The 133,383-nt window shown below is 35.9% G+C and overlaps 23 protein-coding genes, 4 long non-coding RNA genes, 1 other non-coding gene and 4 pseudogenes across 42 annotated transcripts in view; 12 read left to right on the top strand and 20 right to left on the bottom strand.

The window, feature by feature from the left end:
• LOC104743529 (putative phospholipid-transporting ATPase 12) overlaps nt 1-5,491 on the top strand; it is a 5,497-nt gene extending 6 nt beyond the window's left edge. The window contains exons 1-12 of one of the 2 annotated variants that reach the window (XM_087484505.1): nt 1-289; nt 543-979; nt 1,235-2,580; nt 2,663-2,773; nt 2,848-3,124; nt 3,212-3,300; nt 3,403-3,511; nt 3,608-3,817; nt 3,899-4,024; nt 4,107-4,205; nt 4,306-4,497; nt 4,588-5,491. The exon at nt 1-289 is cut by the window's left edge and continues 6 nt beyond it. In XM_087484505.1, coding sequence (XP_087340631.1) covers nt 575-979; nt 1,235-2,580; nt 2,663-2,773; nt 2,848-3,124; nt 3,212-3,300; nt 3,403-3,511; nt 3,608-3,817; nt 3,899-4,024; nt 4,107-4,205; nt 4,306-4,497; nt 4,588-5,178 — 3,555 coding nt within the window. In that variant the 5' untranslated portion in view covers nt 1-289; nt 543-574 and the 3' untranslated portion in view covers nt 5,179-5,491. Of the gene's footprint in view, nt 416-542; nt 980-1,234; nt 2,581-2,662; nt 2,774-2,847; nt 3,125-3,211; nt 3,301-3,402; nt 3,512-3,607; nt 3,818-3,898; nt 4,025-4,106; nt 4,206-4,305; nt 4,498-4,587 lie in introns of both variants that reach the window. The other variant, XM_087484506.1, reaches the window with a different exon arrangement.
• Nucleotides 5,492-5,620: 129 nt separating this feature from the next.
• Nucleotides 5,621-5,974, bottom strand: LOC147928073 (uncharacterized). Its single transcript, XM_087486005.1, has one exon. The coding sequence runs from the start codon at nt 5,972-5,974 to the stop codon at nt 5,621-5,623; it is 354 nt and encodes a 117-aa protein (XP_087342131.1).
• Nucleotides 5,975-6,590: 616 nt separating this feature from the next.
• LOC104741241 (proline-rich receptor-like protein kinase PERK10) lies at nt 6,591-10,369 on the bottom strand. The gene is made up of 9 exons (XM_010462041.3): nt 9,956-10,369; nt 8,571-9,654; nt 7,909-8,319; nt 7,748-7,834; nt 7,579-7,649; nt 7,415-7,491; nt 7,181-7,328; nt 6,941-7,102; nt 6,591-6,847 (listed from the first exon to the last, which is right to left on the bottom strand). Exons 2-9 carry the CDS (start codon nt 9,586-9,588, stop codon nt 6,653-6,655), a joined length of 2,169 nt encoding a protein of 722 aa, XP_010460343.2. The 5' UTR covers nt 9,589-9,654; nt 9,956-10,369; the 3' UTR covers nt 6,591-6,652.
• A 1,655-nt stretch (nt 10,370-12,024) lies between these two features.
• On the bottom strand, nt 12,025-14,630 carry LOC104741240 (uncharacterized). The gene is made up of 8 exons (XM_010462040.3): nt 14,227-14,630; nt 13,953-14,077; nt 13,304-13,341; nt 12,920-13,030; nt 12,758-12,837; nt 12,624-12,660; nt 12,490-12,531; nt 12,025-12,384 (listed from the first exon to the last, which is right to left on the bottom strand). The coding sequence occupies exons 1-8, from the start codon at nt 14,491-14,493 to the stop codon at nt 12,299-12,301; spliced, it is 786 nt and encodes a 261-aa protein (XP_010460342.2). The 5' UTR covers nt 14,494-14,630; the 3' UTR covers nt 12,025-12,298.
• A 4,576-nt stretch (nt 14,631-19,206) lies between these two features.
• On the bottom strand, nt 19,207-27,135 carry LOC104741239 (uncharacterized). The gene is made up of 33 exons (XM_087484503.1): nt 26,610-27,135; nt 26,375-26,436; nt 26,156-26,248; nt 25,887-26,058; nt 25,643-25,758; nt 25,413-25,499; nt 25,195-25,311; nt 25,032-25,095; nt 24,803-24,945; nt 24,608-24,655; nt 24,448-24,516; nt 23,654-23,729; nt 23,386-23,516; nt 23,237-23,296; nt 23,089-23,158; nt 22,938-23,002; nt 22,795-22,856; nt 22,600-22,723; nt 22,456-22,513; nt 22,248-22,360; nt 22,014-22,091; nt 21,865-21,927; nt 21,670-21,765; nt 21,478-21,587; nt 20,922-21,111; nt 20,674-20,788; nt 20,444-20,556; nt 20,279-20,356; nt 20,046-20,111; nt 19,830-19,955; nt 19,702-19,755; nt 19,526-19,606; nt 19,207-19,441 (listed from the first exon to the last, which is right to left on the bottom strand). Exons 1-33 carry the CDS (start codon nt 26,725-26,727, stop codon nt 19,391-19,393), a joined length of 3,069 nt encoding a protein of 1,022 aa, XP_087340629.1. The 5' UTR covers nt 26,728-27,135; the 3' UTR covers nt 19,207-19,390.
• On the top strand, nt 27,080-29,293 carry LOC104741238 (uncharacterized). 2 transcript variants are annotated; one of them, XM_087484504.1, is made up of 9 exons: nt 27,080-27,483; nt 27,797-27,877; nt 27,974-28,033; nt 28,162-28,205; nt 28,396-28,438; nt 28,531-28,602; nt 28,695-28,796; nt 28,885-28,925; nt 29,015-29,293. In XM_087484504.1, the coding sequence occupies exons 1-9, from the start codon at nt 27,145-27,147 to the stop codon at nt 29,073-29,075; spliced, it is 843 nt and encodes a 280-aa protein (XP_087340630.1). In that variant the 5' UTR covers nt 27,080-27,144; the 3' UTR covers nt 29,076-29,293. The 2 variants fall into 2 exon arrangements, with proteins under 2 accessions (XP_087340630.1, XP_010460340.2); XM_010462038.3 differs by having other exon boundaries at nt 27,081-27,483; nt 28,885-29,293.
• Nucleotides 29,294-29,614: 321 nt separating this feature from the next.
• Nucleotides 29,615-33,663, bottom strand: LOC104741237 (inorganic pyrophosphatase TTM2). 2 transcript variants are annotated; one of them, XM_010462037.2, is made up of 12 exons: nt 33,402-33,663; nt 32,666-33,014; nt 32,437-32,551; nt 32,038-32,233; nt 31,835-31,948; nt 31,550-31,723; nt 31,215-31,409; nt 30,920-31,042; nt 30,713-30,840; nt 30,515-30,629; nt 30,143-30,415; nt 29,615-30,052 (listed from the first exon to the last, which is right to left on the bottom strand). In XM_010462037.2, exons 2-12 carry the CDS (start codon nt 33,000-33,002, stop codon nt 29,804-29,806), a joined length of 2,019 nt encoding a protein of 672 aa, XP_010460339.1. In that variant the 5' UTR covers nt 33,003-33,014; nt 33,402-33,663; the 3' UTR covers nt 29,615-29,803. The 2 variants fall into 2 exon arrangements, with proteins under 2 accessions (XP_010460339.1, XP_087340628.1); XM_087484502.1 differs by having other exon boundaries at nt 33,308-33,605.
• A 1,887-nt stretch (nt 33,664-35,550) lies between these two features.
• LOC104741236 (ASC1-like protein) lies at nt 35,551-37,353 on the bottom strand. Its single transcript, XM_010462035.3, has 6 exons — nt 37,099-37,353; nt 36,768-36,988; nt 36,501-36,656; nt 36,213-36,398; nt 35,900-36,105; nt 35,551-35,780 (listed from the first exon to the last, which is right to left on the bottom strand). Exons 1-6 carry the CDS (start codon nt 37,228-37,230, stop codon nt 35,746-35,748), a joined length of 936 nt encoding a protein of 311 aa, XP_010460337.1. The 5' UTR covers nt 37,231-37,353; the 3' UTR covers nt 35,551-35,745.
• Nucleotides 37,354-39,337: 1,984 nt separating this feature from the next.
• On the bottom strand, nt 39,338-40,618 carry LOC104743527 (F-box/kelch-repeat protein At1g24800 pseudogene; annotated as a pseudogene). Its single transcript, XR_015580049.1, has one exon. The product of XR_015580049.1 is annotated as an F-box/kelch-repeat protein At1g24800 pseudogene (transcript).
• A 1,165-nt stretch (nt 40,619-41,783) lies between these two features.
• LOC104743526 (uncharacterized) lies at nt 41,784-42,178 on the top strand. The gene is made up of 3 exons (XR_015580051.1): nt 41,784-41,909; nt 41,995-42,023; nt 42,110-42,178. It is a non-coding gene; the product is annotated as an uncharacterized LOC104743526 (long non-coding RNA).
• Nucleotides 42,179-49,516: 7,338 nt separating this feature from the next.
• Nucleotides 49,517-50,232, bottom strand: LOC104741231 (uncharacterized). Its single transcript, XR_002035082.2, has 2 exons — nt 50,103-50,232; nt 49,517-50,017 (listed from the first exon to the last, which is right to left on the bottom strand). It is a non-coding gene; the product is annotated as an uncharacterized LOC104741231 (long non-coding RNA).
• A 754-nt stretch (nt 50,233-50,986) lies between these two features.
• Nucleotides 50,987-51,677, top strand: LOC104741232 (protein SOB FIVE-LIKE 1 pseudogene; annotated as a pseudogene). Its single transcript, XR_015580048.1, has one exon. The product of XR_015580048.1 is annotated as a protein SOB FIVE-LIKE 1 pseudogene (transcript).
• Nucleotides 51,678-53,964: 2,287 nt separating this feature from the next.
• Nucleotides 53,965-55,192, top strand: LOC104741234 (GCN5-related N-acetyltransferase 1, chloroplastic). Its single transcript, XM_087484500.1, has one exon. It carries the CDS (start codon nt 54,555-54,557, stop codon nt 55,143-55,145), a length of 591 nt encoding a protein of 196 aa, XP_087340626.1. The 5' UTR covers nt 53,965-54,554; the 3' UTR covers nt 55,146-55,192.
• LOC147928072 (uncharacterized) lies at nt 55,143-55,512 on the bottom strand. The gene is made up of 2 exons (XM_087484501.1): nt 55,360-55,512; nt 55,143-55,278 (listed from the first exon to the last, which is right to left on the bottom strand). The coding sequence occupies exon 1, from the start codon at nt 55,510-55,512 to the stop codon at nt 55,369-55,371; it is 144 nt and encodes a 47-aa protein (XP_087340627.1). The 3' UTR covers nt 55,143-55,278; nt 55,360-55,368.
• Nucleotides 55,513-55,611: 99 nt separating this feature from the next.
• LOC104741235 (chaperonin 60 subunit beta 4, chloroplastic) lies at nt 55,612-60,707 on the bottom strand. Of its 5 annotated transcripts, none has more exons than XR_015580047.1 (13): nt 58,586-60,699; nt 58,382-58,507; nt 58,153-58,290; nt 57,977-58,072; nt 57,643-57,885; nt 57,284-57,551; nt 57,029-57,198; nt 56,790-56,867; nt 56,649-56,720; nt 56,468-56,572; nt 56,272-56,364; nt 56,112-56,204; nt 55,612-56,011 (listed from the first exon to the last, which is right to left on the bottom strand). XR_015580047.1 is itself a non-coding variant. In XM_087484498.1 (13 exons), exons 3-13 carry the CDS (start codon nt 58,176-58,178, stop codon nt 55,793-55,795), a joined length of 1,422 nt encoding a protein of 473 aa, XP_087340624.1. In that variant the 5' UTR covers nt 58,179-58,290; nt 58,382-58,507; nt 58,586-60,707; the 3' UTR covers nt 55,612-55,792. The 5 variants fall into 5 exon arrangements, 4 of the variants coding, with proteins under 4 accessions (XP_087340624.1, XP_087340623.1, XP_087340625.1 ...); XM_087484498.1 differs by having other exon boundaries at nt 57,317-57,551; nt 58,161-58,290; nt 58,586-60,707; XM_087484497.1 differs by having other exon boundaries at nt 57,317-57,551; nt 58,382-58,503; nt 58,586-60,707.
• On the bottom strand, nt 60,203-60,288 carry LOC147928071 (small nucleolar RNA R160). Its single transcript, XR_015581191.1, has one exon. It is a non-coding gene; the product is annotated as a small nucleolar RNA R160 (small nucleolar RNA).
• Nucleotides 60,708-63,291: 2,584 nt separating the features above from the next.
• LOC104743525 (UPF0725 protein At3g44770-like) lies at nt 63,292-64,653 on the top strand. Its single transcript, XM_010464594.2, has 2 exons — nt 63,292-63,583; nt 63,702-64,653. Exons 1-2 carry the CDS (start codon nt 63,335-63,337, stop codon nt 64,476-64,478), a joined length of 1,026 nt encoding a protein of 341 aa, XP_010462896.2. The 5' UTR covers nt 63,292-63,334; the 3' UTR covers nt 64,479-64,653.
• Nucleotides 64,654-66,269: 1,616 nt separating this feature from the next.
• LOC104741230 (uncharacterized) lies at nt 66,270-67,607 on the top strand. Its single transcript, XM_010462028.3, has one exon. It carries the CDS (start codon nt 66,340-66,342, stop codon nt 67,384-67,386), a length of 1,047 nt encoding a protein of 348 aa, XP_010460330.1. The 5' UTR covers nt 66,270-66,339; the 3' UTR covers nt 67,387-67,607.
• A 1,406-nt stretch (nt 67,608-69,013) lies between these two features.
• Nucleotides 69,014-71,631, top strand: LOC104741229 (transcription factor bHLH76-like). Its single transcript, XM_010462027.3, has 8 exons — nt 69,014-69,961; nt 70,046-70,210; nt 70,276-70,341; nt 70,434-70,502; nt 70,646-70,717; nt 70,809-70,946; nt 71,055-71,145; nt 71,237-71,631. The coding sequence occupies exons 1-8, from the start codon at nt 69,422-69,424 to the stop codon at nt 71,257-71,259; spliced, it is 1,164 nt and encodes a 387-aa protein (XP_010460329.1). The 5' UTR covers nt 69,014-69,421; the 3' UTR covers nt 71,260-71,631.
• A 246-nt stretch (nt 71,632-71,877) lies between these two features.
• LOC104741228 (phosphatidylinositol 4-kinase gamma 5) lies at nt 71,878-75,165 on the bottom strand. The gene is made up of 2 exons (XM_010462026.3): nt 74,692-75,165; nt 71,878-74,307 (listed from the first exon to the last, which is right to left on the bottom strand). The coding sequence occupies exon 2, from the start codon at nt 74,064-74,066 to the stop codon at nt 72,174-72,176; it is 1,893 nt and encodes a 630-aa protein (XP_010460328.1). The 5' UTR covers nt 74,067-74,307; nt 74,692-75,165; the 3' UTR covers nt 71,878-72,173.
• A 10,038-nt stretch (nt 75,166-85,203) lies between these two features.
• LOC104741226 (truncated transcription factor CAULIFLOWER A) lies at nt 85,204-89,225 on the bottom strand. 3 transcript variants are annotated; one of them, XM_010462022.2, is made up of 8 exons: nt 88,883-89,225; nt 87,564-87,642; nt 87,388-87,458; nt 87,196-87,295; nt 86,991-87,032; nt 86,731-86,772; nt 86,010-86,155; nt 85,204-85,716 (listed from the first exon to the last, which is right to left on the bottom strand). In XM_010462022.2, exons 1-8 carry the CDS (start codon nt 89,065-89,067, stop codon nt 85,623-85,625), a joined length of 759 nt encoding a protein of 252 aa, XP_010460324.1. In that variant the 5' UTR covers nt 89,068-89,225; the 3' UTR covers nt 85,204-85,622. The 3 variants fall into 3 exon arrangements, with proteins under 3 accessions (XP_010460324.1, XP_087342677.1, XP_087342678.1); XM_087486551.1 differs by having other exon boundaries at nt 87,388-87,452; nt 88,883-89,214; XM_087486552.1 differs by having other exon boundaries at nt 86,004-86,155; nt 88,883-89,187.
• Nucleotides 89,226-91,014: 1,789 nt separating this feature from the next.
• Nucleotides 91,015-93,610, top strand: LOC104741225 (NADP-dependent alkenal double bond reductase P2-like). Its single transcript, XM_019235707.2, has 5 exons — nt 91,015-91,403; nt 91,830-92,010; nt 92,650-92,816; nt 92,914-92,996; nt 93,086-93,610. The coding sequence occupies exons 1-5, from the start codon at nt 91,047-91,049 to the stop codon at nt 93,462-93,464; spliced, it is 1,167 nt and encodes a 388-aa protein (XP_019091252.2). The 5' UTR covers nt 91,015-91,046; the 3' UTR covers nt 93,465-93,610.
• Nucleotides 93,611-93,823: 213 nt separating this feature from the next.
• Nucleotides 93,824-100,382, top strand: LOC104741223 (uncharacterized; annotated as a pseudogene). The gene is made up of 14 exons (XR_015579580.1): nt 93,824-94,135; nt 94,579-94,686; nt 94,781-94,912; nt 95,572-96,078; nt 96,212-96,327; nt 96,445-96,765; nt 96,894-97,379; nt 97,485-98,326; nt 98,406-98,491; nt 98,578-98,796; nt 98,923-99,051; nt 99,215-99,565; nt 99,730-99,845; nt 99,985-100,382. The product of XR_015579580.1 is annotated as an uncharacterized LOC104741223 (transcript).
• A 42-nt stretch (nt 100,383-100,424) lies between these two features.
• On the top strand, nt 100,425-101,588 carry LOC104741224 (cytochrome b5). The gene is made up of 3 exons (XM_010462018.2): nt 100,425-100,673; nt 100,963-101,029; nt 101,135-101,588. The coding sequence occupies exons 1-3, from the start codon at nt 100,587-100,589 to the stop codon at nt 101,386-101,388; spliced, it is 408 nt and encodes a 135-aa protein (XP_010460320.1). The 5' UTR covers nt 100,425-100,586; the 3' UTR covers nt 101,389-101,588.
• A 519-nt stretch (nt 101,589-102,107) lies between these two features.
• On the bottom strand, nt 102,108-103,757 carry LOC104741221 (protein SPIRAL1-like 1). 2 transcript variants are annotated; one of them, XM_010462015.2, is made up of 3 exons: nt 103,450-103,757; nt 102,662-102,933; nt 102,108-102,379 (listed from the first exon to the last, which is right to left on the bottom strand). In XM_010462015.2, the coding sequence occupies exons 2-3, from the start codon at nt 102,917-102,919 to the stop codon at nt 102,296-102,298; spliced, it is 342 nt and encodes a 113-aa protein (XP_010460317.1). In that variant the 5' UTR covers nt 102,920-102,933; nt 103,450-103,757; the 3' UTR covers nt 102,108-102,295. The 2 variants fall into 2 exon arrangements, with proteins under 2 accessions (XP_010460317.1, XP_010460318.1); XM_010462016.3 differs by having other exon boundaries at nt 102,662-102,945; nt 103,450-103,630.
• LOC104741222 (putative methylesterase 13, chloroplastic) lies at nt 103,710-105,809 on the bottom strand. The gene is made up of 5 exons (XM_010462017.3): nt 105,216-105,809; nt 104,745-104,984; nt 104,506-104,649; nt 104,304-104,435; nt 103,710-104,211 (listed from the first exon to the last, which is right to left on the bottom strand). The coding sequence occupies exons 1-5, from the start codon at nt 105,744-105,746 to the stop codon at nt 103,924-103,926; spliced, it is 1,335 nt and encodes a 444-aa protein (XP_010460319.1). The 5' UTR covers nt 105,747-105,809; the 3' UTR covers nt 103,710-103,923.
• A 190-nt stretch (nt 105,810-105,999) lies between these two features.
• On the bottom strand, nt 106,000-110,222 carry LOC104741220 (pre-mRNA-splicing factor ATP-dependent RNA helicase DEAH10). The gene is made up of 13 exons (XM_010462014.2): nt 109,876-110,222; nt 109,705-109,754; nt 109,526-109,606; nt 109,215-109,431; nt 108,696-109,113; nt 108,371-108,574; nt 108,105-108,265; nt 107,802-107,987; nt 107,395-107,626; nt 107,106-107,305; nt 106,884-107,018; nt 106,558-106,771; nt 106,000-106,380 (listed from the first exon to the last, which is right to left on the bottom strand). The coding sequence occupies exons 1-12, from the start codon at nt 109,935-109,937 to the stop codon at nt 106,588-106,590; spliced, it is 2,130 nt and encodes a 709-aa protein (XP_010460316.2). The 5' UTR covers nt 109,938-110,222; the 3' UTR covers nt 106,000-106,380; nt 106,558-106,587.
• A 453-nt stretch (nt 110,223-110,675) lies between these two features.
• On the bottom strand, nt 110,676-112,559 carry LOC104741215 (berberine bridge enzyme-like 3). The gene has a single exon (XM_010462010.2). The coding sequence runs from the start codon at nt 112,530-112,532 to the stop codon at nt 110,946-110,948; it is 1,587 nt and encodes a 528-aa protein (XP_010460312.2). The 5' UTR covers nt 112,533-112,559; the 3' UTR covers nt 110,676-110,945.
• A 1,097-nt stretch (nt 112,560-113,656) lies between these two features.
• On the bottom strand, nt 113,657-114,881 carry LOC104741217 (uncharacterized). Its single transcript, XM_010462011.3, has 3 exons — nt 114,724-114,881; nt 114,494-114,574; nt 113,657-114,239 (listed from the first exon to the last, which is right to left on the bottom strand). Exons 1-3 carry the CDS (start codon nt 114,763-114,765, stop codon nt 113,991-113,993), a joined length of 372 nt encoding a protein of 123 aa, XP_010460313.2. The 5' UTR covers nt 114,766-114,881; the 3' UTR covers nt 113,657-113,990.
• A 767-nt stretch (nt 114,882-115,648) lies between these two features.
• LOC109128770 (uncharacterized) lies at nt 115,649-117,071 on the bottom strand. Its single transcript, XR_002035085.2, has 2 exons — nt 116,784-117,071; nt 115,649-116,265 (listed from the first exon to the last, which is right to left on the bottom strand). It is a non-coding gene; the product is annotated as an uncharacterized LOC109128770 (long non-coding RNA).
• Nucleotides 117,072-117,846: 775 nt separating this feature from the next.
• LOC104741218 (berberine bridge enzyme-like 4 pseudogene) lies at nt 117,847-119,628 on the bottom strand (annotated as a pseudogene). Its single transcript, XR_015580638.1, has one exon. The product of XR_015580638.1 is annotated as a berberine bridge enzyme-like 4 pseudogene (transcript).
• Nucleotides 119,629-130,495: 10,867 nt separating this feature from the next.
• LOC147928070 (uncharacterized) lies at nt 130,496-131,383 on the top strand. Its single transcript, XR_015579304.1, has 3 exons — nt 130,496-130,832; nt 130,937-131,035; nt 131,200-131,383. It is a non-coding gene; the product is annotated as an uncharacterized LOC147928070 (long non-coding RNA).
• The last annotated feature ends 2,000 nt before the right edge of the window (nt 131,384-133,383 follow it).

The following is a 133,383-nucleotide window of genomic DNA, read 5'->3' as shown; positions in this document are numbered from 1 at the left end:
AACTTCTTAATTAGTTTCCAATATTTAAGTTGATGCATTAAAAAACCCCAAGACTTTTTGTTCATGCATTTAAAACCCCACCCAGTTTCCAAATTAAGAGATTACAGATTGAAATCTTTCAGACTCTTTACCCTTTTCTCTTCAGATTTCTTTCTATAATTTCCACAAAATTTAATCTTTAGATTCCCTTTGTCTGTCTCTTCACCAGATTTTTTCCGAGAAATTTCTCGGGAAATGAAAAGGTGAAGAAGAGACTCATAAACTACGAGGTCGTCGGATACAATCAAAGGTATCATTGTCTCTTTGTCCATTTCCCCGAAAGTTTTATCCTTTCAACGATTTGGTTCTCTGGGTACCTCTGTTTTCACATGTCATCCTCATTTTGACAGCCAAAAAAATCCCAACTTTATTCAGTGTAATGCTCTTGAGACGCATCAAAATTTGGCCTTTCTTGCTCCTATTCAAAAGACATTACTTTAATATAATTTCAGGGTTTTAGAGATTCTGAAAGTCTGATTTTTTTTTTTTTTTTTTTTACACAGTCAGGTGTTGAATTGAGAGAGAGAGAGAGACAATGGCAGCAGGAAGTGGAAGGAGACGCAAAAGGAAGATACTGTTGAGCAAGCTTCTCACATTGACAGGTGCTAAAGCTTGTTTCAAGCCAGACCATTCGAAAATTGGACGATCTGGTTTCTCTCGTGTCGTCCTCTGTAACCAGCCTGATTCCCCTGAAGCTGAATCAAGAAATTACTGTGACAACTATGTTAGGACTACCAAGTACACTCTCACCACTTTCCTCCCTAAATCTTTGTTTGAGCAGTTCAGGAGAGTTGCCAATTTCTACTTCCTTGTTGTTGGGATCTTGTCTTTTACTCCTCTTGCGCCTTATACTGCTGTGAGCGCCATTGTTCCGCTTACTTTTGTCATTCTCGCTACTATGTTTAAAGAGGGTGTAGAAGATTGGCGCCGGAAACAACAGGTACTTTGAATGATTTTGTCTGAGTGGTTGTTGATTGATTAGAGTTGGATTAGATGATCTTAATAGGATGCTCTGTGTCTAAACATTGTTTGTTATCTTGTTCCGAATCCGAGTTCTATGTTGTATTAAGCTACATAGTTAAGAACTGGGGTTGACATATCATTGAATAGTTTGTCTTGCTTTTGCATTAGGTTGGATCAATCCATTTTTCATTTGTATATCTTTCTCATCATCTGGAAATTTCCATGCTTTTAGGATATTGAGGTGAATAACAGAAAAGTTAGAGTGCACCAAGGCAATGGGAATTTCGATCTTAGGGAATGGAAGACACTAAGAGTTGGAGATATATTGAAGGTAGAGAAAAACGAGTTTTTTCCGGCAGACCTTGTCCTGCTTTCTTCTAGCTACGAGGATGATGTTTGCTATGTAGAGACAATGAACCTTGACGGGGAAACAAATCTGAAACTTAAACAAGGACTAGAAGTAACATTGTCATTGCGCGAAGAGCTCAATTTCAGGGACTTTGAGGCTTTTATCAAATGTGAAGACCCGAATGCTAACTTGTACTCATTTATTGGTACTATGGAGCTTAAGGGAGCAAAGTACCCTCTCTCACCACAGCAGCTTCTTCTGAGAGGATCAAAACTCAGGAACACAGACTATATCTATGGGGTTGTTATCTTCACAGGACCTGATACAAAAGTTGTCCAGAATTCAAGAGAGCCTCCGTCTAAGAGAAGCATGATCGAGAGGAAGATGGATAAGATTATATACCTGATGTTCCTTATGGTAATTTCATTAGCATTTTTTGGTTCGGTTTTATTTGGAATCTCAACAAGAGAAGATTTCCAGAATGGCGTAATGAAAAGATGGTATCTGAAACCAGATGATTCAACCATCTTCTTTGACCCGAAGAGGGTGTCTATGGCTGCAATGTTTCACTTTCTAACGGCGCTAATGTTAAACAGTTATTTTATACCTATATCCTTGTATGTATCAATAGAGATTGTCAAGGTTGTTCAGAGTATCTTCATCAATCGGGATATCCATATGTATTATGAGGAAGCTGACAAACCTGCACATGCACGTACTTCCAATCTGAATGAAGAACTTGGGCAAGTGGGTACAATTCTTTCAGATAAGACGGGAACATTGACTTGTAACTCCATGGAGTTCATCAAGTGTTCTATTGCTGGGACAGCCTATGGACGTGGTGTAACAGAGGTGGAGATGGCTATGGATAGGAGAAAAGGTTCTGCTTTGGTGAATCAGAGCAACGGAATTAGTACCGAGGATGTTGTTTCTGCAGAACCGGTTGTGAAAGGATTCAACTTTAGAGATGAAAGGGTAATGGATGGAAAGTGGGTCACAGAAACGCATGCTGATGTCATTCAGAAATTCTTTCAATTATTGGCAGTATGCCATACAGTTATACCTGAAGTGGATGAAGATACTGGAAAGGTCTCCTACGAGGCTGAATCACCGGACGAGGCAGCATTTGTTATTGCAGCTAGGGAGCTTGGGTTTGAATTTTTCTCTCGAACTCAAACAACAATATCCGTCAGAGAGCTAGACCTGGTGACTGGGGAACGAATTGAAAGGTCGGTTCATCTTCTCTTTTTTATTTTATTCCATCAGAAGCTTCTGTCCCTTTCTGACTTTAGTGAAAGTGTTCCCTTTCAGGTTGTATAAAGTCCTGAACGTTCTTGAATTCAGTAGCTCAAGGAAAAGGATGTCAGTAATAGTGCAAAATCAAGATGGCAAACTGCTTTTACTTTGTAAAGGGGCAGACAGGTATGGATCCCTACTTTAGAAATTCAGATATAAATCTCTTTTAGAACTTAGTTTCAACTTTGTTCATCGTCCAGTGTCATGTTTGAAAGACTTTCCGAACGCGGTAGAAAGTATGAAAAGGAAACCCGGGACCATGTCAACGAGTATGCTGATGCTGGATTGAGAACTTTGATACTTGCCTATCGTGAACTCGGCGAGAATGAATATGAGATGTTCACTGAGAGAATCAGTGAAGCCAAGAATTCAGTTAGTGCTGATCGAGAAGCACTGATAGATGAAGTAACAGAGAAGATTGAGAGAAACTTGGTTCTTCTTGGAGCTACTGCAGTCGAGGATAAACTTCAAAATGGGGTAAGCTAATTTATAGATTGGTTAGTTTTTCAGAGGCGAACAAGAAAATTGAAATTCTTTTCTCTCTTTCTCTTTCCTTTCATTCAGGTCCCTGATTGCATTGATAAGCTTGCTCAAGCAGGAATAAAGATTTGGGTTTTGACTGGAGACAAGATGGAGACTGCTATCAATATTGGGTATTGATTTCTGGGTACAACCAGATTATGTTTACTCTTGAGCCTTGTGCATACAATCTTAGTCACTCTCTGAACCCACCTGTGCATGTGTATCTTTGACAGCTTCGCTTGCAGTTTGCTCAGACGAGACATGAAGCAGATCGTAATTAACTTGGAGACCCCTGAAATCCAGCAGTTGGAAAAATCCGGAGAAAAAGATGCCATTGCAGAGGTACTACAAAAATTTTGGAACACTGATATGATGGCGTTGAAATAGTATTACTAGTTATTATGTAGATGGATGAATCAATTTGGCTATTTTTTGCAGGCTTTGAAAGAAAGTGTACTGTGTCAGATAACTAGTGGAAAGGCTCAGCTGAAAGCCTCTGGTGGAAACTCTAAGGCTCTTGCTTTAATCATTGATGGAAAATCACTTGCTTATGCATTGGAGGAAGATATGAAAGGCATCTTCCTTGACCTGGCCATTGGCTGTGCTTCAGTGATTTGCTGCCGTTCATCACCAAAACAGAAGGCACTGGTAAGTTCTGACTTTATCTTCCATCACAATTGTCATATACTTAGCGCCTGCCTAGGTTTTTTCATGACTCATATTGCACAGGTAACAAGACTAGTCAAAACTGGAAGCGGTCAGACTACACTGGCAATTGGTGATGGCGCAAATGATGTTGGAATGCTTCAGGAAGCAGATATAGGAGTTGGGATCAGCGGCGTGGAAGGAATGCAGGTTCGATAAAAGAAAAACAAAACACCTTTTTTCAGCTTTTATTGGTAATATTTGTCCTATACTAATCCTTATAATTTTTCAGGCTGTAATGTCCAGCGACATTGCCATTGCTCAATTCAGATATCTGGAGCGCTTGTTACTGGTCCATGGACACTGGTGTTACAGACGGATCTCAAAAATGGTACAAGTCTAATCTACAAATTTAGATTGACGCTGATCTTCAGTCTCATTTTCCTTTACTCTGACTAGTTTTCTCAATATTTGACTGTTTTATAATGCAGATTTGTTATTTCTTCTATAAGAACATTACATTTGGTTTCACTCTCTTCTTATATGAGGCATACACATCATTCTCAGCGACACCGGCTTACAATGACTGGTATCTATCTCTATATAGCGTCTTTTTCACGTCTCTTCCTATAATATGTTTGGGCATCTTCGACCAGGATGTATCTGCACCATTTTGTCTCAAGGTATAGTCATTCAAATCAAAACAGCTGCTTAATCTTTCACCAGTCAAGTGAAATTTCTTTATTAAAGTCTTGCTTTGTTTGCTGTCACAGTTCCCCGTATTGTACCAAGAAGGTGTACAGAATCTCCTTTTTAATTGGCGCCGAATACTCAGTTGGATGTCCCATGGCTTCTGCAGTGCAATAATCATTTTCTTTCTCTGCAAAAGCTCTCTTGAATCTCAAGCTTTCAATCACGAAGGGAAAACAGCAGGGAGAGATATTCTAGGGGGAACAATGTACACATGTGTGGTGTGGGTTGTGAGTTTGCAGATGGTATTGACGATCAGTTACTTCACACTGATCCAACATCTCGTCGTTTGGGGATCTGTTGTTATGTGGTACATTTTCCTCATGGTGTACGGATCCCTTCCAATAAGAGTATCTACAGATGCCTATATGGTCTTTCTTGAAGCTCTTGCGCCTGCACCTTCTTACTGGATCACCACTCTCTTTGTAGTGCTATCGACAATGATGCCTTACTTCATATTCTCTGCTATTCAGATGAGGTTTTTCCCAATGTCTCATGGAACCATACAGCTTCTTAGATACGAGGATCAATGCAGCAACTCTGGGAACTTTGAAATGGAGAGGCAGAGATCAGCAAGGCCATTGGTCATGAGTTCTCATCAGCCAGAATCTTGACAGCTAATGGACGAATACTGATATTTATCTCCTCAGATTATTTTGGGGTTTAGTGTCTTTACAGGATGTAAATAAGACCATGAAAACTTTACTGGAGGATTACGAAGTGGTAGCTCGTTACAAGACACTATGAAAAACAGAGGCTTTTTAACTGGTTTGTATAGCATAAAGGTGTAAATTTTGATTCATGCATCCTTGTCCGGTAAACACAATGACAAAAGAAACATCTAATTATTAGAAAACAGTGGAAGATTATACATCAGTTAGATAAGAGCAGACAAAGATATACAATACAACCTTTGTCTTTGTTACATTTCTCTTCTACTGATCATTTGCGTAATGAGACCTGATTATTCCCTCAACGCTTATTTTCTGGATTCTTGATTAAATAACACAACGGATGCAGACGAGCAAATAATAATTTCTGTTTTGTTGGTTGTTGCTATTTGAAATCGAAAACGTCAGAAAAATCTTCATGGCGCCAGAAGCTTCCAAACAAGATCCCTTTGGTCATCGACAGTTCCTGCAACATTCCTTCAATATCTTCAAAGCAATATGATCCTGATGAGCCTTCTTCAAAGGCAAACCCATTTCCAGAACAATGCTCCTCTTTGACGTCCTCCATTGTTGGTTGCAAGGTTTTCCGAGATCTTCTCTTCACAAACTTCTTCATCTTCTTGGCAAGTTTACAAGGGATCTTGAAGAAGACAAAGACACTGACTTGTAAGACAAGGCACTGGCAGCAGCATGACAGGACAACACAGTCTGCTGCAAATGCACCACAATCTTCTTCCATTACCCTGATATGCACAAAACTGCAAGGTTACAGAGATGATATAGATATACAGAAATATTATAGAAATCACATGGGGTATGAGACATATTTACCGGCATATTTAGGAATCTTGGACGTCAAAAGAACTGTAGCTGATTAAGTTCTTGTTCCCTTTGAGACTATTTCCCAACATGAATGTAGTTCGGGAAAAGGGTGCACTGGTCTTTTCTCTTATTATATTTGGCAAATCGATTCATTTGACCATATGTATCATGTGAGGGACAGTGACACACGTAATGAAGAGTTTGGTGATAACATAAAGAAGCATGATAATGAGAGGACATGATAACAAGCAGTTACATCAGAGCGGGAAGAAAAAATGAAACAATCTTGTGTCCAACATAACATTTTACTCGTCTCATTTCTATTCTTGTTCATCCACAGATTTGGACCAGACGAATCTGACGACCTGAATTCAAGGATCGGAACTTGCAAAACTGATATGCTTTGAGATATTATTCTTTTTGAAGGCGAAATTACTATACATAATCTCTGCAACTGTGTTCATCCACATGATCCCCCAAACTACTCGTTTCTTTAATTCTTTAGGTCAAGGATGAAACAGATGATCCAAATCTGAAGTTAATCAAGATCTCTTTCTCGGAAAAATCATTATGCAATGTGTTTTGTTGCTGATATTTACACGTTTTCATCTTTGCTTATATTACTACTACGAGTGAAAGAATCTGTACTGTAATTTTGGCTGCCAAAAGCCATTCTCCTAAATAATCTAATCTCTGCAGACTGCTGAGCTGAGTTGATGATTTCGCTTTCCCCTAGTCTCATCCCATTGGTGAGGTCTTCCTCAGCTAGACTGTCGAAAGCTCTCACAATCTGCAAGAATTTTCAATGAAGAGCTTGTTATGTGAGATTCCATTTGGTGGAAAGGAGAAGAAAAAATATGGGTTTTTGAGAAAATGTCGGTACTTGACTCATTCGAGGTCTCTTTGCAGCTGAATGGCGAATACAGGCTGCAGCTGCCTCAACCATTCTAAACATTTCCACACCAACATAGTTTTTACCTAGCTTGGGATCTGCTAGAGCTGCAAACTCTTCGGTTTGAATGGCATGATTAAGCAAAGGACGAGCCTGAAACATCAAATGCAAACATTGGATTGAAGAAACAGTTCTATTCTCAACAGTTAAAATTGTTTATTTATGCCATACCCATTCAACAAGGCTCTCATCTCCTAGAGGCTGGGATGTATCCACGGGCTTACGTCCAGTGATCAACTCTAGTAGAACAACCCCAAAGGAGAACACATCTGATTTCTCAGTTAATTTGCCACTTGATGCATATTCAGGAGCCATGTATCTGAAACATTATACATATACTTTAGTAGATGCAGGATGTGCAACATATACAGAAAGACTGTTTTGCTCCTGAGAACCACCACCTACCCGAATGTTCCCATAACTCGAGTTGTAATATGTGTGTTACAATCAAGAGCTAGCTTTGCAAGGCCAAAATCACAAACCTAGAGAATGAGAGATTAAACACTGTTAAAACCCATGATCTTAATTATCAGCACCTTTGTAGTTCAGAAGAGTAGGTGGATGTATACCAGGGCGTGAAAGTTATCCTCTAAAAGAATGTTGGATGATTTGATGTCCCTATGGATGATACGAGGATGACCTATCAAAGTTTACCATCAAATAAATTAGTACCCAAGAACCATAAAATAGCATCAGGACGTTTTTCCCACAAATTATGGAAGAGTCACAGCAACCTACAATCTTCATGGAGATAAGCTAGTCCACGAGCCGCACCAGCAGCAATTTTAACACGTGTTGCCCAGTCTAGACCCGGAGTTCCTGCGGCTAAAGACCATAGAAAGACAGTATAAGTAATAGTGGCTTGTGTTTATGATGATATGTCCTGAAATCTCGCTTACCATGAAGATGGAAGTAAAGGTTGTTGTTAGGGACATAATCATAAATAAGCAATCTCCGGTTGTCAGAAATGCAGTATCCAACCATAGAAAGCAAATTCCGGTGATGTACCCTGCTTATGGTCTCAACCTCAGCTTTGAATTCTCGGTCACCTTGTCCTCCACCTATTTTTAACTGTTTCACAGCAACCACTCTTTCATCTGGCAAGACTCCTTTATACACACGACCAAATCCACCTTCACCCAATAGATTTTCATCTGAGAATCCATTTGTTGCTATGACAAGTTCTTCATATGAAAACAGTTCCCTCGATTGACCAAAACCACCAGGTTCTGACTGTGAAAAATATGTTCGATTGCTAGAACGATTTCCCATTAGAGGTGCAGATGACTGTGTCTTCAGAAGCACTGAATCTGGAAAACAAAGAGATGCAGAAATACTGAGAATCAAATATACATAGCAATATCTATAACTATGAACTCTTGACACAAACTATCTTAATCTCTAAAGAACATGAACTTTTGGTTTAAAGTAAAATGTATTGTCTAAGATTCCAACCATCAATACATACAAGAAGACTTCTTTGTGCCATGCTTGCTAAGCCACTGTAAGGATGACAAAGACTAACACTTCCAAATAAAATAGATTAACCTGTAAATATTACCTGATCTTGGAGAGGAATCCATAGGCGTTGGCATAACATAGCCACCACCAATGGTTGAGGGCCTCTTTTTCCGTCTCTTCAAGCACCACACAACAAGTCCAATAAGACAAAGCAGCAAGAGGGCCACTCCAATACTTGCACCCACGACAGCCGCTGTACTAGTGCTGGAACTGCTGCTGTAATTATCTGTCACAGGAGTAGGGTTATTTGGAGATGGATTATCAGAACCTGGCACAGATTTTTGAGGAGGCGTAGGCGGGGATATAACTGAGGGTGGTAAGGGTAATGACTTGGGAGGTGGGGTCATTTCCTTTGGTGGAGGAGGTGAATGATGCACAGGACGTTTTGAGTCCCGTGGAGGAGGAGGTGAAGGAGCAGGACGTTTGGATTCTGGTGGAGGAGGTTTCTCAGGACGTTGAGGATCACGTGGAGGAGGGGGATGTTTCGAATCATGTGTGGTAGGAGGACGTGGAGGAGGAAGTGATGGCTGAGGTGGAGATGAATGTGTTGGTGGGACTATTGTAGGCGGTGGAGGTGAATATCTTGGTAAGTCTGGTGCAGGGGGTGAAGGAGTGGCTTCCGGTGGCGGAACTGTTGGTATCGAGGGTGACGGAGTGGGTAAAATGACAGGCTGATCAGGTGGAGGGGGAGAGCTCTTAGGTGGTGGTGGTGGTACGCTTATTGGCGGGTCGGGTGATGTAGGAGCAGGAGGAGGAGCTACAATTGGTGGAGGTAGTGAGGGAGAAGGTTCTGGTGGTGGGGATGATACTGGAGTCACCGGAGCTGGAGTGATTAGGGTCTCCGGTGAATTCCCATTAATGGGTTCTTTACTTGGGGAAGTAGCATTATCACCGGGAGACGACGGCTGCGGTGGAGGTGAGACCATTGGAAGAGGCGGGGACAATGTCGGAGGCGACGCCAATGGTGGAGTAGGCGGTGATAATGGTGTAGGTGACACTACTGGTGGAGTAGGCGGTGAGACCTCTTCCGTAGGAGCCTGTACCGGTGGTGTTGCCATCTAAACCAGAAGACCAAATTCTAACATTTTCATCACCACTCTACTCTACTCTTTGGTCAATCAAACCTGAAATTTCATGAAAATCAAACAAATCAACTAAAATTCCCAGACTTTTGAGAATACTATTGACAGTGTAACCTTAAAGGACCAAACTAAAATCACACAGCACCACCCAACACTGTTGCTAATCTTAAGACTGAACCCTACAGTTCTGAGTCTTCTGACACAGGCTTTCAATACAAAACAGAGACCCGAGAAAAGGATGTTGTTATAAGATAACGTCCAGATCGTGAAGCCAAACTTCTGAGCAAAACCCAAAATCACCCCCCCCCCCCCAATACAAAATTCCAGATGAACCAAAGATTACCTGATTAGATGACAAATGCAAACAACTACGGATCTATGTAAAAGCTTTTTCCTTTAAACACCACAATTTCGCAAGAACAAGAAAAATCTCGGCTTCTCAAAACCCAACTGTAGTAGTGTTAGCCATTAAAAAGCCCAAGTAAGCAACTTCTCTCTCTGACTCTCTCTTTCACCTCAGCTTAAGCAAAATTGGGTACATGAAGAAGGAAGGTTTAAACTTTGTCAAGCCTCTCTCTCTGTGGAGGGGAAGAAGAAGAAGAAAAAAAAAACAAAAAAAGTTGGGTGATGGATGATGAATCAAAACAAAAAAATACTGTGCGCATCAATCAAACAAAGCGGTAGGAAAATAAGAAAAATCGTTTTAGGAAGTTAAAAGACAAAAAATATATATATATATATATATATTTCATTGATATTTTTGCTATGGATGATCATCATCATCCATCGTAAAGGAAACAATGCTTTACTGCAACGTCAAATCAATGGTGGTCAAAATAAATTATTACCTTTTTCTTTTTCTTACTTATTTTGCTTAATAAATAACACCTTGCGATATTAGCGATTTCGATATGCAACCATTTTCAACTTGTATGTTGTTAACTTATGATTTTGTCGAACAAAAACAAAAAAAAACAAATGTTAACTATGATTAAAAGAAATCTTTACCAAATTACAAATATATATTTGTATTAATATACGAAAAATCGTAAAAAGATTTAATATTGGATATTTTAAAGAGAAATACCCTAAAATAACACTAAAATAAGTTTTATGAACAACTATAGCACATATTCCAAAAATTTATAAAAATAGCACTATTTATCATATTAAAATATTTAAAATTAATTTTTAGAATTTTTTTTTAAAGTTTAGGTTCTCAATTTCACATTTAGGATATAGTTTTGAGGGGTAGAGTTTTAGTATTTTGAATTTAGGATTTAATTTTAAATGATTAATTGATACTATTTTTGGAATTTTTGAGATGTTGTGCTAAGTTTGGAAAAAAAACTTAGTTTGGTGCTATTTTTGAGAATTTCTCTATTTTAAAATACACTGGTAAAGCTTTCAACCGAGTGATTATATATTTATTTGTCTAATAGACTTATTACTAGTACAATAAATTCTTCACTCAAGCTTGCTATATTTGCATTTATTATTTTTATTTAGACTTACCATAGCAACATATGCGAATACATAATTATTTAATACATTGACATAAAAGAACAAAAAAGGTTTGTAATGCAAGTGAGAGAGATAAAGAAGTATCCCTTGTGGTATTGGGTAAAATAATTCACAATTTGGAATATCTAGTACACATAACATATGGTACGATTGGTTCAGAAATTTTTATGTATAATAGAAAATTAATAGTTCAGTCGTTGTTGGTGGATATTAAAATTTGTGAAAGTGACATTTTCAACTTTTGGGACCATTCTCCACATCACACTACATACCGATTAAAAACAAAACAAATAAAAAAGAGGAAGAAACACACAGCAGTGGCAATGTGGAACCCAATTTAATTATACAGTATTGACTTTTTATGTTCTTTTTCTCATTTTCTATACCACATTTTTTTTTTTTGTAATTTAATTTTGTCACATGACATGTCATTCTCCATCTTCACAGACTTGGGAGCCAATGGAGGAGATCTTGCGTGATTAAAATTGTGTCGGCTGATAAAAATACATATCTTGTTATATGCTCTTCATCTTAACTTTTTTTTCTTTTCTTCATCTTAACTTTGTATACAAACCAGTGGAAATGCACGCTTTCTTCTCCACAATCATTGCAGAAGAAGAAGATGAGAGGGGGGGGGGGGGGGGGGGAGGGAGAATAATATAACACACGTGACAACATTTGGGGGTCTCCAGTTACATCTTTCTAGATTCTGTAGCTGTTGACTCACTTTCATTACAACATATTAACAGTGACAATGACAATGCACACGCGTTTAAGTAGGGTCAGAGAAGTTTATATACTTATAACAAAGAGTATGTCATATGTGTATTAATTGGGTTTTTTGAGGTGTGAGTACATCAAAATCAGTTTAGGAAGCTCGAGTCAAGATTTTTAATAACTTTGATCACTTTTCAAAAAAAATACAAGCATATTCTTGAGTTCGGATTCATGTTTACCAGAATGTCTAAAAGTATGGACCTACTACTTCAACTAGTAACTAAAGGGGAAGGTCAAAACCAAGACTTGTGTTCGTTGAACTACAAAACTGAAAATTTCATTAGAAGCTTGTACCTTTTGGTTCAAGAGGAGGAGTCTGCTTAGTTTTCGAGATTCTACTGTTGATACTTGAGGGAGATCTAAGGTATGATGCACCTGGATTTTACTATCTCTGTCTGTTTGTCAATTGGCTTTTCCTCCTCGCGTTGATCTCGGCCGCCCAGCTTTTTCCAATTTCGGTTTGAAACTTGCCTGCATTTGAAATTGGAGTATATGATGTATTTGATGAAACACAATGATTTGACTTCACGTTTAAAAAAGTAAAGCGAAAAGAGCGTAAAGAGATGGGTTTTTAACCTGCTGTCGATATGAAAAATTCGTCGAGCACTTTCCCGTGTTCTGCCATGATGTTAAAATGTCAACTACGATTTCTTGGGATGGGAGAGGAACAACAAGCACAGGCGATTATAAAGATTAAGATTGAGACTTACCAGCTTCATATTCTAGCGCCTGGAGAATCATTTCAACCTAAATCCACAATAGAGACAAGAGTCAGTGTAACCCCAAGTGTTATGTAAGTTGTGACTATTAACAACCAACAGAAATTAAAGGCATCGATGGTTACCTTATCAAAGTCTTTTACAAGATTTGCTTCTAAAGAAGCATTGTTCTCATACTCCAGCCAAAGTTCTGTGATCTCCTCCGCTGCACATTGACATTAGACTTACAAAATTAGTGTTTTGGAAATCAAAACATTAGAAGATGACAGTAGCAGAGGCTTATATACCTCTGAGGCCTCCACCCAGAACCTCGCACATCTCTTTTAAAGCTGCTTTCTCCCTCCTACTCTTTTCTTCCTTAGGTACACCATCAGATGGTGTAATATCTCCAACAATAGCTGTTCAAAAGCTAAGTTGTGAGGCTTTGACATTTTGTAGGATTTTAGTTTCAGAAAAAGAGTATAAATCAATTGAGAGAAAGAAACCAAAGTAATCAGCTCTCAACACATGTTTAGTACCATAACGAATCCAAGTGCATCTGTTACACATCTTACCCTATCAAGGATCTAAATCTACACAAGTTTGTATCCTTCAAACCATACAATATTTTTTACTAAACTAGGAGAAGCGATCAGGTTATATAGTGAATATAGGTAATAAAGTGTATTTACCTTCAGCGATGTCATGCACTATTGCCATTTTTATACACCTGTTTAGATGCCAAGAAAAAGAAGGAAGACAGAGAAAGATCCAATAAGTTATAGGCAGAAAACAGAGGAACTTATTATTGGATAGTTTGACAACCAGTGCTAAATCAACACTTAAAAAAAATCAATTAATAACGCATGGTCTTCCTATCTTATCCTTCATTCAACTTTCTGAACGAGTCTAATACGAATGACATACACACTTACAAGCATACCTAACTCTTGCCGCATGATTATCAAGTTAAGACTACAAAGCAGTTTTAGAGCACAGCTTTGTAATTCTGACTTTGATTATCTGACAATACTATCCGCTCATATAATTCATTTAACTCCCGGAACATTTTCACTACATTCTGAGTTCCACGAATATACCATTTCTCTAGAAGATAAAGTCCACTTTACTAACTAACTAGTCTACCAAAATATTTCTCGGTTTCTCCTTAGATACTTGCATTCCATAGAAAGAAACAATCACTTTTAGAAAAGAAACGTACATATCTTTATCTACGAATCATATGTATATCTCCAAAGTGCATTGCATGCACAATTTTACAGTAGCCTCCTTACTCTTTATCATCTAAATAAACTCAAAACAGTTGAGGCAACGACTAACCTTTCTCTGTCAACTCCAGTAAGATCACCAGCTATCAATGCCATTATAGCCATACGGTACATATGATCAGCAATTGATTCAGGTCCATTTATCCCCTGATTAATCCACCCTTTTCTCTTTGTTGTCTACACAAGATGACACCAATACAAAGTTCACTACGCAGAACTCACAATTTCAGAATTGAAAGCCACTCTCAAAGTATTATTTACTCAATCCCCATTGTTTTGATTTCGGAATCGATGATAATAATAACAATATGGGTTCAAACACATACCTTGAGCCGATGACACAAGGTTAGGAAATCGATCGAAGACGAAACAGAAGATGAAGCGGAAGAGACATGACTCATGGACTCAGTAGAGCTAATCCCGTCGGAAAGAGGTTTCTGGCACCTGACAGCGACGATCGTCGAGCTCGGAGTGGGATTTCGGAGGAAGAGGAAGTTCCTAGAGGCGCAATGAAGCGAGGCGAGTGCCGATCGGTGGTGAAAAGGCCGGTTCAGCGGTGGTGCGAAGCGTGTAGCTGGACTAGTCACCGCCATAGATGGATCGATTCTATGAAATTTTAGAATTGGTTTTTTTTTTCGGTGTGTTTTTGCTTCTCGTTTTGAGTAAAAGAGAGAGAGACGAGGAAGAGAGCTTGTTCTTCTGTGTCGGGTCGGGTTTGTCTTACCCGAGCCCAATTTTAAAAATTATGGACAATTCTCAGTTTAATTATTAGCCATTTAATGTCAGGGGTTAGGGTTAATGATTTGAATTTTAAAGCTTATGATTTTTTTTTTTTTTTTCTATTTGTAAAAGATTATATAACTTGGAACTTAAGAATTTTAACTTAGGTTATTTATTATTTTTTTTTTTTTTTGCCAACAGGTTACAAGATTGACTCAAACGAGCCAATTAGACGGGAAGTTATTCACAAAGGTGATTGGAAGCGACTCCACTCTAGCACGACATTGTCCGCTCTACCATTCTGTGATCTTGGTACCTGAACGAGACAGAATGAAAGGAATTCACCCTTATCTTCATCAATAGCGTCTAGATATGTCTTGAAAGCACGCCACTCGGAAGGCGAAAACACCATCTTCACCAAATCAGAACAGTCTGTGAGAAAGACGACTTTCTCGTTATCAGCACCAATCATACACCTCATTGCCCATGTAAGGGCCTCTACCTCTGCGTGGAGCGGTGACAAGCTACGACGAGAATTAGATGCACCCATGGAACTTAGGTTATCTTATTATCTATATATAATAGCAAACTCATTTTTTAAGACTGCTGACATCATCTTTTTAATCCAACGGATAAAATTATTTTTATTTTCTCATCCAACGGTTTATCTCTAACCTGATGTCATTAATTTATTAAATGAAAAGACACTTTTCTTCTTTCCCCAAATCGTCGCTTCTCTTTGTTTAGCCCTCCGAATCAACGCTTTTCTATGTAAAAAACATGTTCAATTGCCTCTTTTCAGATCTATATATTTGGAATTCGTTCAACCATTGTAGTTGTTATGGTTCCCTTTTTATCTACATACTTTTTTATTGTTGTTAATCACTGCAAGGAGTAGTTTACTCTCTCCTCCTCGAATAACTGAACAGTTTGCTCGGTGGAGATATGCGTATTCGTTGGTGTTTTAACAAATGTATTACAGAATAAAATCGACCCTTTTGATGTTTCTTATATTTTCTAAACCCAGTCATCATTAATCTTTGTTTGGTAAACTTTTTGTTTCTTAATTTTTTCAAGCCTATCGTTTGTCCCTGAATTCGATGGTAATTAGGCCTGCCATATTTTTGTAACGTTAATGTCTCAATTCTCAATGTGTAGATTTTATATTTAGATATTTTTTGAATGTTCGATTAGATGTGAAAACGAAACATATGATGTTGCATTGCTTAAGTTATGTACTTTTACATGTGGTGTTTATTTGGGGAGAATATATTCATCCGTTTACTTGGCATTGTAAATCCAGTCTTTGTTTTCGTAAAATTCTCTTATAGTCAACAAGATGTGACACGATGGTAGATGTGACACCCTTACCATCGTTACTCTTCTTTAATTAGGTTGGTGTTCTCTTTTATGTAACTCTTACCTCTTCTGTCTCTCTTAATTATTTTCCAAACATGAGGATCAGTAAGAATTAAACTTACCAGTGATCCTTTGACTTGTATGTTCTGATAGAAATGTAATCGAAAAAATAATATGGAAAACTGCAGATGGAGTCACTTTCATTCCGACAGATGGAGAACTATATTGGTTAGTCTCTGATGAATGGGGTTGAATTCATATATCATACCCTCTGAGTTAGTCGCTTAGTCCACTAATTATCATAATTAAAGGCATGTTGATATATAAAGCCATATGTTGATTTTCTGTGGAACTGATATTAACCATCATTATAATGTACTGTTTAAATTGACTTTGATGAATTAGTTCATTTGCTGATTACAAACTCATTTTTGTTTGGATTTGATACTGTCTGAGTTTGGATTTTGATAGCGTTTTTTTTTTTTTTTTTTTTTTTGTTTTTGTTTTTTTTTTTCATTTCAAGAGTTTTTAATTTTCTAAGTGAAAATAAATGTGATTTGAGTTTAACCAACGTATATATACAACCACGATACGCTTTTATCGAGACGTATGCCTTGAAGCCAAAACACTTGTTAGCAGAAAGATGCGTCAAAGATTATGTTGCAAGTCATGACTCCGTTTAATGAAGAGGGGGGGGGGGGGGGGGGGACAGTTCTACAGGATTTCGATTTCAATGAAAAACGTTACTCCGCTTGAGTTATGATTTCGATTTCTTTATTATCATATTGTATTCCTATATGGTATAGGACAGTTCTACAGGATCAAATCTAAGATATAATAAAATAACTAAAAGCAAATAAAAAATATATGAAATAATTAACAGACGTTTAACCATTTTATCTGTTTGTGTTGTAACTATAGTAGGTTATTATGATTCGTTACATTATAAATATTATGGGTTCATCTAACTCCCCTGCTCTTCATGATGATAGTTTACCATGGAGGGAGAGTAGTCAGAGAGGCATGTATGTAATTGAATCGGTGTTTCAAACGAAAAAGTCTTTCGGAAAGTCCGTCGCGGGTCCAATACGATCAACCTTTGTGAACATTTTCCTTGAGGTTATCATATTTTGTCTTTCTTTATAAAACATAAATTTTGTAAAAATACTCCTATTTTTATTCTTCGTAAATATAGAACAATGTTACCATTTCTACTTAACATGCTGCAAGCCTGCAACAATTAAAAGTTATATTTCATCCAAGGGTTACTTTACCAATTTAACGAATTTAGTTGGAAACGCCTATGTGTATATAAGTATATTTAATTTTTGGAGTACTCTTTGGATGTTTGATTAGATGGGAAAGTATTTTTTATAATTCAAAATGGTTTATCTGTTGTGGATTATGATGACCGTAAGCTGATGATATTGTCTTTAGGCTTTGGCATTGTTTATGTTCTTTTAGGTTTATATTTTAAAAATTGTAACAATATTGTTCTGGAAACGTTGTTGTATACTTTTCTGTATTTGGCAGATAAAAATTCATGTCACTGGTAACTTAATAAGTAATGTTGCTTTATATATATGCGTCTTGGTTTGGTTACTACCCTACCCTAATTGTGTCTACTAAGTTGCTACATGATTTCTCTTGCATCTTCATATCATAAGAAAATAGTGGAGTATATATAGGGAAATTTAGGCTAAAGTGTCAATTTCATCATTTTAAAATTCATAACTACGAAATATAAAGAAGACCAAGTAAAAAGTATCATAAAGTATCATTGTTCCTTTTGACTCTAAAAAAAAAAGAGAAATTAACTGGTGGGCATCTTAAAATTTAAGTGAACATATTTCATACATCTTTTTTTATATACATACTTCCCTCTTAATTGATGAAACACTAAAAGAAATTTTAGATTTTCTTTTTGCTTTATTGAAAAATATATTTCTAATAAGTACATATGTATACTGTTAATTCAGATTTTAATTTTAACCTATAAGAGTTTAATTAGTTGGACAACACGCATAACTATCATGGCATTGTATTGGCAATATGCTTGAATTGAGTATGCATACGGCTACATAGTATATATATATATATATATATATATATACTATAACATCAATTGTAACTTAAAACGAGCAGTAGAGCATGTATACACATATTTGTTTATGTTTCTATTTTTTCTCACATATGATTTGTGTTTTGTTCACATTGTACACTCTATCGATCTTGATTTAAAATTGATAAATGAGCTCATGACTTTAGAACATTTCTATTTTTGCTGATAAATGTCCCTATATATGTCGGGCTAAAACATAATTAACAATAGAGTTTGTAATTTTTTTTTGGTCCAGTGTGGAGGAAGCTAAGAAAAATGTCAGGCACTCTTAATTTATGTAAATACACCTTAGCACTCTCCTATTTTCGTATAAAGATTTAACTTATCTAACTTATGATTATTATTTTGGCAAAAGAGCCAATGATGAGCACTTCTAAATAAAAAGTGATTAAGATTATAAAAGGTTGTAAAAATATATTTTTAACAAAACCTGATAAATCAAAAAAATGAATACCATATAACCAGTTTAGAAATTCTAATTTCGAAATACTCTCATTATCAAATTTTCTCTCAAATGACTTAGTAATGTTAATCTCTTTAAAATTTCATTTCCCGACGCACGGGCCCGCTTCCTAGTTTTTATAATAATAAAGCATTTTTTGATGTAACATAAAAAAAAATCTTGTAAAAGACTTATTTGTTCATTGTAGTCATGTAATAAAGCATTTTTTGATGTAACATAAAAAAAATCTTGTAAAAGACTGACTTATTTGTACAAGAACCGGTTTTGCAATGTTTCTAACCCGAGCGCATAATGTTGCTCTTTCCATTTATTGATTTTCATAGGATATGTGATTATAAATTGAAGTGATTCCGGTCACTCGCCCATGATTTCACTAACGTGTTATAGATGAAACATTGTCAAACACACACACTCTTCGACTTTATACTGTATGACTCTATCTATTAGCACATCCGTCAGGAGTTACCAACTCCAAGTTGTGGTTTATGCAGAGATTGCATATTTATAGTGAAACCACCAGGTTAAGCATATTTTTTTTAATGTAGAGATCAGAGTTTAGTACTTGTTTCATTACTAATGGGTGTTTTGCGACTTGTGAGTGCCTGCGCAATTCTACGTTATTTCTGAGGGTTTACCGTGGAGTTGAACATGAAGGTGGAGGATTTACTTTCTTTAAAATTCCAATGATATTTTTTGATATTTTTGTGTAAAATGACACTTTTACAGAGGGATGCTACCACTTCTTTACTCCCCAAGAATCAATCAACTGACCAAAAAAAACAACACTCCAGATAGGACATGAATTGTGTGAACTATGACGCCAAGCCTAGCGGTTCAATGCCATATGGATCACGTTTCTTTGCTCATTTGTTAAGCCCTACAGATATTTGAAAACAAGCCAAGTGGTTCATATTAAGTTTGAAGATATGGATAGGTTATATGTAGAGGATGGTAACCAAACCTGACAAAGATTATCAAACAGAGTCCGGTCTTCACTCGAAAACTTCAACAAAAAATCAGCCACGTAACTAGCCAGATTAATCTGTTTGTTGCAGAGATAAAGAGACTTGGTTAAACAGATCACGAGTTGGAGAATTAGGAGCAGTTACAACATATATGTAGAACACTAGGGGTCACCTCATTAAGGGGGTCGGTACCAAGTAGGTGGTCATCAACCTCATCGTCTTGGTTCTGTCAATCAAAGATTAACACTGATGAGATAAGGTTCAATAATATAGCCATGTAGACACAAGAGAAAAAAGGACCTCGAAACGAGCCATTGCTTCAAGTTGGTCAAATGTGGGTTTGCTGAATTGGGAGGCACCAGCTGAACGTAGCAAGTCTTTCTCAGCTTTAGCGTCTCCTTCATGGACTTCTTCCCATTCGCTATCCTGATACTCCAAAGAACAGAATTAGCATCTCAAGTTCCACTCAATTTAAGACGGGAAAGGAATAAAAGATGCTCAAGGAAGCATAATCACCTCATCTTCACTATTCAAAACTTGCTCTTGAATTTCAATCAATGTATCAGCTAGTAAAGCCAGTATCTGCAGAGACAAAGAATGTAAAATTTCTGAAAGCATACACCAAATGATGAAAAAAAGAAAGGAGCATATGACCAATTCAAGGTAGAACTTTATAAACCCAACGAATATTCTGACTTGCAGCTTGTACATTGAGAACATTTAGACTAAGGAATCAAACAAAAGCATACCTTCATGGGTAGAGGGATAATGGTCCATTGATCAGGAGCTGATCTAGATTTTGAGCGAGTGGTTATGCCACCATTGGACTATATGAGAAATTGACGCAAGTTTCCGTAAGGCTGAGAGTAAATTGAGTTTAAAGAAAAAAAAAACAGATAGGTACAGCATAAGACCTGAATCGGACTGCCTGGGACGTTGACCTTTGCGAATTCAGAATGTCTAGTGGACAGTAGCAAGGCCAGAGCTGAAGTTGTGACTTTGATTTGATATGCGGATTGTATCTCCCCTGAAAAATCGATGCTTAATCAACAATAAGTTGAAATAGCCAGAAAAACCCTTACGTGATGCATAAGGTAGACAATATAGAATCATACAACTAAACAACATGGATAGAGATGCTTGCCTTGTTGTTTAGTCCATTCTGTCATAACATAGGTAAATGAATTTTCATGGCCATCAGCGGGTATGCTAACAAGCAGATTGATAAATAGATTGACATTCGGAAAACTCATGTGAACCTGCAAAAATCAATGGTTACGGGGCAGGACAGAGATAAAGTTTCCATGGACTTTTGGAACCTTAGCAGCATCTTACAAAGAAGAGAGGAACCATTAATATGCTAAGACTATCAAACTCTAAGGTGAAGAATACCAATCTGGCAAAAATCAGTAGCAATGAGCCTTTCAAAGCGGACATTTCAGCAGACTGCAACCGTCTTACAAGAGCAGCAACCAGATCCTGGACATGGGGTGCCATCTCTGATGGAAGATGCAAGATAAGCTGCAGAATGTACTTCCCAGCAAAGAGAGATCCAGAACATTCCAGATCAGGGTTAAGAAGCCTGCACCAACATTAAGAAATCGATATTGCAAGATGTAGACTTACAAAAATACCGAATTGAAAACATTGAGGAACAAACAAACCAGGTTCTCAAAACACTTTATCAAATGACTCCAAAAAATGTAGATATACACAATACTATTCAGAAGGCTACTCTAAGAAACAGATCCTTTTCAGGTGAACAGACTAGATTTTTCATGGTGAATAGATTTACCCATGTATACACAAAAATCAACTGATATTTTTCTCACATGCGCAAGTGTTGGCAACATATTAACAAATGCAAAAATAAAACACAATATAGTAGGCCTTCAGCTTTTGGTGGACGTGAAATAAACCAAACAAAAAGCTAAGTGAAGAGCTATACCTAGAAGTTGCATCAAGCAAACTTCTCATGGTAAAAGCGGGATCACCACTCCAAGTGAGCAACTCCTGTCTTCCACTAGATATAAAAGCTGCCAGACATTCTGTCGCGTTCTGACCAATTAAAGGCTAGTGATAAGTGACTCTTTGTCGATAGATAATGATGAAACAAATTAGTCACCGAGAATTTTAGCACCTGTAGTTCACTATGATCCTCACTGTGGAGTATGATACGAATGACAGCATCAAAGCAAAAGTCATACGCACTTTTCACTATATCACTTGGGGCACCCTATATATGACTAGAAAAATAGTCAGCAAAACACGAGAAATACTGTCCATTTAGCACAAAAAATTATCGTACTATGAAAATCCAGCTAGTATAACTTGCCTTAAGAAGCATAGTTAAAAGATCCAAGGATCCACTCGCTAGTCCTTCAGGCTGCTGATGTGGCTGATTATCACGATAGATATATCATTAAAAGGAAACCAGGGAAGAAGAGGAAAAAAAAAGTCTGAATTCACGATTACGCACAATACCTTATTTAAAATTGGTCCAATGAATGGTAAAATTCTTGATGTCAGTGGATGAAGGCAGCCAGGTGAATTCTTTATTGCCTGCGTGACAGCCATAGGAAAGACATTAGCCACAGACACAATAATTTTTCTTGTTCATTTCAGAATGATATAAGAAGGAGAGATTATCATAAACAAAATACGCAAATTGCATTTCTAACAACAAAATGAACAATAACCGTAATCATTCTTATTTACCTCCAGGACGTCAATTACATCGATACTCATAAAGGGATCCGATACATGTGCCACCCACAAATTAAGAATCACTGGAGAGATAATAGACTCTATTGAACCTGATGCTTCATGGCCTAGCAAATGATAAAGAAAATAAGATATAGATGGGAACTATTGCATAACTAGATTCCAAAAGTTTTCTGCAAGTAGTAAAGATATGTTTATTTACCAGCTTTAATTGCTTGTTGAAGAGTTTCAAGTACCAAAACCAAAGTCTCATCTGAAGCCTAAATAAAAGAATAAAACATCTCTGGTGTCAAAAAAGAAAATAGACACACGCGCTATGCTGAAAGGTCGTCAGTAGAAAATTTACCTGATGGAGAAGATCAGTGAGAGATGAGAATAAATTCATGATCTGAGGCAGAATAACTGAACGGTTCATATCGGGTAGGAGCTGCAAAAGTGCCCGACATGCGCCTACTTTTACAGGTGGTGGCCTGTTTGTAATAGTATCTAACTTTAATCTCTGACGATAAAGATACTAACATCAGAAGAGTAGAAAACATACACGTCCATGTTTATTGCTCTAACAGAAGCATTGAGGAAGTGCTCAAGAATTCCAGGGTTGATCTGAATAACGTGATAAAAAAAGATTCAATTCATATCCTCCAGATTAAAGTTGTTTAGGGAGAAAAGAAAATAAAAAATTACCACAGAAGAGAACTTAGCAACAGCTGTAAATATGCGGGAATAAAGGAACGGACATTCATGATACCCTGTCAAATAAAGGCTCCAGTTATCTACAACAATTTGAATACCAAATGAGAAGTAATGTTGGAGCAGTAGATCTTATGATACCTACCAATTCCAGTATCTTCCATAATCATTTGCTCAACAAATTTCGCTAAATTGGCAGGGTCAGTTCTCAAGTCCTGACAAGATTATTAAGAACAACATATTTTCAGCATAAGTAAATTTTTCGTTTTTAAATTACCATGGAAAACACAAACCTCAGCTTCAACAAGTTGATCAGCAAGAGAAGCCAAAGTAAAGAGAGCAGCTTCTTTTATCTAACAATAGGAAAATATGAAAGTAAGTTGTAAGTTAAAAATAAAATTGATGACAATGTTAAAATTTCAGAGAAATTAAGTGCACTTACTCTCCACCAGGCCGGAGAACCAGCTGCCTTTTCACCTTGAGACTCTTGGAACCGTTTTCCGGTAGCATCTACAACAGCATTGATCCCTTCACTACCAAAAGTATTGATAACTTCCTCCAACAAAAGTATTCCTGTGGTGCAGCAGGTAGTCTTATAGTTACACGTTCATATATTTTGGATATTGATATATGCATACGACCTCTGAATCTTGTCTCAGACTAAGCATAAGCATATGAATTTGACTTAAGAAGAGTGAAAGACATCTTACCTGATATGCGACAACTGTAGCTACCCTCATCTTCATCGGCTACAAACTGATTAACATCCATGGACCAAGTATGTACCTGGAGAGAAGCTACGTATGAGATAAAGAATAAAAGCATGTCTTGTCTCCAATGTTGGCATATAAACCATATAATAATTAAACTTATGCTAGCAAACAAATAGGAGGCTAGCACAAATAACAACAAAAAATTCTGCATGATTTTGTGAGACCTAATATAATGGAAAGGGGTCACACAGCTAGCTAAAAAACATCATAGTATATCTTGTATCAGAGCTAGTTAGGGATTCTACAAATCTTGTTGTTGTAAGATTTTAGCAGCTAATTTGCGTACATAAACCATAACCTGAAATTACCACATGGCAAACAATATATAGGCACAGCAGAAGTTCTCTTGCCCTAACAGTCCGCAATGAAAAGGTTGCAACAGTTTGTGAATTAGTACAGTGAGATACTGTCAAACTATAAAATAACCCATGCATTGGAAACAGATATTATTTCTAAAGAAATAAGCGATATACAAAGAGTAAAAAGTTCCAGACCAATAGTAAAAAGGATAAGCCTTCTGGTCATCTTTTATTCGTTGAAATAACAAGAGATGAGTTTGTTAAACAAAGGAGAAAAGCCTCTTGCACAACACAACAACTACTCATTCAGATATATATAGACTATCTAGCTTCGTAAAGCTTCCCCAGATAGATTCGAGTTTTAAAGACCAAAATATAACCAATATATACTATCATGTCTGAGTAGGCAAAAGATGCATGATTCATCCCTACCTGTTGTTCTGTAATCTGCAGGAAACCGATGGTTTGATATACCAACTCTCTGACATTACCGGAAATGGTCTGAGATAAAGATATTTCCGTAAGAATTCAATTCAAAAGCAACATACGATCACGATGAAGAGGGAAAAAATTGAAAGGGTTTCAGCCAAACCTTTGCCAGTCTTCTACTGCTAACGATGGTTGACAGAAACTCAAATAGCTGCACAGAAACAAGTCTCGTTTGGCCTCAAACTTATCAAAATACTACAATCTATGAGCCAAATGCCCCAGCTCTAACCAAAAGTTTAACTTCGAAATTGAGACCTTGAAGGAAAACAAACCTTGATCACTAAAAATGGTAAGTTACCTGGATGACAAAAGTGTCAAGACTCTTCTCTTCACCATCTGAATCATATCTTCCATCATATGAATCTTCAGCACCTTCAATTGACGATCGAAGATAGACTTGTAGAGATGACTCAAATGTGTGCCACAATGGCCTCATAATAGCTGCACGAATAGTATGTTTCAATAACAATGCTTCAGATGCAGATGTAAGAATAAACAAGATACATGGGACACACACGAGAACATACCCAGCAATTCACTTTCGATGAGAACTGGGAAATTCTGTACAAACTGATTCAAGCACTTCAAGACCTAATGAGAGGAGGCAAAATAAACGCAAAGACAGGGGCCTGTAAACATTCCGGGAGTTTAATGAGAACAAAAGTAAGACAAGTACAAGAAGGGACGAACCTCCATTCTTAAAGTCCAATCATCAGGATCCTCACGTTGCACAGGATGTTCCAATATAAGTGAAAACTGATTCATCCAAACCTTAAGCACAGGCATCACCAAAGTAGTAGTTTCCGTCTGAATATAACCATATTATATATGTAAACTGGTAACGGAAGTATCTGAAGCAAATCACATTCAAGATTTTTGTATAGAAAGAATTACTAAGGAAAAAGTACCTTGTACACACCACTCATTGCTCCAAGAACAGATATACATGAATAAACAATTGAAAGGGCTTTTCCTCGAATATACTTGTCATAGCTCTACAATATACAAACGAAAATTAATAATACAAAGGAGTGAGCTCCATAAAGGCCTCCGTCACTAATATTTTCACTTAAGAGACTTGACATGCCAAAAACGTCATTCAACATGAGTCTTATCGTATAAATATAAGGATCCAAACCTGAGGAGAGGATACGACTGCATGCAAGCAAGGAAACAACACAGGTACAAGCGTAGGAACCTCTTTGTCATCCAATTCACCAGAGAGAAGAGCCAAACACCTCAAAGCTCCATGAACTGTTAGAAAATGGAAATAAATTCAGCCTCAGGAAACCTCGTAAGTATTCTGACGAAAGAGTAGAGAAATTGGGTAATTAAAAAATGAATTTTGTCTCTAGAGCCAACAAAACTGAACGCATATATACCTCCATTAATGTTATTTGGATCGCTAATCAACCTCAGGAGAAAAGGCACTAGCTCAGGCCACTCTTCTGGCCAATCATATGTGGCAATTGAAGATATGTCCATACTAATAGCCGTACATATTTTCCGATGAGAGTCATCAAGTGAGCCCAACAGTTGTCCTCGAATAAGAGCCTAAATAACATAAGCAAAAGAATCTCCTAAACATATGCAAAGTAAGGCAGCAGTAAAAATCCAAACAAACAATGAAAAAAGAGGATAGTGAGAGTACCTTTTCCTCACTTGAGACAAGAGGATATTCAAAAGCCTCCTCATTCTCTCGCCAATGTTTTTTAATGAACTGCTTTAACAGGACAGCAGCTAGGTAACAGTAGGTTAAAGAACTTGACAAGCAAAAAAAAGAAAAAGGGGCATTTCTTCATTATATCAATCAACAAGCTCCAGAGAGATAGTAAGGGATAAACAAATCAATGTTAAGAAAAAAGGATATTTGACGCAATCCCACAGAGAGGTCTTTGTTAGCAGCAACCCTGCACAATGCACTGCCAAACCCTACAAGAAACAAACATCTTATGGGTGAGCTTCTTCTTTTGCTCATGTATCAGAGCTCATGACATGGAGAACAGGACCGAGGAGGAGGTTATTATATGCTCACTTAAGAAAACCCAAACGTTTCAAATAGAGGAGAATCTAGAAAGAGAAGAAACGAGACTTAAGCAACGAACCTGGTTGAAGAGAAGCCTGATTGAGCGAGGTCTCAGCGAAAGAACGAACGTTTTGGTTAGGGTCAAGACTAGCTGATAAGCAACCTAGCAGCCATTGCTGATCTTGGTCGACCACCATTGTTGTTCCAATAGTAGATTGGGATTAGAAGTATAAAAGAAGAAAAAAAATTGAGCTGTTTGAAAAATTGGATTTTGCTTCTCTGAGTTTTCAAATTCCCGCTTGTCCCTTTGCTGTAGTAGGAGGATGTCGGAGAAACAGTAGAACTGGAGTTTGGTGTTCCCCTCTTCCTTAGATTTTGTTTGATGTCGAAACCTTTATAGAGAGAAAGAGAGAGAGGTTGAAGAAGAAAGAAGCAACCAAAGAAAAAAAGAGAACCAAAGGAAACATTAACCAAACCGGATCAATACCGTCGGTTTAAATTGGTATATTCCGGTTTGCATAATTTCAATCGAACAGTTATCTCAAGAGTTGAGAGATAGACGACGGAGAAGAGAAGAGAAGAGAAGAGAAGAGAGCTTCGTCTTCGTCGACTCCATGAATCTCCTCAAAACGATTCAATACCAGTCCTCCATTTCTCAATTTTACCGTTTTGCCCCTACGCACTCCTTTGCTTCTTCTTCGTCTTCTTCTCTGTCACTCTCTCAACAAAGACCCAGAATCTCTCTAGTTTCTATCTCTAACCGAAGCTGTTCCGCAATCTCGAGCGTCTCTGGTGCTTCGATCTCAGGTATTCAAGAGGATGGGAAAAAAGAAGAAGCCGTGGAGGAGGGAGATGAAGTGGTTTACCAGAAAACGCTGAGATTAGTGGAGTGTGCCATGTTCGCTGCCGTCACAGGCCTCGTTTACTTTCTCAGCAATTCTCTCGCCATTGAGGTTTGTTCCCTCCATTTTCAAATTTGACGAATTTTACTAAAATCCATTAGGTGTTCTAGTTCACTATCTCCTTTTACTATAAAGTTCAGCTTAAAATCTCAGAGGTTCTAGTTCATATGTTCTCTAGACTCTCTAATTCTCGTTAGGATATATAGTGTTGAGGTTCTGACTTGGATTCTATATGATAAAGGTAAGTTTTTTGTTGCATGGTATCGCAAAAAAAATGTAGGCTTTGGAAACAAAGATGTGTAAGACTCATTAGTGTGGTAAACATTAGATAGAAGTAACACTCTGAGTTACACTTTGAGCGCAGAACTACTTCGGGTGTTTCTTCTCGCTGCCAATTGTGATATCTTCGATAAGATGGAATATTGCAGGAGGCAGGAAGACAATGGTTTGTTTGTAAAGAACCTTCTTCTTTCATAATATTACTAAAGTCTTTGCGGATATGTGCTTCAAGTCTTTGTTTGTTTGTTTGTTTGTTTCTCAGGTTGCTACTGTAATGCTGTTGTTCATATTATCAGGTCCGGTCAAAGCATTAACTTACTTTGTAAGCCTCCGCTTTGCTAGTTTCCTAAGCAGAGTTTTATCTTCTTCTTCTGATACTTCAACCTGCTCCTTAATCTTATTTCCTTTATAACTTAATCATTGCTTAACTTGTGGAGATTTATCTTGTAGCTTACTCATGGTCTTGTTGGGTTTGCACTAGGATCCTTGTGGAGGTATGTGAATTCATACACTCCTCTCTATCTTGTACAGTTTCTAGTTGTCCACCCCATCAAAAACATACATCTTACTATTTCCTGTCTTGACTCTTGAAGAAAATGACTGACGTTCTGGAACTATATTACTTTAGCTTAGCACTCGTTCAGTTGTTTATTTATTTTTTTTGTAATCTTCTTCTGTTCTCAGGATGGGGGCAAGCTGGCGTCTCTCGATTTTCTTGTGCACAATGGTGAAATGTCTGCTTCCTGTGATTACACAGTACAATCGACATGTCCTTATCTCTCCCTGTTTACTTGTATTATCGTGTTTCCTCCCACGCAGGTTCGAGCATTTGGTCTCATAGGCTATGTTCTGACATCATCGTTTTTAATAAGAGAAAACATTCTCGCTGTGGTAAGCTACCTCTTTCCCTCAAAAAGCTATCACTCTTTTTCACCCAAAGAAACTCTTGGAAAAATAATACGACCACTGCACTGTTGTTGCAGATCACAATTAACATCCACGCCGCTCTCTCTTATGCTTTCACGGCCATGGGCCTGAACATAATGCCTTCAATGAGCTTCATTTATATGATATTTGGGACAGTGGTACACAATCTCTTTATCCCGCTTGTCTCTGTTTATCTGGGGAAATTAATAAAATAAGCTGAGAACCCTTTTCTTTGATTCTCAACAGCTGTTGCTAAACAGTGGATTCTTTGTGCTGTTGCTGCATCTGCTATACTCCATCTTCCTCACAAGACTCGGAATGAAATCCTCGTTGAGATTACCAGCTTGGTTAGACAAAGCTATATGATCGGGATCAGATTCTCTGCTCAGCTCCTCCTATTTTTTCGCAGCTCCATAGGAGAATCCAAACATGGTTAGAGCAATTCCGGTGGAACATATGTAATACTTACTTATAAAGTTGGTGGTGGTGTCTATATGCATATACTGTGTAATATGGTTAAAAAGGGCATATGGACTCAGCTCATCAGTCATTATTCTTCTATGATGAAACAAACAACATCCATGATTCAGCCCAATGTAAAATCAAGTAGTTGCATTGTATCATTCTTTTGGTAAATCAATTTTCATGAGTCTTATATTCTTTTGTCATTACAAATTTCACTTTGAAGACTGGATTTCTTTGGTAGTTTTGAATCTTGGTATTATATATTTATATTAGTTAGCAATTTAGTATATCTAAACCGGTGTTGAATATTTTATGCGGACAGGCCAAAACACGTCTCATTTTAGCAACTCTTGCTTTTCCTGTGAACGAGTATAATAATAATACTGGATGCGTGACATGCGTCTACCAGTCTATAAAGTTGCTTTTTAGTTGGTACTTATAACCTTCTCTGAGTAACACTGCATCCAGGTCTTTTGATGATACTTGAAAGAGAATCCAAAGAAGTGACTGCTAAGCTAAAAACTAAACTTTATTGAATAAATTATATTGAGAATGTCTTCCAAACGACTAGTTTAGCAGGAAGAGAACTGGCCTCAATGTCCACGTAGAGAAATCAGGGAAGCTCACAAAACGCCTCCAGTGAGAAAAATACCAAAATAAAAGAACAAAAAAAGAGAAGATCCCATAGTGGCTATAGATGTTATTGCCGCTTGTTAATGTAGCTCTTCATCACTACAATGCCTATGTAGCAAAAAGCCAAGGTTAACGCGAGGGGGAGCCTCTTAGATTCGACATTGGACAAGAAAAAGCTTTTGCTTGATCTGCCTCTGCTATTGCTGCTCCCTGTTCTTGCTAGACGTGACCTTTCTGCTGAGCCTTCTCTCATCAGACTGCACAAATTATCCAACTGATGCATCACTTGCCGCTGTCCACGTGATATGGTCGATATCTGGTTGCACCAGTAACAGAGCAGCTCAGCGTTACAAAGCAATGCAATCAAATCCAAATTCATAAACGAGAGGTGCGTGAGGTTACTTACCTCTTCCATTAATGGTGAATCCTTGGCTAACTGAGAGGATGATGATGAATGGGGCATTATGGAATTTGTCAAGCAGCCATTGTCCAGACCAGAAATGAAATGCGAAGTAGGAGCTGAGCCATTGCAGAATTCAGTTTGGATTGACAAGCTCTGCTGAGTTGGAGAGTTTTTGTTGCAGCTCAACTTTGAATTTAGCTCTTCGATCCGACTTGTGAACTCATCCATTCTCTCGTTGAGAGATGATATTTGTTCTGAAAGCTGAGTCATAAACCCCTAGAAAAGTAGAAATAGTTGAAAACCAGAAGTGCGCCTTTAGGTTAAAAGGGAGACTGTAAAGTTGCCAAGAGGGAATGAAAGAGAACAAATTTGAACCTCGTTCGCTGGTGAGTCGTGATTTCTCTCTTCGTACCTCCTATCGCTTGAAGAATAACCAGCCAGCCTGGACATATTCTTATCTCTTTGGGTTGAATATGAGTGTGACATGCCTCTGTGTATCATAAATGGCATAACTAAGGACACATGGGTTGGAAGTAACAAAGCTTTCTCATACACTCCTCAAAAGAAGTGTACCTTTTGAGGTTCTTATTTCTCATGGCTACTCTATCTGCAGACGCTCGTAAGAGTGCTTCCTTTGGGCTTGAACTAGACACCAAATCCTCATCTAAGCTAAGCTTGTTCTTCAAATCATCTGGTAGCGCCTATAATGGGAATTTAAATCAGGACCCCAAATAACATGTGATCAGAACAAGGTTCATAAACCCAAGCAGAAAATCATACCATTACTTCGTTTATTAGTTTTTCCAGTTGGATCTGTTCAATATAGGTGCGTGGAATGTACGATCCTTCCAATCCTAGCTGCTCTGCAGTACTCTGTACAAGTTGTCTATCTTTACCTTGCACCTGATTATTACAAATTTAGAATTACCTAGTCATATTGTTGGATAACGAAATTTCATAGTAACTGGAACACAAGAGTGTCATCATATGGCTAAATGATTGAACTATATACAATTCCTTTTACATGTATTCAATTTACAAGTAAATGGTGGTTAATGAGTTCAGATAGACAGACCTGCATGTAGTGACGATTCAATTGCTCAAGCCAATCGATTTTCACAAACACCTTATCGGTAGCAAATACATGGCTGTTCCTTTTAAGTATAGTTGCTATTGTGTATCCCAATGCCATAAGCCCACCAAGTAGGCGAACACTGACTTCAAATGTGATCCTTGGTGATATGACAAAAGGAGTATCCGTAACCCATTCCTGGATTTCAAAACCAAGCACCACAGTTATGCACCAGATATTAAGCATCTTACCATTAACAGAATCACAGGATTGCCCGCTTTTGCAGATATTGAAAAGTCATATTGATGAGAACATAGAAAAAAAAACTCTGAACAAACCTCAAACATAAGGCTGTACTTTCCATCTTTATTCCGCATCCTCAAATATGATTGGCACGTCTCTTGATCTTCACCCGGAGGAAGGAGATATATATCATAGGTCTCCTCCTTAGTCTCTGTATGTCCTTCAGAAAGTACTGCCTTGATCTGATCAACAGATACATCCTTTCTTGACTACAACAAGTAACAGTAAAAGAACTTCAGTTTACCAAACGCAGAAAATAGTTGAAGATTGCAAAGCATTGATTATAATTATAAAATAGATAGAGAGGTCATTCGTCAAACCTTCAAGATGTATGTCGGGCTCTGAAATCCAGTGAAGGGGTTGAACTTATTGATGATCTTAATTTGAGCAGTCTGGAGATCTGGCTCTATGAAAGCTTTGTACATTGGGTATACCTGCATAAACAGTGAAGTTGTTACTATAAACAATCAGCAGCCCACATACTACACCAATAATAGCTACAGGAAAAAAAATAAGGACAAACCGTTTCAGATATCTGATGGATAATCTCCTCTGGCTGTTGGCCTGCACGTTGTATATCACGGAGAACCCGTTTAACAAGGTCAAAGTGAACTCCACCAGTCACAGACACACGAAGATCCAATAAAGGTCGCAGTTTTTCACTCAAAGCATAGATTCCTTCAATAATCACAATCCGAGAAGCTGGGACATCAAGGGTCCTAACAAAATCAAAGCATCGCATTAAAAACAGTCTCTTCAGTGGAGTAACCGAAAACAAAAACACAAAGGTTAACCTTGGTGATGTGAATGTAATACTATCAAACTTTTGTGACAACGGACACCAAGTGGTTGTCTATTTAGGTAAAAGTAAAAAAAATGGTATCAAGAAATGGAAAGTGGTACAACCACGTCATCCATTTACCTGTATCCAACACGAGAGCTGGACTTAAAATCATAAATGGGAACCTCAACCTGCTTCCCTTCCTTTAAATCTTCAAGATTCTTGAGCAATGTGTCGTAGTCCGTTAACCGAGGATCTAAGTTTCAAAACAATTGCAATAGCTGAATAGAGATACATCATGGGACTTCGTTCCACCTGATAAGCATTCATGAAACAAAAATATCAAGATGATAAAAAAAAAAATGGTTACCGTCAAAGTTCCCATCAACAATACGACTGGCGTCATTATAGTTGTCCATTGAAATAACAGCAACACTAGGGAGAAAATTGAGAATCTTCTCAGTAAAAACAGTCTTTCCAGCACCAGAAGGTCCAGCAACACCAACCAATATAATCCCATCATTCTTCTGAGAAAGCAACTGGCAAGCACGGATAACCGCAAAGAAGCCCTTCTCAAACGACAACCGATCTTGAATGGGAACTATCTCATAACGAACAGAGTCTCTTCTCTTAACCAACTGGACTTGATCTTTCAACAGACCATGTCTCTTCTGATGAATATCGATACCATTGCTATCTTGACCCATTTTACGAACACCCTGCAAGAATTAATAAAAAAAAAAAAAAAAAACAAACTTGCATTTAGAAACCAAGCCACTAAAACACACATACACATTCATAAGACTGAATTGGTACGGAACGTTTTAAAAGGGAACAGTACACTTGATGGAACGAGTCAACAAGACTAGATAAAAGCAGAACACTCAAATCAAACGTTTTCGTGATAGTAGAGGAAACAATTATCAAAAACTATCATAAAAGATGCGGCGAATACAAATGGGTATAAATAAACCAAAACAAGGCGAAAGCTAGAAACGAATCCAAAAATTACTGTTCGATAACAAAAACATTCATAGAGCAAGCAGGTGGAGGTGAGGTGGGAGATCACACAAAGACAACCCAGAAAACAAAAATCGAAAATTTACGCCGATATCTCGGAGTTTGTGTGTGTTGAGATGATGGCTCTCTTCTCCTCACACTATGGCTGAGTTAAAGATAGAAAACCCCAATTCAATTCAATTTAACACAGAAGAATCAGATGAGATTATTTTCAGATTTCTGAAAGAGAAGAATCTGCGAGAAAAAGATCTCTCAGAGCCAAAAAATTTATTATAGGGAGAATGAATGTGAGAGAGAGAGAGAGAGAGAGAGAGAGAGAGAGACATTTTAATACTTTTTTGATTCTCCTTTTTAATTATTTTCCGTTATATATATTTTTGTTTTTTTTATTAACAACACAAGATTGATTCACATTTCTCTAGTGTTTATCTTAATTTAATAATATATAACTAAAAATTTGTTGATATTATATCATTCATGTTGTTTTTTCCTTTTTCTATATCTATTTTCCCGTTTAATTGCACTTTAAACAATATATTTCTAAATTTTACCGTGTTTTTATATTTTTAAAAGGTTAAGAATATAAAACACTAGTATTACACCATTATCACGAATAGATAATTGAAATTTTTTTTTTTTTAATCTTCGATAATAATCAATCCGTTGAACCAGAGTTCGGAAAATAACGAATTTGTACAACAATGTGGTGTCAAATTGTCAATTACATAAAAGAAACACACTTGAATTTCACTACAGGAATATATCTATTTTTTTTTTTAATTATATTGCTCTTTTTTGTGAAAATCAAATGTGTTGTTTTACTTTTACATATTCGTATAATATTTTGTATCTACCTGTAGATAATCATAATACTAATCAAATCTAATGCTAGACCACTTTTTTTTTGTATACAATGTGTGAGAATCAAGAAATAAAAGTTTAACTGGAACAAAAAAAAATAGGAGGAAAAAGTCAAGAAGTAAAAGGAGTAGTAAGTAGTGAATTTGATGACAATGTGACGACGAGGATCCACATGTATGTTTGTTTGTGTGCAATTTGCTTCTCTCTCTCTGACTTGCTGCTAAGCTAGTTTCGTACACTCTTCTTAACAACACTCACATGCTCGCCTCTCTCTCTCTCTTCACGATCACATTCACATTCACGACCCCAAAAGGTTTTTAATCTTTCTTTCACGAGTCGAGTAGCTCTAGGTTCACTTTTTAATTTTTCATACGGCTCCCCCCCCCCCACTTGCTCTAATGATTTAATTAATGAGTAGAAAACATCGGTTTTGTTCATTTAATCTCTCATAAATGTGCAATCTGTTTCTTGTGGACTCTGAAAATAGTAATAGAAAAAGGTGAAACGTAGGTCAAAGTAAAACAAAACTTGCAAAAATAAAATAAAGTGAATCATATGATTAGAAAAGAAACAGACATAAATAATTAATACGCCACTACACTTTTCGCCTTTCGGCATTTCCCTAATTTAAGAAAGCTTAATGATTATGATGATATAGAATTTATGATATATCAAAACAAGAAAAAGAAGAGGAGCCGTTCATGGGGCCGTTAGTCTACATTTCTAATTTTTATTAATTAGCTATAGTGTAGGTACGTTCATAATTAAGTTAGACTCAAAATATTGCTTCATAATCTCATCTTTATCCTTCTTTTTTTTTTGTTAAAGGATTTCTCAAGATTATCTTGATGAATCTATAAATATATATTCTTAGATTCATAAGAAAAGGTACTACGTAAAAAAATAATATCATTAAAAATAACTCATAGAATCTGCTATGTTACAAATCTTTAGAGTTTTTTTTTTTTTCTTTTTTTTTGGTTGTGTATAAAAAGTATGCTTGTGTATAACACGGACGTTGTTTACAAATATGTTCTGAAGATTTTATGGGGTTTGTTACGTCTATCAACTCAACTCTGTCACACCACAAGTCTAATTTAGAGCTCTCTTAGTGGATCCATTATTACATACAGTATGTACATTAGTTCCAAACTGTTATAAATCTTTGTTATTTTTCATCTCACATAATCTAAGTTGACTTAAATTTGTGTATTAAAATCAGGGTTAACACGTCCATGAAACAAACAAAAATGTGGATTAACGATGTTTGGAGTTTGATTGTTATTTTTCCCCCTTCTTTATGAGTTATATGGATCTGTATCATTCTCTATCTTTTCTTTCTTTTTGCTAGGTTCACATTAATTCTCATATCTCTTTGTTTAGGAATCATATTTAAGAATTAAAATAGGACCTCAACAACATTGTAACCCCAATAGGTTGGGTTTAAGCAAAAGGATCAGCAATCTCATGAGTTTACAATCAATCTTCAGAATTGCTTAATCCCAAAGGATAAGCAATATATCTAATGAGTTTTTAAGCAAAGGCTAAAATTTGATTGGACGTCTACAATCAATCTTGGTGTTCATCATCTTCACCTTCAGAATCTACAAAGAATAATTGAAGACAGATTGGCTAAGACAAATGGTTCCGTGTTATGTAGTTACAAAGAATATAATCATAATTAAGTTGTTGGGTTACATATGTATGCATATATAACTCTTACCGGAACGAATGTCTTTAGCGATATTGCCTTTGGCACGAATTTGGCTGATGAGCACACGACATATCAAGATCCACCAGTAGATGTGAAGAATCTGTAAGCAATAAAGAAGTGTGTTGAAGACATAGTAGAAGACCATAAGGGGTGGTCCAGTTTCCATCAAATGCTTCTTGTCCCAGTACTCCATTTTCACTTTTATTGATTCGTAGCTGCATACATAGATCCATTATACGTAGAAATCAACCATAAACAACAGTTAGATCAAGTTACATTGCAATAGATACATGTAGAAAGCTTAGGGGTTAACTAGGTTAACCTAGTGCTCCATAGGATCCAGAAAGGGTAATAGATGAGTCGCAGAACGGTCCACGACAAGAAAAATATGACAAACGAGACGCTAGTCATGGCTTCTGCGCCGCTGTATTTGCACATCTTGCCTATCTCTAGAAACACGTCGCTGATTTCGTGGAGAGCCAATATTACAGAACCTATACGAGCAAATCTAGTAAAGAAAAGGGATAAAAGGAGGAAATCAAAGTTAAGAGTTTGGTGGACTCAGAAATCGTTGATATCATCTAATTACTATAGGAGTGTACGTACGTACCTGAAAACGTAAGACAAGATGATGAGGGATGAGGTTACAATGTGATGAACTAACATTACTTTGAAATCAGATCGTCTTGTTTCCCAAAAGAACAAAGCAAAAATGGCATATACATTTAACCCGCCAACAAACATATACATTCCCTTCATTTTCAACCTGCGAAAAACCCGGTAATAAACTCAGAAGAAAGAAGAAACTAGGGCTTGCGGCAAACTTAACAGTTCTTGGCTCTCACGTAACACATTAATTAAGTTAAGGTTTTCTAACTTTATCTTTTGGTCAGGCCATATCTGGTCTCCTGGCCCTAACCAGAAGCATCTTGTATCTTTAAGCCATGGCTCTTTATAAGTGACGTGGAGAGCAAAAGCTTCAACAGAGAGAGAGCACAGCCATTTCCAAGCCGATTCTTTGAATTTGGCTATCTTATTTCTTCTCTCGCTTGAATCAGCGCATTCTTCTCTAGGACATACCAGCCGTCTAGCGACTCTCTATGATGAAATTGTGTACCTCTCAGATAGGTTTCTCATAAGAGATTACTTGCTTCCCAAGTCATAATGAATACTAAGAGGTAGAAAACAAACAAAAACTAAACTGTTACCTCGAATATGAATCTGTCGAGGATTAAGCGAAGAAAAAGGAAGAAGGGAGCAAAGAAGATGAGGAGCCAGTAATCAGAAGAAGCTGGGTAAGATTCTTGATCCCAATCCCGATTCAAGAGTTTCAGATCCATCTAGTCAAGATCCTTCAGAAGAAACTACATGTTTTCCGTATGTAGCATTATTCTGTTTATCACTTCTTGTTCATCGGAGTCAACCCTCTAAACTGGGTAGAAAATTAAAAGAGAGTATCTCTCTACTTGGCTTTACTTTTGTTAGAGAAAATAAAGAATGCTATTACGTAGTGATTCTCCATGTCAGACAGCACAAAGAAGAGTAAACCGGGCAAAATTAAACCCTGATCAAACCATCACATACCAAAGAAACCAACATTGGTTTACCCGACACCCACCAAGTTTACTTTATAACGTCACATATGGAGGGCCAGTCTAATTAAGCTCTAAACAATATACAGGATCAGGAGTTGTCTAATTTAGTCTAACGCAGCAACTCATTAGTAATTTGTAATTCTTACTAATCTCAACCTTAACATTCTAGAAACAGTCTTCTGCGATGGTTCCATGTTTTAGATTTGATTTAGTTAGCAACATATAATAAAAGTGGATCTTTGTTAGTGACATTAATGGTTTTGGCTGACGATATAGGGCATATTTTCCAATATCGTAAGATAATTGACACGAGAAAGTTAATAGTTTCATTTCCCATCAAGTATTTACTTTTACATAAGAAGAAGAAAAGAAAAAAACCAAAGTCCAAAAACTAAAAACCAAAATCTAAAACTCATTTAAAAACCAACAACCATTCATGACTTATATAATGCATATTTTGGTTATTAAAGAAAAATTGTTGTATTTTATGATGGGCCAAAAAGAAATTTTGCTTTAGGCAACAGTTTTCGGTTGGGTCAGCCCTAGGCGTGGGCACTAATATCCGTTATCCGTATTCGACCTGTTACTCGTCTCGTTACCTACCCCGAAAAAAACAGTATCCGCATCTTTAAGGTCGAGTTAAAGGTATTATAATTATATTACCCGTGAGTAAGGGACGAATATAGGGTATTAGTTTACTTTTCAATACCCGTCATGTTACTCGTCTCTTTACCCGTTTTGTTACCCTACCTGTAAATACCCTTTAATATTTTGTATTATTATTATTATTATTATTATTATTTATTATTAATTTATAAATATATTATAGAGTTAAAGTTAAAGCGTAAGTTCAACTTAGTCCAACTGAAATGATATATACGACGCCCAATTGAATTAATATTTTATTTTTATTTTTTAAGTTTATAATTTTTTAATTTTTGGACTTATATGTTGCATACATTTATGATTTTTTCTTTTTCGGATTTTGGAATATGAAATTTTTATTGCGATTATTGACAATTTTTTTTATCGGATATTTATCCGGGTAAGGGTAAAGAGTCGGGTATTTAAATGGTCAACTATTTTTTTCCGGGTACCCATTATTTAAGGGTCGAGTATGAGTAATTTTTTTCTATTACCCGTTAGGGTCGGGTCGGATAAAAGGTATGAGAAAATTCAAGGATACCCGTCCCGTGCCCAGCCTTAGTCAGCCCTATTTGAAAACTAAATATTTTAATGTGAAATGTCAAAGTAAAGAAATAAATATAATACTTTCTGTGTTCCATAGGATGTTTTAAGGATTTTGTTGTGTTTCATAATAGAAGATGTTTTCAATTTTTAGATAATTTTTAGATTAATTTTAATTTTTTTAATTTATTATATGTAATTTTGTTTATGATTGGTTAAACTTTTAAAAAGTAAACATTTTTTATTATGTGTTTTAATACTGTTTTTAACTAAAACATCTTATATTTTGAAATAGAATATAAATAATCATTTAAAACATCTTTTTGAGTGTCAAAACAATAAAAAAATATAAAATAATAAAAAGTTGAGGAGAGAGAGACACAATAATGTCTTTGCCCAGACTTTCCGAGACACCATGAGACCTCTCTCGTTACATATCATAAACTGATTGATTGATTATTTTAAAATAAACAAAATTTAAATTAAATAGTATTATTATATTTAAAATATTTTTGGAGAACCCATTTTTAGAGGATTGCCAATGAAATATTTTTGTGACACCACCTTTTTTAAGCCTTAAAAAGAAACTACGAAAGGATAAATAAGAAACACGAAAAAGCCGAAAATCTTTTACTTAATAGCCGGTAATTAAATAGAATCAAACTTAATCATCTCTTTCTTTCCTTTGACGAGGTTGGTTGAGTTGCACCAAACTCGGAAGATAAGAAGATGAGCACACAAGAGGGGGAGGGGGACAATATAAATCCGAAATACGCCCGGATATGCGACAAGGTATCCCGAGTTTGGAAGAGTCTCCGAAAGTCACAGATTTAAAATATCCATCTTTTCCTATGATAAAAGCTTTGTAGTACGGAGCGGTCTTGGTTTGTAGAAACCTGTCAACATAGAAAACCGCAACGAATTTCTCTTGCTCGTCAAAGAAGAAGCTCGCAGCTGGAAGTCCAAACCGAAGAGCTTTGAGTGCAAATGGTGTCATTTCCACTCTCGAAAACTTGCTCCAAGAAAGAGTGTTGGGCTCGGTCGTAGTCGTGATCCAAATTTGTAATAATATGTTAGAAAAATTCAGATATAGCACCATGAGCTGCTCTTCTTTAACACATGAGAGGTCCACACTGTCATTGGTGTTAGAGTTAAACGGAAGAGGCAGAGGCGGTCCAAATATTTCTTTTGTAAAATCAAAACAAAGTAAGAAATCTCCGCGATTTTGTATCCATGTATCTTCATCAGGCATTTGACTAGACAAGTTAGGTCTTCTATATCTTGGTCTCCAAGAAAATCTGAGTATGATCTCATGAGCAACCAAGTAGAAATTTCCCTTCAAAGACACGCAGCGTTCAAGATTCAATATTTTCCTGTCGGGAGTAACGTCTAGAACCCTCCATAAACTAGAGCGAAAGTCGTAGATTTCGTACCTCAAATAATGCTTCGTTCCATAATATTTGTAATTATCCACAATCCTCAATATTTTATGGTTATGGTTGATGTCGTATCCTAGAACATACTTGTCCCGCTTGTGGAAATTTGTTATGGATGTGATCCACCTTGTTTGACCCAAATAAGGGTTCCACACAATGAGCCTCGACCTCGACTTGTCTACGCATAACAATAAGCCGTCACAATGATACATTTTATATATGTCGACTTGATTAAGTAGATCTACCTGTTTTATAGACAGATCAAGCAAGTCTTCATCATCCTTACCGTTGTTTTTGCGGCAGATATGAAATCTTAATGAACAAACTTTAGAATCCATGGTCACAAACCCTAAAAACTGCTCCTTAGCCGATCCTTTACCCAAAACCCAATCATTAGTTAAACCTTTCCACAACTTGCAAGTAGATCGTATTGCTCTCACTGATGTTATGGGAATCTTGGTAAATATCATCCCTACTAATTCTGGTGGAAGATCGCACATCCTCGTCATCCTCCTAGGTTTATTTCAGTGAACGCTGTAATAGAATCTATGTATTGATAATTAGGGTTTTGTCTTTAGTGTGATATATATATCATTCGGTTCCGTATTCAAAAAGGAATACTCTTTTCCTTTTCCTTTTTATTTTAGAAAAATTACTCAAATGTTATCCAAAAATTGGTTTATTACTCATATCTATAAATCTTCTAAATATTATTCAAATGTTTAGTGTCATTGGTGTAATTACAATTTACCCCTTGGTTTACTTTTTCGATTTTGAGTAAAAAAAAAAAAAAATACACATCAGCAAATTAAAATACACACCATTTTCGATTTTCCACATCACTAAACAGTTTTTTTTTCAGAATCGACAATTGCTTTTTCTTGTTTATATCAAAGAGGAAAACAAACAGTTTCCACTGTTCATAGCCCAAAAAAAAAACACCTCTCTCTCGTTGATTTTATTATCATTGTTCTTGAGCAGACAAATAAAAAGAAAAGCCTCTTCGTTTGAATCCCACACACAGAGATCTAATTATTGTTTCCCGTTGGTAAAGGTTAAGACTTTGTTCTCTCTCTCTCGCTTCTTAGAGTCGTTTCATATTCCCTTTCAATTTTTTCAAGTTTTATGTAACTGGGTATTTCTCGTTTACTATCTAATACTATACGATTCTTGGTCTGAACTTGTAAACTATTCAACCCTAATGCCTTTTATTCACAAATAAATACACCTTACTTAAAACGCTTAGTTACAAAATATTACAATAGACCAACGCTCATCACTCCTTTCTTTCCTCTCCCAAGAGTTTCTTCATCCCTTGCGATACCAAAAAATATCGGCTGTTTCGATCCAAAGGTACGTTTTTTCTCCTAAAAATCGTCAAAGTTGGATGCTTTTTGATGTTTAATCTACTGGGTATTATCTCAATCGACTTTAGAAAGAGAAAAAAAAAAGTTGAACAGATTTGGCGTAGATCTTTTAGTTATCGATACGTTATATCGATAGAAACGTATATCTTAATTTTGGTATTATCGATCTTAAATCTGCTCTAAAAAGATTGTTTTTCTCTTGTGGGGTCTGATTCTGCAATAAATTTGGTATTTTTGATTCGATTGATACTCTCTCTTTCTCTCTCTGCCCCAATTTTGAGTTTTTGATTCGTAACGTTTTGAAAACAGATGAGTGAAGAAGGGAACGAAGACCAGAAGCTGCAGCGACCTGCTCCTCGTCTTAACGAGAGGATTCTCTCATCCTTGTCAAGACGTTCTGTAGCTGCACATCCATGGCATGATCTTGAGATTGGTAAACAAAATCATATCTAATTCAGTTTTTTTTTGCATGCTTTTTGTGTTTTGTATTTTGGGACTAATTAATAATTTATATGTAGGACCTGGAGCTCCACAGATTTTCAACGTGGTAAGTTTCTTTTACTGTTTTGAGAATCTTGTTATGTGATGGATTCTTGAATCATTTTGTCTTTGGATGATGATGATGATGATTAGGTTGTGGAGATCACAAAAGGAAGCAAGGTCAAATATGAACTTGACAAAAAGACAGGACTCATCAAGGTTTGGTTATATATCAAGATCAATCGTTATTGTCATATATCATAACGGTTTTCTTACCGCAAAGTCAATAATATATTTGCATTATCTCTCATTCAGGTTGATCGTATTATGTACTCATCAGTTGTGTACCCTCACAACTACGGTTTTGTTCCTCGCACATTGTGTGAAGACAATGACCCAATTGATGTATTAGTCATCATGCATGTATAATTTATTTTCTTGTTTTCTTATAGTATGCACCAAACATTTTATATATCTATTAACAAATTTATTATCTTTGTGTAGGAACCTGTCCTTCCCGGTTGTTTCTTGCGTGCCAGAGCCATTGGATTAATGCCTATTATTGATCAGGTATTTCTCATTTACTCTCTAATACCATACGATTCTTGGTCTGAACTTGTAAACTATTCAACCCTAATGCCTTTTATTCACAAATTTGATTGAGAAGGGTTTTAAAGTGAGACACTTTTGATGCTTGTTGCTTAAAGTTTTGATTTTTATTGTCAATTGGTGATATAGGAAGTGCTTTTATTCTTTATCAATTGGGTTTTTGGAGAAGCAATATGAGCTGTGTGATTGGATTGATTTTATTTAAACTAGTTGTGTTCTTCTCTTTTGTGAGCTTCGTGTCGTTTCAAATTCTCAGTTAGTCTTTGCTGAACTTGTCGTTTCATATTCTCAGTTAGTCTTTGCTGTCAATGTGAGTGTTGAAACCGTGAAAGTGGATGTTAGTTGTTTCCTTATTCTTCTTTTTATGTTGGAGGTTGCTAATGCTTTCGTTTCTTAAACCTCTGCTTCGAGTATAGTTTCACTTTAGGATTGACATTATGAACATGCTTCTATCATCATATGCTCTGAGATTTGAATGCATGTGATTATGTATTCTTTCTTTGTTTTCCGTAATTACATTATGAACATGCTTCTATCATCATATGCTCTAAGGAAGATGATGACCCTTACGATAGTGACTCTTCCAGTGGATCGTCTGCTTACGAAGAGTTTCTTGACCAGAATCAGATTTAAAATAGAATTCAAAAATTTTGTTTCCTATAAATTTTGTAAAGCGTTGCACATTATTATTATACCATCACGTTTACACTCTTTAAAGATAGTTCGTGACTATGCTCAGTTCGAGATGAATTGTACTTGGGTATGTAAAACATTGGTTTTTCTATTTTCAAAGTTATGGCTGATTTACGGTTAAGTTACGGATGAGTTATATACTTCACACGACTGAGTTATGAATTACAGAGTTATGAGATATTAATACGTATTCTTCTTTCTTTCGTGGTTCTTTCGTTCGGTCAGATTCCTAATAAATTATCTAATTAAAACGTCTCTCGATATCACAAAAAGTGTTGTTGGAGAATCGCGAAAAATCACACATAATAAATACGTAAAGTTAGATTTTCTCACAATATATTATTCAAATTAATTAAAAAATTTGAATTCGAATTGCGAATAAAAGAAATTAAAGTATTTCTCAAACAATTGACTGATATGGCTGAGTTATCGACATAAACGGCTGACTTATGAAATATTTGTAAATTAGAATTATTATAACTCAAAATTAAAATATAAAATGAAAAAATGAATATTACAATCATTATAAGCAATAAAAAGTAATAATTATAGACAAAGATTGATTTTTACACAATCTGATCAAAATATGTAAAACATTCAAAACATGACATTTAGGGGTTAGGGTTAGGGTTATGGTTAGGGTTTGAGGTGTAGGGTTCATATTTCTAACATTATGGGTTTTAATATAACAGTTTGGTTTTGGTTATATTGTGTTTGGTTTAAGGTGGTAATTTGGATATACTAATATAATAACCATTTGAAAATTTAAAATTTTTTGAAATTACTTTTCGGTTATTTCCGGTTGTAGGTCGGTTAGATGAATATATAACCATAAATAATCCAAATGTTATCCAAATTAGGTGGATTAATTTAATATAACCGATAGCAAGCCGAATATAACCGTAATTAACCGAAAATAATGGAAAAAATAGTTTCTGGTTCGGTTCGGTTTGGTCAGTTATTTATTCATTCTAATTTGAGAATTGACTGAGTTATGGTAAAATTATGGCTGAGTTATGCAATGAATATATTAATTTATTATATACCTTCTCGAGAATACAAAAAGTGTTGTTGGAGAGACGCAAACAATAATTATGTTTATTGTTAAGAACCACACGCGTAATAAATAAGATTTTAGCGATTTTTTATTTAAAAGGAATTCAAAATTTGAATTTGAATTTTTAAATTTTTTTTTAGTAAAAGTATTTCTCAAACAATTGACTAATATGGTTGAGTTATCGACATAAATGGCTGACTTATAGAATTTTTGTAAATTAGAAATATTATAACTCAAAATTAAAATATAGAATGAAAAAATGAATATTACAATGATTTTAAGCAATAAAAAGTAATAATTGTAGACAAATATTGATTTTTACACAGTCTGATCACAATGTGTAAAACATTCAAAACAAGACATTTAGGGGTTAGGGTTAGGGTTTGAGGTGTAGGGTTCATATTTCCAACATTATGAGTTTTAATATAACAGTTTGGTTTTGGTTATATTGTGTTTGGTTTAAGGTGGTAATTTCGATATACTAATATAATAACCATTTGAAAATTTAAATTTTTTTGAAATTACTTTTCGGTTATTTCCGGTTATGGGTCGATTAGATGAATATATAACCATAAATAATCCAAATGTTATCCAAATTAGGTGGATTAACTTAATATAACCGATAGCAAGCCGAATATAACCGTAATTAACCGAAAATAATGGAAAAAAATATTTTCCGGTTCGGTTCGGTTTGGTCGGTTATTTCGTCATTCTAATTTGAGGATTGGCTGAGTTATAGTTTATGACGGCAAAGTTATCGTTTAGGGTCTTCTCAATAATATGAAAACGTATTCTTGTTTCTTTCCAGGGTCTTTTGTTCTGTCAGATTCCTAATAAGTATTAAAACGTCTCTCGATGTCACAAAAAGTGTTGTTAGAGAAGCGCGAAAAATCACTAATTCTGTGCCTGCTCAAATCACTAAGTTTAGAACGGAAATATGAATATTACTATCATTAAAACCAATAAAAAGGGATATTTATAGACTTAGAGTGATTTTTACACATTCTAATTTGAGGGTTGGTTGAGTTATCGTTATTTACGACTGAGTTATGTAAATAATTAAGATAAAGTGATGGCTGAGTTATCAAATATTGTAGTTGACTTATCGAACTTTATGGTTGAGTTATCATTTCGTAATGGCTGAGATATCGAAATAATGACTGATTTATATTAATATGAAGGTACAACATAAACGAAATCAAAAAAACAAAAAAAAACAAAATCATAGTTCGTAGTTCATAGTTCATATAGAAGACGACACGAAAGTACAATGAAAATCACTTTTTGAAACCTACGTCATCTGAGCCAAATTCTTCAAACATATCGACCAAATCATTCCAAACTATGCTAGTCAGCATCTCGGTTTTATTGCCACCACTCGCCCATATCCTCTTGAGAGCACGCATCTGGGTTCTGAATAACGTTCTAGCCACCAAATTAAACTGCGTCCAGACCGTTAAAGTGTGCTTTGGATCCCATGTGTATTTACGCTACAATTAAAGGAAAAAATCGATAAGAGTATAGAATAATATCAATATGGTGGTTTGTTTTAGTGATCTTACCGCGAGGAGGAGAAACCACCGCCTCTTAAAGTGGAAGGGAATCAAGCGGTACGTCGGCCACACATGGTGCCGGTTGTGTTGAAGTATTCCTCCAATCGCGATAGAGAGAACGTGAAGGAACTTGAACCACGTAACAGTGGTTTTGTCAACCCAGGAACCCACCCCAGGGTTTAGAACCGGAATATTCTCCAGACCAGTGGCGCAAATGATCGCTTCGACATCTCTAAAAAACTGTCCATCGATATGAAGAACAACTTCCATGTCGATAGGAAGATGTCATAGATAGACAGATTTGTGATTTAGGAGTAGATAAAGAGAAACGAAGAATGAGATGAAAGAGATGAAAGAGAGTTAAACATATGAATGATGAGAATATAAAGGAAAAACAATTGGAAAACGAAAGCTCGCGTCTATTATTAGGTTAACTAATGGTTTCCCGCCAAAATATCGCTTTACGGCTGAGTTATAATCATTACGGGAAAACGAAAGGTTATGTGACGACTGAGTTATAGTGAGTTATGGCTGAGTTATCACAAGAAACAATCTGAAAGTAAATGGATGATATATATGAATTTATGGCTGAGTTATAATATTTACGGGAAAACGAAAGGTCATGTGACGGCTGAGTTATAGTGAGTTATGGCTGAGTTATCACAAGAAACAATTTGAAAGTAAATGAATGATATATATGACTTGACGGCTGAGTTATAATATTTACGAGAAAACGAAAGGTCTCGTCGATTCATTTTACGGCCGAATTATAGTGTTTTATGGCTGAGTTATCACAAGAAACAATATGAAAGTAAATGGCTGATATATATGACTTTACGGCTGAGTTATAATATATACGGGAAAACGAAAGATCTCGTCGATTCATGTGACGACTGAGTTATATTGATTTATAAATCCTTAACGGCTGATATATCGGAGTCGTCGAAAAAATCAAATCGGCTTGAAAATTCATCGTCTTCTTCTTCGTCAGATGCTATTTCGACAACTTCTTCTTCTTCTTCGTTTTCTTTGTCAACGATCTTACCATAATCAAAACAAGTGCCTTCAAATCCCCCACCGTACACTTCATATGTAGATTCTACTTTCGAGTCACTGCTTGGCCGAATCATACTTCCTCTAGCTCCACTAGTTTCTGTAGACTCTTTCGCCGAAAACTCTACACGGAGACGTAGCTGATCGGTTTTCCATAGCCCCAAAAACATTGCAACTGTCGATTATTGGAGACAACAACTGGTGGAGTATCATGCGCCATTAGTTTCAGTGCCTTATTCGAGAACATGTAGCTCAACTTTAGCTCATGGCTAAACGAGTCTAATCCGTAGTCTTCAAGAACAAGCTCCACAAGCTTGTCGGGTGTTGTGCCACCATCGATCTGCACAAATATACACCCTCTATCGTCGGTGTTAAATACATATCTCTGTTTCTTTACCCAATTACCGGAAACAACTAGTACCGGAACTGGATCCATGAAAGAAAATGAAGAAGAAGTAGAAAGAACTAAGTGAAGAAGAAAAGTGAAGAAGAAGTATAAGAACAAGGTGAAGAAGAAGATAAATAGTTCACTTATTTACCAGTTGAAGAACAAGAGTCGAATGACGTTTCGTATTTCCGGAGAAAATAAAAGATGACATGGAATGCTGACATGGATGCTGCATCCGACATGGCAAGTCAGCCATCAAACAATTAATAACTCAGTCTATATAAAACTCAGCCATCAAACAAATTATAACTCAGTCACAACATGAAAAACATTACAGTAATTAAAAAGCAAAAAAAATTGCTGCCAAATTCAGCCGCTTCATCAACTGAAAATATGTAACTCAGCCGTATCGTTTAATAAGTCAGCCGTAACTGAATAGCATTCTAGTAATTAATCTTTTGCTACTAAGCCAGCCGTCGAATGGCTGAGTTGTACGATAAGTCAGCCTATCACGGCTGAGTTGTACGATAAGTCAGCCTATCACGGCTGAGTTGTACGATAACTCAGCCAGTCGAAAAATGGTAACTCAGCCGTGTCGTAGTGATAACTTAGCCAAAAATTTTACAACTCAACCATCGGGTGAAAACTCAGCCGTAAGGACGGCTGAGTTAGAGCGTAACTCAGCCAAATTTTGATAAGTCAGTCGTAACGCTTGACTGAGTTATGTTCTAACTTAGCCAGATTTTGATAAGTCAGCCAGATTTTTATAAGTTAGCCGTAACGCTTGGCTGAGTTATGCTCTAACTCAGCTGTCGGCTCTTACTCAAATGTTTTTTTTCCATAACTCAGTCGGAATATACCTATAACTCAGCCGCAACATACCTTTATAACGCGTTATGGCTGAGTTATTGTTACACGTCAGCGTTTTTGACGTAGCGTCTGACATGACAATGACATTTTTGTAATTACGTTTTTTCCGATAATATAAAACAAGAGCACGCTGGGTATTTTGAAAATATCCTAAATATTATAGTAATAAAATCTTTGTTTATAGATTCTGGTAATATTACCTAATTTGGATAACATTTGAGTAAATCATCCTTTATTTTATTCAATATAAGATGTTAAAATTCTTTCAATATACTGTATATGACTTCCACAATGAAAATATTGTGTAACTTTTGTAATACCTCACATTTCATTTTAATGATATTTACAAGTTAGCAAAAAAATATATATATATTGTGTAACTCAACTTCTAACGCTTATATAAGTCTGAAAGATATCACAAAGGAAGAGTAAACCGGGCCCAACTCTGTTCCAATTCCAACCATCACGTACCAGCACCGGTTAGCCCTACGCGCTTTTAATTCTCTCAATCATAAGATGTCTTCTTTTAGTTAGACTTCTTGATGCAGTTCTTGGTACATATATTGATAATTTGGTGGAGGCGTACGTGGAGCTTATTATTATATATGTCCCGAGACTAATTAGTGAGTAAAAATAATAAATAAACTAAAAGGAAGAAAATAAAAGATTGAGTTGGTTGGTGTACATGGGTACAGCTGTGAGAGAGAGTACAAATACGTAAACAAAGAATGTCGGATTGTGATTATTACTAACAAATTTACAAAATATGCTTTCGTCAGGGGTGAGAGAGCCGCCGACAACTTCTCTTTTCTACTATCAAATCTCTTCTTAGTTGTTTTGTACATTAAACCCACCATGTTTTGTAACTTATGACGTCAAAGAGGGCCAATCTAATTACGCTTTTTAACATAGCACTAGGAGCTGTCTTTAACCTGTCAGAATCTTAAGAAATTGACACGATAAAGTTTTAAGGTTCATTTCCTAATCAAGTACTAGTATTTTAACTTTTACAAACCATTATTATTAGGAAAAAGTTGGACAGTCAAATCTAGTGGAATGGACCGAGTGGTGAGATAGTCACATACACACAACAAAATGAAAATCAGTAAACCGTGAAACTTAGTTCATTTGTTATGAAGTTCCGTCCTTTCGTCTCACCGACTTGCCAACCAAAACTATCATTTTGGTCAAGCCATTGTCTGATGATGCTTTCGAATTTGTGACTTATCAAATTAAACAACAAAAATAAATGAATCGGTGACACTAATAGTGACGTACAATGACATTCCACAAGTCACACACACGTAGGGCAGTTGATAGAAAGAGACACACAAGCGTAAACCCAACGAGTCCAACTCCAAAGTTTTTAGCCATTAACGATTTGTACAAAATTTCTAACACACATCTCTCCAAATTCATGAGACCCACATTTAGATATGTTTTTATTTTACTTATGAGACTCAAACAAGTCTTCAAGTTAAAGGTCAAAGCTAAATAAAAATATATGTTTACATTACTCAAAGAGAAGAGTCAAAAGTCAAAACAAAACAACCCTTTTTGTAATATGGAACTCTCTCACACATGCACTTTGATTTGCAAGCTGTGACCAAGAGGCCCTCCTCCATTGAAAGAACATTTTAAGGTGACGCCAGAGAAACAGGAAACGCAATGAAGACAACTTATTCTTGTAATTGTAAAATCCTGTCTTTATATTTTATTTTTGGGTTTGTGACAGTTGTTTTACTTCTTTTTGTTTTGTCCTTATCTTTTAAAACAAAAATGACAAAGAAAATCCAGTTGGGTATTACCTTTTCAATACACAGAGAGGGAAGCAAAGGCTGCAACCATTTTAAAGACAAGTGAGTGAGGATTGGAGGAGGATGAAGAGTATTAAAGGAATAAGAAAGAGGAACAGCTCTTAACCTAATTAAGTAAATGCTTCTTTTATTCCTTCTTGTTTGTTGAGGTGGGTCACTTCTGATTTCCACCTCAAAAGCTGATCTTTTCTATTTAAGATATAGCCAGTGAATACATAGAGAGACGAGAGAGAGAGAGAGAGAGAGAGAGAGAGAGAGAGAGAGAGAGAGAGAGAGAGAGAGAGAGAGAGGGAGAGTACAGAGAAGTTAAAAACAAATTCACAAACCATATGACTATTATCAATTAAGAAGAGCACAGAAAGGACAAGTAATACAACCTATGAGCTTTGGTTACACATCACTAATGACAGAGCTCAGAAGGATGATGCTTGTTATGTGGATACTGATGTGTCCTGACTCTAAGACTAGATTACGGTTTGTTAGGGAACCAATATATTTGTTTAAAGAAAGGTTTTAGTCATATAATTATATTAATTTCTGTGTTGAAAAAGAAGAGCATAGGCTTTTAATTCTATATGAGAGAGTGTACTTTATAATGAAGAAGGCACTAACCTTCCTTCCCTTCATATATATCTGCAATGAGCTTTGTCTGGTAGTGCTTCAATTGAGTGAAAACTATGGTGCTAGGGTTGCCATGTGGTGAAACTTACTCCTTCTCTTCAATTATATGAGGCTTCCTATAGGCTCCGGCTTTTCTTGATACTTCAAAAATTACCAACAAAAAAAAATTATATTTATTGATGATGGAAGAGCAAAGCAAATGAGAGACAGAGACACAGTGCCTATATCAGAGAGTAAATTGGTGAGGCGGATTGAAACACATAAGGTACGTATCTAGAAAAAAAGCAAGTGATCTTTTTTGGTGTGTGTGTGTGTGTGCTAATCCTGAAACCTTGGGTTTGCTTTCTTCTTTGCTTTGCTTTCAAAGCCATGGAGTCTCCGAGGAACCATGGTGGCTCTGAGGAGGAGGAGGAATACAGCAGTTGTGAGTCAGGGTGGACTATGTACATAGAAGACGCCTTCCATGGAAATGACCATTCATCTGTTGTTGTCGATGATGATGATGATACACAGGTCAAAGAGGCTGATCATGATGGTTATGAGAATGATGATGGTGATAGTAGTGATGATGGAGGTAATGAAGAGAGTGATGATTCCATGGCTTCTGATGCATCTTCGGGGCCTAGCAAACAGTTTCCGATGAACATCAACAAACATGCAGCTAGGAAGAACGGTTCTAAACAAGTTTACCTTCAAAAACACCAACACACAGAGAAAACATTCAGCAACGAAGGAGAAAAATCAGACCTCAAAGCTAGACCAAGAACAAGCGCAGCTAGTCGTGTCCAGAGTAGAGGCAAGGTGAGCAAAACCAAATAAAACTCATGGCGAATAAGAGAAGAAAAATTGGGGGTTCGCTAAAAAATCTTAATCCTGTAATGAAGAGAGATGTTTCAGGTCTCTCACCAATCGTGTTGTTTGCCTTAAATAAGCCATGTGTAGGTAGTTGCATTGTTTTCTTTTGCCGGAGTATGTTTTTTTTTGTAGATGCTGTCCCAAATAAGTTATTTGCACGGTTCTCCGTTGGAACCCTGTTATATCATATGTACCTTGTTCTTCAGAGACTTCCTTCGAACACAAAACAGAGCAAATCCTGATCTGCATGTTCAACACAGGAGCCATCAAGATTCAAGAAGGCGAGTCTTGGAACAAAAACCAACATTTCCTGATTAATCCTCAACAGTAAACAATTAATGACCAATCTTTGGCATTGAAAGGCTAACATTAGTGATAAAATGCTAATAATCTTTTTCCGAGAACAGGAAACGTTCATGGTAGAGGACAAAGCAGTTGATGACAAAACAGGAGTTTCTTAGGTTGCCAATTGTTTCTATGATATGTGGCCCAAGTAGCTAACAGCAGAGCTTTGCTTGCTAACAAAAAGTTCTGCTACTTTCAAGAGCTTCACATGTATCTTTTACAAAACAACAAACTGCAATCATTCAAAACCTGTCATTTTCTATTACTACAAACTCTTTATAACCACTTCTTAAGAAACTAGTTGCACATCAGGAAAGAAGTTATTAGAAAAGATCAGAAGTGAACCTGTTTTGATTTCTTTCCCACGTTGTCAACCCAGTTGAACCACTTGTAACAGTAAATACAAATATTACCCATCAAAGAAAATTAAACAAACATGGCATATTAGCTATCACGAGAGCAATAATAATTGCACCTATAGTAGCTCCAAGAACAGTTTAGGAAATGGTGAAATTTTGTAACAGTATTATCCATCAGAGAAAGTTAACCTTACATGGCATGCTATCTTATAGTAGCTCAAGAAAAAGTTTAAGGAACGGTGCCTGAAAATTATAGTTGGAGATACAGATAAATTCTTAGTAGAGAAATTCAACTGATAGCTTTATCAGCCCTTGATATAACAAGATGCGGTTTGATCCTGGAAAACAAAAAGATGATGAATATATCAATTGAGCTCTAGATTGTCATTAAAAAGTATTAAGCTTAATGAGGCACAATAAATGGGAAAAGAGAAGAAAATAGCTGGCAACTTTCCAGAAGAGGAAGACCCTCACGTTGATGTTATTCTCAGGTCGCTTTCGACTTTTGTAATCTCCAGTCCATCATAATGCACGTAGGAGCAGTAAACAGATAGACAGAAAACGAAAGATGGGCCGTCCCAACCTAATTATATGACCTACAAAACGTGAGATACATGAGAGAATGTTGCTTGATAAATGCATAAATCACTGAACTTGGTCTACGAATTTCACCTTCAGGAAGATTGAAGGACCAGACGAGTTAACGAGTAAAGGCGAAGAACCAGCATTTGTCAACAATAGCATGTGCACGTTCCATTTCGATTCGACAATGACATCAAAAACGATTAGTAAAAGCATTTGGACAACCAAAGATGAGGCAACAGTATCTTGGTACAACAAACAACCACCAATTATAATTGCCTTGCAAAACAGTACCATTAGAAAACAAAACTTGAAGTGTAAGATTTTTAATAAATGTCATGTCTCCAAGAAACTGAGTCAATAACTAATGAAAGGTTCCAGGATCACAAGAGAAGCTATCTGACATCCAACCAGCAAAACGAATAAAAAGCATTCCCAAAGTTCCTCCATTTCTGAATTATAATGATCAAAGAACAAAATCTTAAAATAGAGAAAATTACCAGGTTTAGCCTCACTCAGTTTCAGATCTTAATGTTACATGGAGAACCTAAGAATATAATTCTGACCACTTGAAAAGTTTAAAAAACTGTTGGAAAAGACCAAAGCATCAAGAACCTGGAAGGTTAAGAAAATAGCAGACTTTACGCTTTCGTTTCTCCCTCTCATAAGGCTACCTCCTACGCCATCAATCTTGAAAAAGACCAACGATTTTCTAGTCCTATAGAAGGCTTCTGCTGTCCATGCATTTTCCCTGGAGTCCTCCAACAGATGAACATTAATGGATTCTAACATACAGAGAACGTGGTTTGCACAGCTCTTTGATGGACACTGCTGAATACCAAAAGCAGAACATAAACATCACCTGCTAATAAGTAGTAAAATAAGGTGCAGAGCTGAAGAAAGAAGCAGTAAAAATGGAAATGAAGGATGTGCACGTTCGGGAGTTAGAAGAAGCTGTAATGCATCAAGGTCTTGGACTAGCCATATGCCACTGTCACTGTATATTTCTAGTTTTGGTTGCTTTTGAATTTTATAATAATGAGGACAACACCGCGTGATATATCTATCAGATGATAGTTGCAATTGCCAAAATAACAAACAAACTCAATTATCAATCAGAACTTGTACAATCTACCACTTAAAACCATCTTTGAATATGCAGATAGATACGAGAAACAAAGCAATGGAAGCTCCAAAATCAAGAAATGAATACCATTCAAGAGAAACTTAACTGCTCTGTGGCTCTAAAAGTCTTTGATAAGCAAGAAAGAATGCAGCAAAACATAAAGAAAAGAATCACTCATCCTCTGCTGATCATATGCCAGAGACCTATTATAAACTTGGTAAACACAAAACAGCACAAGAACAATCATTAACTGCTTGTTTGCATCACACCCAGTGATCAAATCTTGACTAACCACAAGAATTATTATTAAGAACTCAGACATCATACAATAAGGAGAAGCATCACCGAAGCAAAAACACAAAATAAATTGTAACTAAAGATTTGTTCTCTCCATTTCTGGATCCGTTTGAAGCTGCTCTATCACCCGCCAAAAGAGTATCTCTTTGACTCTCAACTACCAAACGACAATAGTCTCTGACAGCCACGAGTTTCTTCGTACTCATTTATTTTATTTAAAGCTAATAACGTTCTCCGTCTATCCACAGCCACACACAAAACACACACTTTATCCCAATTCAGGGAAGAAGAAGAAAAAAAACTCATCTCTTTTGTCTGGTTTCATCAATTCGAAGCAAAAAAATCGATACTTTAACAAGAAATAGTGTATACCATGCTTCTCGGAGGCACAATCTCCACTCCTCCAGCTTCTCTCCGGTTAAAGTCCACCTTAAACCCACAAAACGCAGTGACACAGTCATCACAAGCAGCGTTTCCAGCTGCAATGCAACGAAAGCCACCAAGCTACTCAATCAGCGACGAAGATCTCAAATCAAGAGGCTTTCTCCTCCGTCGTACCCCGGAAGGACTAAACCTAGATCAGCTGAATTCAGTCTTTGTAGCCGTAGGTTTCCCACGACGGGACACGGCAAAGATCGAGGTGGCGCTGGAGCACACAGACGCGTTACTATGGGTGGAATACGAGAAAACTCGGCGGCCTGTGGCGTTTGCGAGAGCGACGGGTGACGGAGTATTCAATGCGATCATATGGGATGTGGTGGTTGATCCTTCGTTTCAAAGCTGTGGACTTGGGAAGGCGGTGATGGAAAGGTTGATTGAGGATTTGCAAGCTAAAGGGATCTGTAACATTGCTTTGTATTCGGAGCCCCGAGTTCTCGGGTTTTATCGCCCGCTTGGGTTCGTCTCTGACCCGGATGGGATCAAAGGAATGGTTTTTATACGCAAACAGAGAAACAAGAAATGAAAAAAAGAAAGTTCGACACTTTATAAATTTAATTTCGTAAATTCACAGATTACAACCTCTTTTAAACTACACTTTGTTGTTGTACAAGCTGAGCTCTTCGTCTTCCTTAGTTTGTTCAATTCTTGTACGGATTCTGCAGAGAAGTAAAAAACAAAAAAAGTTAAAATCGTTGAAACAATTGTTAAAGATTTGCTTTTGAGGAAGTTGCGATTACTTTTGATGGTCAAGAGGAAGCGGCTTTGGCATGGTGGAAGAAGGCGACGGAGCAGAGGATTGAAGCGATGAGAGCGAAGAACCCTAATCCGACCATCAGAGAGATTCCGGCGACGATCAGATCCATTGCCGTCTGCAAGCTTATGAGCATCATCTTCGTCTTCTCTCTTGAAGGTTTTATCAGCTTCCGTTGTTTAGAGGATAAAGTTAGAAATGATTCAATGAAGAAAAGTGAAAGCCTCGCATTGACACGTTTATGAGATGACCAGAGCTTATGACATTTAGCGCAATTTCAGAGCACCCTCGTGTATACATATACGTACACAGATAGATATATATACACGTTGAGTAATGTTTGGAGATAACATTAAATGTGACTTCTTCTCATGTTAATGTATTTTTCTAAAGTAAAGACAGTTTTCTACGGCTGCTTCCTACTTTCTTGGAAAGTGGTTTCGAGTTCTTGGCATAATTTGAGGAAATCTTGGCAGTTTTCTGTCAGGGAACATGGAGGAAGTAGCTGGAGGAGAAGTAGGCAATGGTGGATTAATGATTGGTCTGGGTTTGATTTCTTTGATCTCAACTACAACACAATCCGATGTCAGAAAGGTTTGAGCCACTGATGCAGCGTGTTCCAAGCAACATCTTACAACCTGTGTGTTCAGTTTTCAGACAAAAAAATAATTTAGAAGCTGAAACATACATCAAACAGAGGTCAATACAGTGAAATTACTTAGTTATGTGGTTGGTTACCTTGGTTGGATCGATTATACCAGCTGACATCAGATCTTCATATTGATTCTTTGCAGCATTGTAACCGTACATAGTGTTTTTGTTCGATAAGACCTGCATATTTCAGAGTTAGTTATTGCCTTATTTGGAAGTAAGGGCTGGTTCTAGATAGCTACATTACCTTTTCTATGACGATATTTCCATTTGTGCCTGCGTTTTTGGCTATGAGTCTTATGGGGTAGCTCAACGCTTTCTTAAATATTTCAGCTCCAATCTGCATATAATGTTGCAAGAAATATGTCACATCTTCTGGGATGTTTAAGAAATGCTGATAGCTCGATTGTGATGTTCCACTTCCATGGACTAAAACCAAGTACCTTCTGTTCTGTGTTGTCAAGGGTGTCTTTGATTCTGTCCACTTTTGAAGCCAGTCGCAAGAGGGCGCAACCACCACCAACTACAATCCCTTCTTCAATTGCTGACTAAATTCTGAGAGATCAGGTTTCTTGGACTCACAATTTCTGAACCATGGGAATCACATGGTTTAACTGGAGTTACCTTAGTTGCATTCAGGGCATCTTCAACCTTTAGCTGTTTATCCTTCAACTCAACTTGTGTCTGTGCACCTACCTAAGGCCTTTGGAAGTTAGTTCAACATGATCAGATTGTTTTTTTGGTATCAGTGCTTTACAAAGTCACCTGGATTATTGCAATTCCACCAGATAATCTGGCTACTCTTTCATTGAGGATCTTCTTCTGAAAACTCTCATTGGTGTTCTGAGTTACACATAGAGATCATATGAAAACAGGAGCATCCACATAATGGTGAGTAGAAATGTCATCTAACGTCAGCTCAATTTACTTTAGGTTCTAGTTATAGTGCCTTGGAAGAAGTCATTTGGTTAACAAAATGAGTAAGACATGGATGATAGAAGGACCTGGATAAGATTTTTAATCTGAGAAACCCTTTCGTCTACTGCTTTCTGGGTGTCTCCATTTGTAACTATCAGTGTTGAATCCTTAGTAACAAGAACCCTTTTTGCTGTTCCTAAGACCTCCTTTCCAGCCTTTTCTAAGCTCAGTCCCATCTCATCTCTGATCACGGTAGCTACGCAGAGAGAATAACCCAGTGATTCAGTACTAACACTAAGTAACAAGCGGCAAAAATTATACTCAGAGCACAAGTGGTGTACGCTATGTCTTGTGTGAATATGAAGCTTGACTACCTCCAGTAAAGATTGCAAGATCATCCAAGCAGTGACTCTTGCGCTCTCCAAAGGCAGGAGCTTTAATGGCTGCAACCTTCAAGTTACCTTTTAGTTTGTTCCTAATAACAGGAGCAAGAGCGTCTTGTTCGATATCTTCGGCAACTATAAGAACTGGAAACTCCTCTTTAACAGCAGCATCCAATATCTTGAACATATCTTTTGGATTTGTTATTTTCTTATCAACCAAAAGCAGCTACAACAAAACAGTGCATGTATACTCTTAGCCAGTGGTATTCCAAGCAAACCAGGAAGAACAAAAAAAACTGAGAAGTCTTGGTTGAGACCTTGCAGTCATGGAATTCAGCTTCCCTCTTCCTTCGATCAGTGACAAAGTATTGCGATAAATAACCACGATTAAACTGCATTCCTTCCACAATCTCAAGATTGTTCACAAGGTATCTTCCTTTCTCTATTGTAACTACACCAGCCCTACCTACTTGTTGAAAAGCATTGGAAATCATGTTTCCCACTTCGTAGTCATTCCCCGCACTAACTGCAGCAACATCAGCAAGCTCATGATCCTCAATCTGCAAACACAAGGTTCGCGGGTTTGCTCTATTAAAGCTAACTCCATTCTCATTAAGTACTCTCAAGGTTTAAAAGGCATGAATCTTTAACCTCTCTGGACATTGACTTGAGCTCTAAAACAAGAGCTTTTGCTGTTTTCTCGATACCGCGGGCAACTTGAATAGGATTTATTCCAGCCGAAACCACCTAAAGACAAGGTATGAGATGAGATTGGTTCACAAGTGGTCATGGATGATCCAATTGGTCATAATGGGAATAATGTATACCTTAATACCTTCAGTAATAAGGCCATGAGCAAGAATTATAGATGTAGTGGAACCATCACCCGCAAGGTCATTAGTCTTAGCACCCGCTTGTCTCACAAGTTTCACTCCAACATTCTCTAGAGGGTCCTCTAATTCAATCTACACCACACAATAAATAAATAAAAAGCTATCAGGGTTTTGGCATTTCATCAAGAAGATGAAGCAGAAGAAATACAAGGAAATGAGAAACCTCTTTAAGAACAGTTTCACCGTCATTGACGATCTTGGGAGGTCCGTACTTGTTCGGCAACACCACGTTTCGTCCCTTAGGACCCAATGTCACGCCCAATAGCTTAGCCACCATATCTGCACCTGCCTTCACCACCATTTTCCCCATAAGAAAACGAAATTCTATATAAAACAAGACTCCGAGATAAGATAAGAACGAGAAAACCTGAAGCTTCTTGGTGACAGAGCCATCACGGTTAAAGTGAACTTGTTTCGCAGCAGCTCTTGCTCTAAGGCCAAAATTCGAAGAAGCAGAAGAAGGTTTTTTGCGGAAAGTTCGATCAGCAAGAGGCAACGCAGAGAGTGCAGCTTGTGAGGAAGCCATTGCAGTTGAACCGAGCAAAGGACTAGAAACAGAACTATCAGCTTCTGCGAGTAACAAGATTATAAGGTGGGAAAAAGATGTCATATCTCTTCGTATACATTTGGTGTTGGGCCAGTTGTAGCAACAAAATTTTGTTGGTTAGAGCCCAACAGAGGAGCGAAACCAATACTCACACAATTTTTTCAGGTAAACGAAAGGTCAACGAAATTCTCGCCTTCACTTGCAAAATGCAAAAGTTTCAAAGAATATTGGTTTGAATAAATGTTCTATCCAATAGATAACAGTAGTCACGATATAGTCTTTATCAAATACCACTGCAAACTAGTCCATTACATTCAAATCATCTGATTAATAAAACACATCTTCTTCTTCTTCCGTATCACTCAACCGAACCAAGGATCTCAAGCACCGGTTACAACATTCAGCTTGGATCAATTTTCTTCTCTCTATCTGGTTTTACCTTTAAATTCTCAGACACGAATTGTGATCCCCAGCTACTAGCAACCTCATTTCTGTGCAGAACCAGCGTCATTTCAACAAATCGATAACCATTGATTACATCCAGAACTATCTCAAGGCTATGTCTATCTTCTCTATCCCAATGCTGCAACACTTTCACCTAATCAGAAAGCTAAACCGTATCATGTGAACAGCACTAAAGCTTGTTTTTTTTTCCAACCTAATCTATCCTGCAGAAAGATAGCTACCCGTATCAAAACCAAATCATACTTCGACTCTCAGGCATGAGAGATACAATTCCAAACCAAACCAATCCTCTTGGAATCTAATACTAATACTAAACCTCTCAGCCATGACAGATCCAGTTCCAAACCAATCCTCCTGGAATCTAATATTACCCGACACAAATCACTGACTTTAGAGCAACCTTCACATGAGAATCAATACAGAACTCGATACTTACAAATCAGTAGGATCTTAACTACATCCACAACAAAGATTCAGTAGAGCCATTGGCCATCTCTTGTTCATGCGTTTTTATTCTCTGGGTTTAAAACAATGGGTCTTTAAATACAATGCCAAATTCAAGGCATCTTTGTTTGTGCACTACTCTTCCATCTCGATTGTGCTCATTATTAACGTAACATATCAACTACCATATAACTTTTAGATTCAACTACATTGTATAGAACAAGAGATTCAATCGGCTTCATACAAAGTTGAAATACCAAAAACAAACAAATATATCTTCAAAAGCTAAAGCCATATATCAAAGCAGACTGCTAAATATGGCATGATAAAAACTCATAGAAGAAACTTCATATAGCACCATGCTCGTGTAGTCTGAAACATTATATCTGTCAAAACAGACTATGATTTTCTTAGGTGCTGATCAAATTTGAATAAATCTCAGGAAAAAGAACAAACAACTCAAGTGAACAAAACAAAAACGGATAGAAAAAAAAAGGATAGAAATTATATCATCATCATTAAAGACAGAGCTATTCAGAGAACTTTGAAGGTTGTATAATAATTATATCAACATGAATTATGAATTCAGAGGCTAATTTTCTCATCATCATGCTCTGTTCCCTTCCAAATACAATCAACAAAACACTATGTAACGAATTTTAAATAAACTAACAGCACTAAAAAATAATTATACTTATTGGCCAATACGCATTTCTGAGAAGCTCAACTACTGAACATCCCCAACAACAAGGAAACGTAAACGCCAATATATTGCACCAATTGAGTACCCTTTTCTCGAATTTTTTCCTTGCATCTATAAAAACTCGAAGATGCAAGGGGCTATACGGTGCTTACACACTAACTACTACTATTGCAATAAACAAACAATCAAAAAAAAGGTCCAACCTTTCTTCAACAGAAGAGAAGTGGAGCAAAAACCCATACATAAAAAAAAAAAAAAATAATAAAAAAACTTTCTTCTACGATCCTAATGAATAAATCGATGAACGATGATATTGTAGTTGACGGCTGTGTTGGATTAGGGGTTCATGTAAGCATTTTATAAGAAGACAACAACAACTTGGGTTTAGGTTAAGAACCGGGTCGGGTTTTTTATTTTATTTTTAATGGTTGGTTATAATTACATAGTTTCTGTCGTTTGTCATTTAAATAAATTAACTACATGTCGTTTTTTTACTGTTGTTGATGGTTTAAGAAAAATTGAAGGGCCGTACGTGTAGGTATGTTACTTTTGGGCTGAGTCCAATTACAAAATATTTATGGGTATGAATAAAATTGACAAATCCTATATCTCTTGATGAGAATGGATCAGTTTTGTTGATCCTTTGACTTTTAGTTAAAGTACACTTGATGAGAATGGATCAGTTTAGTATATGTAATAAACTAAAATAATAATTTTGTAGTGTTCGTCATATGTACTATGTAGTAGTACTAAACCACTTGTTACTTGTATTAAGGATCAACGGCATACAAAGACCAAAACCAACATACAATTATAGATGGCCAATTTTGAAGATTGGTCATGTCGACTAAACTTTTATGCTGTTTGATTTGTACTTATTTTTACCGATTTAGTTTTGAATGGTCGTAATAGATAGGAAACAGTTTATCTATATATTACAACAACTACAATAACTGTTTATTGAAAATTCATGAAAGCTTCTTTAGATAAAATAGTGTTACTTAGGTTAATAAGTCAAATTAATTGCGTCAGGTTTTTGTCTAATCAAGAAAAGTTATAGAAGAATGTGTCTTTTGAGTTTTGACTATCTATTCAAATTTTTAATGTAGAACTATGAAAATATTTTTTTTTTCGGTGAAACAGAGGGAGTTAGACTCCCATACTTTATTAAAAAAGAAACCTAGACATAAACACGTCTTGGAATAGCATGACCAACAGAGTCTTGCAACACAATCGCAGCAACACTCTCTCGATTAGACTAAAACAAATGAAAACCTAAGGATAAGGAAAAAGCATGGTTCGTTAATCCATCTGTTAGACGATTAGCTTCCCTATGCACATGCACAATACGGACCACCCAGTCCCTTGAGATGAAGCCATGGCACAAACGTACCAGGAATGACAGCGAATGAGCCTTGCTAATTCCTGTTTGTAAAAAACCCACCACTACCTCCGAGTCAACCTCCAGTACAAGCTGTGTTATCCGTCTCTCCCACGCTATACACAAGTCGTAGTAGACTCCCCATAGTTCTGCCATTGGTGCGGGGCAGATCCCAATATTTAAAGAAAAACCCACCTGCCACGCTCCCATTTCATCACACAGAACTCCTCCTGCTGTCGCCAAACCCAGCTCTCCTCTCGATGCACCATCAGTGTTCACCTTCCACCACCCTTGTTGCGGAGCGGCCCAACGAATTAGTCGTTCCTCCCTCCTTCGTGGTTGTGTCCCCTGTTTTTGTGCCCGATTTGCAGATCCTACCTCGACCGCCAGATCCTTGAGGAATTTCACCCGATCACGACATTTACCATTAATTCCAAACACATTACCGCACCTCCACTTCCACCCCCACCAAGTGGCCATACTGAACAAAGTTGACCAAACCAACCCTCCTGAATTCTTATCCACAACCAGGTTCGCATAAAGCCATTTCAATAAAGATAAGGAAAAGAACCTCTGTTTCTTCCTTGGTGGCACAAGACGGTCCCATACCCCAGACATAGCAGGGCAGTCTCGCAATATGTGAAGTATTGTTTCCTCTCCCCCTTTACACACTGTACACAAGGCCGAGTCCGTTAAATGCCTGCGATGTCGCTCCAAGTTCGTCATTAGTGCTTGGTTTCCAACTAACCACAAAAAAAGTCTCACTCGTTCGGGTATCATCACCCCCCAAACTCTATCCCAAAACTTATCCAGTTGCTGTCCCTCCGCAGTCACACCGGTAAGTGACTCATACGCAGATCTCACTGAAAACTGTCCCTTAGCATCCGCTATCCAAGATAAATAGAACTATGAAAATATTTAACTTTAAGTATTAGTATATCTGACAAAGTTCGAGAGGCGCCAGATTAATGGACAGATTTAATTGTGATTCAATATAAATTTATTAAGATTGTTAAATAGTTACAAATAATGGACGACAAGAACGTTGATATTTTGAAGAGGACAACATTAAACCAGCAATCCAACAATTAAAATAATGCACCTGGATCTTAACCAAATACTAATACATTTCTTATTTATATATAGTACGTACGTAGTATATAGAAAGGAATTTTTTTTTTTTTTTTTTTTTCATGAATACGATGATGGCTGATAGCTACACGAAAGACGAAAATATCAATTTTTAAAAATACTCGGTTGGCTGTGGCGACTTATAAAGACATACGGAGGTGGTGGTGAAGAGATGTACAAGAAGAGTCGGGATAACATGTCGGCTAGACAAGAAACTGTTTGAACATCGATATTTCTCATGCAACGTGTGATATCATCCAGTGAGCATTTCCATAAGCTCTCTCACATGCGGTTCGGGCCGGCACTGGGCCCATTACCACTTGGTCTATCCCATATACAGTATCTAATGACCTATCTATCGGTACAAATCAATAAAAAGATACAGATTTAATCTCTTAGATTTTTACCCAAAAAAAAATCCCTTAGATCGATCGAAAAGAAGAAGATGGCGGATCAGCTGCGGCGGCTATTGGAAAGCGGAAAGCTGACGAACGAACAATGCCTTTCTATGTTGAGGGAATTAGGTTTCGATAAAGAAAATCCAAGTAGAGTCGACAACCGGAAATCTCTGGTGCAGTTGTTGGACTTGCGGAATTCATCTAAAGAAGAAGGTGGCCCTATTTTGCGCCAATGGCATGAAGAAGAAGAAGAGGAAGCAGATGTGGATTACCTTCGCCAAAGAGATGATAGTCAGGTAGGTATAAGCCCTATTTATTTTTTTTATTTTTTTTTGGTCCCCCATGGCGATATTGTAATTTGTATTTTTTATATATATATATATATATATATATATATATATATATTGGGTTTAGTATTTCGATTTCGAACCTGACGTTCGTATCCCACGTATTTCGGGAATCTCACCATTTTATTTTGGCGAAGAAGAACAACCACCTATCGAAATGGTTCTCTACGGCCGGTTGGGAGTTCACTGGTTCAACTTTGAGAATAATAGGAACTTGGAGTTCATACGCATACCTAAATTGAATACCGAACATCCCTTTTCTGAGAGTTACTATATTACTGTCGACGTTAAAGATGTTGATGCTGCTGCTGCTGATCATTCTCTCACTTTGCAAACTATGGTCAGAAGACCTCTCATTGACGAGCTTATTCTCTACATGGCACACTGCCGAATCAAACCCACACCAGTGGAAAGAGATACTACTCGCTTTAAATACTTCAATAGTTTTGTGCCAGATAAGTTTTACCAAGGACCTATGCCTGATTTTTTGTCGGAACCACCAGAAGATGCTGATCATGATGATGCTATGAGATTCTACGAGGTTCCGGACATGGACATTGATAAATATGATTGGCTTCTTCTATATGCCGAGTTTGCACTTTTCCGTGTTTGCGAAAAGGCTGGATCTCATTCTTTCCTGCCTGAGGAGATTGAGATGAAGAATGTACTTGTGGAAACCCTAGAAACTCATACCGAGCCGTCTCTGAAGCTCAAGTCTATGAATGCTATCTTCCACATCAGCTTCAGGGCCAACAGTTTCGACTACACTTCTGTAGTAAGGAGAACTACTATTTTGGTTCCAGAACATATGTTCCTCGAAGTCGATTGCCGCAAAGAACCTTGAGGTTGATTCTCTCGACGATTTCCTTCAAGAGAGGATCAATAGAAAGGAAGCAGTTTATATATATAGCATTCAAGTAACGACAACTAGAATGTTTCTCAGAGCAATTGTTGAACAAGTATTGTTCTATATTGTTTAATTAAACAAATAAGCTTCACGTTTTGTCTAAGAAAAACTAGAGAGGAATATGTCTTTGATAACTACCCCTTACCATATTTCATATTTGAATATGCATACTTTGAAGTTGTCAATTTAAACTCGACGAGTAAAAAAGAAGTTTTTTTTTTTTTTTTTTGGTTTTAATGAAGATAAAGAAGTTTCTTTCCGACTTCTCTTTCACTCAACTTGTAAACATGAGCTAGTTCTTGAGTATCTCCCTCTTGTTTGGTATGGTTTAAAGATCTTGTAACGAGATATAAGAAATTAAAAACTAAAGATGTCGTCGATATATAAAATTTGAAATATTGATTAGTGAGGGATTTTTTTTTTGTGTGACTTTCCTATGCAAAAGATGAATTACATTGCTATTTTTGAGTTTTATTATCTACAATATAATGTTCGCTGTTGCTGTCAAAAAAAAAAAAAAAAAAATGTTCGCTGTTATTATCTGTCATCTACTAATAAAGTATACTTTCTTCGATATTAAACCTTCACGAATTACGTACCGTACCCTTTTCTGACCCAACCGCATGTGTGATGTGCCCACTGGCCACTGCCCAATATCCATCCACACGAGTACCCGACCAGTCGAGCCTCTTTGTACGACTTAGAATTAGAAATTCCATCTTTACTTAATATGAACCAGTTTATACATATTTTAATGATCAAAATTATGGAAGTCTAACTCGTATTATGATCTCCTCATCTCCAAATTTACTTAGCTTCTTTTAGCTCTTCACTTGCAAGTGCATGGCTTCATTAAGAGTCTAAGTGCTGTCTGATTTGTCCACTTCTCTATGGCCTCATAAGATATTACTATAGGTATGTACTAGTAGTGTCTCTCATCTTTAGGAGTACAATACCTGACCATGCATCCTCTCGTAACGGTTCTATACTAAACATTGTATTGTATATATCACAAAAAAGATTCAGATGGATGTACCGACAACAATGAGTCAGGAAACTATATACAAATCAGTAAACGAAACATGGAATTTACGTTGACAACTTCTAAGTTTAAACCAAAACGTTTCCTCTGTCATGGTTTCCTATATTATTAAAATGTTTAATTTATATTATTGGAGAAAAAATGCTATAGAAATTTTATTTAAATTATCCATGATTGTTTTATATATGAATTTGCAAGCAAGTTGATGTAGTCTTCTTGATACTCCTATTAAGAGAGAAAAGAACCGAACACATCCTGGAAAGCATATTTTCAAACGTCGTTTTGAAAAATAAAGCAAAGGGTTATTATTATCAAATCTTTCTATACACAGATAATATATATGTTTGTGTATCTTGGAATGAAATCTAATGATAACTCTCCATTACAAGTGGACTGATAGAGAATATGGAAAAAAAATTATTTCGCTTGTGTTCCTTATGGGCAGCTGGAGCTACACTCATGACATCCAATTTAGATTGACAACTTCAAAGTCTACACAGTCGATTTAGAAATATGGTAAGGGGTAGCTACCAAAGACCTCTTCCTAAATTTTACCTTTAACAATTTCTCAAGTTAATTTGACTTATTTAAATAGAACCATGTTGCACTAAGAAAAATTCATAAACTTCAATAAACAAAGCATACCAGTTGCAACGATGACTGCTATATAAACCGCTAGCTTGATACTAACAACACATTCAAAACATAATTTGGTTAGAGAGTCTTACACAAAAGGAGTACAAAAGTTTTTTCAATATGGCCAATCCTAATTGGCCATCTTCACTTATGTTGTTCTTAGCCTTGTTTTCCATGGTTGCACATATAAGTGCTCAATACACTCCACCAACACCACCATCGTATGTTTATCCGCTTCCGCCATATATTTACAACAGTCCTCCACCATACGTTTATAATCCTCCATCACCACCTCCGTATGTTTACAAAGCTCCACCGCAATCTCCTCCATATATCTACAGCTCTCCGCCACCACCTCCATATGTTTACAAATCTCCCCCACCACCTCCTTACGTCTATAGCTCCCCACCACCACCTCCATATGTTTACAAGTCTCCCCCACCACCTCCATACGTTTATAGCTCCCCGCCACCTCCTCCATATGTTTATAAATCTCCCCCACCACCACCCTATGTCTATAGCTCCCCACCACCTCCTCCATATGTTTACAAGTCACCACCACCTCCTCCTTACGTTTATAGTTCTCAACCACCTCCTCCATATGTTTACAAGTCTCCCCCTCCTCCTCCATACGTTTACAGTTCCCCTCCTCCTCCTCCATATGTTTACAAGTCTCCCCCTCCTCCATATGTTTACAGCTCTCCTCCTCCTCCTCCATACGTACCTCCATACGTCTACAAAGCTCCTCCACCTCCTCCTTACGTCTATAGCTCGCCACCACCTCCTCCATATGTGTACAAGTCTCCTCCACCACCTCCATACGTCTACAGTTCTCCGCCACCCCCTCCTTATGTTTACAAATCTCCTCCACCACCTCCCTACGTCTATAACTCGCCACCACCTCCTCCATATGTATACAAGTCTCCTCCTTATGTCTACAGTCCGCCACCGCCTCCTCCATATGTTTACAAGTCTCCTCCTTATGTCTACAGTTCGCCACCGCCTCCTCCATATGTTTACAAGTCTCCACCTCCATATGTCTATAGCTCTCCACCACCTTATGTCTATAGCTCTCCTCCATATGTATACAAGCCTCCTTCTTATGTCTATAGCTCTCCGCCACCTCCAAGTTACAGCTATAGCTCTCCCCCTCCACCGATATACTAACCATATATATACTTGATGAAGTGAACCTTGAAGGAAGATTGTATTTAATAAGTGAACTCACGGTTTAAAAAGCTTTTTCTTTCGAGACTTCAATATATAAGAAATGTACTGAAATATTTATGTGATATGGGTTGCTTGCTTTTGATGTTGTTTTCCCTTCTAAAAGATCAATGTTTTGTCTTCCATTTATAACTATTGAATAAATTTAATATTTTAAATAATAATTGGGTATATATATATTCGTCCACATTTCTTCATCAGGATGTGCAATAGAACATATGAAAAAATCAAGAGTCAATGGCTCGACCTTTTGTATCTGAAAACTTTGAAATTAACGTAGCTCAACCTTTTTTTTATAGCAGTTGGGAGCATAAGTTTTTATTTTTTTTACTTTCAAAAAAAAAATCCTCCTTTCGACATCTATCAAAAATAAAAAGGTATTATATAAAGCTATAAATAATTTAAAGAATACATATATTGTAAAGGTCGATCCAACGGTTGATCGATTCATATCAACAAGAATAGAATTGTATCAAAAAATCAACAAGAACAGAAAGGAAAGGGCACAAAAGACTTCCAATTATACATACAAAGCCTGGAGGAACTAGCCTCGTTCACATTAGTTTGATAATATTCGACAACTATATAGAGAGTAAGTATGTCTTTTGTGCGCTTGTCTTCAAGACCGGGCACCACAAGTCACCAATTTTAAGAATCAAAAATCTAACACAAAATGTTTAGGAGGAAATGATAAACTCATAAAAGTAAAAGCCTAAAAGGTGTGCATAGGCTGAATATTCGATTATTTATTTAGGCTTTTGGCAGTTGAAAGTCCCAAGGCCAACTAATTATGTCTTTGCCCCTCGTGCTCACTGGACCGTCCAGCAGCAACTCCTCATTTTACTTTTGCAGAATAGTTAAAGCTTTTTCATTGTTGAAGTACTGTTTGTATTGAGAACTATAGATACAAATAAACCAAAGTACATGGCATTAAGAAAACAAAACAAAATGTATCTAGTGTGTAGTTCTTATTAGTGTGAAAACTCAAGTTATATAAAGAACCGGGACATTAGCATTTGCCAACAATGGACTATTAAGGATGGCCGAAGCCAATAACACTATGGCTACTAAATAATGAAATCATTTTTCGGATCACATCTTGATTTTATGTTTGTGGCCGTGGATGGTTTAAAATGTTAACTGATACTAGTTTCATAGATGAATTGTGTGACAAAACATACTACATCTTTATTACACACAACACACATAACTTCGGTCTAATTCTGATAAAAAAATGGTTATTGTGCTTTCATAGGAGATCAACCATTCTGCGAGTAGCGCTTCGGAAGTGCATGTGCCATGTAGAACGTACTCTTCTAGAGTTCCAAATTGTTATGGTGTACTAGAAAACAAAATGTCGTTTTTGCAACAAAAAAAAAAAAAATTGTATGAAATAATTAGTTCCAAATTAGTAGTATTATTTTTCAAATCACCCTAAATTTTTAAAGCTTCGTATATGATCATGGCGGTGTTTATGTTTAATGATATCATAAGCTCTACTTTTAATGCAAGCGTGGTTATATAAATTCAGAAACCTTCGCTATTCTCTTTTTCTTTTCTTTTTATTATGTTTCCTTAAACTCGTTTTTAAGTCTCCATCTCTAAAAAGAAAGACATAAACACTCTTTCCCTTTATTGCAGCAGCAGAAACAGAACCCCCTTTAAGTTCAATAAAGCTTTTGGTAATATGATAACTGTTGAAGATTTTTAGAGAAAAGTGGCACAGAATCTGAAAATTCTGACACTTGTTACCACGAATAATGATTCTCTTTTCTTTAGTCTTTTCTCTGAACTGAGTTCGTACTTAAAGTATGGTCCTTTATCTTCAGTTGACTGGTTTCTACTTTCTGCTACTCCTTTTTTCTTAACTTTCTCTGATCTGCTCGTGTGTTCACTTCAGTTCCCTCAGTTCTTGTGTAGAAAAAGATGAGTTTTGTATGATAAAAATTGGAGCTTTACTGAATTAGAAGAAGGCATGGACATGAGTGACAAAGACGAGTTTGCTGCCAAGAAGAGGGATTTGGATTGGAGGATCTCTGACTCTAATAATCCAATGTCGGCTCCTTCTCAGATTATGGATTCATCATTCAGGCAAAATCTTTGGGATGATGGTGGTTTCAATGTCCACACAGATGCAGGCACTTCTTTTAGGGGTAATGTTGATAGACCTCTTGAAATGGGTGGTTGGAACATGGCTCAGTTCCCTGCAGATTCAGGATTCATTGAGCGTGCTGCGAAGTTTTCGTTTTTCGGGTGTGGGAGTTTTGGTGAATTGATGATGATGAACCAACATTCGAATGGCCTATTTGTTCAAGATACACAGAAGAATCAAATTGGGGTTGCAACTGGATCCAAACAAGTTGATGGACCGGTTAAGGTAGTGAAAGAGAATGGATCGAGTAATGTTTCAGAGGATTCTCAATCTAGTGGAGGTAATAATGGTCATGATGATGCTAAATGTATGGAAATATCTTCCAAGGTGTTTAACGCAAAGAAGAGGAAAAGGACTGGGAAGGTCAGGATTTTGCATTTTGCAATGCTCTTTTGTGTTTTTGTTTTTGTCTTTTTGGCCTTACTCTGATAATGTTTCTGTTGGTAGGATTCTGAACAAGAAGATAAAAAGGAGAAGGATGAGCAAAGTCCAAATTCAAATGCTAACAAGACAAACAGTGGGAAACAAGCTTCTGATCCTGTGAAGGATGGGTATATTCACATGAGGGCAAGAAGAGGCCAGGCTACAAATAGCCACAGTCTTGCAGAAAGGGTAGGAAATCTCTTCAGCTCATGTTTAGGTGTGGTATATAATTTGATTTAAATTTCTGATTATAGATTAGGAGAGAAAAGATCAGTGAAAGGATGAAGTTTTTACAAGATCTTGTACCGGGTTGTGACAAGGCAAGTCCTTTTCTTATTATTTGGTGATGTCTACCATGTATAAATAAGAAAGCTAGACATAGAAGAAATGAGGCATTGGATTTGTTGTGTAGGTGACTGGGAAGGCAGTTATGCTAGACGAAATCATTAACTATGTGCAATCACTTCAATGCCAGATCGAGGTTTATCTTTGTTTGCTCTTGGAATGTCCCATTTTCATGGTTTTTGTTCTTGAGTTGAGACACCACTTTGCAGTACTCTCTTTTGTATTTTGTTTTTCATATCAATCTCACTTTGTGTTAGTTACTTCTTCCATGTATTTCAGTTTTTATCAATGAAGCTTTCGGCTGTGAATCCTGTGCTCGATTTTAACCTCGAAAGCCTCCTTGCAAAAGATGTAAGATATTTTTGGAACCAACTTGTATGTTTTCTTATCATTTGAAGCAATTTGATTTCATATAATGTTCACCTTTTTTTTCTTTGTGCAGGCCCTTCAAGTACCTGCCCCGACATTTCCCCAAGACATGTCGATGCTCTATCCTCCACTACCGTATTTCTCTCAAAAAGGATTCATGCAACCGAACCTTTCCTCAATGTCTACATTGAATGGAGGATTAAAACGGCAGGTATATATATATATATATATATATATATATATATATATATATATATCTTTGTAGAATGAGTTTTTTCTCTTGCATTCATCTGATTTTGTTAGTGAGTTTTTAAAACAGGAAACACATGGATACGAAAGTGATCAGCACAATGTTGTTCAGATGAACCCTGAAACTAGTACTGCACCTGATCATGAAAAAGACACAACAGGTGAAAGTGAAATCCATATCCTTTCTTATATGTGTTAACCGAGTAATTAAACATCGCTAAAGCTATATTTATGCTTTATCCCACCTTACAGCCAACACGGAGGTGGAGCCGTAGGTGTTGCTTCTTCACTTTCTATTCAGCTTTAGCTGCTGTGATAGCATGAGCTGCGTTCGAGAATTTTATTAACTTTGAACAGAAGAGTGGAAACGAAACAGAGGAAGAAGCAGATCTTGTCTTTGTAATCATAACAGCTCCGAAAGAAAAGAGTCGAGTGTGAGAATCAACAACGCTGTGTAATTGACTAGCTACTGTCTGCTTCTTTTGTAGTTATTATTATCTGCTTCTTTTGTAGTTATTATTATCTGCTTCTTTTGTATGTACATATAAATCCATGTAGGGAAGAAAAATGTTGATGTATGTTCACAACATGACCTCTACGATCTTCAAAAAGATCAAGATTTGCTATGTACTTCAGCCATTTTTTCATACAACAAGACTGCAAAGACCACGAAAAAGGTCCACGATCAATCGGAATTAGCTCCACTTGGCAACCAAACCAAATCTTCCCAACACCATTCAAACTGATTCTAATGAAAAGTATCCCAATTTGATGAACGACTGAAACAGGGAAGCTAAATGTGCCGCGTGCTCAATAGAGGCAATCATTGGCGTCAAAGATTTAGTGATGTTGACAAGAACAATGTGACTGTAGGAGTATCATGTGCAATAAAATGAAACGAAGCTCTCTACTTATCTTTTTTTTTTTTTTTTTTTTCCAATCTACAAGTTATTTATATTACAAAAGAGGTTTTTAGAAGTTTTTAAAAAATGACAAAGTAAACAAATGACTAAATTCTCTCTTCATCTCTCGAGTCCTCCACACTAAAAGCTGAAACAACAACTATTTACACACTAATTTCAATCCACTCATCTGTTCTCCTTAACGTGTTTCCACCGATCCAGTCTACGCAAAGCCCTTAGAAACACGACTTTACAGGATCCTTTATTCTTCTTCTTCTTCAGACAGCTCAAAACTGACATGAAGTCCCGAGCCTCTGCCTCTGCTTCTGTCCTAAAGTTATCGACCTGCGCTTCTCAATTGCTGGATAAAGCAGCTCTTGATACTTCTCCAGGAACATCGTCCATTCCTCTTCACTCATATCTGCCAGCTTCACAAAGCTAGTGCTTGACGGGATCTGTTCGTCTGCACTCCTATGCGCAGATGATGCATATGCACTCTCCACTCTTGCTCCTGGGTGTTTCTGATACTTCTGGCTCTTCTCACCAAGAAGAGTGCTTTTGAGAGACATTGAAAGCTTAGTAATCGTCTGCATTTTCTCTAGATCAGCTCTGTCATTCTCTTCCTCCTCTTTGGCTTCTTCTTCTTCTTCTTCATCCTCTGTGGTTTCTTCCACCTTTGACAACTGACTACGAGCATTTCCAAAAGTGAGTCCGAGTGGGAATGCTAGTTTTTTCGTACAATCAGTTGCTTCCTCACAATCTATATCGAACTGGAACTCAACATCACTTCCCAAGTCTGATCTTGGGGACTCAGCTTCCTTCTCTCCTATCAAACTCATAGCCTCAAGACAAACCACTTCAATCTCACTCGGCTCCTCGTCTCCAGGACGAACCTCTCTTGTCATCATCTCGCCAATTTCAGCCAAACATAGGCCATTAGCAGCAGCTTCCTTGAGAAAAATTGTGCAAAGAACTAGAACACGGAGACTAGCCTCTCGTACCATTGGAAGTTCCCTTCGCAGCATCTCACAATCTCCAAAAGGATCCAGATTTGCTATGTACTTCAGCTCATCTTCAGAGAATGGGATCGATGCCTGTGGCCAATGAATCCACTCAAAGTAAGGGTCCTCTAGAGTTTCAGGCAAACTAAGACCATGATCGATTGGAACTAGCTCCACCTGGCCAAACATTCCATCACCATCCAGTTTCTTAACCAGAAGGTTCCCTGAGTGCCTGTCAGTGTTTAAGATTCTGATGTCAAGAATCCCTATACGGTGTACAGCTGAAACAGGGAAATTCGATGTTCCGTGCTCGCTAGCATCATAATCATGAGGTATAAACTGTTGCAAGGAAGCAATCTTGCTCACCAACATCTTCTCCATAGGCTTGCTTGCCTTCACTCCACCGTTGACATTAAAGATAGAGTGGGTTATCTTCACAAGAGCAGTGGGAGGAACATTTGCAAAATGGTCCTTGTCGAGGAGATAAGCCGCAACTTCTCTGTAGCCTGTTTCCCCAACCCGCACTGAACGCTTCAACCCCGGTTGTCCAAGCGCCTTACCAACAAAACCTTTCGGGTTATTAGGAGCAAATGGCTCCTCATCAGTTGGCTTAACAATTGCAACACTCTCTCCTCGGCTGTTCTTAAAGTAATAGGCCCCTCCAAGCCCACTATGAACAGCAACTGGATCAATACCCCTCTTCACTGCTTTTGTAATATCCTTTGCCATTTGCTTCACAAAAGAGAAAGAAACAGAGTTCCCAAGAATCTCAATAGGACTGCTCTCATCTCTACGCTGCTGAAGGTCGTCCTTCATTGGGGAAAGACATGGAGTAGATGAACTCCTATGAAAATTGTTACGAGTTAAGAGGAGAGGAGAATCACGTCTAACAGCAGAAAGATCATTGTTAAGCACCAAATCCCCAAAGGTCAACGAGCTTTCCTCGGTTGGGAAATTCAGAGCAACCTGCAACTTCCTTTTCACAGTGTGCGCGTTATCACTACGATCCAACTCCAGACCCAGTACACAACCAGTCTCTGTTTGAACAAAAACCCGCCTACGACCCACAGGTGACTTCAACCCAACCTTGTTAAATTCACGAAATTCCCCGGTCAAGGGGCTCTTTACAAGTGCCACTGCCATTTGCGTCTGAACAGGACTATCAAGCTTACGTGACATGAGTGTGGAGATCCAAGTCAGTAAAAAAAAATCACAGCCTTTGCGACTAAACTGGCTGCACAAAACACTTTCTTCACACCTTCAGGACAGCTGGCTCAATCCAAGACCAGATATAACAAATGGAAGAACTCTTTAAGCAGCACAAATGACCATCAAACGAACCAATCCTCAAACTCAATAATGAATTAGACTACACGACGTGCTTCCATGGTTAAAACCTAGATGACAGGTACATAACAATCTGCAAGAGAGAAGAATAGAATCGAACATGAGTAAGAACTAACACAGATCCCTAAAAAAAAAAATAGCAAACAAAAACATCAATTGCAAATGAAGCATATTAGAGAAACCGTGTAGTGAATTAATCATCAAAGCCGTGTAATGCAAGAACATAATACCATAACCGGAGATATCTAACTTTCTGAAGATTCATTCTCTAAGTCAAAATCAACAACAACATTGAGAACTTATACGAAAACGTCAGCTCGTATATGAGATTTAAAGCTGAAATCTTAGGCCTAGATTGACTATCAAATCAGGAAACAAACAACCAAATCTAAAAACATCTTCGAGACTCCATTGTTTCTACAAAAATATGAGAAACAAGAGGAGAAGAAGGACTCACCAGAGTCGACGACGTATGATAACAATGACGCGCCGGCGAGAGGGAACTAATAATCGATATCAGATCAATGAGCTATAAAGAAGAAACGAACGACGAACAACGGAGACGAGAAGCACGAAAAGCTAATCCAGTAATCAACTCGTTAACGAGTCGACTCAGATAGGTCTCTCTCGCTTTGAATAAGAAGAAGAAGAAGAAGCTGTTTTTTTTTTTTTGGTTTGTTTGCTCTCGTCGTCCTATCTCTTTTCTCTCTCACCACTTACTCACAGACCATTTTAACCTCTTTCCCCACCGCTTAACCCAAGTGGTTGGTTAAACCACTAACCATGGTTAAACAAAATCAGGCTAAGTAAAAAAAAAAAAAAAAAAAAAAAGATTTGGGCTCTCTTTCTCTCTTGGTTCGCAATTTTAAGGAATGATCTAGAACGAAAGATCAGAGCCGTTGGTTTACAGGATTTAATGTTGGCGAGATGTGGGACGTACGATTAGAGGCACCGGCCTTTATTTTAGGGAGAGTAGAATGATGACGTGGACATTAAAAAGGGGATTAGAGCTTTGACGTGGCTGTGTTTTTGGTCAAACGAAAAACATCTCAATCACCAAATTTTACGATTAAAGAGCAAGACTAGTAATTATTTCGAAGTTACCAAAACTACCCTTACTTGATGAGATACCAGTTATGTTCCCATATTTGGAAATTATCATACAAGTGTGTTGTGTGTGTCATTGATGATGCCGACATTGCAAATTGAGTGACGTATTCTCCAAGTGATTTTGACATATCTTAAACAAATTCGATAATTGTTTAAAGCAAGATCATCATTATAATTATCTTCACTTGTAATTTTTTTTGGTAATACAATTATCTGATGTTTCCATAATTTATAAAAAAAATCGAAGACTTTAATAAAATCATCAAAAGTAGAGGTTATTAGTTTGAAATTTGAATAGAGTTTTAAATATTTTAAATGTCATGTAAAATCTGTTGTTATTAGATCAAGATTTTGTTAAATTCTGTTAAAGTTTACTTCCATAGTACCTAGATGACAAATATATATAAATATATATATATATATATATATATAACAATCTGCAAAATGAGGAATATAATCGAACATGAGTGTATAACAATAATTGCTAGAGAGTATTTTATAGTTTTGTTGATTAATTTTCTAAAATCTTGTAAAATGTTCCAAACAATCTTTTTATTTTTGTGATACTTTTCATGATTTTATTTTGTGAAGAAAGTGTATAAAATCATGATTTTATTCTACAGTTTTCTCGATTAGTTTCCTAAAATCTTGTAAAATATTCCAAACAATCTTTTTATTTTTGTAATATTTTTCATGACTTTATTTTGTGAAGAAAATGTATAAAATCATGAACCAACAACATAATTATTGACTTCATTAACAATCCTAAATTCCTTTGTTTTAATTGAATAACATACAACTTTTAATGACTTTATTAAAGTCTGAATCCAATAAACAAATTAGTTAAGATTTTAAATGATTTTTTACAAATTATAAACTAACAACACTAAACTAGCAAAGGTTAATAAAATCTTGATCTAATAATAACATATTCTACATAACATTTAAAGTCTTTAAAACTCTATTGAAATCTCAAACCAATAACCATCTTAGACTAGGCGATTACGAATGCACTGATTATATAATTATTGAAACACCATTATCTAACATCATTAGACTAGACATCTACAAATTTATTAGTTATATATATAAGCATTGAAAAAAAGACGTTACATTTGGTATCCGTATTTTTATATACGATTCAAAACGTTTTTACGGCTTACTTCATACAATTTTACTTCGTGATTGACATTTTTGTATTCAGTATAAACTAAAAGAGTTACATGGGTTAACTGAAAAATTGTATTTGACAAGTGGTTAGACTAGGCTCGACATTTTTTTTATGTATTTAAACCTTGTTTTTCCCATGGTGTTGAAAAGGATATGTTATATGTTAAATTGTCTATATAATGTTTTATGATTTATCGCACAAACAAGAAAAAGGTTTAAAGATACGAATAACTTATTGTTCAAAAAAAATGATAGAGATCCCATTTATAAAAGAGCGTGTAGATCGCTCATATGTTGTAGAGTGAACCTTGATTAATTATTTACGTAAATCTATGTTGTTTCGTCGTTACTCACTTGTTATAGGTAAATTACTTCCAGAAAACGTGATTGCTTTTGACAAAAGAATCCTTAAAAAACAAAACTGATTGGCACAAAAATGATGAAAGATTACTATTGTCGAACTTCTCTTACCACATGCAACTTATATCATTAACATCTCTGAAAATGACAAAACGAGTTTCATTCGCATCGAATTAATAAAATGACTATATACATATGTTCTTTTCAACATTAAGTTTATATGTGTATATATATATATATATCGGAATCAAAAGGAACAAATTGACAAAATAAATGAAGAGAAAATCGACTTGTAGAAATATATTTATATACATATAATATACCACCTTTGGGATATATTGTATCGAAGTTTCATTGTAGTTTTAGTGAGCTATATAATAAATAAATTTGCAAATTAAGATTCTCCTAGGAATAAATAGTATATCATTTCCGATAAATTAATCAAATCAAATATCCGCTTAGTAAAATGTTGTTTTCTCTCACTCAGTCAAAACAATTTTTATACACCCAATTCATTAATTTTAAATATATAAATCCTTTTATGATTAAACATATATTTATATTTATATTTTATATATAAGAATTATCCCGATATTAAACCATCACCACCATCATGTTTAGGCACGGTGTAGACGTGTAGTAGCGGTGTATTGAGTGGTCAGCGGCCTTGATAGATATTTTCCGACATAAGCAAATCCATCCAATGTTTGTTTATTCGTTTGCAGGCGTATTGATATATTATTTTGAAATTTGGAATCTGCCTTTGTTTTCATATCATTTATACTTTGGAATCTGCCTTGAAAATCCGTGCTTACACAGAAGCTTAGCTAGTGGTTTCCCATAATTTATCTTTTTTTTTGCCCGTTTAATTTTCTTTACTCCAAAGTGATATATGTATCATTTTGGTAATTAATATATAAGTTGGAAAAAAAAATCCATCGTTTTTTTTAATTCGTTTGAGAATATCACTGCATAGCAACATCAGTGTCAAAATATATCTATATTTTGCAAAGATTATTTTTAATATATCAGTTCAGTTCTAACAAATTCTACGTGAACTTTTGAATAGTACCTACTTTCATATTCAATCATATTTTATGGATATCAAAGTAAATGTAGTCGTTTTTTTTTTCTCATAAGTAAATGTAATCGTAAATCAAAAAGAAAATTTATGGTCCTAAATATATATTACAACCTAAGCAATCCTACTTAAAGTAAAAGTTTTACACACAGCACACTAATCTAATAAATAAACGAGTGAAGTGTGGAAGATGTATGCCACAATGAATAATAACGTACGAGATGGTATGTTTTAAAATTACGAACATAATATTTAATTATGGTATTTTAGGATTGTCATATGATCAAGGCTGGCTCAATAAAACTCAAAATATTAAGTGACCGTGTTCAATCTAATATAATATAGTCATATAGGCTCCATTATTTGTATGTAAATATTTTAAACCAAAAATACTTCAAACTAGTTGTGTGTTTGTTATGGATTATATGATAATACGCATGTGATCACCTTCCGTAAAACAGGCACTAGGCCTGCATGTAATATTAAAATGTACATACTATACTTAAAAACTATTCTTGGAGAAAAAAAAAGTTATATATAAAGTAAGAATATCATAGGTAAGGGGATGTGAGTCAATATGTTGCTCAGTTCTAAAAGCAGATGACGCTGCATTATATTCCTGTGGACGATTCAATCTTCGTGATATTTGGGATTATATACGAATATATTTCGAAGGAGACTGAGAAATATATTGAAAACTAGTGATCTAAAACAACATTTTACTTTTAGTATCAATGACTAAATGAAGATTAAGAAAATAAACCTATTATAAATATGAACAAAAAATATCACTTATATATATATATATATATAATAACATAAACATACAAATTTAGAATCGATATAATATGTAGTGTTTACAAGAAAAAGGAAAAAAAACAATAATAATTTATTTCGCTAAGGGAAGAAGACAAGAGCAAAAATAAAAAAAAGAATGGTCGTGCAGGCGACTAAATCCAGTGGACTGGCGAACGTGAAGGTGAATCAGTGGTTGGCTGGAAGCTATACGACGATCCTATCCCCTCACGTGTCATCATACATCTCGTACGTACTCATCAAAGTCTAATTCTGCATACTCTCTTTTTCTTTAATTACAAAACTATTTGAATGTACCAAGTACAAGATATTATGTTTAATGTACCGAGGAAAAAATATCATATTAATACTTTCTCCATTTTAAAATATAGGATGTTTTAACTAAAATACGCAGATTAAAAAATCTTTACTTTTAACAAGTTCAACCAATCAAAAGCAATACTGCATAATATAAAATAATAAACTAATCTAAAAGTTGCATAGAAAATTGAAAACATCATATATTATGAAACAAAAAACTTCTCTAAAACATCTTATATTTTGAAACGGAGGGAGTACCATTTAATGAGAAAAGAAAAGAATATCATATTGCCCAAACTTTTGAGTATATAATTAATGAAATATGGTTAGGGACTTAGAGCAAGATTATCGGTGAGTTTTAATTTTTAGTCTCTTATGTACTATTGTAATTTTTTAATGATTATATTATGTACTGTTTATAAAATAAGAACCCTTAAGATTATAATAAAATCGTCCTCTCCAATGGTATGATATAATTTTGAGTCTCTTATTTTTTAAAATCTAGTTTTTTGAATCTAATATCATTCAACTTCATCAGTTATGAATGAACAAACAACCAAAACAACATTGAGCTTTGATCCAACAAAGACAATTCATACACTTCATATTAAGGTGAATTACCTCAGTGGCTTCGACAAGCTTCCTGTTCTTGCTTGGGTTCATCAGTCTTGATGTTGTCTTTGATATTTTTACTGTTAGATTAACCCGTCACCCGTCACCCGTCACCCGTACTGTTAGGGTGACTGGCCAGCCACTCTGCCCATCAAGCGAACCACTAGTACCCAACTCAGCAAGCAAGAAAGTCATGACATGATCTGGTTGACGATGCATCCTGATTTTTTTCAATGCAGATAATATATATATGTCATCAGCCATCAAAATATACAAGTATTTTTAATTATGATTAAACAAATTTGAAGAGGAAGACAAGGAGGGGTTTGCTCGTACGTCTTGCAAAGGTTCATAAAGTTGACAAACACGGTCTTCTTTGTCCCTTCACGAAGAACCTCAGGAGGTCTCATAACTGTACGACGCCTATATCCAGCAAGCTCCGGATTATATTCACGGAGAATGTTAAAAACTCTACCAAGAACAGGAAGCCTGTCGAATCCATAACAGTAAAAATATCAAAGAGTCAGGTTTATATAATGGATGTGGCATTGTTAGGGGAAGTGAAGAGAAGAGTTAAATCATGAACAAAGAAGTGAGAACTATGTCTTCTCACAAACTCTCACGACTCTTCAACATTGTAACACAGAATCAAAAATCTCCGGTTTTGATCTCAGACCAAGAGGTAGCCAGAAGAATCACGACGTACCTGTTGGAGAAACCAATCATCGGAAAGCTTCAATCGAATCCATCACTTCTCTTCAATTTGAATCCGAACGTAATCCGTCTCATGACTAACCTACAGAGCATGATTCCGCTGTTGAGAAGGATCACCTCCCTAGAAACAACAACTGAGATATATTAGATTGAGGAAGAACCAAATAGAATAAAAGAGAGAATGACTTCTATTTCATTAGACTTATAAGGCTAGAGAGCTTTTAAATAAGGCTACTCAGTGGAATAGCTGAAAACAAAACTAACAAAGGAGCAAAGCAGCATTCTGCAATTCACAACTTTGACTAAAGAGAGCTTTAAAATGATGGGAACACAATAACGTATCAGGCCAACAAACAAAACTTTGCTCACTCGCTTGAGTTATGTGTAGCCACCAAACTCGAAATATCAAGTCACCAAATTCAAATGTCACGATCAACAGATGATGAACAAAAAGAATCAGAATCAATCATAGCCTTTTCGAGATCAAACTACAGACACAGTATTGCAGATTCACAGCAGTTAAAGAGCAATCAAATCAGAAATAAATGACACAACAAAAGTGAAGATAGAAAATTTTCACCTTCAAGACCTTGAGCTCATGCTCCCGTAGACGAGACCCAAACCAAAAGCCGAAGCAGGAGTCACCTGATCAATCAAATCGGAAAAAAAAAACTCGTTGAATCACACAAACAATTAAAAGAAAACGAATCAGAGCTGTTATTTTCCTGAGGCTTGCTCTGTTAGCTGATTTTCTAACAAACATCACATAACCCTAATTTGCGATCCAAAATCAAAGAACCCTAATCATAAAATACTAATCACGAATCCAAACCCTTCTTCTGATTCCAGATGAATCAATTCCAAACCCTTCCTTCTGATTCCAAATTCCTTTGTCGTTTCAGCATATCGCGAGAGAAAGAGAGAGAGGGGAAAAGAAATCGAGTTTAGAGGATTTTTTATTTATTTTGTATTATTATGTTTGGCCAACAACGAAACGACACGTAGCATCTCTTAAAACAAAATCGGGTATACTATATAAGAGACTTCCTTAATTTTTTTTTTTCTTCGGAATTATATTTTGCTTCAAAACACTAAAAACTCCTGTAAGATTCTACCGATACGGAATGTCTTAGGGATGATGGTAGTTGAATTTTATAAGCCATGGGTTTTGCCGTTTGGGCTCTAGTGGTATAGGTTTTACTATGTATAAGTACTGTATAACTAATAAAATATTACTGTACTTAAACGACCATAGCGTTTTGTATAGTTTAGTCTTCAAATAAATGCAACACCAACGGTTACCTGCTCGGATAGTTATATAGTTTTATGAGTTTTAAATTTTTTATCGTACAACATATGGTTACATAAATATATTTGGTGATATACATAATTTCTAATAATATTACATATTTTTTGTAAATTTCTGGAAATTTCATATAAGATAGAAGAAACCTTTAACAGAATTTTAATAATCTTAGTTAGTTTTTTTTGATAACTTTTGTCTATATTAGAGAAAAAAAAACCATTGTTCAACTGTCTCATTTTAATCTATTAACATCACAAAACAAATGACCCTCCTCTGATACCTCCTCCAAACTCATAAACCTGCTTCTTCTTCTTTTTTTTTGATAAAGAAAACTCATAAACTTTTAATCTTAGATAGAATCACTAAACTCATTCCAGCTAGTTAATCTATCTCACCTAATTTTCCTAAATGTTACGCAATGACGTTGGAAAAAAGGTGTAATTGACAGTTAGTTATGATAACTTTTGGAACTCAATCAAACTAGTTGTCGTTTTGCAATGATATATGCACTATGCATTTCATATAATATGTGTTCATATGTTTGGGAAAAAAAAAATATGTGTTCATATAATATATATATATATATATATATATATATATATATATATATATATACTAGTAAAGATTTTTTTGGCAAAGTGTAGAAGTAGTCGATTCGAGGGACGACGCTTGGGAGGGGATCTTATAAAATGTGCTGGTTTCTGACACGAGGAGATGTATGGGGCTAGGTCTGAAACCTCTTAGTAATTAAAAAAAAAGAAATATTATATGAAGATTACATTTTTAAAGTGATCATTCATACATCTCATAATGATTGAAAAAACTTAAGTGCATAAAATTCATCATATTGGAGTAATCTGTGATACATGAAGTGTAGCTAATTTCATTCACATATGAGGTTCATCGGTAAGCGCATTCTCCATCATAACAATCTGATCATTATAACTATGAGGTGGTGGACTAGTGGTTCTAGCCTTGGTGGAAGAGTCGTCCTATTGGTCTAGGCCAGGGATCAATTCTCCCTAAGCGCAGAATTACTCAGCTTTATCCCTTTGGTCACATGGGTATAGGCCCATTGCTTACGGCCCATTTGCATATCTGGGGGGACCCTACCCGTGGGATATCCTCTCCCCAAAGAGATTAGTCTCGGACCCCTTCATAGGTATGGGGATTTACTCTCTGAGTTAACAAAAAAAAAAAAAAACAATCTGATCATTATTCATAATGGTTCTATTCCTTTTCTTGGCTGACTTTTCGTTGTTTTCATAGTTTTGGTTTCCATCTGTAGTGCTAATGTTTGAAAATTATAATTGAGTTTGATACATTGAAATGACGTCTAGGTCTCTATATATATGACAAAGATACGAGAGAATACATATCTTTGTATTTAATTTTTTTTTTTTAGATTAGGCCAAGGAATTCAATATAACGTAGGATTGTTTTTGTATAAATTTAATTATTATAGAATTTTTTAGGATTTTCTTTAGGATAATTACGTGTATCTTTATTGTAAAATTATCTATATGATTTCTTTATATTTTTGAATTATGATTTTTTTTGTTTGGATAATTCTTTTTTCTGCAGAATTACAAAATTGTATAATTTTCAACATAAAAATAAAATTTATTATTATTTTAATAATTTACAATATAATAAGATTTTGACATATGGCGATTTTATGAATTAGTAATTTTTGAAACCAAACTTTATATATATATAATATATATATATATATATATATATATATAAACAAATAAAATGTAACGAAGAAATGCTTTTTCTTCTTTTTGGTAAATTACGAATAAAATAAATACTTAACATACAGATATTGTCTTTATTGATTAGGTGTCAGCAATGTAATGTAACGGTACCCCTAGTTTCCTGATGAAACCATGTGGAATATTTTTTCCATATTGTAGACCATCTTGCTTTTTTTTGTTCTTTATACATTGTCCTACTCTTTCTTATACAAAACAGTATAAAATCGAATAATATTAGAATGGATAGGTTGTTTACTCGTCTGACAAAACTCTCTATGGGCGGGAGTCGGTACTATCCGTTGGCTGTATTAGAATTTGCTCATTGTCCATATTAGAATTTGAATAGCACTAAGCAATAACAAATTACACATCCAATCAATTGTTTATTTTAACAATATGCTCATTGTCCATATTAGAATTTGAATAGTACGTAATACAACAACAATAGTAATACAAACGTTTTTGCTAATCAAACAATTTAATTGACGAAAACATATATTTTCCCATAGATTATTATGGCCTTATGAGCCTCAATGCCTCATCATAAGGTGGATTATCCGGTATGGTTACGGAGCATGCTCCCTGTTGTTATCTCTTTGATATTTCATTTCGAAGTTTCACTCCTTTTCCGGAATTGAAGAGGGTAATATTCAATGTTATATGTTCTTAAAGCTATCTTTATCTAAATTTTTCATGAGTTCAGATGAAAATATTGAATAAAATCTACGTACTAACTAGTAAAAGGGCGGCTTTAATTATAGGAACCAGTTAAACAAACTCATTATCGATGCTTCCATGAGTAACGTGTAGTCTAATGGTGTATTTGCTTATACTTTGTTCTTAAAATATCATAATCAAATCCAAAGCCTACTCATTTTCGCCAAATAACGTAGCAAGTTTCTTTAAATGCACGAAGCTTCTTCATTTTCATGGTCATTGTTTAGATGCTCATTAATCTCATACAAAGCACCAACCCAAAAGAATTGTCTACAACTAAAACAATTGAGTTTTTTTGCTTATCAACCAGGATGTGCAGTGGACGAGGATGAATAATTCTTGTTTAATTGCTTCTCGTCTTCAACATCTTGTAATCATGTAGTAGTGCAAAGAGTTCTTTAGTTCGAAATTCAAAAACATAAAAATAAAATAATATCATTGCATATTTGACATTGCCACCAAATTTTTGTTTAGGAGGTGATATTATTGATTGTAAATGTTTACCATCTACAAACATTAAGTGAGATTGCGAAATCAGATGGGGTTACATTATCTTTTAACATATACTTTTTAAAGTTCTCAACTCCAAATCTGCTAAATTCAATACAAATTTAGAACATTAATTTGTTTGATAGGACAAAATGATAACATGAATAGTGTTAGTGGCATGCATGATGTTGTGATGAATTCTGTCTATTAAAATTTTATTTTTCATGGATAAGTTCTTCAAAAAATGTTTGGTCACTATGTTAAATGTTCTATGATACTACTATCATTTTGAATCTTTCACTGCTTTTCAACTGTCAATGCAAAACAAGTCATTATTTTTTGTGTAGAATTTAATATTCCCACTTTCTACGATTTTGGTTTGCTTTGGCCCAATAGGTTGGGTTTTTATTTGCTATGTTGAATGTTTATTTGCTTCGCTGAAATATGTTGGAGTTTTTTATTGACCGAAAAGGTTGTCGTCACATATGATCTAGTTAACTTCTAAGGATGTTTAGTGTTTATATATTGTTTAAATAACAAAAAAAAAGGATTTAATTCCTAATACAATATACATATTTCCGGAATCTAAAAAAATATTACAATTACAATATAAGATGAGAGATAATAATATATAAAAGGTTCGAACAATAATTCTCTCTAGTTTTCCCACTCTCTCCGCTCCCGAAGATTACATTTATGGCTCCCCGAAATACAAGAAATGTTGAGTGGTTCTTGATTTTTATTTTATTTTTGGAAAAAGGATTCATCATGTTGATATGATATGGAAAACTGTTGCGGGGGTGGTACGTCATGGTTAAGCCAAATATAAGAGCATGCATGGGATAAGCCAAATAGATACTATTAGTTAAGGTGTTTATAGATCTTGTGTGTAGAGAACCGATCTTATCTTATTTTCTAATGGTTGATAGATCGATGGAGTCTATTCAAGCGGCCTAACAACCAAGGTTGCAATTGTAAACGGGTTCAAGAGTCAGATCCAGATTGTTCCTCCCCATCGCCGGTTGATCTTGTCCTTGGTACATACCACTGAAATCACAATCATAAAGCAAATTTAAAATATAAAACAATAATATGCATGTATATATTAGTTATACCATTCCATTCATTGCATGCTTGCTTGTAGTTATCAAGTCGTTAACCTTTAATTAATGGCACATAACACAAACCCTAAATATGAAATGCATTCACTATCATCGCCTCATTGACTGCCAACATTATATATGAGAATTTGACATCAAGGTATATATATATTAAAAAAAGATAACCAGAAATTAAAGAACTTGAAAAGGTAAAAAAAAAAAATGAAATACTACCGTTACCCCATATTTAAGAAAGGAGAAGTCTGATGAGAGATCATGTAAGGATGTGGGGGTTGAAACTGTTGCGGCGGTGGTACGTCATGGTTTTGGTTCTGCTGCTCCCATTGATTTTGTTGTGTCCTTAGGATGTTTTCCCTCTCCTTTATCTACCGATTTCATACGCCAAAACATATTATATATGCATCATTTTTATAAATTAACTAATTAATTACTTACATTTTTTCAAGCAACTTTTATTTATATTACATTATTTTTGTAATACGATATTTTAAAACAAAACGCAAACTAATTATTAATTACATCTGCAAATGATAAAGCGAATATTAGCGTCGTACAATGAAATTAGTATAATATATGTTTCTGCTTAAACTTGTTCTTAATCAAGTAGTTTCATTGTGTACGTTTTCTTACTTCTCAATAAAACTCAAACTGAGCTCCTAGCTAATGTGTGTGGTACATATAGACTATATATGATTATGAGAAGACAGTTCAAAGTTGAAATCTGGGAGACAACCTTAATACTAAACGGACAAAGCCCACCTATACGCGCAGCTAGGCTCATGATTATACCAATCAAAAGAAACCATTAATTTTTCTTTATTTTTCAAAGAGTTGGTGCCGAAAGTGGAGAGATGGTGGCTTAAGGTAGATTGAAGTGGAGTTCAACAGTGGAATAGTAAATAGTTGTGAAACAGTTAGAAATGCAAAAAACAATGATCACCTGTTTGGTAAGCATGCTGTTTTCGTCCTGTATCTCCTTCTCCTGTCATTTCCACAAAAATTTAACCATTCTTAACTCCATTCTATCTATCACTTTGTGTACATGTACATGTAAGTCTAGCTAGTAATTCAACACTAATATATTAACCTATGGTATATATATAGAAAACCCTTTGTATTGTACTTATTTTAAGATTAAACTCTAACATTACATAAGTCATGCATACACATGCCTTGAGAGATGAAATGGATTTACTGTACCTTTCTATGGAGGTGGTTGAGGGACTCATACATTAGTTGATTCTGCATACGAAAATTCCAAAGCATATTCATTCATATGAGACAATTTCTATACAAGATTTGTCAATAATACATCCACGCAAACTCAGATCAGATATATATGGTTAGGCATCGACAGCTTGTGTGTGTGTGTGCATATATATATGTGCTTAAGAGATATACATACTTTTCTGGATCGAATGTGCTTAAGAGCAATGTCAAGCTGCTGTTCCAGATTCTGGAGCTCCTTGAGGCTCATTGATTCCAAGTCTTCTCCCAGATAATGCCTGCGATTAATTGGCTCATACCATTCTTTCTTCTGTTAATTTCTCCAAGTTTAGGTTATGTGTATTAAATTTAAAACATATATATTACGTACCTTTGATTCCTCTCCAAAAGCTCAATCTTATCCTTAAGCCTGCTATGCTCCATTGACCAGTTCGTCTGTGCCTTCACAATTAATTTTTGATACGTACGTAAGCCAATAATTTTCAAGTTAAATCGCACGCAAGATCCAGCTTATACATAAATTTATTGGAGATCTATTAAACGTACATTAATGTGGGAGTCAGGCGCAGTCAGCTGTCTCTCGGCGTAAGAGTACCTCTCGTAGCGTTCTAGGACCTTCTCCATGCTATCATTAAGCGTAGGGTTGATTTAGATTCAACCACACCACAAGTTCTTCATATTACATTATAAATAATATTTATATGCACAGTATAATTTATAGATATAAAAGTACGTACTACCAATATTTCGCATACTCAAAATATCTTCTCAGTTTAACACAAGAGGCCATTTCTTTCTAGTTAATGTAACGATTTACCCAAAATATAGCATCTTATAATTGTGTAGAGTTACCTAATTAATTAGCTATATGCAAACATAAGTGTCTATTATATAGAGTTGATCTCTAGTTTTGTGACTCATCAACCCTAGAAATTTTACTGATAACTACCATTTTTTATATATACTAAAATTAAGCAGTTGAATCTACTAAACCCACACCTCAAGACGTATTGAAGCGCCCTATGCCCAGCTTTGGGTTTCAGATTCTTCAATTATTATTTTTATTTTATAATTAGACATTTATAAGAACGTCATGTACCATATGTATGTATAAGGTAATAAGTAAAAAAAAAAATTGTGGACTTTGTTTCTAAAATTTAAAGAACAGCTAGCTGTTGAAGTTAAGTTTGACCATCATTACGGAGAAGCTGTTAGAGAAAAAAGAATGATCTCTTTTATATTGATCCCCAGAGGTCAAAGACTCCCTACTTAGATGTCACATCCTTATTTCCAGTTTCCTTATACCTATATAAACCATTTGGAAAAGTTTTCTCTCTTTATAAACTTAAGACTACATATAATATAATTTCGATGGTCTATATATGAAAGAGACTAGAATTGTACATATGTGTGTTCATAAGGATAGCTTTCTTAAAATTAAAGGCAAAAGCCCGTAGTATAGAACATAAACATCACTTCGTTCTATATACCTAAAATACTTAACTCTCGATCGGCTTGAAGCAAATTGTATACATATATATCCAGATTAAAGAAGATACTGATGATTTCTTATCAATCCATGCTACTATCAGTATTAGTAGATCGTATTCTAGCTAGGGTTCATAAAAAAAGCCCTAAACAAATTTTTATTCTCTTTTGATATTAATAAAATATAAACTAATGTTTGACTAACACAATTAACTCGTAGATCCAAGTACTCAGATACCAAATCTGTGACAAAAAATTTCATAAAAGATGACAGATAAGAGGAGACCCAGGAAAAGAACTTGACTAGCTAGAGCAAAAACTACTATTTAGGGCAAACAAAGGCACACTAATTAAAAAAAACGGAATTATGCAATTACCAAGATTCAGATGAGTACTCGAATAGTTTCCCTTTATGGGAGAAGACAATAAGGGAAACCTCGGCATCACAAAGAACAGAGATCTCCTGAGCTTTCTTCAAAAGACCAGCTCTTCTTTTCGAGAATGTCACTTGTCTATTGATCTTGTTCTCTATCCTCTTCAATTCAACCCTACCCCTTCCCATTTCTCGTGAAAATAAATATAATTATATATGAAAAAATCCAAAGACGAGAGAGATAACGACGAAGCTTGATCTAATTAGGAAAGTTTTTCTTCTTTCCTTTATAATGATAATAATGTGAAAGAGTCCAGCTTCTTTCACTCTTTATTTAAAGAGGAGATAGATATTTTGGAAATAGTGGGTTTAAGCCAAGGAAATAAACCAGAGTTGGTGTCTAGGATGTGTTGTCGACCTCTCATTGGTCTGACTGGACTTCCATTGCCTAGTGTCGAGTCTGTATTAATCTCGTATACTGTACAACGTATTTATAATTAACAGTGACTGACCACTAATAAAAAAACATTAATTGGTTATCGCCTCGTGACGTAAAAAATGGGTTAGGCGCTAGACAAGAGTGAAATATGTACGGACCACTGAGCTTTCCCAAGTGTCGCCTTCGTTTTGTATTGACGGCGGAGATTTCTCTGTGGGATTTCTGAAATTTAAAAGACTTTATTTTTTGCTGACTTAATTTATATTGGTTGTTGATGAGGTTGGAATTGGATTTTACTTAAATAAAGTGGGACAGGACGTAAGTAGTTTTACTACTACTGTAACAGTACTTATAGAGATTTAATTGCTCGGCGGTAACAGTGAAGTACATATAGATGTTTCTTGGTAGAGTTGAACTTCAATTTAACAATTGTGTATTCTGTTGAGTCGATAGATTTTTACGTTGGATATAACGAATCTTCATTAAAAAAAAGTAATATAAATTTGGGCAAATTAAGGAAAATATCGAAAATACAAATTAAGGTTTATTGTATTAAATAGGCAAATATATACTCAAAAAATGAACATTTGATAATTTGGGTAAAAAAAATTACTTGGAAGAAATAATATTTTATTTCTTGGCTTGTCTAACACTAAATTTAAAAATCCTGCAAAAGAGTAATTCCAAATTGATTATTTCCTAATAGTCATCATATATATATATATATATGATTATACCGCATGGTTTGAGCAGACCAAATGATAGTAACTTATATAACACGATTTATTCATTTAGTACGTACGTTCTACGTATACGTACGTAGGAATAAATGATCAGGAATGAGATACGTACGAGAGAATATGTAGAGATTCTCATTTTGTTTATGTGGAGATAAGAAGCAAGCAACTAAAGCAACTAAAAGTACTACAACATAACATTTAGAGCAAAACTAAAAGAATCTAAAGCTCGTGCCCTTGGCGACAGCATCCGCTGATTCTCCATCATCGACACCTTTCTTCGCGTATGCAGTACACGCTCCTTTGTCAATATTAAAATCAATCATATATAACATAAAAAATAAAATAATATCTTTCATATATATATATATATATATATATATGTTTTGAATAGTTGCAACTTGGATCAATATATTTTTTGTTTTGTTTTGTATCTCTTTTCCATTAACATGTATATAAATTTTTCTTTTCTTATTGAGAATGGATCTACTAATTAAGCATAAAGATTTTATATTTAGTTTGGTAAATGACCAACAAACCAAGTGTTAAAAAATGTGAGTAAAAGAACATTTTGAGTTTTTGGCCTAAAAAACATTACACATAAATTTTCTTTTATCATAAAGCGCACAATAATCTGTTAACACTTAATAGTACGGTCTTCCCTCTATTCTAAACGACATGGCTTTTCCTCTAAATATCTATCATCATATGAATAAAATAGCATGGCAATTTCAATGTTAAGCTTTAAAACCCTGTGTCATTCAATCCAATTGAGTGTGTTTGCAGAATGAAAAAAGCTGTACATATGTACATACATTTACTGATTTTTTATATATATTTAAATCATGGTTAGTATAGATACACTTTATACATAAGACTACTTTTTGTATTTTCCAAAAATAAAATAGTAGTCAGTGTTTTCCTTATTTATCTCTCGAAGAAATTGGATCAACCAATAATGAGGCAAAGGAATCAAATGGTGTGTATGAACAATGTATGATCACACCATTGAGAAACCTACAAAAATCAGAAACACGATCGACGTAATTAATAAAGGAGCTAGAAATCATCTTAGTCATCAAAGGTACGTGAATACGATAAAAATGGCGAACGCAGAAGCAGCCAAGGTGACCAACAAGCAAATCATATTCCCAGACTATGTGAGGGGATTCCCAAAAGAATCCAATTTTAAATTAACCACAACTACCATCGATCTAAAGCTTCCGGAGGGATCCACGTCAGTTCTGGTGAAGAATCTTTACTTGTCTTGCGATCCTTACATGCGCATTTGCATGGGAAAGCCTGAACCCTTGTCCTCTTCCCTCGTTCCACCGTACGAAACCGGCGTGGTATGAAAAAGGACAATACATAAATTTCCATTGTTTTAAAACAAATGGAAATCACCACTGAAATTGGAATAAAATTATTTTACTATATTGCTTGTGTTTATTGCGTTCGTTTCCTCTAACCAGTAATGTATTTGAAATTTTATATTTAGTTTTATAATATACATTTCTTGTGAAAACGTTTTGAAGAATCCGGCAAGAGATTTTAGTATGAAAAGGATGTGTTAGAGCATTTTCAGTAATATTAAACTGGAAATGTTCATGTCTGATCACCAGTATATTGTAACACTTGTAATATGGTGTTCTCGAAAGAAATTTTATATGTCTCTAGCAAAATAGAAAATTTCTTCTGAGAGTTTGATTTCTTTTATTTGTTTCTTCTCTACTTCGTGTTAAAGATAATTTCAATGTGATGTGGTGTGTGTGCAGCCAATCGTTGGGCTTGGAGTGTCTAAAGTGATAGATTCAGGGCATCCAGATTACAAAAAGGGCGACTTACTCTGGGGACTAGTTGGATGGGAGGAGTACAGTGTTATTACTTTAACTCTTTACTCACACTTCAAGATCCACCACACCGATGTTCCACTATCTTACTACACTGGACTTCTTGGTATTTTATCTCACTCTTAGTTAGGTAGTTTAAAAACATGGCTATGTGATGCTTTTTTTATTAGGTTTTCATTATTATTTTTTCTTTTGATTTGATAGCATAATTGCAAAAAGGCATAGCTATCTTTTACTTTATTTGTTTCTTTTATACGAGTGTTAGGCATGGAAACATAGGTCAATATCTTCTGGTCTTGGATTAGTATAAGTTTCTTATGTGTCGTCAAAAGTTTGCTTGGATGGCTAAATTTAGTAACATTTGTTCAAAACTTAGGAGATAACTCGTTGTGGTAGCTTTCTTAAGTATTTGAGTTTCACACTCATTTATTTCCTCTGATTATTTGTAAGCATTAGTGCATGTTTGCGTACGCTTTATTGAAGTGTGTATTTTGTTTTAAATGAATCAAACCTTTAATATTTTATTAAAATTTTCATTTGTTAACTATAAAATCAAACACAAACCCACAAATTATTTTGCATTTACTAACTACAAACAACCTATCATAAATAAAAGGTTATATTACAGAAATCTCCAAAAAATAAGTTTTTTTAAAAAATTAACACATATATGCAAAAATGATAACTAGCATTTGGAAAAATCGAAATTTTAGTGTTTTGAATTGTTTTCATTTGATCCGAATAGGTATGCCTGGTATGACAGCTTATGCTGGATTTTACGAAGTTTGTTCACCTAAAAAGGGAGAGACCGTCTTCGTGTCAGCCGCATCTGGCGCAGTTGGTCAGCTCGTGGGACAATTTGCAAAGTTGATGGGTTGTTATGTAGTTGGTAGTGCCGGCAGTAAAGAAAAGGTACGTAAACTCTACGTACATTACTTATCACACTTTAATGCATATATATCAAGAAAGCAATTTTCTCATTATCCTTCTTTATGGAGCCTTCACTAAGGTTGATCTTCTCAAGACAAAGTTTGGATTTAATGATGCTTTCAATTACAAGGAAGAGAAGGACCTTAACGCTGCCCTAAAGAGGTCAGCAAATACATCTCTAGTTTTATTTATATAGAGATAGAAAATCATACAAATAATATTTAACTAAATATAAAAAGACAACTTATTAGGTGTTTTCCGGAAGGGATCGACATATATTTTGAGAACGTGGGAGGAAAAATGTTAGATGCAGTACTCATAAACATGAAGTTGCACGGCCGTGTCGCAGTATGTGGAATGATCTCACAGTATAATTTAGAGGATCCAGAAGGCGTACACAACCTACCAACCATCCTTTACAAGAGGATACAAATTCAAGGGTTTGGGGTATGTGATTTCTACGACAAGTATCCTAAGTTTTTGGAATTTGTGCTTCCTCACATTAGAGAAGGGAGGATAACATATGTTGAGGACATAGCCGAAGGATTCGAGAGTGGGCCTTCTTGTCTGTTAGGACTCTTCGAAGGAAAAAACGTCGGGAATCAACTCTTTGTGGTTGCTCGTGAGTGAGTGAGACGTTGGATTTTTCCCCTTGGAAAGTAATAGATACGAGTCAGACTCTTTGTTTTTAGGCATTCTTTGATATTATTTAATGTCATAACTAAATTTTCGGTTGGTATTTTATTAATATTATTATTGCAGTATTGTTTAACTAATTGTTTAATATCATATCTAAATTTAACTAATTGTTTACGAGTTCTTTTATGTTAAGAGTACATCACTATCTTTGAATAATAAGTATAGTGATTAGTCCAATACACGCACCCAAAATTCAAAGTGGTTAGCCCAATTAAAGTTATATAGGCCGAGAAGCCCAATAAAGTGAGCTTTTTTTTAATTGATCTGCCTGCTGTTTGATAAGTTATGGAGGGAAGGGAAACATTTTATTTCCCGCGACTCAATTCAGAGATTTCAGAACTCTCTCTCTCTCTCTCTCTCTCTCTCTCTCTCTCTCTCTCGCTCTCTCGTCTCCCCCATTTCTTCGCTGTGTCTCCGTTCTCAGGCGTCGCGGTTTCTTCTCCGACTCCGGTGCTGCGGTATAGGCGTTTCAATTCACACTTTCAATGGCGAGTCCAAGAGTCGTCTCACAAGATAGAAAGTCTGATGATCTAGAAATCGTCTCCGTCGGAGCTCTCTATAGCGGCTCCTCCTGGGATAAGAAGTACTGGAGTTCATCTAGGGTTGGGTTTCCTTCTCTCTCTCCAAATTCATCGATATATAGCTCCTGTTATCTCTCAATTTCAGTGTTACCTTATTGAATTCCTTAGAAATTGAGAAGAATTTAATTGACTTCATGTTAGGAATCTTCGATGGTGATGATATTTCTATGATGAAATGAATCTCGATCGTTATCGTTTGTAGCTTGATTGTAAATTTTTTCACTCTCAGGAACGATGAAAAAACTATCGTCTCTGATTTTGAACAATTTTGATTTACATTTACGTCCTGTGATACTGCATAGGTTAGAGAGTAGAAACATGATCCTTATCCTGAGGATGTAGATTGGGATTAAACAAGAAAAGCAGACTTGCAATTTGAGTGTTCTCAGTTTCTCAGTTCATGAAGATCTTTTGTTACAACTTATATGCATAATTACTGTTTACTTGGCTTTATATTTCGTCAGGGTAAAGACCGATTCCCTTATCCTGTGGGCTACAGAGCTGTTCGAGATCACAATGGGAACACATATTACATGGAGATTGAAGAAGGTGCCAAAGGACCTTTATTTCTGGTATGTTGCTGCTTCCATAAAAAAAAAACTCTTTATAAGGATGTGCATACTTTTTTTTTAGAATATGCATCAAAGTCTTACTCTATTGATGCAGATTAGATATTTGGATGAATCATGGACGGGGCAGACCCCAGATATTGCATGGGGAAAGTTTCAGAAGACGGGATTCTCCCACTTAAAAATATGGCATGGAAAACGATTTGCATGCAAGATGAACGGCATGGAGGTACGCGCCTCACTTTCTTTTTGTTACCTTCTTTAAACCATCTTGCTTGTTACTTTTATGACCAAGTCTAATATACAATAAAATAGATGTTTTAAATTCAAACATGCGTCATGCCTTTCCAATAATGTTCTTGAGATGATTTGGCTAAGCTTTTGAAGAACAGTTAATTGTTGGCCACATGAACACTATTTGTATGCTTGTGAACTTTATATGCTCGATTATCTAGTCTGCATTTTGTTTAAGTCATGGAACATTATAGTATAAATATTGCCCTTCCAAATTAAAAAGATACAATTAAATGTGGAGATCTATAAGCTGTGATCATGCCTTTTGTTCTTCCTGATAAGAAGGCCTCTACTGCCGTCTGCTACAAAAAAAACACCCGGTCTTTTGTTATTACACGTTTACTTTAGTATCCTTGCATTTTGAACTTTTCAATTCTAAGTTGATACATAGGAAAAGCCGTGATACTTGGCATATACCCGTCAGACAAGTTGAGCATACGACTTTAGCTAAGAATTTTTCAAATGTTTTGCTTTCCAGGCCTTCCTTAGGTGTTGGTCACTATCACTTGGCTTGTAGTTATTCTGATCCTACCAATGTTATCTGGTTAATTATTTTTTTGCGGTCTAAGATGACTACGATTTTGTTTGGTACAGTTTTTTGGCTTCAAAAACCCGTTGGTTCAGAGGTTGCTCCGGGAACTTGTGACCAATTCCCATGGAATGCTAGAATCTACCTCCAGCAGTAGGACCTCTCAAATCCGAGCCAATGATGAAACGCCAGCCATGTGTGCAAATCCAAATTTATTATATTATCTGGACGTGCCAGTGGCTAGAAAGAAAAGAAGCAGGAAACCTGGAATAACATACCAGAATTCAGTAGTTAAAGATGGCCATAAAAAGCAAAGATTCCAAGACTCATTATCGGGTGGCGAGATTTTAAATTCAGCAGCAGGGTCAATCTTCTCATTAAAAGTAGAAGTGGAGACAGTTGGCCTGAAAGTAGTACCACCCGAGCAGTTGCATGCTAGTCATGCTACAAACGAAGATTTATCTCTAACATCAGAAAAGCCTTCACCAGTGAAAGTTGTCATCCCTATTCAAGAAATAGACCCGCTTCCTGACAGCTATAAATCAAAGCCATTATCCAAATTTCCTGAAGAGGTAAAAATCCATAAAGAACTTCTTGTATGCTTTTCTTGAAAGCTTTTTCTTTTGTTATTTTAGAGTAGTAGACTGGTGAAGTTTTTTTCTCCAGGAAAGTTGTTTCAAACAATAAGAGTCTTAAATTTTGCAGCTTCATGGGTTGCAAGAAAAGGAAAAGGAAAACAAACCCAACGATGATATTTTTCTGCATGAGAGCCAAAATATGACTGACTCCTTGTGCACCTGATACTTTGGATTTCCAGCAAGGTATTAGGTTTTCATTCTAACTTGTTTAATACCAAGATGTCAACATCTAGCAGTAAGAAGATTGTAATCATTATGGCTGCATCTTTTCATGGATTCCTTATTGTCTAATTCTTGCAGATAACAACATATGTTCTGCTCCAAAAATAGATGATGATACAAGATGCGAGCAAAAAGAAGAACTGACCCTTGCTAACATGGTAGTTGGTGAAGGGCTTTTAGCCGAACCAGATGCAGAGGATTTAGCTGACTCTACTTTGAATCTGACTTCTAAAAATAGTGATTTTGATTCAGCTGATCAGGAAACTGTCAAATCAATGATGTCATTTCTACTTCCTCAAGCAATTCCACTGCTCAAGAAGTTCTCATGCAAGAAGCCTCGAAAAAACTATATGTCAGACAACTGCAAAACGAGCCAACTTGATGATGCGTCAGGAACTGGTATAGTTAACCCTTAGGAAAGGCTTGAATTATACTCTGTTTTAGATTTTCAGATTGCAGTATTTTTTTTTTCACAAAGCTGTAATTCTTGAAGTATTCTCTTATTCCATAGTCTTCAAAATTTGCAGCTGTGTCACTGTCGATAAGAAAATCTAGTGGAGATGATGAGAATATGCAAGTTGCTGCTCCAGATCCCGATCAGGCTTTTGCAAGTAATGTATCCATTGCCCCTGACAGTTTTGATGAGCCTCACTTGGATGGTCCTAGGAGTGGTCATATCATCTCTTCTTCCAAGGAAGCCTATCCAGCAGACCTTCCTAAAATGCCCGTAGCCGACGAACAGGTTGCAATAGTAAATGATCTATCGGTTTCTGCTTTGGAGACCATTGAGATCATAGGCCCATCTTCACATGATGTTAGTACTATTATGGATGAGAATAATCAAGACGAATATGTGAAGAAGTCCATGTCAATACCACAATGCAACAGTTCATCCAACATGATTTTATCCCATGAATTGAAGGAACTCCGTGCAGGAGATGGAAACTTGTTGCAGGCAGAAGACCACTCTGAATACAAGGAACCAAAGAGTACAGTTTGTTGTTCTACTGAAGGTAGTATGCTAAATCTATCAATAGCACAATTTGCGTCCACCCGTAAGCTTTGCATGACTGTATCTGTTTACTGTGTAATATAAGCATGAGTCTAAATGCCTGCAGGTACTGGTTTCGTGGTTGGCACAACCCCTACTGAAGTTGGTTCTGTCAAAAAAGAAAAACATAAGGTGTATAGCAGGAAAAGAGTCTCGACCAATCAACAGCAAAGAAACAGAAATTCATCCTCTGAAAGTAAAAACAGTTTCAGAAATACTGAAGGTGATGACTCCATAAGGAATATGTCTCCTGTTAAAATTCCACGTTTCTTGGAGCTTCAGCCGACCTTGTCTACCAACTCCGAATCAAATAGAACAATTCCATGGGGAAATGAAAGCGGTCATGTAACAGAAAAATACCAGGGTCCCGAGTTGGTGAAGGTGAATAACAATACATTACTCAGTGTAAAACGCAATGAGGCGTTACGACAAGATATGAGGTCAGCTCATGCTTTTGGAAATGGAAGTATAGCACCATCCTCATTCCCAGCTTCAAAAGTTGAGGATTTCCAAGCCAATACTGGTGAGGCATGCGGCATCCAAGTTTCTGAACCACCTTCTACAAATTCTCAATATAAGGAAAATACTAGCGAGAAAAGCACGTCTGTACTGGAATCTCCAGCTAGTCCAAATTTAAAGCTGAACAGGGATGTAAAGATCAACAATGAGATGGAGAAAACTGCTGAGCTGCTCGGCTGCTACTTTCATCCCATGCCTGTTTCATCAGTATTTCTCAAGTCTGTTGGAAATGAAATCTATATTTGCGTGTTCAGCTTTGCTACAGAGGATAGAGTTAGTACCCTGTTTATGTACAAGATATCAGCTAAAGCACCAAGCAAAGGATTCCCCTCTGTCATTGGTCACACTTCTGCCAAACTCCCCATTGTGGATGACAAGTCTGGTGGAAATGTAAATTCATTTAATTTTTTCTTCGTTTCTTCTGTTATACCTCCTCTCTAGCTATCTGATAGTTGTTACATTTCCTCAGAGAACACTCGAAAGATCTTATTTTCACTTCACTCCAGACGGGGAGCATCTTGTTTTTACTGGCAACATCAAAACACCTTATTGCAGGTTTGGACTTCCCTTTACTGTTTTATATGGTACAGAAATTCAGACTAAAGATATCAGCTAAGGGATTACTCTCTTTCGTCTTGCAGGAAGAGGGATATTGATTGCTCGTGTTTGACTTGTACAACAGCCTGCTTTGAGGAGAATGCAGTGAGGATTGTCCAGGTGAAAACTGGTCATGTTTCTCTTGTGACAAAACTTCAAGCAGTTGACAGTGTGCAGTGCGTGGTGGTGTGCGATCCTGACTATCTCATTGCAGCTGTTAAAAGTGGAAACCTTATTGTCTGGGACATGAACTCGCATTGGAGGTTCTCTCATAAGAATTCATTGTTCTAATCTTAAAATAGTTGTCAGATCCTTCTTTTTTATGGAGCTGCATGCTGGTTCATCATTATTGAACTTTCTGCTAATGTTCACTTCTCCTAAATTTGTAGAGGTCCGGCCGAAGAATTCGTTATACTTGCAAACCCTTGCGTATCTTCATGCATAGTGGAACTTAAGAAGATCCCAAGATGTCCTCATCTCGTTATCGGGCATAATGGTATTGGAGAATTTACAATATGGTATTTTGCTCCCTCTCTATCTTTGATTTTTTTTTTCCTATCTCTGAGTTAAATTACAGAACATTATTCCTGCTAGGAATGCTGAGGATCAGCCAAACTTGTTTTCCTTTTGCGTTCATTTCCATGATTGCTTGCCTGCTAATTTTTTCTGTTCTCGACCTAGGGATATTTCAAAGCGAAGCCTAGTATCAAGATTTGTATCTCCCAGCAATATGATCTTTGAGTTCATACCAAGCAGCTTGTTTGCATGGCATCCTATACATAGTCATTCTACAATGGAGGATCTGGATCACATTGACATGATTTTAGCTGCAACAAAATTATGGTTCTCAAAAGGGATCAACAACAAAACATTGGTTCCAGCTGAAGTCAAAGACACTGCCATCTGGCTTTTAGTCTCTACCGATCTTGACTCAAAAGCTAAATGTGATGGTGTAGAAAGTCCAGATAGATGTTGGAGATTAGCTCTGCTTGTAAAAGACCAAGTCATATTGGGAAGTCAATTGGATCCAAGGTATTATCATATATCTGTTTCTTTACCTTAATTTTTTTTTTGTTACGCTCATCTAGTTTCTCCGTGTCCCGAGAGAAGTAGTTTTGATTTGAGGATATATGGAGAAGTAAGGTGTATGAAATGTTAACATATCTAAATCCATGGTTCCTTGGCTATGAAAACAGGGCTAATGCAGCGGGCACAATATCAGGTCATGGAGTAGCAGGCACACTTGATGGACTTGTGTATTTGTGGGACTTGTTCACTGGTGCTAAACTTGGCTTTCTCCATGATTTCAAAGGTAAACATTGATTGAAAGTGTCGTAAACATATATATGTTCCCTCACACAAAGCACTCCCCTTATATTAAGTTCGTTTAAGCAGATATGTGAAGCCAATTCTCAAAAGTCATTAATTGTTGTTACATGGAATTTGTTCAGGTCAAAGAGTTTCATGCATATGTACAGATGATTCAAAAAATATATGCATAGCAAGTGAAGATGGTCAGCTTCTGGTTTATTGCAATCCGGAAAAGTGAACTCAAATCAAGGAGGGCGAACACAGTTAACATCTAGAGAGTTTTTTTTTGCCAAATTGGCTTTGATTGGGTACCGACAGTTATAAGTTTCTATGCTCTTAAACTTTTACCACATGACTTTTAAATAGAAGTTGAGGTGTTATTATCTAGTTGAGAATGTAAGAAGGAAGTATATGATAGATAAGGGAATCTTATGTATAGGTTGTTTCCTTTATGAGCATATATATATATCTAACTCTCCCATCTGCTAGATTTATTGTAACTTCGGTGAATTCTATTCTATAGCCATTTTTGCTAAAACATATAATGAAAATAAAGACAGAAGAAAATGAAGTTAAAAAGAAAAAAATTGAAACGACGACGTTGGTGTTGGTGGTAGGGTTGTTGTTGTTATCGTTCTCTCTTCCCTTGTCTTTCTTCAATACTTGCGTGGTAGACAAAATCTAAAAAACCCCCGCAGAAAAATCGAAGACCTTCTCGATTGCTACTTTGTTGCAGAAAAAGATGCCGACTCTCACAAAGCTTTACTCCATGGAAGAAGCCGCAACTCACAACAAGCAAGATGATTGCTGGATCGTCATCGACGGCAAGGTCTACTCTTTTTTTTTTTTTTTTTTTTTTCTCAACTGTTTCTTTCTTCTAATTTCTCTTCAATCCCTATTCATTAGGGTACATGTGTTGTAGAAGATCTTGAGAGGTTTCCTCACTTTCGGAAACCATATCTATCTCTTGTTGACTCTAGATTCTTATAAAATTGCTGTTTATATGTAGTTAGATTAAGCAAATCAGAATCTTCTTCTTCTTCTTCTTATTTTGTTGATAATGTGTTGACTTACTCAATCTTGGTCCCCAACAACAACAACATCACCTTTACTTACAGGTCTATGATGTATCCTCGTATATGGATGAGCATCCTGGAGGAGATGATGTGCTTCTTGCTGTCACCGGTAAGCTTCTTCTTCTTTTTCTTTTTCCACCATCTTTGTTTATGACTGATCTGTTTGTTGTCTCTAATGTTATAAGTAAAATGTGATGTTCTGTTGTTGTTGAAGGGAAAGATGCAACGGATGAATTTGAAGATGCAGGGCACAGCAAAGATGCTAGGGAACTCATGGAGAAGTATTTTATTGGCGAGCTAGACGAGTCTTCTGTACCGGAAATGCCAGAGCTTAAGATCTACAAGAAGGAACAGCCAACAGACTCTGTTCAGAAGCTTGTTGACTTTACAATGCAGTATTGGGTTGTTCCTGTCTCCATTATCGCCATCTCTGTTGCGGTTAGGGTCTTGTTCTCTCGCAAGAGATAAGTAGTCTCTTTCTTGCTTTGAGTTACTGGGGATTTAACTTTACACGAGAACTTCCCATTATAGATTTTTGTATCACAGATATGATGATAGATCATTATTATTATTTTTTTCACTTTCATCAAACTTTTTAGTTGGGATCATGTTTCAATACACATTTAATGATATGATTAATGGATGATGGTTTGGTTTGCTGGTATCAATCTCCTTATATCCTCCTGTTTGTCCTTTACTCTTATCAGCATTGCGCCAGATAGCCTCGCAAAGTCTACATTGTGAACCTCTGATATTATGTAGGATCTGTCGATTTGATTTTAGAAAGGGCACAACCATCTACCAAAATATCTTCCTTGCTTGTCGATTCAGTATATGTGACTGAGACACTGGTGGATCTATGATATAGCCATGAGAATATCTTAGCTATGATCCGTTTCACTGAAATCTCTAAGTTACAGTTGAGAAAGCCACATCATTGGAGAATTTCTTTGCTTTGCATTGTACATGGATCTCCTCTCAAGTTCATGCAAGTATAGTAGCTGATGTATCGCTTATTGCTTCTGAATTGAAATCGTCCACGTTCTATAAGACCAACCAGTAACAAAAAGGGAATCTCATAGGTTAAATCTTGTTGTTTCTGACTTCTGTTGATGATAATGCCCTGGTGGTATTATGGTCTGCGTCCACTTTGTCTTCATATTTGACAAATACAATCAAATATGCTGTTGTGAGAAAGTTCTACGAAAATTTTCACTAATCTAAAAACCAGATCGAGATTCGAGAAAATGAACAATGTGGTAGAAAAAGATGAGACCTTTCTTAGCCAGCAGTACCAAGTTTCTCATCTCTTTTCTTTTACAAAGTTCAGAAAGAAGATGAGAGACATACTTTCCGACGGGACAAAGACAAGTTGCTAATTGCTTCGACCATCACCGAAGAGGTAATTCAGAGATGAGCCGCCTCCAGGGGCCGCATGTACCTTGGTCGATGGCCGGTCCTGCATTCAGCCAAAATTGTTTTAGTTAAACTGCGCGGTTGACCAATGCATAGATGTTTAGATAATTAAGTGTTAACTCATTCAAAAACTTGAGTGAAGTTGTGGTTTCATATCATGCAAACAAAACCCAAGAGATGCTTTTTTTTCTGCAAAAATATTTGCTACTTGTGGGTGAGAAGGTTTTACTTTTGGTAAATGACATAGCGAGGTGATTACACAACAATGTCAATCACCTTGTCTATAGAAAATCAAAATTTTTACAGCGATAAAAAGAAACAATACCGTAAGGAAGTTGCCTGTGTTCTGTCCATCTGTTCGAGCGTAGTTGTTTGTAGAGGAGTTACTGATACCAGCAGGTATTTGCTTGGTGACATTAGCCGGCTGAGCAGCAGCGGGTTTAGGTGAAGGATCAGCATTCACAGGCAGAGTGTCAGACTGAGGAGCTGGAGCATTGCTAACGGCTGGCTTTGGAGCCTCTCCACTACCAAAAAGATATCCCAAAGAACTTTGCCCACCACCAGCACTAACTCCACGACCCATTTGATCTCCTTTTCCTGGGAAGTACACTTATTAAGGCCTTGGATTCAGAACATTGATGTATATACAAGATTCAGGTCTGATAATAACAATCATTGCACATCAAACCACTTAGGCAACAAAACAAAAGATCTTCATCTAACATTCTCACTCATAGTTCCAATATTGTATCAAAGAACAAACGCAAGCATGCTGCTCTGATTCAAGAAGCCAAACAAACCACTAAATTTTGCAAACCAAACCTAAAAGAGTCACACTGTTAAACGCTATAACATAAGACTGATTCTTTCAGAGGCGGCAACAGACTACGAATAAGCAACGCCCACAACAACAACAACTGAATACACATCACAGAGATCCCAACATAAAGCCACAACACATCAATTTCTCGATGAGAAACAACACTAAAGAGATACCGAGATTCGAAAACACCACGACAAACAATTTTGCAATTCCAGAGAACAACAACAAGAGCACGCACGAAATAAATATCGGTGCAGAAGAGAAAAAATGCTAAGGTTTATAGCATTCACCTGAAAGCTTAACACCGGCGGCAGATCTGGTGATCAGAAATGGAGAGCTGGCCTAGTGACGATATTGATATGAAGCAAAATCCAATTTTAAGAGACGAGAGGGAGGAGGATGTGATATTTTGAAGGGTGTGAATCGTAATTTTCGCACCTATCCGAATTAAAAGGCCAAAACGGAGTTTTCAAAACAGAAACGTTACTAGTCGGCGGTAGTCGCTATTTATCATCATAACGTTCCATTGATTTTTTTGGCAAATTACTGCTGGTTAATCCAATATTTGAACAGTTAAAAAATGTGAATAAATGACAAAATAATAAGAAATTAAGAACAAAGTCCCAAATTTGGGTTTTGCTTCGTGCTCACTTGTTCAGAGCAATTTCAAAAAAATAAAAACAATCTCTCTATAAAGGTAGGTAGGTAAGGGAATCCTATAACCGGTTTTGGTTTTTTACTTGTATCCGGTTTTTGAAAAAAAATTACGATGATTTCTTGAACGGTATTTGAGATATCTCGACGAGGATTCGGTTCAATGATTGAGGCCGAGAGAAGAACGGTGCGTGATCAGAGCCTTTGAGCTGAAAAACTTGTTCCGGTGGGTTCAATTTGATCATTGCTTCCTGTAGAGTAACCGGTACAGCGTAATCCTCCATGGTTTTGATGTAGAACCGTCGGATTGAACCGTAGTTTTTATCCGACACGTGAAGCTTTTCGCTGACCGGTGCGAATGGGATCGGTCTAATGGCTACCGAGGCCAATGCCAGGTCCTATATAAATTGGTTACAATAAAAAAAGTTCGGTTCAGTAATTAAATCGATCTGTACCGGTTTAAGATTGATTGGTTCGGTTTTCATTTTACCTTTGGTGGGCTCTGGTTTAAGAGAAAGTCTCTAAGCAAAGATCTGTCGAAATCAACGGCAGTTGGAGGGTTCTTTTTGCCGTTGGCGTACAGAAAGATCTGTGCTTGTTGCATCAGATCATTTGACCCCAGCTGAATAAAAATCAAATTAATACAGTGAATAAGGAATTTATAAACATGAGATATATATGAAAGAAAGTACCTGTTGATTAAAGAGATCAAGAGTGCTCTGGCCATTAGCCAACATAGCAGCAGAGATAAAGACAGCTTTGGAGATCTTTGTAGGAAACATCTCCATCGCATATGACATACAAGCTCCTCCAAAATCATGCCCCACCAGTATCACCTGTTATTAGTAACATTAATGTCTTAAAACCATGATCCAACTGTTGTGATCATTTGCACTAAAAATAACTGGTTTATAAGATTAATAGTGTGAACCTTCTCGGTGGGTTTGAGGGATTCAAAGAAGTGGAGGAGAGGCTTGGAGTAGTGAGCGAGGCTGGTGATGTTGTTGGTGTCAATAGAGCTCACACCTGAACCGGTCAAGTCAATAGCATCGACTTGGAAACCATGTTTCTCTAAGAGAGTTATGGTTTTGTACCAACACCAAGCCCCAAATCCACCACCATGAACCAGCACGAACCGCTTCGTCTCCGAGCCTTCCACCTTATTTAGTTCCTGTTACACATACACATACGTCACATGTCACAACATAGATAAGCTGTGTACATAAATGCTAACGGAGTTTCTCATAATTTTATATGCGTGCACAAACAATTAACCAACTAATTTGTTTAAGTTGTTTAATAAGGAAAACAAGTATCATATTCTATCGTATAAATACAAAGAAACCATCTTTAACGTATGGTTAGGCTAATTCATTAGTTTTCTATTGAGCCAAGTGCTTGCCTTGTCAACGAGCTGGTTAGGCTTGATCATGGGATCGGTACTGGACCTTTGTCTAGAGCTAGAGCTTCTTACGAATCCCGAGGTTGACTTCTTGGGAGTCTGGACGGCGGAAACAGGTCCTGAGCTGGTGCCGGAGGGCTGAGACGAGGGATAGACAACGGAGGTGGATCGTCTGAAACTAGGAGGAACAACAGAGTTGCTGTTACGAGGGGTTTGGTTGAAGAGGAGATTAGTCGCTGCTAAGGTTTGCTCCTGAATTACATGAGAGTCTTTGTCATGGCCGTGGTGGTCTTGATGATGTCTCTCTCTTATCTTCTTTGTCTTTGCTTTGATCCCGCCTTTCTTGGAAGACGAAGTGGATGATGATCCAGAACAGGAGAGCGAAGGAAGTAGTGTCCGCCTTCTAAATGAAGGCATTAACGACAGACGACGCACGTATTTGTATTTCCCGGAGTTACTGCCTCCTCCGCCGGAGGATTTCTTAGGACGTTGTTCCTGCTCGTGAGATATGCATGTGAATGAGTTCCCCATTTGTTAGAATTTGCTGTGTTAGATTCTCCACAAAACAAAAAAGGGATGTTTATAGATACTACATGTTCCCATGTTCGTGCTCGCCTCTGTTGGTTGTTGATAACAGTTGAGACCTTCACGTCGGGACACAAAAGATGTCTGCATTGGACTTTGAGGTTGCAAGTACTCCAAAGCATTGATTATTTGACTAAATCTGACTGGTATTGAGGAATATATATGAGAATAACTGTGTTCAGAGTTGGAATGTTTGTACTTTTGACACATAATAAGACAATACTTTATTATAAAATGATTAAACAAAATTTGGTTGCCAAGATGGAGAGACAGATGTGTATAGTGGAGGAACATGGAGGGCACATTGTTTTGACTTTCAAGATGAGTCGAGTGCAGGCGAAAGCCAAAAAGGCATAAATCTATTACAAGATACAAATAATAAACACACCTTACTTCCCTGAAATGTAAGGTGTCTCCAGCTCTATAAATGAACATAGATTAAGGTTCTTGTTTCCTAATAATTGATGCTAAGCTCAGCCACAGTCATCTTCTTTCAACCGAAAGCATTTCCTTTAAATGTTCAGCATCAGTCACCAGTGGTATCAGTGTTCATTCTCCATCAGAATAGAAACAGTTATATCTGCATCAGAGAGAGAAAGGATGATTACAAAAAGAACCAGGGACTTTGCTTTCTTGTTCATCAGAAGCTTTGGTCTGCAACTTGTAATCTCTAGGAAGGGAGGAATAAAGATGTAAATCTTTTCTCTATGCCATGTTAAAATTTCAAAAACTGATGAGAGATATTGTTGTGTTTTACCTAGAAATAAGCAAAGGGGACAAGTTACATTCACTCTGCCGTTTTGAAATGATGAGGAGCCAACTCAGCCAACCATAAGGGATCAATTCTTGTGAGGTTCTTGATGTACTTCTTGCTGGTTTGCATGAGCTCGTCGAATATAACACATTCAGGTTTCGCACGGAATAAAACAGAAGTTGGGTGGATGTGGACAATCTCACCACTTTCCAAAGCCCTGTCAAGTAATTAGATGACAATGGAAGTTTTGTTAAGATGAAAAGAGCAGAGCATAATAGGAGTATTTACACAAGTTAAAAAATCTAAACGAACCACCATAGGTAACCTACCTGTATGTACCGTCCAATTGTCTCTGTGCTGCTTTAAGGAAAAACGATGCAGCAAGACATCTACGAAACTCAAGCATGTCATTACCGCATGAAGACACATTAAAACCCATCTGTTCAACATGTTCACGAATTTGCCTGCAACAATCCTTTTGTGTGATTATCATAATTTATCATAAGGCATAACAATCAACTGTAGTTATCTACAAAGAAGGCATAACCAACCTATATATGTCACGAGCATGCTTCAAGGAACGGCTATTCACAAAGTTCTCCTTACACCATTTTTTCATAATTTTATCAATATTGTTTCCACTGCCGGCTACATTTTTCTTTTCCAAGAACTCATCTGACTCCCGATAAACACTAAGATAAGTTAGGTGATCCCCTTCAACGCTAGCGAAGTGGTTTCTTGCTGTTCTTGCCTGCGAAACAAAGAATAGAAGTGGCTGCTTTAATCAACTATTAATATAAAGGAAAATAAAACTATCTCCTGGTCTTATGGTATGCTCACCTCTTCTCTCTTCTCACGCGGATCATAAAATATGGACTCCACAGTGAGCACGGCAACAGTGATCAGCATTTCCTCTAGACAGTTGAATTGATTGGCCAAAATTAGAGCTTTGGAGTAAATAGGTTCCAGTGGGAGCCGTGACATTTGGTAGCCAGCGGGATCTTCTAGTTTACCATCATCCGTCAAGGCACCAAGCGAGTGCAACTCTGCCAATGCTTTTACAATCGCACCACTGTTTAACATCAGATGAAAATCTAGATCAACAAAGTGTTTATGAAAAACCATTAGAGAATAAATGCTTCAGCTATGAGAGTCAAACTTCCCTGAAAGACTTTAGTTATAGCAACCACCAAACCAAACCACCGATATTCTCAGTATAAGAGGATATCCACAACAGAAGGAAATACCTTGAAGGTTTATCTATAAAATCAAATCCAATTATATCCTCAATTCCCAGTGCCTTCAGCTGCAAAATGATATTTGAGAGATTGCATCTCTTGATCTCTGGTTTAGTTGAATCTTCCAGTTTCTCAAATTCCCTCTCCGGATAAAGACGAAAGCACTTCCCAGGAACCTCACGTCCTGCGCGTCCACTAAAGTAAAAGCCAAAAATAAACCACAGAGTATATATACTTGCAGGTAAAACTCCTAACTTTTGCCAACCATTACTATCTTGAACTCAAAGAAAAAATGAATGTAGAATAAGGTACCTTCTTTGAAGTGTCTGTGCTTTTGATGCTGGAACAACATCAAGTGACTCCATGCCTTTCCTTGGATCATAGGTTCGTGCCTTAACAAACCCAGGGTCTATAACGTATCTTATTCCAGGAATTGTAATTGATGTCTCTGCTATATTTGTGGCCAAAATCACCTAAAATGTACAAATAAAAATAACTCAGACTGGTTTTATTATCATCTCAACACAATTAACAACCAAATCTCCAAAATAAGCAAATGATAGCTAAACTTCTCTAACCTTACGAAAACCAGGCGGAGCTACAGCAAAAGCTTTCATTTGCTGCTCTGATGGAAGAGCAGAAAAGATAGGAATTGGCAGTAGCTTTCGTTTGTCTTCAGGTAAATGCTGAAGTCTTTCTTGGACAAGTCTCTCAACAGATTCGATTTCATCTTGCCCAGTGAGGAAAACAAGTATGTCACCTGGCTTCTCCTCCATGTGAATCTAAGATAATTAAATACAAAAAAAATCAGACGCAGAATTAGTATTACTAAAAGTACAAATGCCCATTCTCCAAATGCTGGTAGAGGCAGGAGAGAGATAGTTAGGTCAAAAAATCAATAACCTGAAATATGGTGACCAAGGCAGCATCTATATAATCTGATTCAGGATGAACAGTGTAAAGAATGTCAACCGGAAATTGTCGCCCTTGCACATGAACAGCTTTGGCACCACCGTAATACTCAGAGAAAACACGTGCATCCAAACTAGCAGACATAATGATCAGCTTCAACGGAGATAATTTTCTACCTTGACAACCTCTTAATACACCATTCTGCTGAGGACCATTCTCATCCCTTGTTTTTGACTGCACTTGTAATGCCATATTACCAATCTCACTTTTATCACCAACAGGCTTTGACCGAGCCCGCTGTATTTTTTTCAGCAAGGCCAGCAGAACATCAGTATGAACACTCCTGTCATGAGCTTCATCAACAATTATAACTGAATATCTAGAAAGATGAGGATCCAACAGCGCTTCCCTGCAGAGATTTTGACAAAAGGTTTTAAATGTTTGTTAGAACAGAGAGAGATCAGCAATAATAAAACTAGGCTACAACAATAAAGTTCTGGTTTTGTTTACCTCAGCAACAATCCATCTGTCATGTATTTCAACCTAGTAACATTAGAAGTAGTATCATCAAACCTAATGGAATAGCCAACCTTTTGGCCTAACTGAACCTCACATTCCTCAGCTACCCTTTTAGCAACAGTCACAGCAGCGATACGCCTTGGTTGTGTTATCCCAATCATCTTTCCCTCTCGACAGAATCCAGCATTGTATAAGAACTGAGGCAATTCTTCATGAAGAGAAAAAAAAAACAAGATCAATTAACTACTTGGTGTTCATTCACTTTATATTCCAAGCAAAAACACACTAGAGATTGAACTTACGAGTAGTTTTCCCACTACCGGTTTCACCAACAATAATCAAAATATCATTCTTTCGAACCTCCTCAATCAAACGCTTCTCCACTGAACACACCAACAGAGTTAAATTCTCCGCAGCCATGAACAAAAAGTACAAAAATTTGGCAAAAAAAAGACAGAGCCAAGTTTGTAATAACACGCACCTGAAGCAATAGGAAGAGACTTTCTATGTTCTGTTATCTTTTGCCTCATGCTGTGATAAGTCAAAAAAAAAAATTCAATCGCAAAATCATTATGCAAAAAAAATCCAATTTTTTTTTTCTGGGAAATCATATTAGAACACTATGGTTGATAGTATAGAGTAAGAGACTAACCTGCAGTTCGGTTTAGTGTTTTGTACAGAGCTCCGAGGTTCTCCTTGCGCCATTGATGGCATCCCCCAAAATAATATTCACCGAGGTTTCTTCACAGTAATACGAAGAGATTTCAGAATCGGACAAGAAATTCAACAACAGGAGTGATTATAATCGAGCTCGATTGATTAGAACAGCAACTTGAAAGAGACGATGTTTATGGCCTGTGCGTCTTCTTTGGTTCTTCTATGTCAGGGAAAACAAAAATTAGGTTATTTGGTTGGTTCGATTCATATACCGGACGGTTGAACCGGTTTAAGATGGTTTGATTTTTTGTAGTGTGTGAGATTATTACAATGTTTGGGATCGAATCTAGCTAGTGCATGGTTTCTAAAAATATTTTGTTTTCTTTTGTCCAAAAAATAAAAATATATTATTACAATGTTTGGTTTATTTATGATTTGTTATTTAGGGTTTAGGTTTGGGATTTTGTGTATATATTATGTTTTGAATTTGCTATATTTTGAATATATGATGTGGTTTATGATTTTAAATTTGCCTTAAAAATTATACTTGACAATTTGTGGGATTTTTTTTTCTGGTAAACATAATTTGTGGAAAATTTGCTACGAAATGTGCTGAATTCATTTTTAATTGTAACTTTGTCTCAAGTATTATTTATTTTGGGTTAGGCTTAATTAATCAATCAATCCCAATACTTAAATGGTTACACAATCACAAAGCACCATGGTCAATGGTCATGGTTCACAAGCCAAAAGCCATATTGCGTACAACGTATAAGATTCATCTATCATTAAATGTTTTGTTGAAATATGATTTCATTAAAAAAATTATTGAGTAATGATATATACAAGTATACAACAGAGAGATCCTAATGCAATTGGGAGAATAGTGATTACATAAGGCTATAATCTGACTTAAAGACCTTCTTAGAGAAATAAGAGAGTGGATTATTTGTTTTTATACTCTTCTCTACAAATTTTCTTCTAGCAGTAACACTTCCTCTCTCCTCTTAATTCTACTTTTTTTCCTCCCAATTCTACTTTTAATGAAAAGAGTTAACATTATTACTACATTACACGAACCGGAGGAATACTCTGCTCATTCTTGAAGAAATTCTCAGGATCATACTTAGCTTTAACTTGCATCAATCTCTTCAAATTCCCCAAGAAATACTTGTATCCGTAGATCTTAGCCTCATCCACGTCTGTCTCCCCACTTGGATTGCTTCCAATATCGATGTCTCTGTAATTAAAGAAGGCCTCTCTCGGGTTACTTGACACGTACGGTTCCGCAACCTCGTAAAGCTCCTTCATCGTACTCAGGCTAGCCTCCGTGTCGTTTGCGTCCTCCCATGTCGTATAGTATTGAACCTTGAACAAGTTTCCTTTCCGGTGAGGAAACGCTGTGGCGTTCGCCGGAATCCTGTCCATCATCCCACCGTAAGGGTTGAAGTGCAGCCACACAATATCGTTGAATTTCAACATTGTCTTCCAAATCTTCTCTATTCCTTCTTTTGGGATTGGCTTTTTCACGTAATCAGATTTACTCTTAAAGAATACTGGATCCGTTGGCCTATCTAGAAGGACTGTCTTCGGTGTACCGGCTGGATGCATGGCCCAAAACAATATCGTGTTAAGCCAACTCATTTCTTGACAATCTTCACGTGTCAGCCCTAATTCAGGAAAGCTCTGGTTCATTATCTCCATCAGCTCATCGGTCCGCCCCAAGAACTGAGCATAGAATACAACCGCGATGGTTCTCTCGCCGTGTTTTGTTCCATTTACGACCTGAGGCATTGCTCTCAAGAAAAGACTATCAGGGAATTTGTTAGCGACAAGCTGCCATTTGTAGAGAACATCAGTGCCTCCTTGTTCCAATGTTTTGTTAACCTTAAACACTGTCAAGATCTTTGGAACCTTGACGAGCTTGATTTTCCAAGAGAGGATAACTCCAAAACTTGCACCACCACCACCGCGAATGGCCCAAAATAGATCTTCTCCCATAGTAGATCGATTCAAGAGCTTACCGTTGGCATCAATTAATTGAGCATCAATGACATGATCCACTGTGAGTCCGAATTTTCTTATCAGATTTCCGTACCCTCCACCGCTTATGTGTCCTCCAGCTCCTACCGTAGCGCAAATGCCACCCGGGAACGCTAGCGTTTGGCTTGCCTCATTGATCTTTACGTAGAGCTCTCCCAAGGTCGCACCAGCTTCAACCCATGCTTTCTTGCTTGACAAGTCAACAGTAATAGACCTCAGATTGTTCATATCGAGAATGACAAATGGCACAGACGATGTGTAAGAAAGGCCCTCGTTGTCATGACCACCGCTCCGGATTCGGATCTGGACACCATTGGACTTTGCGCAGACCACCGTGGCCTGAACATGAGATACATGTTTCGCCACTACGATGGCTAGTAGTTTTTTGTTGACAGGGCTTGGGAATCTCTTGTTTTTAGTGTATGACACGTAAGAAGACAAGAAGGTGGTGGTGTTATCGGCGGTGAAGATGGCATCGGTGATTGGATTCTCCGGACCAGTCCGAGAGCGAAGGCATTCAATGAAGTTTTCAGAATTTGGTTTCGTTACTGCTGCTTCTAGAGCCGAAACCAAAAGAACGAGACACATAACAGAGAGTGCTTCTTTCATTTTTGTTGTTATTTTTGTTTTTCTCTTACGTCTGATCTCTACCAAGGATTTTAATTTATAGAAATGCCAATACAGAGACAAAATCATATTCCTAAAATTGACTGTCTCTTCCATATAGGCGTACTTTGAAAAACAAATTTTGACTTTTCTTCAACTTGTAGGTGTTTGATTTGAACAATTAACTGATGGAAATTACAACAACATTACAGGAACGCTTTCATGATCGAGACCACCAGAATTGAACTTGTTTACTGTCACTATAGGTAATCTAAGATTTTGTAAATGGAAATTACTTACAAAAACCTAATTTGTATAGGTGAGACTTCATATTTTTTTCCTTTTCTTTTAGTTTTTTTTTTCTAAACTATCCTTTTCTTTTAATTGTCAACAGCTTTTGAAACTTAATTTCTATAGTAATAAAAAATAAAATAAAAAACGTATCTATAATTTCAAAATAAATTGTGATTAGTTTTTGGCTTTTTGCTGATTATATATATTATGCCAAATCCACTGAAATTTCCTCTCTAGCTCTATTCTCATTCAATTTCTGTTGAATGCAAATTTTAATAGAATACGTTTTTGTCAAGACTAAGTGACTAAAATACCAATGACTTTATTTTTTTTTATTTTTGTTGGGGTCAAGAAGTACGGGAGAACTCTTGATAGAATAGACTTTTTAAGTTTATTTTAAAACTGCAACTGACTTTTCTTATAGCAGAGCCAGAAAAGTCGATTATTTTTCTAAAACGTTATCTTAAATGAATTTCAAAAAAGAATAAAAAACGTTACAGTATATCTTACGCATGTAACTGTATCTGTTGTTTAGATGCTTTTCCAATTAGTTTTCTTTTGTGATGCTTCACTACTTAATCTTTTTTGTTGGTTTTATTCACTACTTTAACTTATTTGCAACATTCGTATGCTGAAACTTTTTGAAAAAAAAAAAAAAGTTTTATATGATTTGCAATGTATCTGATCTAGCATGATACTATTGACTTCCCAATTTAGAGATGTGATAAATTGGGAAGTCAATAGTATCATACTAGAAATGACATCATGGTGAGGCCACCTTCTATATTATTTTACTTCAGATATTTGGTAATGAATATGTTGGTACTTAATAATTACACCACCTAAACGATACTGCTTTCTTTATTGTTACGTCGTTTGTTCAGCAACGTGAAGTATGTAATAAATCTATACAACGAAAGATGTCCAATTTTCTCTTTGTTGGAAGTTGATTTCTTATTGATCATAAGAGAGATCTTAGGGAAAGTTTATAAACTTAAACCGAAAAGTATAGGAAAAAAACAAGAAAACCTTAATGCGGAAAGGAAAACACCAAATCTTAATTAGAAACTTCTTTAGAACAGGGCTGGGGTTTGGCGCGTCGGAGGTTTTACCTAAACTCTTATCTGCTGACTCCTGTCACACCCCTTTCTCGACTAAGAGCTCGAACTACGGGTACGACGGTCCTTTAGTGTTGCCATCACACTTTTTCAACCGCTCCATTTCTGATGTTGAAACCACCGTGCACGTGTCTGAGCAGCTGCCTCCAACATTTGCATGTTCTGTGTCATCTCCTCCATCAGGAAACGAGGTCTTGCCTCCAGTCATAACATCCATGAATGCGGTATCATGGTCATCCTTGGCAACCTCTGCAGCCTCGAGAGCTAAACTTTCTTCAATCTCTAGCGTGTTTTGATCCTTACACAAGATTGAAAGAAACATATAACATATTGTTCCGGTTTTTTAATTTGTTGTTTGTCTGAAATACGATCATATTCAACCAATGTTCAAAATGAAACATCAGATATATATATATATATATATATATAAGCGCCGCATCAAAAAAGTTTATTATTGATTAATGATGACTTTTCAGTTTTAACAATCGTAAAAGAACGACAAAAATTGAAACTTAAGAAAAAAAAACTCTAGGGTAATATGATCGAACATACCTTGCATGAAGGCTCAGCAGCCTTCAACTTATCCGGTCGTCTATAGTTGATTCTTCTGAATTTCACACGGTATCTCGGGATCTGTATCCAGAAGTAGTAAACCACAAACGAAACGACTCTATTTAGAGAGAACCAAAGAAAATAAAAACTAAGCTAAAAGAGATAAAACCCTGGAAAAAAACAATTGTCATCGAATTGTGAATACAAGATGCAAAATCGAGAAGACGTACCTTGGGGTTGCTGAGCCACCAGAAAGCCTCCTTATCATCCATGATCACGGCCGTTTCGGATTTGGACACCGTTTGACTACGCGTTTCCTAAGCACCAATCCCGAAAACACTTCAGATTTCGACTATACAATAAAGTGCGCCGCGCATCAGCCTGAACAGAGAAGGATTATTCAGGGGGCCCTTGTTTAGTTAAAATACAATATGGAATTAGGTCAATCGGACCCAGACTTGGTCTTGAGCTAAAGCCCAATAAGCAACGGCTTTCGCTATCATAATATATATAATTATTTTGAACAAACAATAATTTGAAAACCTTGTCGTAGTGCAGTGGTTAATTCTCCTTTTTTGTTTTCTTTCTTTTACCAGAGCTTTGGTTAATAGACAGTACCATGAGTAAAAAAAAAAAAGGTTAATAGACAGTACCTTAGACCATCATTAATCCAGCACTGCTCTCAACGTTCTTTTTAAAAATATATATATATTTTAATTACAATTAATTGTAGCCACTCAAAAGTTGACACCTGTTGATATTTGTTGAGAATCGTTGATTCCACAAGCAACAGAAGAAACGATTATCTTCTTACTGAACCAAATAATAGATTTTCTATTTTGTTTTTAGGCCCCATTCATAAGAGTAACGGTAATGATGCTCTTATTACACATAATTGTACTGCTTCTTTATTGCTTACGTTGTTTGCTATACTGTACGTACAAAAACACTTGGGTTCGCCTTGCATTGAAGTAAAATACACTTGGAGTAGATTGCCTTGATGGTTTTTTTAATTTGCAACCTCAATCCATGAAAAAAAAGGAAACATTATATATAAATGAAAGTAATTAATGAGCATGCTTAAAGAACGTACCCACGTATAATAATCTCATGGTGAAAGCCATTGTTCAAATAACTAATCTAATAATCTATCCATTTCATGAAAAGCTTTATTGACAATAGTAAAAAACTACATAAGCTATAAATAACATCACATGGCCACATAACGTAACTCATTACATTGATAGAACATCTAAGGAAAGAGAGACGTTATACTACAACAAACAACAACAAAAGACGTACGTTACTACCAGGCCCGTCTCTACGGACTCTACCCATAGGCAAGGTAGGCAAATGCCAAGGTTGCACCAGCTTGAACCCATGCTTTCTTACTTGACACGTCAACAGTAATAGATCTGAGATTGAACATATCAAGACTAACAAATGGCATAGACGACATGTAAGAAACGCCTTAGTAGTTACTAGTTAGTCATGACCGCCGCTTCGAATACGAAGTTGTATACCGTTGATCTTTGCGCAGACCACCATGGCCTGAACATGAGATACATGTTAAACCCTACGATGGCTAGTAGTTTTGTGTAGTTAGGACTCGGAAACCTATTGTTTTTCGTGTATAACAAGTAAGAAGACAAGAAGGTGGTGGTTTTATCGGCGGTGAAGATGGCACCAGTGATTGGATTCTCCGGACTAGCTAGTCCGATAGCGAAGGCATTGGATGAAGTTTCCAGAAATCGCTTTCCTTACTGCTGCTTCTAAAACCGAAACCAAAAGCATAAGACACAAAAACAGAGAGTTCTGCTTTCATTTTTTTTATAAACGTTTTATGCAATATGTCTTACGCCTATATATGATCTTTAAAATGATACGTATGGTGAGAGACTTCATTCATTCAAGAAACCTATATTTTGTTGAAATAAATACGATTATTTTTTTGTGGATTTTATGTAAAAAGACATGCATTACTAGAATGCACTGAATTTTCCTTTCTTTTGTTACTTTTATATTTTTGTAAAATTACTAATGATGTTAAGATGGCCTAAAACCGGGGCTCTGATCCGGTGGCGTTGTGATGAGAACATCACCGGTAAACCAGAGTAAACCGACATCGTGAAGATAGAGTTGAGATCATGTTGTTTGCTTATCCTAAATTAGTGGGATTGCATCTCCACTTAGTCACATATCTTAACTGTACATTTTGTGGTTACTTTATGTTGATTTGCCAAAAGATATCTTTACTTTTAGGATTAGGATTAGAATATTTGGTGTTTACCTTCTTCCCTTAGTTTTAGATTTGATTATCCTTATAAAATGGATCAAACCCTCAAGGCAATCTAAGTCTAGAGCGGAGGACTCTCACACCCAGATGCTCTACGATGAGATCTATGGATGAATCATTTGATGGAGGCAGCTACTCGTAACATTTACGGTGGAAGAACTGGTGATTGGTGATGGTAACGCTGAACGAACGGCACAATTTTTCTTTATATATATTCTCCCTATTCTCCCTTTGGTTTACATCGACTTATATATAGAAAAACGCAATAAGAGATTTGTATCTATCTAGAAAAAGGAATAATAGCCAAAAATATACACCAAAAGATATTTGAGAATATCCTAATTGTAAGCAAAAACCAAAAGCATTACACCAAAGCCGAAGCCAAAACCGTGGTGCTATACGGATGGGCCGTCTGTGATCTTCGAGCCAATCATGCTGGAAGCGGCGGACAATTGTTTCTTGCTTAAAGTTGTGGTTGCCACTTGCCAGAGTTATGCTTTAGGGTTCAAAACGTGTCTTTGTTTTGATACGTGTTATACCTTTTTGAATGGTTTTCTAATTAGTGTTAGGGCTTTCATATTGGATTACTATTGGGCTCTAATTATAAGTCTCTAACCATATCTTGTAATCCTAAAATTGCGTTGTAGCAGTTATGCTTTGGGGGTCTAGGTTTGGCTTACTGTCTTGTACAGATCCTCTCGAGTTCTCCTTGCGCCATTGATGGCATCCTCAAAAATTCACCGAGATTTCCTCAAAGCTGAAGTACATAGTTAAAAAAGGAAAAAAAGAAATAAAAAAAAGAAAGATGGAGCTCGATTTTGGAATATATAGCAACTTGAAGAAATGATGTGCTCCTCATAATTGATATCAGTAGCAAAAAAACTCACAAGAATTTCTTACAAATCGAATCATATCAGAATATTACGGCTTACCCCTATAGCTATATGGCTATAATAATAAACGGGTTGGAGAAAGCAACCCTCATGGTCATGGTTTCTTGTATAGCGTAAACAGAAAAAGGATACAGTATATCAAAAATATGTTCAAAGACAATGTCTTTCGTAAAAGTCTTTATTGAGTAATGATAGAAATATATGACACAATGATCGTAATGGGACAATAATGAAAGCTACCTTATAGGCTATATATAAGCCAATAATAACACATGCATGCCCACATAACTTATTCACTTGATAAAAGAGTAATATCAATGCAATACACGAACAGGAGGAATGCTCTGCTCGTTCTTGAAGAAATTATCAGGATCATACTTAGCTTTAACTTGCATCAATCTCTTCAGATTCCCCAAGAAATACTTGGATCCATAGATCTTAGCTTCATCCACGTCTGTGTTGCCACTCGGATTGCTTCCAACATCGATGTCTCTGTAATTAAAGAAGGCCTCTCTCGGGTTACTTGACACGTACGGTTCGGCAACCTCATAAAACTCCTTCATTTGTCTCAGGCTACTCTCCGTGGCATTTGCATTCAACCATGTCGTATAGTATTGAATCTTGAACAAGTTTCCTTTCCGGTGAGGAAACGCTGTGGCGGTTGCCGGAATCCGGTCCATCACTCCACCGTAAGGGTTAAATTGCATCCACACAAAATTGTTGAATTTCAACATTGTCTTCCAAAGCTTCTCTAATCCTTCCTTAGGGATTGGTTTTTTGACGTAATCCGATTTGCTCTTAAAGAAATCTCCTGGAATCGTAGGTCTATCTAGAAGAATGCTTGTTGGAGTACCGGCCGGGTAATCGGCCCAAAATAACGTCGTGTTAAGCCAGCTCATTTCTTGGCAGTCTTCACGTTTTAGCCCTAATTCAGGGAAGCTCTGGTTCATTATAGCCATCAGCTTATCGGTCGGACCCAAGAACTGAGCATAGAATACAACCGCGATAGTTTTCCCGCCGCGCTTTGTTCTGTTTGCGACCTGAGGCATTGCTCTAATGACAAGATCTTCAGGGAATTTAGTAGCGACAAGCTGCCACTTGTAGAGAACATCAGTGCCTCCTTGTTCCAATGTTTTGTTAACCTTAAACACTGTCAGGATCTTTGGAACCTCGACAAGGTTGATTTTCCAAGAGAGGATAACCCCGAAACTTCCACCACCTCCACCGCGAATGGCCCAAAAGAGATCTTCTCCCATAGTAGCTCGATTCAAGAGCTTGCCGTTGACATCAATTAACTGAGCATCAATGACGTGATCAACAGTGATTCCGTATTTTCTCATTAGATTTCCGTAACCTCCACCACTTATGTGCCCACCAACTCCTACGGTAGCGCAAACGCCAGCTGGAAACGCTAATGTTTGGGTCGCGTCACTGATCTTTGTGTAGAGCTCTCCCAAAGTTGCACCAGCTTGAATCCATGCTTTCTTGTTTGACACGTCAACAGTAATTGATCTGAGATTGTACATATCAAGAATGACGAATGGTACAGAAGACATGTAAGAAAGGCCCTCATAGTCATGACCACCGCTTCGGATACGGATCTGGATGCCATTGGATTTTGCGCAGATCACCGTGGCTTGAATATGAGATACGTGTTTCGCCGCTATAATGGCTAGTAGTTTTGAGTTAGGGCTCAAGAACCTCTTGTTTTTCGTGTATGACAAGTAAGAAGACAAGAAGGTGGTGGTGTTATTGGCGGTGAAGATGGCATCGGTGATTGGATTCTCCGGATTGGTCCGGTAGCGAAGGCATTCGAAGAAGTTTTCAGAAATTGGTTTCGTTACTGCTGCTTCTAAAACTGAAACAAAAAAAACAAGACACAAAACTGAAAGTGCTTCTTTCATTTTGTTGTTGTTGTTTATTTTTATTTTTCGTTTTATTGTAATTATGTCTTACGCTTCTATATCGGATTTTAATTTATAGCAAAATCTACAGAAAAGTTTTATGTTAAAAAAAACATTGACTTTTCATATAGGTGTAGTTTGAATTTGTTATATAAAAATGTAGTTATTTTGAATTTCTTCTGTGAACATGTAGGTTTATTTTGAACAAGCTTATTGATATTACATAGTATATTACAGAGGAATCGCTTTCATGATTAGCATCAGGCATTTGAGTCGCGTCAATTGAACTTTCCATTACACATGTTTTGGGATTATTAGTTTTAGTAGTCGAAAGTTGTATACAAGTTTTTAAATGGAATCGTAAGGTGAGACTTCTTTCATATATACAAGATAGTGAAGATACCAATCCATTTATTAAAACAATTACGATCGAATTTCTTTGATTTTTCTGTCAAAAATATATCTAGAATGCACTGAATTTTCCTTTCTCTTCTATTCCATGTTTCAATTCCTGTTTTTTTTTTCCTCGTTGAATTCAAATTTACGTTTGTATTGTTGTAAAATACTAATGAATGTTTTTCCATGATTAATGTGATGACCGTAATTTTTTATATAACGTCCAAGTGACTTTTCTTATGGCATAAGCGTTGATTGTTTGTATTTTATTATAGGCTTTGTATGTACCACAAAATTGAATCCTTTGTATTATTTATGTAGAGTTGAAAAATATCTGCGCATTTATACTATATCTACTTTCTTTTGTTATAACTTAATGTTTTCAAATTAATTTAGTCTTTGTGATGCTTCTAAATTATATATATAACTTATTTATGAAACATTTGTATGTTGAAAAATTTATATGAAATGTGATGTTTCGGTGAAGTATGAATATAGTATTGATTTTATTGTTTATAACTTCTCTAAGAAAATAGGGGATTTGTCAAGTACATGTGATAACTCACTTTATCTGTTGGTACATAAATTGGCTAATTTGTCATTTTCCTAAAGTCTAATTGATTTTCTCAATATAAATTATTTTTTATTAAAAAACCACCTGTTCCCGGTTAAGAATTGCAAGATTGAGTTTTGGATTTAAAGAAAAATGATTCAACAGTATGAAAGATGTTTATATAATGATAGACGAAGAGATTGTGTACCTAGAAGTCTCAAGAAATTCATATTACTGTTCTCCATATGAATCTTAAAAAAAGCTTTAAAAAATAAATTGAAAGTTGAAAATGCACACAAAAGATATAAAACTTAAGAATAATTATGATTAAAAATAAAGAGTCTGAATATTGATTACATGCTTACTTTCTTGTTATTTAATGTCAATAATATATAATCACTTATATTATGCGCCAAATTTATTTTAAAGTCAAATTTAATTTTATTTTTCTAGAATGTGTCATACGTCTCAGACTCAGTGAAAAGTCGGATTTTATTCTTTGTGGTTATCTGATTCTTCATGTTTTCATAACAACTAATCCCCCTAAAATCAATAGAAGAAGGTGTTTCTCTTTAGAACATGCTCAACCTCAATATTAAAGCAGGTGTTGACACTTCAGTAAAAATCTCTACCCTATTAAATTATAACATTAATACAGTTCATCTGATTGTACGCTTATGTGGACTAAATAGAAGAGAACCGAACGTGAGAGTGTTTTATTTCTCTTGGATTTCTTCTACTTACGGTTCGGTTTGGAAGTGTACAACAGAGGAACTGGAAGCGTTAAAAAATTTGTCAAATCACTTGAATCTGAATGTAATTAGTTTAGATCTGAGTAAAATCTAGGCTTGGGCATTCGGTTAACCGTTCAGTTTCGGTTAGTTTGGAGATAGGAATATAATAACCATTTGGATATTTTAGAAATTTTGATTCGGTTTGGTTTGGTTTGGTTTCTTTCGGTTCGGTTTCGGTTTGGTTAGTTGAAGAGATAACCATAACTAACATAAATTATATTGAAATTAACCAAATAAACCTAATATAACCAAAAGTAACCAAAGATAACCGAAATTAACCAAAAATACATTACAAAAAAATAAAAACAGGGAAAAATATTGATCCGATTTTACAAAATAGTATTTAACTTTGTAAATTCAAAATAATAACTTTTAAATATATTGATTATTTAAAGTATTTAATTGTTTTGAATGTAGAAATAATTAATATTTTAAGTTTATTTTATAGTTTTGCCTAATATTAAATATATTATTTTGGATATATTCTAAGTTTTTGGATATTTCGGTTAACCATTTAATTGTCGGTTCAGTTCGGTTTGGTTTCGGTTAGTTTGAATATACTTCTTCTGTTTCAAAATATAGTATGTTTTAACTAAAGCACGCAAATTAAAATGTCTTTACTTTTAACAAGTTCAACCAATCAGAAACAATACTGCATAATATAAAATACTAAACTAATTTAAAAATAGCATAGAAAATTGAAAACATCCTATATTATGAAACAAAAAACTTCTCTAAAACATTTTATATTTTGAAACGGAGAGAGTAGAATTTTACTAACCATTCGGTTATTGGAAGAACTTCGATTCGGTTTCGATTTGATTTTTTCGGTTCGGTTCGATCGGTTATTTAATTACCGATTATTTTGCCCAGCCCTAATAAAATCCATAGAAATAAATGTGTTTTGAGGTTAATCCGGGAAAAAGAGAAACTTCTCTTACCAAAAATATACGCGGCGCTGAAACCTAATAAACTAACGAAGAAGAAGAGCAATAAAGTTTGTTTTTTCTTTTTTAGTTACACGTGGTTTATATTTTTTTTTAAATTAAAAACTGATTATTGAGCTGTGTTCTTGCTGGACCTTTCGTTTGGGCTTCTTTGTTTAGTTAACGAGGATGTCTTTGCTTATGTATTTCGGCTTTGTGTAATATATATATATATATATATATATATTTAAACAAACTTATATTCACATTTATAATGGGCCTCTCACGAAAATGGGCTAGACCTTGAGAAATTACAAAGTATCCAACAGTTACAAAAAGAGGTACATCGGAAAATCAATGCTGTTGCCGGAAAAGGAGATCGAAACTTGCTGATAACCGATGACTAAGGCTCAAACACTAATGCCAGTGGATGCAAGAACGACAGCTTTGCGTCGGGAACACCAGATAAAAACCTTGACGGAAGCAACCAAATGCCGTCGCGGCTTCTTCTCCGATGACCCTCCTGACCCGCTACCGATCTTCCGGCATGCTCAAGACCACCGATCAAAGGCTCCGCGAAGACAGGTCCCAACCTAGCAACCTGCTCACTCAAAACTAACACCCCTCTTCTTCCTACAGCGACCACCGCGACCTTAGGTAAGACTCTTCAGATCCGGTCACGTGGAGGGAAATCCGTGGCAGCTAACAGAGGATGGTGGTTCATTTCACCCTCCACAAACCAATACCCACGAAAGCCCAAGAGATATAACATCCTTGGCTAACCACCGCAACAAAGCAACACACCCTCTTGTCTCCCACCGACTTTCGCCGCAAACCGCAGCTTCGATTGGGTGAGTGAGCCCCGAAAGAAGCTCCACCGCGAGCAAACACGGCTTGATCAGAAGCTTCTCGACCCACCAAAAATGAAGCCACAGCCGCATCCGGAAGGAGACACAACCACACCTCTGTCGCCGGAGAAGAAGACTTACCCACCACTGCCTTCTCCTTGCATCATAGTGTTTATGCTCAATTTCTTCCTTCTGGTGCTTCAAATTTGCAATTTGTTTTTTTTTTTGTCTTTGTTGGATTCATCAAGATTTTGTTGTGCTATTTATAGATAGGGGACTTCATTGAATTGAATCTTGGTTCTTCACCATTGTGCTTCACCGATCATTCATCGAGATTTGAAGTCATCAAATTTACTGGTCGATCGAAACTGGACTGTTAAGATATTGTTTTCATTTTCGGAGCCGTATAATTTCCCTTTAGAGCGGACAAAAATACTATCTTTTCATTATGCCTTCGATAATCTCAGTAGAGAGTAGAGCTATAAACAAGATAATTACTAAGAATTGATTGAGAAATGGCCGAGAATATATTATGCCGCTGAATATATTAGTCTAGGCACAACAAAATAAAGTTATTAGGTCGAGTGATTCTAATGTGTCAGAACTGAGAAGTTGTAAGAGAAAACTATTCTTTGATAGATATACATGGACATTCGTAAAACAGCAAAATGGAAAATCAGAGAAAGATATTCTAAACAGCAAATGAAGCTTTAGATAATGATTCATTGTAGATATACCGGAAAAAAGAGGCTTGGATCTTAATAGCAGTTAGAAATTAATATTGACCCAAAAATGGATGTGATTGTCATAGTTGACTTACCGTGTGATCTCTAAAAGGTTGCTGACTTTGGTCTGTCGGTATTAAGCATGAGACGTACCTCACTACAAAGACGGGAAGGGGAACGGTACTTAACATAGCTCATACTAGAAGTATAATAAATTTTAGGCTTATATGTTTTTTTATTTTGGGGATTAAGGAAGATTTATAGGTTGTGAATTCGATTAGGTTTTTTAATTATAAGCTATGTATTTGAAACTTGTAATTGTAGGAGATCCGAGGGTGGGAAACATGAGTTCTCTAGTGAAAGAGAACACTCAGAAAGTTTTCATTTCTAAGGGAGTGTAGGATTGGTGAAAGGTTTTCTTTGATAGAAGTCATTGTTGTAGTATGTTGGTAGTGTTTGCTACTGTAATATTTGAAGTAGGGCCTTGACATGGACATGAATGAAATACGGTGGAAGATGAAAAAAAAAAAAAATAAGATGAAAAATAAAATGAAATACGGTGGAAGATGTTCTCGAATAGCGATACTAACAAAAAATTGTTTACAGTAAACACTACAAGAAAACATAACATTTCCAACTACAAATGACGACTACATAGTATAATAGTCATTATTTTTAGCGACTATTTAGCGACTATTTTATGACTACAAAAATTTAGTCGTATAATAGTCATTATTTTGCGACTACTTACAATAGTTGGTAATTTAGTCGTAATTTAACGACTACTTTATGACTATATCGCATAACTGAACATGTAGTTGTTAGATAGTCGCTAATTTAGTGACTAACATGCGATTCATGGTAAAGATCGCCAATAAGTCGTATATTAGTCGCTATTTAAGAAAATCAAAATTTTCAAAATTTAACTCCAACCCCTTAACCAAACTCCAAAACCTAAATCATAAACTTAAAGTTTAAATCTTGAACATTTAATTCTTAATCTTAGAAATTATTTCGTAAACCATAATACTAAAACATAACCATTCTTATATATACATAAAACCAAGCTTTAATACTTAATAGAAAATCTAATTTTCCAAAACTTAACCCCAAATCTTAAATCTTACTCCTAAACCCTATACCCCAAACCCTTTACCAAACTTCAAAACCTAGATCATCAAATCTAAATCTTGAAGTTTAAATTCTTAATCTTATAAATTAATTCATAAACCATAAAACCAAACCATAACCATTATATATATAATTATATCTTATTATATAAACCTTGATAACAAAATTACTAATTAACAAGATCGTGACACGTGTCAATTATATCGTTCAGATGTTGACACATGTCAATTCATTATTAACATTTTTAAAAAATAAAAATGTAAAAAATCAAAACCTAACATAAAAAGGTTTTATATAAAAGTAAATAGATAAAATAAAACCTATTTTATTTAAAATCTAATTATAAGATAAATTATCTTATTATATAAACCGTGATAACAAAATTACTAATTAACAAGATCGTGACACGTGTCAATTATATCATTCAGATGTTGACACATGTCAAATTCATTATTAACATTTTTAAAAAATAAAAATGTAAAAATAGAGAAAATAAAACCTATTTTATTTAAAATCTAATTATAAGATAAATTATATATATATATACCATAAAATTCAAAATTATAATATTGTTTACTTATTTTAATTTTAAGTTGCTATATTACAAGAAAAAGGTTACTTTTTATATAAGATAAAAAATGATTGTGAAAATTATACAATTAGTTATTGTTTCTAAAAAAATGTATATACTCACATTTACATAAAGAAAAAGATTGTTGAAGATCGTCTCATATTTTTTTCACCAATCAAATAATTTATTCAGAAGACTGATATTATAATATATATGATAGGAGTAAGTAAGATTAACGTATGCGTTTTTGTAACTATAAAAATGTTAAAATGAAGAGGCATATAATAGATTATTTAATATGTTCATAAAAACAATTTGTTGGTAGTAGTTAAGACTAAAGAGTATATTTTAACAGTAAAATATATTTGTGTGTACAAATAAACTTTTAGTGGTAATGTAGATAGTAGATTTGTAAATGGATATACATTAGTGTATTATAGCAAAAAAAACAACTATTTTCTATAACTAAAAGTTTATCTCTTTACTTTTATACATTGTTTTTATTTACGAAAAGAATTAAATATATATTCTTTTTAAAATTTAATTTAATTTTAATACTTTTGAACTCATCTACAACTATTTTCTTTAACTAAAAGTGTATCTATTTTTTTTTTCAACCAAACAATAAATTAAAAGGAATTTCCTCGGTTAGTTGCCTAAGCCATAAGGAAGGGGTTTACAAATGAAACTTCAAACATAAGAGAATGCGAAGCACGGGCAAGACAATCCACCTTCGAATTTGTCGCATGCGGGATCTAAGAGATGAAGAATAGTGGGAAAAACTCCAGCGAGTTAAACTCATTGAGCAAGTTGGAGAAGGATGGTCAATATTCAGGGGAATGCACCATAGTGAGTAACTAAGCACGTATCCGCTCCATGGCCTACAACAACTCTTCTAACTCTGAATGCAGGGGGGAGGGGCTCCGTCTTAGACACTTGGCCCCCAACAACAAGGTTCGCTCCTCACCAACGCAACACCACCAGCCCAATCATGAATGCTCATTGGTTTCTTTACAAGAACCATCAATTTGATAACAAGGTGAAGAAACCTGGATATCCGAGGACGGAGATGGAGCCGACATGACCGCCGTAAAAGATAGCGCCTCTTCCCAGGCTAACTTATCGCCCAAAGCCTGAGCGATTATATCATTCGTCTCGATCTCTAAACCTTAATTTTTATTTTATTTATGGCCTTCCAGATTGCCCATAAAAATCATGTTAATGAAGAAGTTGATCACGACCACCTTGTTGAGAGACATCCCTCCAGAAAACAAAATCCAAATTTGAGTACACCGACCCATATGGAAAACCCTCTGATGAGACCGGAGGTAGAGATAAATCCTAAACTTCCCATGAGTGAGGGCATTCAAAAAAAATGTGATTAATAGTCTCAACCGCAGAGTCGCACCTTTTACACCAAATATTTACATTGGACACCTCGGTGTATCTATTTACTTTTATAGATAGTTTTTACTTACTAAAAATACTTACTTTATATTCTTTGTTAAATTTGCAAGTTCTTGTGAAAATCAAAATTAAATATTCTTTGTTAAATTTTATTTTATTTTAAAAACTCTAAACCCGCACATCGGGCGGGTCCTAATCTAGTATATACATAAAGCTTTGCTTTAATATATAAAGAGAAACTAATTTTCCCAAACTTGACCCCAAAAAACTATAATTTTCCAAATCCTATATTTTAATCAAAATTTAACCCCAAACCCAAAACTAAAACTCCAAAACCCTTAACCTTAAATTTAAAACCTTTATAATTCATATATAGAAATTAAATCATAAATCATTCACCCAATATATACCATTGAACATCTATAAAACCAATATGTAAAACTATTTAGTATTTACATACAAATCAATCTTTCAAAAAAAACTAGCGGAGATTACCAAATAATATATTTAACTCACCAATTTGAATTTCAGTCTGCTGGTTTATGGAATTTTTATGTCTCGTTCCTCTTCTTAACTAACCAATCTGTATTTCACTTAACTTATCTGTTTTTTGAATGATGTAACCTTTCTTTTTTTTGTAGGTATCTCCTATAACAGCTGAAATATAGGCTAAGACTTCTTCAAGCAGGGCATCACCTGCACCTGCACTTACTCACGTGAACAAAGGTTTTTTTTTTTATGCATTTGGCTATGGTTTAACGTATCTTGTCTTGGAGCGCTAATGAAAGAATCGATTTGCCTGTGTCTCTCTTAGTTAAATATGTCTGTCTGCTTATGCTATTTCGGTTTCTTGATTTCAGGTTGTTCAACAAAAAAACTGCTTCTTGCTTGTGTTTGACAACTGTCAAGAACGAAGACAAGCTTGATTTCAGCAAGATCCTTGAGCGACCTGAGCTCATTCTCCCTCGCTTCAAGGTATATGTAAGCAGCCTGAGATAATTCTCCTTCAAGGTATATATAAGCAGCCTGAGCTCATTCTCCCTCGTTTGTTTTTGTTAAATCCAGTTTAGGTATATGTAAGAAAACTTCTTTCTTCTCTAGTTCAGCTGATTTCTCTCTGATGGTGTCATTAAGCAACCTGAGCTCATTCTCCCTCGCCTTAAGTTCCTTAAGAGATGTTTCCATCAGCTCAGCTTCCTTTCTCCTTGTCTCGTCTCTGCGGTTTGCTTCAGGTCAAAATCTTTAACATTCATCTCAAAAGCCAAAGACTTCTCATATGGGGAAAGCAAAGCAACCTCCTTTTTCCCTCCTTTCAAGCTCAGCCATTATTAAACCTTTGTCTAACATTTCTCCATGATACCTCCAATATTTACTTTTTTTTTTAGTAGTATGATATATTTTTATTTTTAATTATGTTTTTAGTTTTATTTTGTAATACAGTTTTTTTTATCACATGGTTTCATAATACTAAATATAGAATATTTTATTTTTAATATCAATTCATTCCAACAACAAAGCATTATTCAATAACTTTCATATATTTAAAAATAATTAATAAAAATATATATTATTATTAAAATAATATATATGTATATATAATGTTGTATAAATACAATATTGTTTAAATACATAATCGTAAATTAGTCACTAAATTTGGTGACTACATTACGACTATTTTGCGGTAGTCGTAAGATAGTCGTAGCGTAGTCACTAAATTTAGTGAATACATTACGACTAAATTTACCAAAGGAAACAATACAATTCAACAAAAAGAGAAGAGAGATTTCCATCATCAGATAGATGGATTATAACAAAAGCTATACTACCTTCATAATGATCTTGAATACATCATCAGCAATTAGAGGAGCCTTGAGTCTAGATCTCTCATTGACATGATCGTACAATAGTCATTGATACGTCTAGAGTTCAGAAGAAAGAACACTCACGTTTCAGAAAATGAGTTCTTAGTGTTCTTGTGGAGACTGGAGACAGCAATTCTAGCACCAAGCTGGAATTATAAACATTGAAACCATTGTTATATTATTGCCTAATGTCCAATAACAATATAAAAATTGGAAAGCATCACAACATGAATCAGATCAAGTAACAATCTCTGTCAATCACAAATATGCAATTTCACATGTAAATCCGAAACACCAATTAAATCAAATCGTAATGATAGTTCTAAAAATAAAAAGAAAGGGGAAAAAACAAAGAAGAAGACTGACAGAGGCATAATCGGGATGGTTGGTGGTCATAGAAGCAGCAGTCTCAGCGGCTAACTCATCGAGTTGAGTAATGGTAACGCCTTTGAAGACACCAACACAGACTTTCGGAGCGACGAGGACAGGGTCACAGTGATCGATACTAAAACCATAGCTAAGCTTCTTTAGCCACGCAGTGATTTTATAGAAGCGAACAGTTTCCTTCTACCTGTCACGTTTCACCACGTACATTTTTTATTTTTCTCTATATGAGGAATTGTATCGAACAGTTGTTAGGCTTCTCTGATGATGATGAAGGAGAGAAGAAGAGGAAACATGTAGACATTCCAATTGCCGAGAGAGAAACGATAGAGGAAGCATAGTAGTAACTGAAAATCCTTTAAAAAACTACCTGAGAAGGTGTGATTTTATTAGAGTTATTTTTCAACTAAAAACAGAAAAAATCTCATAGAATCATGCAAAGTATCAGTTTTTTTAAAAAATTATGAAATTTTGAATAACAGTAGATTTCAAATAAGTTTTATAAATCATTGATTGAATAACAAGAGATTCTAGAGTAGTTTAAATAAGTTTACATAAATCCAAGTTGAATAACATAAGATTTTAAAAGATTTTTTAAATCATCAATTGAATAACATAGGATTTTAAGAATACTTTAAAATCTTTTAAAATATTAAGTTCAATACCCTCTAACAAAATTTTAAATGTTATTATTAATTTTCAAGTATGAGAGAAAAACTGTAAAACTATATTCCTAAAATTTCTCACACTAACACCACCACGATTAGGGATAAATCATGGCACAATCAATAACTGATTCATTAATTCCAATTTAATTCAACTTCCGACATAATAAACAATTGACAGAATTTTTGATTTTTAGAGACCACGTTTCTACTCTTATTCTTTGTGGTTCTCTCTTTTTCATGTTTTCATAACAACTAATCCCCCTAAAATGTAGTTTAAAAACTGTTAAATTCTTAGCATAGTTCAAATATAGTTGCAAAAGACGTATAAGCCCATAAACTTGTTAAAATAGACGTGTTCGATTACATAGCATTGGACCAGGGACATGGGCTAAAAGTTTTAGAAGCAACAAGCCTTAAAAAACTAGTGTTTTTCAAACATTAACATTAATTTTTTTTTGTGATTATCAACTTTTTTATATAGAAAAATATCCCTCAATAGCACTAATCTATGTTTTTCTTCCAAATTTAGCACTTATTCTCAAATATTCCACATTTAGCACAAATTTAATATAATTAAATACTTTTAATTTTAAGAAAACTCTAAAATATTGATATTTTAGATCTCTCTTCTTTACTTTGTTTTCGTCGCTGAAGACCATCTCCGCCGTACGTTGTCACCGGAGTCTCCATTTCTTCCATCTCCATGGATCTAAGACACCAGTGGCTGCTTCCGCCATTAACCTTCTGAATTTTTGTGGCGATCAATTCATTAATTGCACATACCGAGATATGATTCCTCATTTCTATGGCTTGGATTCGACGGTACACATCGGAGCGACGCTCACCACAGTGGTTTATTTATACAATTGCTGATACTGCCGTTGTTGGTGCTGATTCCATCGTATCTCCTGATCCGCCGTCGTGCATAAGAGTGGTAGTTGGTTTGGTTTTATCTCCGATGGTATGGAATTGGTGCTTAAGGTGAGTTTTAAGCAGCTCAGTTCTGATCTGTATGTGTATAGACTTAAGCAAAAGTTTCTGGAATTTTCTTTGTAGCTTTAAGTTTTTGTGTTTGGAAATTTTAGATTGTGAAAGATGGACTCAAATACAACAGTTCATTTGCCTTACACTTATGGATTTGCGCTTATCATCAAGCAGAAACGTATCCTTCAAAAAAGCAATAGGTGAGTGAGTGAGTTAGAGTGAGAGTATAGTTTTGTAGCTCTTCTTGTTACTTTGATTCAGTTGTGACATATTGAATGAGAACTTGAGAGTATTGTTTAATGGATTATGTTTGGTTTTAAAATTTCTAACAATGTTTATTCTTTGATGAATCACATGTACAAAGTGGATGAGTGTTATGCGAAGTCAGCAGATATCAACACCACAATTGTTGCATACCAAGTGTTTGTTATAATGTCATTGAGATTTTTGTATATTTAGGAATAGCTTCCTAAAATTCAAGAACGCATTCCTTAACATTATGTAATGTTTCCTAAACATTATGAAATTCTTCTTAAATTTCAAAGAAATGATTTTTTTGAATCTTCTATTCATATGATGCCTTAATGTATCACAAATTACTCCAATATGATGAATTTTATGCACTTTTATGAGATTTATGCACCATCACTTTAAAATGTAATCTTCATATAATATTTCAACCATTATTTTTGTGAAGAGCATCCTGAATTTCAAAGTGTCCTTCTTGAATACTATTGTAACTTTTCTAAATTTGAATAATTGTGTTTCTAAAATTATATGTTTGTGTGTTTTGCTTTAATGTGTCAAATATTATAGATTACTCTATTAGTGAGTGGTAATGATTTCATTTTTGTGCACATTCTTTCCAAATTTCATACAATCCTTCCTGAATTTCATATAATCCTTCCTAAAATTAAAGAACCGAGAGAAGAGAAATCAGAAAAAAAAACTAAGTGAGTTCAACGTGTTAATCGAGTAACACAGTCGGTGAATCAAGTAAAGATGGTGAAGTAACGGACAAAAAAGAACAAGATTCAAAGAAGGAGGAAGAAACATGGGACAATGAGAGAGAGAGAGAGAGAGAGAGAGAGAGAGAGAGAGAGAGAGCTGGGTACGGGATGAATCATGTTTGTGGATGCTGAAAAGAAATGAAATAAACTTAATTTTATTAATAATTTAGGTTTTTTCCAAAATTGAGTGCATATAAATTTGTGCTAATTTTGGAACATTTGAAAACATGTGCTACTTGTGGAAGAAAAACTTAAAATAGTACTACTTTTGTCAATTGCCCTTTTATATATGTGTTTGCTAATGGATAAAAGGATATGGATTTCCCGAAAATACTTCGGGTCGGCCACACATTGAAGTAGCCCTGGGCATTCGGGTTCCCGAACCCGATCAGGTTCGGGTTTTCGGGTTTTTGGGTTTTCAGGTTTAGACATATAGAACCCGTTCGGATTTTTTATACTATCAGTTCGGGTTCGGGTATTACCCGCTCGGATTCGGGTAATTCAAGTTTACCTGAACTCAAACAAACCATGAACAAAAAAAAAAAAAACTAATTTTTATTTTTTTATAAATTTTAGAACACTTGTATATATATAAATATTTAACGTTTTAAGTTAGTACAGAGAAATTAAGATGGCAAAATGGTTAAAGGTGTACTCTTAAATGCTCAAGGTTCTGGGTTCAAATCCCATTAGAAGCATATTTTAATATTTAATTCAGATTAGTTCGGGTGGGCATTCGGGTATCTGAACCTCAGAAGTACTGAACTTGATCGGGTTTTATACAATACCCGAACCCGAACCGAACCATCTACTTCGGGTCGGGTTCGGGATTCGGGTCCGGATAATATGCCGAGGCCTACATTGAAGTTAAATTGTAGAGATTTTAGTAAGAGTGGATTGTAGTATATTTGCAACATCAATCCACTATCCATAAAATAAAGGGTAAAAATATTAGTGAATACCACAAATACAAAGAGAAATAAACAAAATATCACAAAAACTTTTTTTTTTATAGAAAAATGCCAATAGACCCACGGTTTTGGTAGAGTAAAAAAACATAATTACCCTTTTTGTTTTAGAGTTAAATAGAAGGAGTGGAAAATAACATGTAATATTTATATTTTACATGTCATATTGAACTAAATAGCGTTTAACATATAAAAATAGCGTGTTACACGAAAAAGTAACATGTTAAAAAGAGAAATTTTTTAAATATTACTTGTAATTCAAAAAAAATAACATGTTCCAAAAAAAAAACAGAAGTTCCAACATGAGATAATAGAGAGAGTGAGAAAGAAAGAAAGAGAGAGAGAAAAAAAAATTATAGAAGTTTCCACATAATTGGCATGAGAGAAGAAATAAAAGAGGAGTGAGAGAGGATGTTATTTATGTGAACTAGGTGCTTTCCCACACAACGCGTGGGTTGTGGTGTAGTTGGCACTTTCTTGTTTTTTTTTGATTTTTTTTTCATTTTCTCTTTTGTATTATTTCGTTTTAATTAGGCATATACGGGCTTCGCAATCACTTGTATTTATACA

The sequence above is a fragment of the Camelina sativa genome, chromosome 14 (assembly GCF_030686135.1).
Source record: "Camelina sativa cultivar CO46 ecotype springtype chromosome 14, ASM3068613v1".
NCBI classification, from domain to species: Eukaryota; Viridiplantae; Streptophyta; class Magnoliopsida; order Brassicales; family Brassicaceae; genus Camelina; species Camelina sativa.
This window is presented reverse-complemented; position numbering and strand designations above follow the sequence as displayed.

Excerpts from the sequence above, each read along its gene's own strand:
- LOC147928073 (XM_087486005.1), bottom strand. The coding sequence starts at position 5,974 with ATGGAAGAAGATTGTGGTGCATTTGCAGCAGACTGTGTTGTCCTGTCA.
- LOC104741241 (XM_010462041.3), bottom strand. The coding sequence starts at position 9,588 with ATGGCAACACCACCGGTACAGGCTCCTACGGAAGAGGTCTCACCGCCT. Across the intron at positions 7,329-7,414 it reads CGAGTTATGGGAACATTCGG|ATACATGGCTCCTGAATATG; the intron begins GTAGGTGGTGGT and ends ATAATGTTTCAG. Across the intron at positions 7,103-7,180 it reads ATGAGAGCCTTGTTGAATGG|GCTCGTCCTTTGCTTAATCA; the intron begins GTATGGCATAAA and ends TTGATGTTTCAG.
- LOC104741240 (XM_010462040.3), bottom strand. The coding sequence starts at position 14,493 with ATGGCGGTGACTAGTCCAGCTACACGCTTCGCACCACCGCTGAACCGG. Across the intron at positions 12,661-12,757 it reads TTGTAAAAGACTTTGATAAG|GTTGAAATGATTCTCCAGGC; the intron begins GTAACCATCGAT and ends TTGTGGATTTAG. Across the intron at positions 12,532-12,623 it reads GGCGCTAGAATATGAAGCTG|AACACGGGAAAGTGCTCGAC; the intron begins GTAAGTCTCAAT and ends ACATCATGGCAG.
- LOC104741239 (XM_087484503.1), bottom strand. The coding sequence starts at position 26,727 with ATGGTGGTCGACCAAGATCAGCAATGGCTGCTAGGTTGCTTATCAGCT. Across the intron at positions 25,096-25,194 it reads ATTGGACTTTAAGAATGGAG|GTCTTGAAGTGCTTGAATCA; the intron begins GTTCGTCCCTTC and ends TCCTCTCATTAG. Across the intron at positions 21,112-21,477 it reads TTGCTTGATGCAACTTCTAG|GCTTCTTAACCCTGATCTGG; the intron begins GTATAGCTCTTC and ends ATGTTGGTGCAG.
- LOC104741238 (XM_010462038.3), top strand. The coding sequence starts at position 27,145 with ATGAATCTCCTCAAAACGATTCAATACCAGTCCTCCATTTCTCAATTT. Across the intron at positions 27,484-27,796 it reads GCAATTCTCTCGCCATTGAG|AACTACTTCGGGTGTTTCTT; the intron begins GTTTGTTCCCTC and ends CTTTGAGCGCAG. Across the intron at positions 28,034-28,161 it reads TCAAAGCATTAACTTACTTT|CTTACTCATGGTCTTGTTGG; the intron begins GTAAGCCTCCGC and ends TTTATCTTGTAG.
- LOC104741237 (XM_010462037.2), bottom strand. The coding sequence starts at position 33,002 with ATGGGTCAAGATAGCAATGGTATCGATATTCATCAGAAGAGACATGGT. Across the intron at positions 31,724-31,834 it reads GCCCGACATACATCTTGAAG|TCAAGAAAGGATGTATCTGT; the intron begins GTTTGACGAATG and ends TACTTGTTGTAG. Across the intron at positions 31,410-31,549 it reads AGTACAGCCTTATGTTTGAG|GAATGGGTTACGGATACTCC; the intron begins GTTTGTTCAGAG and ends TTTGAAATCCAG.
- LOC104741236 (XM_010462035.3), bottom strand. The coding sequence starts at position 37,230 with ATGGATCTGAAACTCTTGAATCGGGATTGGGATCAAGAATCTTACCCA. Across the intron at positions 36,989-37,098 it reads TCGACAGATTCATATTCGAG|AGAGTCGCTAGACGGCTGGT; the intron begins GTAACAGTTTAG and ends ATTTCATCATAG. Across the intron at positions 36,657-36,767 it reads TGGCCTGACCAAAAGATAAA|GTTGAAAATGAAGGGAATGT; the intron begins GTTAGAAAACCT and ends GGTTTTTCGCAG.
- LOC104741234 (XM_087484500.1), top strand. The coding sequence starts at position 54,555 with ATGCTTCTCGGAGGCACAATCTCCACTCCTCCAGCTTCTCTCCGGTTA.
- LOC147928072 (XM_087484501.1), bottom strand. The coding sequence starts at position 55,512 with ATGATGCTCATAAGCTTGCAGACGGCAATGGATCTGATCGTCGCCGGA.
- LOC104741235 (XM_087484496.1), bottom strand. The coding sequence starts at position 58,828 with ATGACATCTTTTTCCCACCTTATAATCTTGTTACTCGCAGAAGCTGAT. Across the intron at positions 56,868-57,028 it reads AGATTAAAAATCTTATCCAG|AACACCAATGAGAGTTTTCA; the intron begins GTCCTTCTATCA and ends TGTGTAACTCAG. Across the intron at positions 56,012-56,111 it reads GTATAATCGATCCAACCAAG|GTTGTAAGATGTTGCTTGGA; the intron begins GTAACCAACCAC and ends CTGAACACACAG.
- LOC104743525 (XM_010464594.2), top strand. The coding sequence starts at position 63,335 with ATGGCGGATCAGCTGCGGCGGCTATTGGAAAGCGGAAAGCTGACGAAC. Across the intron at positions 63,584-63,701 it reads GCCAAAGAGATGATAGTCAG|TATTTCGATTTCGAACCTGA; the intron begins GTAGGTATAAGC and ends TATTGGGTTTAG.
- LOC104741230 (XM_010462028.3), top strand. The coding sequence starts at position 66,340 with ATGGCCAATCCTAATTGGCCATCTTCACTTATGTTGTTCTTAGCCTTG.
- LOC104741229 (XM_010462027.3), top strand. The coding sequence starts at position 69,422 with ATGGACATGAGTGACAAAGACGAGTTTGCTGCCAAGAAGAGGGATTTG. Across the intron at positions 70,211-70,275 it reads GCCACAGTCTTGCAGAAAGG|ATTAGGAGAGAAAAGATCAG; the intron begins GTAGGAAATCTC and ends TTCTGATTATAG. Across the intron at positions 71,146-71,236 it reads TCATGAAAAAGACACAACAG|CCAACACGGAGGTGGAGCCG; the intron begins GTGAAAGTGAAA and ends CCCACCTTACAG.
- LOC104741228 (XM_010462026.3), bottom strand. The coding sequence starts at position 74,066 with ATGTCACGTAAGCTTGATAGTCCTGTTCAGACGCAAATGGCAGTGGCA.
- LOC104741226 (XM_010462022.2), bottom strand. The coding sequence starts at position 89,067 with ATGGGAAGGGGTAGGGTTGAATTGAAGAGGATAGAGAACAAGATCAAT. Across the intron at positions 87,643-88,882 it reads GAGTACTCATCTGAATCTTG|CATGGAGAAGGTCCTAGAAC; the intron begins GTAATTGCATAA and ends GCTTAATGATAG. Across the intron at positions 87,033-87,195 it reads AGCACATTCGATCCAGAAAA|AATCAACTAATGTATGAGTC; the intron begins GTATGTATATCT and ends TTTCGTATGCAG.
- LOC104741225 (XM_019235707.2), top strand. The coding sequence starts at position 91,047 with ATGTATGATCACACCATTGAGAAACCTACAAAAATCAGAAACACGATC. Across the intron at positions 91,404-91,829 it reads CACCGTACGAAACCGGCGTG|CCAATCGTTGGGCTTGGAGT; the intron begins GTATGAAAAAGG and ends GTGTGTGTGCAG. Across the intron at positions 92,011-92,649 it reads TTACTACACTGGACTTCTTG|GTATGCCTGGTATGACAGCT; the intron begins GTATTTTATCTC and ends TGATCCGAATAG.
- LOC104741224 (XM_010462018.2), top strand. The coding sequence starts at position 100,587 with ATGCCGACTCTCACAAAGCTTTACTCCATGGAAGAAGCCGCAACTCAC. Across the intron at positions 100,674-100,962 it reads GGATCGTCATCGACGGCAAG|GTCTATGATGTATCCTCGTA; the intron begins GTCTACTCTTTT and ends CTTTACTTACAG. Across the intron at positions 101,030-101,134 it reads TGTGCTTCTTGCTGTCACCG|GGAAAGATGCAACGGATGAA; the intron begins GTAAGCTTCTTC and ends TTGTTGTTGAAG.
- LOC104741221 (XM_010462015.2), bottom strand. The coding sequence starts at position 102,919 with ATGGGTCGTGGAGTTAGTGCTGGTGGTGGGCAAAGTTCTTTGGGATAT. Across the intron at positions 102,380-102,661 it reads ACACAGGCAACTTCCTTACG|GACCGGCCATCGACCAAGGT; the intron begins GTATTGTTTCTT and ends GGCTGAATGCAG.
- LOC104741222 (XM_010462017.3), bottom strand. The coding sequence starts at position 105,746 with ATGGGGAACTCATTCACATGCATATCTCACGAGCAGGAACAACGTCCT. Across the intron at positions 104,985-105,215 it reads CTAACCAGCTCGTTGACAAG|GAACTAAATAAGGTGGAAGG; the intron begins GCAAGCACTTGG and ends TATGTGTAACAG. Across the intron at positions 104,436-104,505 it reads TTGATCTCTTTAATCAACAG|CTGGGGTCAAATGATCTGAT; the intron begins GTACTTTCTTTC and ends ATTTTTATTCAG.
- LOC104741220 (XM_010462014.2), bottom strand. The coding sequence starts at position 109,937 with ATGCCATCAATGGCGCAAGGAGAACCTCGGAGCTCTGTACAAAACACT. Across the intron at positions 108,575-108,695 it reads CCTTGGTCACCATATTTCAG|ATTCACATGGAGGAGAAGCC; the intron begins GTTATTGATTTT and ends TAATTATCTTAG. Across the intron at positions 107,019-107,105 it reads CATGCTCGTGACATATATAG|GCAAATTCGTGAACATGTTG; the intron begins GTTGGTTATGCC and ends GGATTGTTGCAG.
- LOC104741215 (XM_010462010.2), bottom strand. The coding sequence starts at position 112,532 with ATGAAAGAAGCACTCTCTGTTATGTGTCTCGTTCTTTTGGTTTCGGCT.
- LOC104741217 (XM_010462011.3), bottom strand. The coding sequence starts at position 114,765 with ATGGATGATAAGGAGGCTTTCTGGTGGCTCAGCAACCCCAAG. Across the intron at positions 114,575-114,723 it reads GGTGGCTCAGCAACCCCAAG|ATCCCGAGATACCGTGTGAA; the intron begins GTACGTCTTCTC and ends TTCTGGATACAG. Across the intron at positions 114,240-114,493 it reads CTGCTGAGCCTTCATGCAAG|GATCAAAACACGCTAGAGAT; the intron begins GTATGTTCGATC and ends ATCTTGTGTAAG.